The sequence below is a fragment of the Chelmon rostratus genome, chromosome 19 (assembly GCF_017976325.1).
Source record: "Chelmon rostratus isolate fCheRos1 chromosome 19, fCheRos1.pri, whole genome shotgun sequence".
Taxonomy (NCBI): Eukaryota; Metazoa; Chordata; class Actinopteri; order Chaetodontiformes; family Chaetodontidae; genus Chelmon; species Chelmon rostratus.
The window spans coordinates 1-101,841 of record NC_055676.1 but is presented as its reverse complement, the minus strand read 5'-3'; the positions used below and the strand labels follow the sequence as shown (position 1 = coordinate 101,841).

Genomic DNA, 101,841 nt, shown 5'->3' with positions numbered 1-101,841 from the left:
TTACCAGGGAGGCTGAGAAGTGTGATCCCCCTATAGTTGGAGCACACCCTCCGGCCCCCCTTCTTAAATAGAGGGACCACCACCCCGGTCTGCCAGACCAAGGGTACTGACCCCAACTGCCACGCGATGTTGCAGAGGCGTGTCAACCAAGACAGCCCCACAACATCCAGAGACTTGAGGTACTCAGGGCGATCTCATCCACCCCCGGTGCCTTGGCACCGAGGAGCTTCCGAACTACCTCGGTAACCTCAGCCTGAGTAATGGATGAGCCAGCCTCTGGGTCCCCATCCCCTGCTCCCTCTACGGAAGGCGTGGCAATGGGATTGAGGAGATCCTCAAAGTACTCTTTCCACCGCCCGACAATATCCCCAGTCGAAGTCAACAGCTCCCCGCCTCCACTGTAAACAGTATTGGCAGGGTACTGCTTCCCCCTTCTGAGGCGCCGGACGGTTTGCCAGAATATCCTTGAGGCCGACCGATAATCCTCCTCCATGGCCTCCCCGAACTTTTCCCATACCCGAGTTTTTGCTTCCACAACTGCCCGGGCTGCAGCACGCTTGGCCTGCCGGTACCCGTCAGCTGTCTCAGGAGTCCCACGAACCAACCAGGCTCGATAGGACTCCTTCTTCAGCTTGACGGCATCCCTTACTTCTGGTGTCCACCACCAGGTTCGGGGATTGCCGCCACGACAGGCACCAGAGACCTTACGGCCACAGCTCCGAACAGCTGCGTCAACAATGGAGGTGGAGAACATGGTCCATTCGGACTCAATGTCTCCAACCTCCCTCGGTATCTGGTCAAAGTTCTCCCGGAGGTGTGAGTTGAAAACCCCTCTGACAGAGGGTTCCGCCAGACGTTCCCAACAGACCCTCACTACCCGTTTGGGCCTGCCAAGTCTGTCCAGCTTTCTCCTCCGCCAGCGGATCCAACTCACCACCAGGTGGTGATCAGTTGACAGCTCAGCCCCTCTCTTCACCCGAGTGTCCAAGACATACGGCCGAAGGTCAGATGACATGACTACAAAGTCAATCATCGACCTCCGGCCTAGGGTGTCCTGGTGCCACGTGCACTGATGGACACCCTTATGCTTGAACATGGTGTTCGTTATGGACAAACTGTGACTAGCACAGAAGTCCAATAACAGAACACCGCTCGGGTTCAGATCGGGGAGGCTGTTCCTCCCAATCACGCCTCTCCAGGTAACACTGTCGCTGCCCACGTGAGCGTTGAAGTTCCCCAGTAAAACAATGGAGTCCCCAGTCGGAGCACTTTCCAGCGCCCCTCCCAGGGACTCCAAGAAGGGTGGGTACTCTACACTGCTGTTCGGCCCGTAGGCCGAAACAACAGTGAGGCACCTGTCCCCAACCCGAAGGCGTAGGGCAGCAACCCTCTCGTTCACCGGGGAAAACTCCAACACATGGTGGCTAAGGTGGGGAGCTATGAGCAAGCCCACACCAGCCCGCCGCCTCTCACCGCGGGCAACTCCAGAGTAGAAGAGAGTCCAGCCTCTCTCAAGGAATTGGGTTCCAGAACCCAGACTGTGCGTGGAGGTGAGCCCGACTATCTCTAGCCGGTACCGCTCAACCTCCCGCACTAGCTCGGGCTCCTTCCCCCCCAGCGAGGTGACATTCCATGACCCCATTGCCAGATTCTGAGTCCAGGGATTGGGCCGTCGGGGCCCCCGCCCACGACTGCCAACCAAATCCCATCGCATCGGCCCCTTCTGATCCCTCCTGCGGGTGATGGGCCTACTGGAGGGCGGGCCCACGTCGCTCCTTCGGGCTGTGCCCGGCCGGGCCCCGTGGGCAAAGGCCCGGCCACCAGGCGCTCGCCTGCGAGCCCCGACCCCAGGCCTGGCTCCAGGGTGGGGCCCCGGTAACGCCAATCCGGGCGACGTGGTCTTCCTAGGTCTGTTATACTTTATCATTAGGGCTATGGAACCGCTCTTAGTCCGACCCGTCACCTAGGACCTGTTTGCCTTGGGAGACCCTACCAGGGGCAATAAGCCCCGGACAACATAGCTCCTAGGATCATTCGAGTACTCAAACCCCTCCACCACAATAAGGTGGCGGTTCAAGGAGGGGATAAGGTGGCGGTTCAAGGAGGCGGTTCAATATTTGATGGTGACCCTCTCCAATACAAAGCATTTATCAAAGCTTTTGAGCAAGGAGTGGAACAGAAGGCATCTAAGGCAGACTGTTTGTACTATTTGGAACAATTCACAAGAGGACAGTCTCAAGAATTAGTATGTAGCTGTCAGCATATGGCTCCTGAGCCTGGATATGTCATTGCAAGAGGTCTTCTACTGGAGCATTTTGGAAACCAATACAAAATCGCTAATGCGTATATGCAGAAGGCGTTGGCATGGCAACCAATAAAATCTGAGGACGTCAAAACACTGCAATCATACTCCTTATTTCTTCGCGGCTGCTGCAACGTAATGGAGGAGCTTCAGTACATGCAGGAATTGGACATGCCCGTCAACATGAGAGCCATTGTGTCAAAATTACCATTTAAAATGAGGGAGCAATGGAGGACCACTGCTCATGAAATAATGGAAAAGACCAACGATCGAGCTCACTTCTGGGATCTTGTTACATTTGTGGAGCGACGTGTCAGTATCCTCTCTGACCCTCTTTTTGGTGATATACAGGATCCAGCAGCAGGTGTGGTTGGCACAAAAACTTTCACTAGGTTCAAATCACAACCAAAGAACATAATGAAAGGAAATATTGTGGCCACCACAGTAACATCCATGGATAAGCCTGAAAGAGCTAAGGAGTTGACTTCACCACAGCAGGATGCAGTAAAAGTAAATAAAGCTGAATGCCTTTGCTGTAATCATTATCATTCATTGGAAGAGTGCAAGCGGTTCAAGGAAAGTCAAAGTCAAAGTCAAAGTCAGCTTTATTGTCAATTCTGCAGTATGTACAGGACAAACAGAGAATCGAAATTGCGTTACTCTTCAACCCTTTGTGACAGGACATATATTAGAAAAGGGATAAATAAAAAACTGTACAATCTAAATAAAAACTGTACAAACTAAGTAAGTAAAAACTGTACAATCTAGATAAAAACTGTACAAACTAAGTAAAAGAAAAGAGGCACAAAGAAAAAATTGCATTTCTGAAAGAAAAGGGAGTTTGCTTTGCATGTTTAAACTTAGGTCACATGAGCCGTGATTGTGAAAGACGCTTGACATGCAAGGTTTGTGGTCAAACTCACCCCACAGTACTTCACATTAAAAGGCAACCACCAGCTACAGAACCGTTAGCCAGAGAGCCATCCATAAGCCAACCATCTTCACCCCAAACATGTGGACATACAGGGGCCGGTATGGACCGGTGTGTCCTATCCATCCTTCCTGTAAGTGTGAAAGCAGCAAAGGGCAGTGACATTATCCAAACCTATGCTTTCCTAGACCCAGGTAGCTCAGCCACATTCTGCTCAGAACATCTGACGCAGAAGTTGAATATCACTGGGAAAAGAACTAACTTCCTGTTGAGCACCATGGGACAAGAGGCAGTTGTTCTAGCCTACTCCTTTACTGGTTTGGAAGTTGCTGAATTGGACAGCAACAACTTCTATTCTCTTCCAGAGGTTCTGACACAGAAGAAAATGCCAGTCACTGCTGACAGCATGGTGACACCAGAAGAACTGTCTAAATGGCCATACTTGGCAACTATCCAAATCCCACGCATAAACACAGGTGTTGACCTGTTGATTGGAACAAATGCTCCTAAGATATTGGAACCTTGGGAGGTCATCAATAGTCATGGGAATGGCCCATATGCTATTAGGACGGTGCTGGGATGGGTTGTTAATGGACCACTGAATGGAAGCAGTGGTGTGGTGGAAACAGACTTTTCTGTCGCTTTGGTTAATAGAATCTCCGTGTGCAGACTGGAAGAAATGCTGGCTAACCAGTATAATCATGACTTTAATGAAACTGCTGTGAAGGAGAATGAAATGTCCAGAGAAGACCTAAGGTTTATGGAAATTGTAGAAAATTCAGCAGTGCTTCAGGATGGGAAGTATTGTATGAAATTGCCCTTTAAGAGCAAGAAAGTCTTTCTGCCCAACAATTTCATGGTGGCAAAGCAAAGGGCCCAGGGCCTAAGGAAAAGGCTCCTTAATAACAAGTGTCTGCACCAGGAGTATGCAGGATATATGGGTGAGCTCATAAGGAGGAACTATGCAGAGCAAGTATCTGTGCATCAGCTTCATTGTGAGAAAGGGAAGGTGTGGTACATCCCTCACCACGGGGTTCATCATCCAAGGAAAGGATCACTCCGTGTGGTGTTTGACTGTGCCGCCACATTTCAAGGGGTATCTCTGAACAGTGAACTTCTTCAGGGTCCGAACTTCACCAACTTGCTTCTTGGAGTTCTCACTCGCTTCAGAGAGGAACCAGTGGCATTCATGGGGGACATTCAAGCCATGTTCCACCAGGTGAAGGTAGCCAAAGAAGATCGGGATTTCCTGCGTTTTCTCTGGTGGCCAGATGAGAACATTGATGGGGACCTTGTTGAATATAGGACGACTGTTCACTTGTTTGGTGCCACATCATCTCCAAGTTGCGCAAGTTATGCCCTAAGGAAAACTGCCGAGGATAACCAGACTGACTTTCCAGCCGAAGTCATTAGATCTGTCCAGCAGAATTTCTATGTGGATGATTGTTTGAAGAGCTCAGCCACTGAAGGAGAAGCTATCCAGATGATAACAGACCTGGTCGCTTTGTGTCATAAGGGAGGTTTCATCCTGGAGAAGTGGACCAGCAACAGTCGCGCTGTTTTACAGTCACTCTTGGAAGGGCAAAGGGCCACGGGTCTAAAGGAGTTGAATCTGGACAGAGACAAACTTCCAGTGGAGAGAGCTTTGGGTCTACAGTGGTGTGTTGAGACTGACTCTTTCAGGTTCAAAATGGAGTTAAAACAGCAGTCTCTCACCAGCGGTGGTATGCTATCTGTCACCAGCTCTGTATACGACCCTCTGGGTTTCCTGGCACCAGTCACTCTGCCAGCCAAAAAGATGCAGCAAGAGCTCTGTAGGAGAGGATGTGGATGGGATGATGACTTGCCACATGACATTTTACACCAATGGAAAAGGTGGTTGGAGGAGTTGAAGCAGCTCTCCGCCTTTCATGTGAGTAGGTGCATTAAGCCAGTGGATTTTGGAGAAGTCAGGCATGCCCAACTACATCACTTTGCTGACGCCAGTGAAAGTGGATACGGAACTGTAACATACATCCGGTTGTTAAATCATGAAAACCAGATCCAAGTCACCTTTATGCTTGGCAAAGCCAGGGTAACACCACTAAAAGCTGTAAGCATTCCCCGATTGGAGTTAACAGCTGCTGTTCTTGCCGCCAAAGTGGACTCTCTGCTAAGGGCAGAGCTAAGTTTTCATCTGGAAGTAGCAGTGTCACTCGATACAGATGCATGCATCAATGCCTTGCGGCGTTTTATCAGCAGACGAGGACAAGTGGCACATCTAAGATCTGATAACGGTTCCAACTTCATTGGGGCAGAACGAGAACTGAAGGAAAGCCTGGAGGCTTTGAATCAGGAGAAAGTTCAAGGTGTTCTCGCTCAGGCTGGAATTCGTTGGAGCTTCAATCCCCCAGCTGGTTCTCATCACGGGGGCGTATGGGAACGGTTGATTCGCCTGGTGAGAAGGGTTCTGAGCTCTGTCTTACGTCAACAGAGGCTAGACGATGATGGACTTCACACAGTGTTCTGTGAGGTGGAGGACATTTTAAATGATCGTCCAATCACAAGGCTCTCTGATGATCCTAACGACCTGGAGCCATTAACGCCAAACCATCTTCTTCTCTTGAAAGGCAAACCAGCTTTACCACCTGGAGTATTTGCTCCACATGATCAGTACATGCGGAGAAGATGGAGACAGGTGCAATATCTCTCTGACCTTTTCTGGAAAAGATGGATAAGAGAGTATTTGCCCTTGCTTCAAGAGAGGCAAAAGTGGAATCAGAAGAGGAGGAGTCTGATGGCTGGAGATATTGTTGTCATCATGGACTCTTCAGCTCCTCGTGGTTCTTGGCCACTTGGCAGGGTTCTGGAAGTTTTTCCCGACAAACAAGGTCTTGTGCATTCTGTCAAATTACAGACTAGAAGCAGTATTATTGAGAGGCCAGTAACAAAACTGTGTTTGGTTCATGAAATGTAAACATTTGAATTTGACGCTTTTTTTTTGGCTCCTTTATTTGTTTGGTTTGTTCAATATGAATTGTTATGTCTGTACGCCATAAACAATTAGGGTGTGTAGGAGCCAAATGGGGTATGGTGAGATTGCTTATTCGACCACGGGGTGGCGCTATGGTTATTTAAGGGGACATTTCCTGTCATCGACAGAAAGGGTTTGACCCGGAAGGGCAAACAGGTTTTTGACTGCTGTCTTTGCCGCTGTGCCACGAAATTTGAATGTGTGTTTTGGACTCGGGTAAATCAAGCCGCTGTATTATTCACTGCAGAATTAATAAAGTACTTTTTGCAATAAGAGGAACCGGTATATGGACATTTTTTAACTCTACACAACGACGGCATGGTTTACAGGAGGTACAACAGGTAAAAAGTGCGTCAGCCAGGTCTAACTCGGGTTCAAACCCCCTCAGTAGCCAGTATTAGACTGCGCTCCTTTAATACCATTCTTTTTCTTGGTGACAACCATGGAGTTGACCCAATCTGTAGGCTCCTGGATCTTACTGATCACACCCAGGTTGGTCATCCTGTCCAGTTCTCCTTTAAGAGCTTCACATAGCGGTGCTGGGACCCTACGTGGTGCATGCACAACTGGCTGGGCATCGTCCTTTAGTTGAATTTTATATGTAAACGGCAGTGTACCAAAACCTTCGAACACATCAGAAAAATTTTGCACAATAGCATTAATGTCACATTTTGAATTTCTTTCAATACAGTACACTCTTTTCACAAGCCCAAGCTCTTCACAGCTCTTATCACCCAACAGTTCACATTTCTCATTCACAACTGAGAAGTTCACATGGTGCACTTTACCTTTAACCTTGACATTCAGTTTACAGGTACCAAAACACTTTATGGGTTGCCCATTGTAATCTTTCAACCCTGATCTCCTTCTGTGTAATTGCGGTTTTATCTGCATTTCTTTTATGTCAGACATGCTAATGAGATTTGCTTTTGCCCCAGTGTCAAGTCTCATAGTAACGATAGTCCCGTTAATCAACAGAGGAGCGATCCATTTGTCATTTGTAATGCTGTTGACTTTTCCTCCTTCATCTTCATCATTAACGAGGCCAACAAAGAAAGTGTCACTGAGATCTGTGTCATCCACTACATTCACAGTTTTGCCTTTCTTTTCCTCTTTCTTTTTGGTGAGACATTGTCTGGCAAAGTGATTCTTTCCGTGACAGTTAGAGCATACTTTACCAAACGCTGGACATTTCTTTGGCTTGTGCTGTGATCCGCAGCGCTTGCAGTAGAACATAGAGTCCTCGGTCCACTGTGCAGTCCGGGTCTGTGGGCGACGTTTCCCGCTCTGGGACGATACTGCGCCGATGGCTGCTCCCTCACTCATGGGCAGTGTGGCACTCGACATCCCGCTGAATGTTTTCATGTGCTTTCGGGACAATTCGCTAGCTTGGCATATTTTAATAGCGGAGTCTAGCGTCAAATCGGATTCGCGAAGGAGTCTCTCCCTTTACTTTGTGTCTTCAACACCAAAAACAATCTGGTCTCTGACCATTGAGTCCTTCAGTGTCCCAAAATTGCAGGATTGCGCCTTCAAACGCAGGGCGGTCACAAAACTGTCAAACGGCTCGTCTTGTAGCTGCATACGAGACCTAAACATGTATCTTTCATATGTCTCCTTTTTCTTCGGAGTGCAGTGAGCGTCAAACTTAGCAAGCACAACTTCCATCTTTTCTCTGTCCTCAGCCGCATCGAACACGAATGTGTTGTACACTTCAATGGCCTGTGGACCTGCTAATGTTAGCAAGAGTGCTACCTTTCTCGTGTCCGGCTTCAATTCCAGCCCCATGGCCGTGACATACAAGTTGAACCGCTGCTTGAATGCACACCAGTTTTCGTCAACGTTTCCCGACAGGTCCAGGCTTTCTGGCGGCTTCAAATCCATGTCGGCTTCTCCGGTAAAAGCTCAACTTACTCGGTTTACTCCTGGTACCATGTTGTGTTCATGTTTAAGTGATGGAGGAGGCTTGCTGTTGCTCAAGATGAACCTTTATTGCTAACTGCTCGTAGCAATACTAAACAGAGTTTACATATACAACACAGAGCATTTCCTTCTGCTGCTGCCTCATTCAAACAGTACCAGTCTAGACAGCAGCGACACCTAGTGATAGCTGCTGATCATAACAGACACCAGGAAGTCAAGGGTAGAAACAAAGGAGAATTAGGTTTCACAATAAAACAGGAAGTGCAGACGAGACATGACGCTAGTGAACAAAACACATTAACAGACACTACAAGACATGACAGTATCTTTCAAAGTGTTTGTTTTGTTCACCGGTGTCATGTCTAGTTATGCACTTGCTGTTTTATTGTGAAACCTAACTCTCCTTTTTTTTCAGATCATTGACTTCCTGGTGTCCTTCCCACCTGTCTGCCCCTCCCTGATTCATTCCACCTGTTCCCTGTTCCCATGTGTATATATAGTCCGCATCTCCCCCTGTCCTGTGCCAGATTGTCTTGTATGTTTCATCAAGAGATCCAGCCAGGTTTTGCCTTGCTCGAGATAACTTAGTACTTTTTGTTTTGCCTTGTTAAAGAATCTAGTGACTTTTATTTGCCTTGTTATTCCTATTCATCTCAGTTATTAAAACCAGCCTCAGTGCTCAATTTACCTCTGTTCCTGTGATTTGTGAGTGTGCATTTGAGTCCAAAACCTCGAGCCTCAGAGCTTGTTACCGAAAAGATAAATAAAATCTTAAGAGATCTTTATGCCAATATATACTGATCAGACAAAGACCTGAGTCACAGGGACACCAATAAATTTAACTGCATAGATTTACTAGAGATTAGTACAGAACAAACCAACATACTTCATTCACCAATAACACAGGATGAACTCTCCACCACCCTCAATCTTATGCCCAATACCAAAGCACCAAGACACAATGGTTTCCCTGCTGAGCTCTCTTCTCTAAAATCCTTGAGAAAAGCAGTCACTAATAAGTTGTGTGACTTACTACACAACAATACTTTGAGGATTTTCAGTCAGGATTTGGAGTGCACCAAAGCACAGATACAGCGCTGTTTAAAGTTACAAATGTAAACATAAAAATGACTTATACCTTGTCTTAAATTGAGCAGTTGCTGGCATTCATTGATATTCTTTCTTTGTACATGTTTATGTTAATGTCTTAATATTAGGATGTGAGTAATTATGTCCTGTAGATGTGTAAGAAAAAAGTTTATACATACATCCTGTAAACCTGTGGTGGAAGAAGTACTCAGATCTTTTACTTGAGGAAACATAACAACACCACAGTGTAGAGAGACTCTGTTACAAGTAAAAGCCCTACATTCAAAATTTTACCTTAGTAAAATTACAAAAGTAATATACTTACAGTAAAAAAAGCTGTACTTATTACACAGAATGGCCCATTTCAGAATAATGTATATTATTGAATTACAATTATTGTAGTGACCCCTTTTGCCTCTTGTTCAAGGGCACCTGCTTGCTGATGGTGAGGATGTTTCAACGCGTGTAAATGACATGTCCACTCCACTGCTTTGATCCAAAATAATCACAGTGCTGTTTATTGTTCACATTCTTAAATACCACGGTTTCCAAAAAAAACAATAATTGTCTGCTTACCAATGCAGATGCAGATTACCAAATCAGAATAAAACAAACACTAAAACAACACAACACGACACGTCACGACACGATCTAAAACTGTTTGTTTCCCTTCCATCAGCCACACCTGAGTGCCTCTCCTGGCTGATTATATGACCTCTCACACTTCACAGCAGGGATGCCCCCAGTGGTGGGAAGCTCACAGCAAAAATAAATAAACAAAAATAACAATGAAACACATGCACAGAAATGGCTCTTACAATTATCGATGTATTAACACATGCATTACTTTAATGTTAGAGCTGATAAAGGTGGAGATTTGTTTTTTACACTATATACTGCTGGCTAGTTTGTGAATGTCACCCATAGCATTATATCATACTTTCTTTGTTAAGTATAATTTGTATTGTTAATCTGAATCTGCAAAATAATTTACGTTATAAATGTAGTGGAGTAGAAAGTACAAATACTCAAGTAGCATACACGTACCTCAAAATTCTACTTCAGTACAGTATAAATGTAGCCAACAAGGTGTAGTAATCAATGCATTAATATTGACCGAAAATTACTGCAAATATAGTCGCTGCTGCTGCCTGAAACAGGCTGGGCTGCTCTTTCTTTCACAACAGTACTGCACTAATCCAGGAAGTTATCTCAAGGGGTGTGTCATGTAATGACGTGATTTCGTGACGTAGTTTTGTGGGTGTGTCGTGTAATCTGCGAGCCTGCAGATAGACCATTCTCTATCATCTTCTACCGAACTTTGAAATAGGCTCAATAGCGACGTCATGGAACTCCTTTGTGAATATAGAGGTTAACAGGAGATTCACGCCGCGCCCTCTGGTTCACATGCCACTGCTGGACCGTTCTCAGAAAAATAAGTGTTACACCAAAGTTCCATAGGCACGAAACCGTGCAGGACGCCGACATCTTATAATTGGTGGAGAGAATGGTGATGTCACGGGAGCAGTCCGTCCAATGTTTTGAGGGTTGTAAAAGTTTCTCAGTGTTTCATTGAGACGCTGCCGGAGACTTCTCCCATCTGACTAAACACAACGATAAACAGCGCGTTCAGTCACTTCATGTTCGTGTCTTGTGAGCTTTCAGAAGGACGAGCCGCTATTTTTTATTATCAGCAACTGGATACATCACCATCAGCACCAAAGGACGGACATGGGCCAAGGCAGGATCGTTTTTCTCTCATAAATAAGGTAAATATTTCCACTTAATAATCCGTCATTCACGAGTGACTTTTTTTCGTTTAAGATGAGGATTGGCATAAATGAAAACTACGAAACTTCAGGGCTTCTGTCAGCAGAAGTGTAAGTGAATATTTATGTAAGTACTAGAAAGCACAGTTGTAAAAGTAGTAGCTAGTTTTACCGTTTTAGGCGTACGCATCCATTTCAGAGGGATAACGTAAGCCACAACTTAATATGCCATTGTGTACAACATATTTGTCATACAAATACATATGTCATAGCCTGTACGTTAACATTTCAATGAAGTAATGCAGTATCATTTTGCAATTTGGTGATTATTCGAACACTGTAAACGATGAGAAGCAGGACATGTAACAATTTTACAATATTGTTTATTATTGTGCCAAACAATTCACACTCATTTCAGGTCATGAGCCCATTAGGAATACAAATCCCTAAATTCTAAATCTAATGCTTATGATTTATGTTCCACTACCTCTCCCATCCATGAACAGTTAGACAGCATAGATGGCAGAAATCATTACTACACCACTAAATAGAGTCCAAACTGCTCTTTGCCACAAGGCCTGACTATTTTAAGAGGGAAAATGGTGCTACCAGTTTTTTTGGAAGTGCAACTGGTTGCAATAGTCTGTCTTCCAATTCACAGTGCACAACTCACTGTCTGGATGCTGACATTCTTCTGTAGCTAATGTTTGATATTCTCAGAGTTGTGGGTTATCATACAGCAAAAACCTAATTTGTTTAATAATATTACATGTTTATGGTTTAATTGTAGCATGAAATAATCTGCTCTAACTTGTGAGGATCGCATATCTTGTAGTCCTATTCCATACACATGTGCTGGCAATCGCCCTGAAGCATGCAGTAACTGTAGTGTTGCTGTGCATGGAAACACATTGTAGAATGACACATACTCTGTGGTGTTTCCCCAGTGAAAGTGATTGAAGGAAAGTCAGTTCACACTGAAGGAGACACGCAGCTGACTGTGAGATGAAAGCCAAAACAAAGCGTGGCTAACAAAACCAGAAAGCACATACACAATACATTCGCTCTCTCTCACTCTCTCTCTCTCTCACACACACACCCAGCCACACACACTCACCCACCCACACACATACACATACACAGCAGCTGTGTTTTCTCAAAGGTTTCAATTTGTCAGAAGTGATTTTGTGATGTTTTAAAGATATTTAAATTGTTGGCACTACATTTTCCAGTTGAGAATCACAGAATGCGTGCTTCCTAATAATGAGTGTTTTCCACATAAAAAAATTATTTGTGATGGCCAGCCCTTCTTGAGAGTCAGCAGCAAAACAGCTTCCTTACAATCAGGGGGGTTGTTTTTCATTCTATACCATCGCTATTCCTATGTTTCTTTTACATCCTCAGCAGTATGGGCTCAGCTTGTTAGTGTCAAGACTATGTGGTCAGATACTGTTATCAGTCTAAGCTGTACTTTCGCTTGCTAAACATCCATTAGAGTCAGCTGAAGGCCTACCTCATCAGCTTCAGCTGTTGTTTTGTCAGGCATAGCCAATAAGCCTTGATGGGAAAAAGTGCTACTTGAGCCCACTTCTTTCCTGAACAACCTCTCAAAGAAAATTTACCAAAGAAACATAAAAAAAATAAACAGATAAACTACAGAGTATGCTGAAATTGGCAGTTCTTTACAAATAATCCTCAGAATAAAATGAAAATAAAAAAAACAGATATTTTAACAGAGTGTAATTCTGGTCGTAGCTTGAATAATAAAAATAACAACTTAAATTGAACTGGTTCTTGCCCCAGTGGTGTATTGACATTACTGTATATGTATTTTTTAGTGAATCTTTAGCTCATTTGTATTTTCCGCTGTGCAAGTCTTTTGCATTAGCAAGGTGACAGTGAGCAGACTAACGTGTAGCTGATGGCAGTAGAGACTCTCTGCATAGCCCTCTGAGATTTACTCACAAAACAGAAGATTTACCTGCATTCAGTGCTTGGTAGGTGTTACTTTCATTTTGTTGCATTGTGGGACAAAAGCGCCTACCAACCATCACCACACTCTATTTTAATGTGCTTCCAGTGTGAACATACTATGCTCTAAACATGGTTGTAACTAGTAAGCCTATATAGTGAGAGAGTGTGTGATTGGGACACATGCAAAGAGGAGTTGAGCCTAGGTGACATGCTGGTACAGAGATATACAACACATTGTGTTTTTTATCAGCCCTACATTTTCATGTAGCTACAGACGTACTGCTACACCTTCCTCCTGTGAAACTAGAGCCTCTGTGTTGCTATCCTTTTTTTTTTGCAGTTTTGTAACCTACTTGGTAGGTTAGAACACCTAACTACTTGTCACTTGAAAAAGTTATATTGTGAACCCCGAACTGCTGTAATTAATTCCACACAAGCTTTAGTTTAAAGCTTCAATCATTCAATTTCAGTTTAGTGTTGATATGTTCAAAACACTGTCAAGCATGTGCATGTTTGCTGAGCAACATAAAATGTGTTCTCGTGTGCATGGGTTTGAACAGCCGTATCAGCCCTGTGGAGGGACTTTCAGATCATTTGGTAACTATGACAAATTCTTACCAAATGCTAAATCATTTACTACATTTGGATACTTCCTGCATTCAAAAAAATAGGATAAAAAAACTGCATGTGTCTGCAAATAAATATTGGTTCATGGCCCAAGGGCAGCCTTGGTCTGGCGCTGGAGGGACTTAAGACAGCAGGTCTTGGTTACTGGCAGTCCTTTGTGAGCGGACAGAGAGGCGTCAATACTGTGCTGCCTGGAACAGTGTATCAAAGTTGTGCAGCCCAGCCTAATCCGCTCCATTAGGGGTTGCATGTCTGGAGTCCTTTCACACACACAGCATGGTCCTTTTGTGTGCAGCAGTGCAGTTGTCGTGGATGGGAAGGGTTTCAGTGTTGGTGGCTGCAGCTGTGCCCTCTCTTTGCTTAGTGAAACCAGAGACGACTGGCCCTGCTGGTCCATAAACTGCCTGCATAGACACACTGTCAGCAGCAATACAGCCACAGGAGACATCTTGCAGACTTTCTCCATCAACCAACATTTTTGAAAAGAGGTTAGCCAGAAGACACAGGGCTAACCTTGTTGGCATCTTGAAATTTAACTCACTCAAAAGCACAGAGAGGTTCATCAAGCTGAAGTAATAAAATGGCTGTATCTTGTGCTGTCGTCTCCAGCTGTTTCTCTACCATTCAGGAAGAAGACCAGACATACTGTTGACACACTGACAAATCCCGAAGATTCCTCCAGAGATTTAAATAATGCTTTTATACATAATGCTTTGAATCAGATTTTAGCACCGTTTTTAGCACACAAGTCTCCTCAGTGTACATGTACACATGTAACACGTACATGTTCTTTTAATGTATTGACACATATTTTTGAAGATCATCCCACCATTTTTGTTTTATCTAATAAATTAATAATCTTAAGCAAAAAGAGTAGGTTTGGACTTTAATATCTTAATACAATGCTGTCTTGTCATATATACTGTACATTGAAAGAGTTTTCGGTGGCTTTAATTATTCCTGTTGTCCGCACTGACTGTCCACTGATTGTGATGTGGTGTCTTCTTAGCTTGTCAACAGGAGACAAAATCCACAGTCCCTGTTCAGTGAAAAAATGCATTCAGAAGTTCAAGTGAAGCTAATATGAGACTTCAGTCATCAGAGTTTGACAATCAAGTGGATATCTTTATCCTAGCAGTAGCATGCAGGTTTAATCCTGCTGTTTTCTCCGAGTCTCATGTTGAAGTCTGTTTCACCTTTGAATAGTGTTTTCCATAGCACTGGCCTCCATGGCTGGGGTTAGGGTTAAATAAGATGATTTTTGTTCATAGTCAGCCATTCCAGAGATAACTGAGCTCGGGCTAACGTTCAATTGAGATTGAATAGCAACGTAAAACCCTGTTTAAGTTTGATCATACCCACTTAAAAAACTCAAAATCTCTCAGTGTCTTTGCAAATTACAGCTCCTTACTCCTGACTGTGCATATGTGCATGTGTATATTTATAATTTTAAAAAATGGACTGCTCTTCAAGTTTTGCAGAAGACAGTGGTTTAGGTTCAGAGCTGAGGCTAGGTTCAGGCTAACACAAATATGGCTCCAATAAGTATTATGCTGCTTTTCACAGTTGAGCTAGGAAAACTGTCCAGAGAAACAAATAGTGGGAATTTTGTACTAAAAGGGCTGCAGCTTTGGAAGATGCCCACTTAATTATTCTGTGTCAGACTGCTGAAGCCCTGTATTAGCTTCAGCTGAACTTCATTATGGTGGGATTTTGCCATGACTATGAAGATAAGTTATTATAATAACCAACATTTTTAACATACACATAGGCATGTTAGTATTGTAAGATAAAAAATCCACACACACCTTACATAGAAAACCAGAAACTAAAGTAATCTCAGTACTGGGAAAATCATGTGAGTGTTGTCTTTCACTAACAATGGAATTTATATACTGTATTACTCTGCATAGGAACATTAGTGAACATAAGATAAGAAGATAAGAAGTTTTCTATCCACCATTGTTGTCATTAGTTGCCCCCATACAGTTAACAATCTTCGCCACATTCTTTACACTGACACGTTAGAGTACTTAAATCTTGCATTTTATCCCTCATATTTTTTATATTATAATGTAGTGTTTATGTTTTATTCATAGAGTGTGCACTCAGGTTAGATATACTGCATTGGTACATACTGTGTTCATGTGTTTTTGTACTTATACCATACCATTGATAACATCTGTATTCTTTGAGCAGATTTGGACTGTTCTCCTAATTTTTATTTAGTCTGATGAAGAGTGTACTAGCTCGAAGTTCCACAAACTAAAGACCTTTTCCCATGGGGAACATTTATGTCCGCATAACTGTAGAACACAGGTGTATTGCACACAGGTGTATTGTTGTGTGAAGTGAAGCCTTACAGTAATACTCATAAGATCTTTTAAGCAACCAAGAGTGCTTGATCAGCTATATGCTTTGATTTGGAAGCAGATGCAAGTCCAGGAAAAAGAGGCCTACAAACAGGAAAATCAGAATCTCTCTCTAATCTTTATTGATCCCCAAGGGGAAATTGAGTCAGTTGCAGTGATTCCCAACAGTAATAAAAATAGGAATGAAAAAGGAATGTCTTAGAGAATATGACTATAAAAAAAGGTAAGAAATGTCAAAAAATATGTACACCATATAACAATAGAAGTTCAAGTATTCAAGATTCAACATTTAAGATTCTGCCCACCTTCACCTGCACCTTGAAGGTGGAGGTGAAGGTGGAGGCAATCTTGAATCTTGTTAGCTAATAATCGTATATAATAATGTATAGTGATACATAGGAATAATAATAATACTGATTATAATAGTAATAGTGGTAGTACAATAATGCAGTATAAAAATGAGCAGAATAAGTAATATTAATTGAGTCATTGTACAGCCCAGTTGATGGCATTATTGTAATTGTGAGGTAGTGCAGTAATGCCACTGACAGGCATGAAATAGTAAGTCCAGGAGGCCAGTCTATTAACTCAGAGTGACTGACACTCTGAGGGAGGAGTTAAAAAGTTTGATGGCCACAGGCGGAAATGACGTCCTTTTGCATTCTGTGGCGCATCTTGGGGGGATGAGTCTTGCACCAAATGAACTCCTCTGCTTGTCCAGCAAGTCATGGAGTGGGTGGGAAAATATTGTGCAGAATGACACTCAACTTGGACAGCATCCTCCTCTCTTACACTGCCTCCAGAGAGTCCAGCTCCACCCCCACAACATCACTGGCCTTGTGAATAAGTTTGTTGAGTGTGTTGGCGTCTGCAACCGTCAACCTGCTGCCCCAGCGCACAACAGCAAACAGGATAGCACTGGCCACCATAGACTCATAAACAATCCTCAGCATTGTACAGCAGATGTTGAAGGACCTCAGCGACAGCACTGGCCCTTCTTGTAGAGGGCTTCAGTGTTCTTAACCCTGTCCAGTCTATTGTCTCTGTACACTCTGAGGTACTTGTAGTCGTCAATTTTCACACCCTGGCCTCTTGTCCTCAGGTCCACAATAAGCTCCTTCACTGTTGCCACATTGGTGGTTCTGCTCACATCACGTGACAAAGTCTCCCGCCACAGCCCTTTACTCAGCCTCCTTGCCCTTGCTCACACATCCAAAGGGAGACGAGACTGTCTCCTGGGGTGCCCTAGTGTCGCTGACCACTCTGTCTGACTCACAGTGTTGCAGGCGCACATACTGTGGTCTGTCAGTCAAGTAGTCAACAATCAGGACATGAGGGGGACATCACCTGCATCGCTGTCAGCTTCTCACTCAGTAGAGCTGGCCTGATTATGTTGAAAGCACTACTTATACTTGGTTCTAATCTCAGTTGGGGCTGGTAGACGAACTGGAGGGGATCCATAGACTTGACATTGTTGGCAAAGGAATGAGGCCGGATGTCTTCCACAGCACGGGGACCCTTTGAAGACTCATATGAAGATCTAGATAAGCACTCCTCATAGCTTTGGGGGGAGGGGCGGGGGGCACTTTAAGAACCCAAGGGCTGACACAATCAGGGCCTATTGCCTTACTTGAGTGGAGTTACTCCAGCTGTCTCCTCACTGTAAAGCTCACTGTAGAACGGGGGAGGGGTGGAGTCTTCCAGTTGGAGAGGGGAGTTAGACTGAGGTGTGAGGAGGAGAGGGTCGGTGGAGTAGATGAGACAGGGGCTGGATGGGCATGGATAGGAGCCATTGGGTCAAATCTGTTAAAAACAGATTACGTTCATTGGCCCTGTCCAGGCCATCTCTCTTCTGGGCTGTCTTCCAGTTGCTGGTGGACCTCCACTGTAAGACATGAGTCCTCATCCTCCAGTGGATCCAGCAATGTGGACACCTCTAAGTCACCACCGGCCACCAGTAGGAGATGACACAGCCAGCCAGAGAGGGAGGGTACCACCCTAGAGACTGCCTTTAACAAGGGTTCAGGACTCAAAAGCAGAACTCAAAAAACTCCATATTTAACTTCACAGGCAAAAACAAAAGGCGCTGAGGTTTTCAAAAATACAAACCAAGGACGCTAAGTTTTTCAATAAGACAAACCAAACACACTAAGGATTTCAAAAATACAAAAGACAGAGGCACTAATACAAGGACTGGTTATTCTAGACTGGGTACAGAGAGCACAAGACGTACAAAGCAATCTGGCACAGGACAAAGGGAGACACGGACTATATATACACGAGGTAACAATGAACAGGTGGAGACAGTCAGGGTGGGGCAGACAATCAGACAGGCGGGAAGGACACCAGGAAGTCAAGGGTCTGAAACGAGAGGAGAGTTAGGGTTTCACATTAAGCGGGAAGTGCATGACAAGACTGACGCTGTGAACAGACACATCAACAGACACAACGGGACATGACAATCAGCTTGTAGTACCCCGAGTGAGAGAGAAAGTTTTGACATTGGGCCACAGCATACTTTTGGCAGGTCATCTGGGCAGTGTTAAAACCTTAGATCATATCACATTGTCTAAGATTAATTAATTCCTCTGGCCAGATTTGCACATTGATGTTAAACAATAATAATGTAAATGCTAATAGTCTGTGCCTATGCTACTTGCTACTGAGAAGCTTTTTACTACCCAGGCCATAACACCTGTTCTTTTGCATATCTTTTCCAAGAAAATAGTGTAAGACAAAGCTACTGCTTTTCTAAACCAGACCTTACACCAGGCGTATGGCTTGTTAGTAATTTAAAGTACCAGGACCACTCCTTACCACCCCCAGACTGATGGGTTAGTTGAACCCAACTCTACAGACAATGCTAAGGATGTTTGTGGTTGAAGTTGGAAAAGACTGCCTCTGTGTGTTGCTGTGTCTGCTTTTTCCTTACAGGGAGGTCCCTCAGGCTTCCTCAGGCTGGTATAAAACCACCACCATTTTTGCATGGACTTCTGCCTCCTTAGTTCATCCATCACAGTGTTGTATGCCAATATAATACTGACTTTTCAGATCAATTTACAGTATAACACTGTTGTATTACCATATTAAAAACAAGCTTTTCAAACTGCCATATCAAATGAACTGAAGACAGTGGTTGTCTGGAACGAAGAAAAAACACATTCAGACCCTAAAAATCTCACTTCTATAAACACCACTGCACCATCTGTAAATACCAAAGTGATCACAAATACTTTTTAAAAAGTTTTTCCGTGAACACACTGCAATGTGTGAGGTTGATTTTGTTTTTGTTTAGTTAAGTAGTTCTTATTTTTGATTTGCAACACTTTGGAAATAGTCATGAACAAATGCTGCATTACAAAGCCTGCTGGCCCCCAAGAACTGTCATTCTGACCAGAAGCAAAAGAAAATATCCAAAATCTGTAAATGGGGTGCAAGCAGGTTGCGAAAAATCACAGAATTTGACAATTTTAGTGTCTGGGTAATGGGTGGAATTTTGAATCCAACTGCCAATTTTTGGTGTTTGTTGGCCATAAGGTTCTTGCTGCACAACACTTTTGGCAGGAGAAATACTGTAGTAATAAAAAATCTCCACAGGGCAACCTTCGATTTGATATGACCTCAGTAAGGACTTCAGGACTTTGATGGAGCTGTCAGTCACCCCTATACCTTTGTTTCCTTTGTTGGAAAGTATTTTGACTTGCATTTCTTGTATAAAAGGTGCTATACAAATAAAGTCGATTACTATTTTTATTAGTTAAATTTACAGTTACATTTTATGGCCAGCTCGCTTGTTTTCAGCATCTTTTTTTTCTACTTCTCCCTACTGAAGAGAAGCAGTCATGTGATGTGCAATTATGATCACTTCTAAATAGTCAAGTCTTTTTTGACTGATTGCTTTTTGACAAAGTGTGATATACAAGGACAGGACATACAACAGGTTGCATAATGACTTGTTTAATGCTCAAAACCCAAAGTTTAGGACTTGAATTGGCTTATTGCTCTTGACTCAGGACTTCATAGCCAAAACTTTAGACGCACTTGTATTGACTTTGTTCCACCTTTGAAACCAACACCTATGTTTAATGTGTTTTGTTATTGTTTAACTGCTTTACTAAATGACTTTATTTCTAGTTCTTCAATTTTTGATTTTGTGATACTGAAACCTTGTGATGAAGACAGTTAACCTGTCCCCTATCTTCGTCCTTCCCTGTCTGAAGGTGCAGCTCTGACTGATATGGCGGTGTCACTGCGCTGCCACAGAGCAGTCCTATTGGCTGTGGTCTTCTGTTTCCTGCCTTGCATCATTTCCTCCCTCAACCTGGAGGATCCCAATGTCTGCAGCCACTGGGAAAGGTCAGTCACAATACTGCAATAACTTCTTTAATGGCCTTTGACCTCAGGGGCCTGTGTCACAGAGACCACTCAAGTTCCAACTGTTTTAATTTGCCATGGTAACTTATTTTGCTGGAAAGACTTAAATACGAGATACCAATAAAGTGATATACACAATGCCAAAAACACAGGTTTACAGTGAGGATCATTCTCACATATGAGGAGTGGCATATAGCTATATATGTTCAATTTCAAATCTGAAATAAAGGTTTATGGTTAATTCAGAGTGTTCATGTTTATGTCCATGGTATTGTATGTAATGACCCATTATTGCACACTATGTCCCGTAAATCAGAGAATTATAGTGATTGTAATACACAGAGGAACAGTAATCCAAAAAGAAAGAGAGAGACTAAATGATGAGAGCAGAACAGTGCTGAAGAGGCTGGAGCCACCTTAGCACCCCATGCGTCTGCTGTCCATCTCTTGACACAAGGTAGATGAGTTGCAAAGTGTGACTGCTTCTGCTGAAGGTGCTGCTCTGCATCGTGGAGAGGGTAAGAGTCATTGTCTATGATACCCTGCAGTCTCCATGGCAGCCAGCCTTCCTGATGAGTGTGTTGGTTCTATTGGTGTTGATGGCCAACAGCGAATGACTGGAGCCTCTGCAGAAAGTAAAGTAAGCTCAGGACATGAATGGCCTAGCTTAGTGTATAGAATGAAAGCAAGGGGCAGCAACTACCTTGGACCTGTCTAAAGGTCAAAAATACACTTGCCAACACTTCTAAGGCTCACTCATTAACACGTTGTATCTCGCTAGTTTTACATTTCTGTTAATTAAATGAACATGAAACAAAGTATTAATGAGCAAAATTATACCCAAATATAGATCTAAAGACCAATCATTGTAAAAGCTTGAAAAAGGGACACTTTTTCAAAACAAAGGTGTTAAAAAGGTTAAATGAGTCTTTTGGCTGGTTTCTGAATTGAGAGGAAACTTGCAAATCCATTAAATTAGATGTGAAATAAGAAAGGTGGAGGCAGATTTCCCAGCTATATTGTCTTTCACTGACTAATCTGTGGCAACAGCTGCATACACACTCAGAGCCTCCCCTGTGTTGTCCTGAAGTCTGATGGCAGAGAGATTCAGAGGAAGACAAGAGAGAGAACAGAAGGGTGCCTGAGACACACTTAGTTTATCAAGTTCATGATAATGAGGCTCAATCCCACTAAGATTTTGGGGAAAAAAACAACCATTTGCTCTAGGCTATTTGAAGAAATGAAGAACATTTAAGAATGATTTAATTCAATCAGCTTTACTTAAACGACTGAATGGGACAATTGCCAATGACTCCCAAAACGAAGTATATCTGGGTTGGAGACATTGTCGTATCAGAGCATTGTCCTCATGTTGTTAACGTTGTAAAATGGTCACAGTTTGCTTGGGTTTAAACACCAAACTACTTGGTTAGATTTCGGAAAAGATCATGGTGTGGCGTAAAACAAGTACAAGTACTATGTTGTACTATGGATATTACTTGTTATTGGCGCATTTCATAGACTAAACCATTCCATTCATTAAACAATTAAAGAGTAGATAAAGTTAACAATACTGAAATCAATAATGACAACTGTAGACATAATTGATACACTAATAAAATGAAAAGTGCATGCCTGCAAAGAGCCTGTGATAAGACCAGCTCACAAGACAGTCATGAGCTTTTTCACTGCCCACCAAAGATTTTGTCCAAAAGTTTTTTGATTTGCCTATGAGACACAGTCATTCGAGTTTTTAGCAGGGGGTTGGGGTGGGCGGGGTGGGGTGCCCTGATTCAAAAAGTCAGTTGTGTTTGGAGGTGGAGCAGAGGTGTCAGCTAACCAGGCCACAAGAGAGTCGGATCAGCATGAGTGGTGCATCATGCATGAACACAAACACACATACACGCACTGCACACACACAGACATACACACAATTATTCTGCTCCTCATGTCTGATTTGTCCCTTCTCTCTCTTTTCCTGTTTTCTCAGTTACTCAGTGACAGTGCAAGAATCATACGCCCATCCTTTTGATCAAATTTATTACACAAGCTGCACCGACATCATCAACTGGTTCAAGTGCACCAGACACAGGTGAGGACCACCTCACTGAGGCTTGATGCAGACTGTGTGTGTGTGTGTGTGTGTGTGTGTGTGTTTGTATGTGTGTGTATGTGTATGCATGGGAGAAGAGAGATGTGAAGAAAGCATTTATAAACAAACCACTGTTTTCGCATTTTTTGATCTGCACAGTATACTTCCCCTGTCAGCTAAGGTTTTCTTTTGTGAAGGTATTATATAACGGAACTACTACACCTACGTAAGGACTTCTACCTCTTTTCACTCTATTAACAATGTAAGGCTACACAGAAAAAAAAAAAAACGAATGAAGATGAATTTATTGGCTCCAAATAGGAATAAAATGGTAAGGGTGGTATAGGGCTACATGTGTCTTAGAAGGAGTAAACTGCCTCATAATGTAGATTGATTATTGAATGTAATGTAATTCATTCTCAGGAGTAGACAAAGGGTAGGATTAGGCATCTCAACAGCATTTGGCAAAAAATCCAAAGTATAAGTACAGTAGTCAGTGTTCCACGGGGCATGTCTACCAAGTACATTTACATACAGACACCAGTGTTGGGGAAGCTACTTGGAAAGTGTGATTAGCTAAACTACCTCTATATTAAATAAAGCTTCACTAAACTGAAGCTACTCCCAGAGACATATAACCAGGTACGGTACAGCAACATGGCAAAAATAGTTTACTACAAAAAGCTATTTTTATACCAAGCTATTTTTTTTTTTTTACATTGAACCTACTTCATTCCAAATCAGTGCTATCTCAGTGATCAATAAAACAGAAAAATGTGTGTTTGTGTGCACTTGCATGGGTATGCTCAATTTAGACTTGGGCACATTTGCAGGACAAACTGTTCATTCAAAATTTAATAGCTCAACACAAACCACTGTAGAAAAAGAATAACAATTCTTCAGGATCAATTCCTCTCTGTCCTCACCCTCTGCCATATTTCCATCAAGTAAACTCAAGCTGTCTCGATTGTCTCTATTGTCTATTCCCCTGCAGCAAAGAAGTTGTAGGCATGAGCACAAGGATGTGTCACAGGCACACGGAAGTACTTCTGTCAGCTACACGTACATGTCCGTGTATGGCAGTGATGTCAGTTATTGATCTTCAGCAGGTTTTTTTTGCACTGCAGCGGAAAGCTCTGCTGTGTTTCAGGTTCAGAAATGCTTGGAGAAATGTAGCTTGTGTGGACACTACTGCATTACTTCATCAACACAAGAGCTAAGTTACAGAAAAGCTGTTTCATCCAGAAAACAGTGACACAACCTTTAAAAGTATTTGTTAAAAGCCTTTACTTAATTATGTATAATTATGATTCATTATAATTCACAAACAGACCGGCCTTAGCCTCACAGAACCCTTGTCAGGACAGTGTTAAAATTATGAAATAAAGATACATTATAGCTAATAATTACATAGGCAACCCACTCTTCCCATTCCACTCCACATTTTATATTTGAAATGAAATGACCGCAAAAAATCAACATTGTCTATGCATCTACTAGCATTTCCTTTACTTAGTGTCTGATCATGTATGTGACCACAATGGCTGTGTGCAGGGTGAGCTATCGGACAGCATATCGTAGAGGAGAGAAGACCATGTACCGGAGAAAGTCCCAGTGCTGTCCCGGCTTCTACGAGAGTGGAGAGATCTGTGTTCGTGAGTATGCACGCACACAGCTTAATTTGACACCATTGATGACACCAAGTTGATTTAAATTATTGTTATTGTTATTCATAGTATTGTTATTATTGCTGCTGTAGATGTAGCATAGGGATGAACAACCAAAATGATAGAGTGGATGAATATTGTAAAGAGGCAAAAGGCTTAAGGGGATAGTGAACAGACAAGATATGGCATAGGCCCATGCTTAAGATGTTGTTAAATACACAACTGTAAACCAGAATTATATCGAGTGTTCTGCATAAATGGATGGATTTGGCTGGCATGTCATTACATATGAGTGGACCACAATCCTGGCAGGTCATCCACATATACTGTATATATGTGGATGACCTGTTTGTACTTCCTGAGCCACAGCTACCCCAGAAGCATGTCCTCTGTTTGCCATGGCTAACAAAAACCATCACTTTTAAATACATGTTTGAAACAGAGTAATGATATATATACACACACACACATAAATGACCTGGAACAATGAGTGGAGTAATAAAACAAATGTGCAATGCACATCACTGAATTTGATGAGTGTTACAATAATGGATGGATTGGAGCAAGTAAGTGTATTACATATTGCCTCTACATGCTGAGGAAACTGGGAAAGACTGTTTAGTTGAATGACACAGGTCACTTGTCAGAAAAAAACAGAACCTGTGTCTTCTGTTGTTACAATTAGTTAACTTGCCAATGGGGCATGCACAGCAGGCAGTGACAGGTGTGAAGCCACAGTGGCCAACAGAAAAACAACAGTTGTTCAGCAGTGACAGTAAAAGAAAGTGTTATGTTAACACACAGCCTGTCAGAAAATCAGTGTACTTTGGAAGAGACGGAGGCCATAGTTTGAGTTATGCAGGAGCTGTGATAATATGCCCCTGAAGTTCAGAGGGGAATGTATTTTGGTGTGAAAAGGCTCTGTTGTATACGCAGCTATCACATGTTGCTCACTGAGCTTCTCAACAAAACATTGCAGGAAGGAGTAGTAGCCAGATACTCCAGGCAACGTTATATTTTCAACCGGGAGTCAGAATGGAAAGGAAGTCAAATTGTATTAAGGTTAAATGTAGTATATTTTCTTTGGGTGGAGTCAGTTTGCCTGCTACACAAGATAATTTTAAAGAATGTAAAGCCTAGTTGATGATATATGTACATATTTAGAAGCATAATGTTACATTTGTAAAAATGCAGACAAATTAAAAGTAGTACAAAAATCTGAGCTCAGTTTAATTGAGCAAAGTTTTCAGTGCAAGCACTTGTCCATTAAGTTAGAGCTGCACAAATCTATATTTCTGTATTTCAGAGGACCAAATGACTATGTGTAATGTTAAAGGGGTCATTTGTAGTTATGAACCAACATAGATTTATCACCAACTCAACAGTTCCCCTAAGCTCTACAGAGCTATTTAATCTCTTTCAGCTCATTGTTTTGGTTTGGTTCAGTCTCAGCACTCAGCCTTATTTCAGCAGCTGCCCGCTACTTCCCTGTAAACAAGCTCTGATAAACCCACCATACTACCAGCTTATCACCAAACAGACACAGTAAGAGAGCAATTGGTGAATACTGTTGTCAGGGAGGTACAGACACGAGGGGGCGCTTGGTTCAAATTAAACAAATTTATTTAACTTAAGGAAACTAAACCAAAACTCAGGGAACTAAGGAAAAACAATCACACAGGTAAATGAGGTTAACACAGAAAACGATGACAACATAGGGAAACACAGAACAAACACTTACAAAGAATGTGACATGGCTGATTGACAAAGACACTAGAAAACCCAAGAAACGAGGCTAAAGGGTCTGGGGAAAAACTAAATATTCAAAAACACATGAAACACACTAGGGACTGTGGAGAAACATTAAGAGACAAGGCATGGGAAGGGAACTAAGTCAACACAAGAAAATGGTGGACAAACATTTACATGACACATGGCATGATTAAGGACAAAGACAAAACGAGAATCACACTTACATGAACTGTGGTATGGTTTGAGACAAAGACAAAACTAGAAAACACTCACAGGGAATATGGCACAGATATGAACAAAGACAACACAAAGGAAAACCCTTACTACTGGGCATAAGGAAAAGACAAGGGTTCTTGGGCAATGGCGGGTAACGTAGACAACGACCTGACGAAGACTGGGGGGAAGGCTCGGACTTAAATACACAACAGAGGACAACTCAGGACACACAGATGAAACAGATCAGACAATCACAATGGCGGGAAAACACAGGAAGTAAAGCAAACAAAGAAACATGACATGAACTTTCAAAATAAAACAGGATGTGACAAAGAAAGACAATGACAACACACAAGAGGAATCTTTAACAAAAAACAGGCGTGCAACACTAGGATCATGACAGCACAAAAGAAAACCTTAAACATATATCAGACATGGCAAGCACGGATCATGACAACAGTGGAGCATTTAGCAAGTGAATTTTGGACATACATTGATCAGGTGACTACAAACTTTTTTAAACATTTTTCTGTCCCAGTGGCAGCTCAGAAAGATAATGTGGACCTAATTTGTCCTTTAGCAGCAGAAAACAAATCTCTTAAACCCCTCTGCTGTTTTAAAAACAACATGGGCATTTCGCAGTGAAAATCATTTAGAGCTGAAAACAATGATTATATATAACTCGACTGACATTTTTTGACAAAGTGGTCCAATCTTATTTTGAATTAAGTAAAGTCAAGTCCTCAGACATGGAAGTCTCAAGTAAGCCAAGTCTCACAACAGAGAGTAGCAAGTTCTAATTTTATGGCGTACGTCAGTTTCAAATGCCACGTCTTCATTCAACAGTTTTGTTAAAGGTTAATTATAAATTGAAACTAATTTTTTTACCCTTACTTGACTAATTCTGATGCAGATATCTTTTTTAAAAGTGTTAATGACTGTTACTGATCCCTGTCTTCCTGTCTCCCCTATGTCCAGCTCATTGTGCAGAGAGCTGTGTTCACGGCCGTTGTATAGCCCCTAACACCTGCCAGTGTGAGCCAGGCTGGGGAGGATCCAACTGCTCCAGTGGTATGTCCTCCAGCTGCTGCTGTCTGTTAGCAGTCATTTCTTTGTGTGTGAGACTCTGGTTTTCTGTGAGAGCACTCTGAACTCACAAGAGGAAAAACAGATGTCATCTTACTGACTGCACTATGCCACACCAGCAACCAACTCTCATAGCTATGGGGTTTTTGTTTTTCCACCCCAGACATGCATACATTTCTCCCTCTCAAATTTGATATACTTGTACTTTACTTACTACTTTGACTCTACTACATTTCAGTTACTTTCACTACATTTGAGATAGCTAGTTTGCATATTTATTTTACATGCAAAATTAGCTTGTAATTACACTGTAACTTATATATTATCTTAGAAAATATAATATGTGTGATGTCAGTGATCATAATGTGTTTTTCTAGATGATGACCCCTACAAATTTCCAGTGCCACCATCAGTCAGAATTTCTCTAGACATTATTGACAAGATTTCAATATACTTTGTTGAGGATATTCACGGGCCCTGAACCTGAATCCGATAAGCCCCTTACCATAATTACACCACAATTTCTACATGTTGACAAAAAATATCAAGATTTTGAAGGCAGATAGTCATGAATTTTATCTGCCAATAACAATTCTCAGTTTGTGCTTCCTTCACTGTGGTTTAGCTAAGCTCAACCAGCACTTACTTACAAGGTCTCTTCTATAACACAGGATTTTACAATGACATGCAAGTTTTTGTCCCTTTATGTTATTTAAAAACAACAAGATTATGTCAGAACCCAGTTTACGAAAATGTTGCCAATTTGTTACAGGGGTAGTTCAGCCATTTTGTTTTCCTGCAAGCGACACTTGAGCGGCCTCTGCTCCAAGTTGGGGTAGCTTCCTGGCTTTTTGCCCCTTTTTCCGGGGGCACCACTTGCAGTAATGTTGGGTCTGGCTGGCCTGACTGACTTCAGAAGCAGTGGCAGTATTTTATGCGGATTCATGAACCGTATTGTTCCACACTTTATGTGAACAAGTATAAAGCATCACAATACTGAAACAGTAGAGCAGACTGTGTGTGCATCAGGGATAAAACACAGGAAGTGTAGTGCTGCTGAGGGCCAGGTAGCTTCAGGGTGCTGTTTGTGCTGTCTCTGCAGAGAGAATGTGGGGTAAAGCCCCCCTAAATTCAGGTTTCTTTTTTACAACACCTGAAGTGTCCTGTTGCCAGCCACATGTGGTGCCATACAGTGTATGCTACTCGGTGCTGCTCATGTGGCAGAAGGTCCTGCCACAGGGCTATGTTGATGGTGGCCTGCTGGTTGCTCAGCCCCACCAAATACTCCACCAGGTTGTCCACGTGGTCCATCCCTTGGACACTGCACTCATCCACACCCTGATAAATATAAGAGTCCAGCAAAATTACCAACTTTCCCGAGCTGGGGATTAATAAAGCTGATCTTATCTTATTTTTTCTTTAATCAAAAACACACAATATCACAGGCAGGAAAATAGCCCATCTGTCAGAGTGCAATTTGTCACAACATCAGATTATTGTATTTTTGGATAAGAAAAATAACCTCATCGTGATAGAAAGCTAAAACTCACCAGCGAACAGTTGGTGGCTAAAATCTACATTGTCAAGTACCTTGACAATGTAGATGTTGACACAGTGAACAAGGTCCCCAAAGTAGCTGAGCGGTGAGGGAGGCTTCACTGCCTGGGATGCAGCTTCACGGCCCTGGTTCCACCTGTGGAGACCTTTCAGGAGGTACAGCTGAAAATTCAGATAGTAGCCATGTGAGAAATAACTGTAGGTTAAATTGTTGTGTTTGGTTATTTGAAAGACATTAATTGTGTCACTATTTCCAGGATAACAATGACAATAGTAATAATAATCATCGTCATCATCAACAACACAATCATGATAATAAGAAGAACTACAAGAGAACACGCGCTGACATTATAACATTACTGTAAGTAGAATGAGGGTGATAAAACAATATGATTATGCATTGTTCTTTGAGGAAAACCAGTCTAACCCATAAGAACCCACAGTGAGACAGGTGTCACACATCCAAATTTTCCTAAAACATTAAATAATCCGAGTTCTCAACGCTGAATGTGACACATATGTAACATTTGAGATCTTGGACAGTAGGGGGTGGTGTTTTGAAAAAAATGTCAGCAATGTGTTCTATGTGGTCTATTTAGTCTGTCTTATGTCCCCCATAATTTTCCTAAAAGCAGAAATGGGTCCGGGTTCTTATGGGCTAAATTCAATTTGAGTACAGCCAAATATCTATGTAACGGACATTCTGGCAACTAAATAAACAACAGCGATTTTATCAGAATCGACACAGACTGTGACAGTAATCAGTAGCGACACTATCTGCACCGACATGCACTGTAACAGTAACATTATGCAATGACAGTAATGCTGATATAGCGTTTGTTGTATAGCGTAATAGTATAAAGAAGCTAGCTAGCTACCAGCAGACTTGAAGCAGCCTCAGACTGGAAAACTCCTGCTGGCTCCTGTTGGCAGGTTTATTTTTGTACCAGAGCATATGCCCTCGGTGATTGGCCACGGGGAAAGATCGAAATGAGGAGCACCAACTGGCCGTCTGTCAAAAGACTGAAAATGCAAAGCCGCGATTGAAGATCTACACACCTACACATTACAAAATAATCAAATGAAATAATGTCCTGTACCGTGTTGATGAATTATGCACTCATTTCAACTTGACCTACATTTTCAATCTAGAGGATTTCAATGTCCTGGACAAACAGAAGGAATTCTGGTCAAATATTGTCTGATTGTGGATCCTGTTTTTCATGTTTTTGTGTCCAAGTGACTAATGAAGAGAACAATTTTTCAAGTTTTTTCAATCTTGAATCAGAGCATTGCAGCCAGCAGCCACGAAACAGATTATAATGTAATCCCTCTGTATGTTCAAGCACGGCAAATGAACGTCCATTGAAAGTCTTCGTTTTTGCCACTGAGAGGCTCAGATTGTTAGTCTGTCTGACAACATCATGGAAATAATCCCTACAACCATATCTTTTCGTGAAAGTGCAAGATCTGTTTTGTTCAGTGAGCTGTTTATAACAGCTGTTATATCGCTTTTGCCAAAGCAGATGCCACCCACCCAGGAGCTTTCTGCTTCCTAAAAGGAAGTTTTTCCTCACCACTGTCACCAAGTGCCTGCTCATGAGGGAATTGTTGAGTCTCTGTAGATAAAGAGTTTGGTCTGTACTTGCTCTATATGTAAAGTGTCCTGAGACAACGTTGGTTGTGATTTGGCACTATATAAGTAAAATTGAATTGAACTGAATTGAAAAACCACCAGACTGCATTCACAAAAACAGTTATTTTATCATTGTTAAACACACTATATTCAAACCCGACAAAAACAAAATAAATCTCACGAAAAGCTTCTTGGTTTGTCTATTCACTGTTTCAACTCTGGTTTGAGAGGGGCAAGAGAGAGGGCATACATCAGAGAAGCAGCAAAGCTAGCATCTAGAGCCGCAATATTTTCACATCTTCACCAGACACTATGACTGTAGCAATTTAAATATGTTGGACTTAAACAAATTTTACTGACTTAAAACAAAAACAAAAAACATTTATTAATGTACAACAGAAAAATTGTTTGTAAGAGCGCATGAGAGAGCACCTCTCTGCTCTTCCATGTACCTACATGGAATGGCTATAGCAGGGAGAGCAGCAGCAAGTACCCCATAGGGAACACAACAGAGTAGGCATCAATGACAACAGAAATTACGTTGATTAAGTCAAACATAGCATAAAAGGTGGAGCTGGAGTGGAGCTGGGTTTTAAATGGCAGAGGAAGCAGTAAGGGAGAGCAGGCTATGACAGCTTAAATAAAGCGCCCTGTTGAGATATGCCCATAGGGTGCGAAGCAGAGAATCAGCTGAGCTGTCAGCTGATATGTGCTGGTTTTTGAGATCAGCTGTGCCATCAGCCAGTGAAGCTACAATATGAACTTATCTTGACCAACGTGGCCCGCCTGAACTTCCGCTGTGCTTCATATTAGCAGCTGCAGACAAAATTGGTGAAGTCTTCTTCACTTGTCTTGTGTGTTTTTTTAGTTGTCACTTCAAAGTCCTACACCTCAGCTTATGTTTTCAGGCAAATGTTAGTGGTAGCTTGAACTCATCAGCATATTAAAACTTTTGTTTGTGTTTGGGGGCTTTAATAATCATTAGTTGAAACATGAGCTATTTTGTTTGCATCAAACTTGCAGATTATGTCCTCTCAGTGTCTGTGAGCGTTTTTTTTTTTTTTTTTTATGCTTATAAGCCTGTGAATGTCTCTATGTAGACCTACATGCTGATATGCATGAGGAGCCTACAGGGAGTGTCCCTGCTGTCTTCAGTGTCACGCAGTAATAAAGGAGCTTATTGTTGAATCTGGGCCTCAGGCCTCTCCTGGCCCCCACTAGGCCTGTCTGTCTGCACACTGTACACTCACTTGTAAAAGAGAAGTTTCTCTAGTCAAGAGGAACTTGATACGAATAAGAGTACGAATAGCTTGAAATGTGATGCTTAATCATGGAAATTGGTGATTTGGCAACCATGAGGTTATTAATATAATTTGTAACCCTTTTTTCGTTCAGTTTTTCTTTTCTTTTTATTAAAGTGATTGATTGAGCAGGAGGGTACTATCATACATATTGTGAAATAATAAAGGTTGTGGTAGATAAAAGATGATTGGGAAAAAGTAGTTTTAAGTAGGTTTAAACAGAAAAAGAGGGGAAGAAAATGCAGGAAAAGACAAAGATGTCAGTGATGGTAAGAGAGTATTTTTGCATCTGTGAGGTGTTTCAGCCAACAGTGCGCACTGGTTGATTTTCTGTGCAGTAGTCTTGCTATTGACCATAATCTAAATTAGATGTTCATTTGTGCTTCATTAATTTACCTACAGTACTTACCTAAACCATGTTCCTCCAAATTTCAGTTTTAAAGTTGTCATAATAAAGCCTGCTTCCTAATGAAGACGTAAAGCTTCATAGACAAAAATGGTAAAGGGACTGCATTTATATAGTTCTTTTCTACCTTAATGGATGAAGCATTTTCCAATTTTGCAACAGCCAAACACTGATGGTTGGAGCCGTAATGCAAGGCACTGCCCTGCCCATATGGAGCAACTGTGGTTCTATGACTTGCTCAAGGACATGGACAGGAGGAGTTTCCTTAACTGCTTCCAAAACTGCTTGGTTGGCTTGAGGAGCCAAAGTAATGACTGTGACTATTTGGGTCCATTTTTCGACCCCTGGGCTCGGCAGCCTACATGTCGAGGTATCTGCCTCCTGAACGAAGACTGGAAGGTTCCACAAGAGAGGAGCTTGATAGCTGAAGGCTCTGGCTTAAACTCTGATTTTAGAGAATTTAGGAACTAGCAGTAGGCCTGCATTCTGGGAACACAGTATTCTAGTGGGGTAATAGGGGACTGTGAGCTCTTTAAGATAAGATGGTTCCTGACCATTTAATGCTTTGTAGGTAAGGAGAAGGATTTTAAATTCTATTCTGGATTTTACAGGGAGCCAGTGCACAATGGCTAATATGTGTTTAATAGCTGCCTCTGTGGTTTCTGAAGATAAATTCAGTACCATTTGAGGGCAGAAGGTGATGAATTCTGTTTCTAACGGTAAGAATTTTATCATTAAAGAAGCTCATGAAGTCTTTACTACTGAGGGTTGAGGGATACATGGATCAATGGAATTATGACCGTCTGTCAGCCTGGCTGCAGTGCTGAAGAGAATCCTGGGAATGTTCTTTCTTTCCTGTATTAGAGTAATAAGCTGCTCTGGAGGGCTTGCCTGTATGTTTTAAGACTGTCTTGCCAGGCAAAACGAAATACTTCCAAATTGGTAGAACGCCATTTCCTTTCAAGTTTTCACGACGTTTACTTTACTTTGCAGGTTTGGGGAGTAAACCAAGGAGCTAAACTCTTCTGTTTTGTTACATTCTTTTTTAGGGGGCAATAGAGTCAAGTGTCAGCGCACGTTTGCATGTGAGAGTAAGGGGTGTGTGTGTGGTGGAGTGGGGGCAGAGCAGGGAGTCCAACATCAGGGGGGGCAGGGGGGGTCCTGGCCTGTAGGCTTGGCAGTCTCCTCCCTGATGGCAGCAGGCTGAAGAGGCTGTGTGACGGGTGGGTGGGGTCTCTCGCAATGCAAAGGGCTTTGCGGGGGAGGCGAGAGGTGTAGAGGTCTTGGAGGGAGGGGAGACAAGCACCGACGGGGCCCCCGTGTTCAGTGTGGTGGTGCTGGATGTGTTCCTGCCGACTTGAACTGCCTGAGGTCACCCAGTCAGGACGTCCAGCAGCAAGTTGCACAGTGAGGTGTTTAATCCCAGCTGGTCCAGTTTTGTAATGAGCTGTTGTGGGATGATTGTGTTGAATGCTGAGCTAAAGTCTATGAGCAGCATTCTGACGCAAGAGTCTTTTTTGTCCAGATGTGTGAGGGCTGAGTGGAGGGCAGTGGAGATGGCGTCATCGGTCGAGCAGTTGGGCCGATTCGCAAACTGGAAGGGGTCCAGGGAGGGTGGGAGGACAGTCTTGATATCTTTCAACACTAGCCGTTCGAGGCACTTCATGAGGTTGGGAGTGAGTGCTACCGGACGGTAGGCATTGAAACAGGAGGGCGACGACTTCTTCGGGACAGGGATGATGGTGGTGGTTTTGAAGCATGTGGGGACAGTGAGATATTGAAGATGTCTGTGAAGACATCCGTGAGCTCTCCGGCACAGTCCCTCAGCACACGACCAGGAATGTTGTCAGGACCAGAAGCTTTGCTAGCGTTGATCTTGCTGAGTGTCCTCCTCACACTGTCCGGGGAGAGCGTCTACACTTGTTCGCCGGGAAGGGAAGGGGATTTCTGTGCAGGTGTGCTGTTGTGTGCTTCAAAGCGAGCAAAGAAGTCATTTAGCTCATTTGGCAGGGGGGTAGAGCTGTCACAGGTCTACGGTGGGGGCTTGTAGTCCGTGATGGACTGTATCCCTCGCCACAGGCTCTGCGTATCCCTGCTGTCAGGCCCTCCTCATCTCCTTCTCTAAAGGCAGTGTTACGGGCCTTCAGTAGCCTGTGGACCTCTCCTGTCAGCCATGGCTTTTGATTGGCCTGAACAGTGATGGTCTTTGTTAGTGTTACATCACCGATGCATTTGGTGATGTAAGCAGTGATGTTGTTGCAGGTGGCACCCTGTTCAAACACGTCCCAGTTTGTGGTGTAAAAACAGTCCTGAAGTTCCCTAAGGACCCTTCAGGCCACACTCGCACCTCTTTCAGAACTGGTTTGGTGACTTTAACCAGTGGTCTATGACTAACAGTGATGTGGTCAGAGGCGCCGAGGTGTGGGAGGGGAAGGGCCTTGTAAGCTTCTCTCAGGGTGGTGTAAACATGGTCCAGTGTGTTGTGTCCACGTGTTGGAAAGTCTATTTGTTTGTGCAGCTTCGGAAACACCCTCTTTGGGTCTGCATGGTTAAAATCCCCAGCCAGGATGAGGAAGGCATCTGGGTGGGCAGTCTGCTGCTCACTGACGTGTTGGTGCAGTTTATTCAATGCCTCGCTCCTGTTTTTTTCATAGGAGCTCGAGGGATGTAAGCAGCAACAAGCAGTATGGCTGTGAACTCCCTCGGAAGGTAAAATGGTTGGCATTTTATGACTATAAACTCCACCAGTAGTGAGCAGTGTTTGCAGATCACAGCAGCGTCACGGCACCAGTCATGGTTGACGTAAACACAGAGTCCCCCGCCGTGTGTCTTACCTTCCTCAGCGAGAGCTCTGTCTGCTCGATACAGGTTAGCCGCTCGAGCTGAATGGCGTGGTCTGTAATACTGTTGAGCCAAGTTTCTGTGAACACATAAATACAGCACTCTCCAGCAGACTTTTGGGTTGTCCGTAGAAGGCGTAGGTAGTAGTCCAGTTTATTATCCAAAGAGCGTACGTTGGCCAGCATGATGGTGGGGATAGCCGCCATGTGTGGGCTAGCGGCTAGCCTGGCTCGGATACCTCTGCACTTACCCTGCCTCTGCTTCCTCTGACGCCGCTTGTGTTGCCTCCACTGTGGGCGAGGTGCAGGACTGGGGGTCAGTGGTGTAGCAGGCCTCCGGAGCAGACCGCAGTCTTGTAGCTCTTCTTCTTGCATGGGGTTTAACTTGTGAAAACTGGTCCTGTCGACATTTAGCAGAAACTCCTGACTGTACTTGCGCTTGAAGACAGGTAGACGCAACGAAGACAAGCAAAAACACTGTGACTCACACAACGAAAAACACGTCGAAAAACACAAAAACTCTGTCACGATGAGAGAGAGAGAAGCCGCTGCGTGTGCATGCACCGCCATACGTTACATAACTTAAGTACATTAAGTAAATTGAAAAATCAAAATTGGATGTACAGAGCACCACATCATCCTTTCTTTTACCTAGTTAAATTTTCCCTGGGTTTAGAGTCACGTAATTTTAATCTCTTACTCCCCCATAAACACTGGTCTGTATCTCCAGGATACTAAGTCAGTCCAGTCAGTTTACATATGAATACCAGGCTGATGTGCAGACAGACCACCCATGTGCTCTGTCACTACCAGTTATTCATGTCAGGGAGAGATCTGTGGAAGAAGTTCTGCACCCGTGAAAGAGCAGGTTCAACATAATTCTTTAATATTTTGGATGTATTTTTGACATTTGGATTAAATGTTTTGTTGGTTAGGAGAAAAAAAGACATCAATATGCAGTAATATGACAGTGTTCTATTCTACATGTTTTACTGGAAATCTTTTTAAGTTCAAAAATATGTCTGTGTGTCAATGGTCTTCTTGAAAGTGCAACAAATTTAGTTATATTGGGTCAGTCACTTACAGCATTCAACCACTGTTGAATTTAGTCTTTAATTTCCTCAAGAGCCACAAAGGAGTCATGCAGTGACTCTGTTTTACAGGTCACCGGGCCCAAACAATATGTCTGAGGATCAATTTGGGGGCCAGGGAAAGGAAATCAGGGAAGGCTGTGTTCAGGGAGAAGCAGGAATAATAGACAGAGAAATCTGTGTGGTTGGAAATGACCTGGGGCACTGGAGCTTGTGATTTAGTACACATGATAACAACACAAGATACTCAAGTTCAGCTGTGAGAATATAGCAACAATAACAACAATGTGCTGTATATCTTACAGAGTCTGTGTTACATCCCTTTTCTGTATTTTAACTAATAGACCTAAAGTAGTTAAAATGGCATTAGACAAGTTTACGTATCAGTGTGAAGTAAATGTTGACTGTGCAATGTAATGGCTATTTCATACTAACCCCATCAGTGTTTAGATTGGTTCCCTATAAGTCTCTGTCTGTTTCCACTTTAACTTAATCAAGATTGTATGAACCATGTATATAATGAAATGATATGTATGAATGAGTTGCCACCTGGGGAGTGTGAGGCAAGGGGTGTTCATTGATTACAATGTGCAACCTCACCACCAGTTGCCACTATATATTACACATTGGCTCTTTGAAATGGAAACGGAAAAATGAAGCCTTAAACTATTCCCTTAAATCCTAGTTAGTTTGTAAAAAGAACTTTTTTTCTTAACCTATCCTTACAATCATTTGAAACAATTGCGCAATGGGCAAGATGGTGCTACGGATGGCAACGTTTTCTGTTTTTGTTTACAACATCCAACAATCCACTGGTAAAACTTTTTCACCGTTTTTTTCACTGGACCCAGAGAGTTTTGCAGAGCTTATAGCTGGACAAGCAGGAGCTCAATATTTGCTTCTCCTGCAAATATGACATTTGGAGGAGGCACAGACTCGAATTATAGGCCTGCTTTGACGATGACTGTTTTTGAATCTGCTGCTGCAGACCTGGATGAACTCAACTTCGTTAGGACATGTGTGTGCTGACTTAAACCTTCTGCACATACATCAAGAATAAACCCTTGTGTCCAGCTTAACTAAGGCAACTTCATCAGGCCAAGGGTGAGTCCTGCAGAAGTGGGGACAGAATCCTGCATAACCAGGCCAGCAAATAATGACCCTATGCCAGTGTGAAGAGGTCTGCATCTACAGGAAGCCATCTCCCCACAATGCCGACGACCTGAATGTGTTTTACTGTAGGTTTGATTATCCAACATTCACACCCCTTTCTTGCTCCGATTCAATCCAGGGTTTGGACATTGAGAACGTGGGGGAGTACAAATACTTGGATGTGCACCTCAACAACAAACTGGATTAGACCACCAACAGAGGTGCCCTGTACAGGAAGGGCCAAAGTTGTCTCCATCTACTGAGACGACTGAGGTCTTTTGGAGTTTGTTGGACACTATTAAAAACATTTTATGACTCTGTGGTTGCATCTGCAATCTTCTATGCAGTGGTCTACTGGGGCTATGGAAGCTCTGAGAGGGACAGAAAGAGACTGAACAGACAAGTAAGGAGAGCTGGTTCTGTCCTGGACTGCCCTCTGGACACCGTTGAGTGTTGCAGACTCAGACAGACTGCTGCATCCACTTCGCAAGAAGGAACACCACCGCAGGTCCTTCATTCCTTCAACAGCTGCCAGGTTATCCAACTCAGGCATTGTATAATGTAGCACTGTGCACACACACATATGTTTTTTTCTGTGCACAATTGTAAAGCATCCATCTATCTCATACATACTATGGCCTGTGCAATATTACATTCCTTTTTTCTGAAATACTTCACCTATGCATCCATATATTTATTTTATTTCTATGATGCCGTCCTAACTGAACTGAACTTATCCATAACAACCTTGTGCCATTGTTATTTACTGCGCATTAGAACACGGCACTCGATACTTGATACTCAATCTCCAAAATTCAGCGATGTTTATTTCTTGACAGACGACCGCCTGCTCAGGAATTCCTAACTGTCATGGGCTAAAGGGGCAATCCCTCAATGTACTAAGCTCAATAACAAATCGCTAGCTGATTTGAGAGGCAAAATATGGAGCATTTTCTGGACATTACTTTTAATTAGTTTGGAGAGGACAAATGACCCAATGTACCCAACAAAAAAGACAAGAAAAGTAAAGAACAACGCTGGACCGACAGGAGAAGCAATATTTAGGCACAAGCAACACGAGGACACAGACACTGACCAGATTTAAGCCGACAGACACGAAAAAACACTGAAAAAAACACAGCATTAGCGATCGGCCTGCTAAAAGACTGCTTAGTGGAGACTAAACTGGAGACAGATTTTTTTATGTATGACGCTGAACTACTGTATACTATATACTGTAACTAACTTAACTTGTCCATAACAACCATGTGCAATTTTTTTGCCTCAATCCTTGCGCAAATTTTGGTAATGGTCCTTGGTACTTTCCATTTTCAATATATTGTTTTTATATTCTTTTGTATAAAATGTACATCTATATAGTCACTTCTTACATTGTATTTTGCATTCATATGTTTTATTTTCCATTGCCTTTGCTATTGCTATTTCTACTGATGCTGCCTGTTGGTTTGCATTCCCACACCCCGCTTTTATTGGTGAAGTTGGTGAGAGGCAGGGGTAGATTATGGTAGTGCGGCAATTGGCAGTTACATGTGGCCTGTGGTAGAATTGTGGCAGCTAACAATAGCTAAAGCAGTGGTAGTATGACAGTGTCTTAGCAGTTAGCATTGGCATCTAGCAGTTAACATTAACAGTATAGTTGAATCTAGCTGTATTGTCTTCTTCTGTTCCTCTTAGCAGGTAGTGATTAGCATTTAGCATTAGCATTAGCTAAATGGTAGCATCGGAACTGTATTGTCTTCTTCTGTTCTTCTTAGCGGTTAGCATTAGCATTAGCTAAATGGTAGCATCGGTACTGGCCCCTACCTAGAGCATCTCGTAAACGGGCCGTGTTAGGAATCACTGCTCTTTGGCATGTATAGAGGCAGATTAGGGGTCCAAGGTTCTTCACTGAGAATGAATTCTCTTTTGAGCGCAAGTATCTTATTAACACAGGATTTATATGATGGTGGTCGGGTGGATGGTGGGCAGTACATTTAAACCTGATACCGGAATTTCCATCCCAAGTCTCACCTGTTGTTACACTACAAAACACTTAAATTAAGGGAAAGATAGTAGTTTTAAATATACTGTAAAAAACGTAAACACATCCCTTGCCATTTCGGGATTACTTGACAATATTTCACCAATACCACCATCTTTCCTGAGCCTTAACCAAGAGCTTTAAGATGTCTAAACAGACTCATAAATGTATCAGTAATCCTTTAGGTCCACATTATCTCATTTTGCTTTTCAACATATTATTGGAAAGCATATTGTAAAACATATTGTATTGCAGATGCATTTAGTTAAAAAAAACTGGAGGAATGCTACACATTTTTTTTCTCACTGGGAACCCCAGGGTAAATGATGTTTCCTGTTCCCACGAGTGCACCATGCCTGGCAGACTAGGTAATCACTAAATAGATGGAGAAACATCCTGGTCCCTATCCCTCTCCAGTATGAACAGTCAAATTGAGCCAATTTTCAACAACTGGCAGCTCAAGTGACTGGCCATGGCTCTCTCTCTACTTGACCGACTCTTTTCCCTGTGACATTCTCTCTTGGTGTGATGTGTAAAGGAGATGTTTTTGTTTCTTTGTGTTTTTTTTTTTTACATTTTTATGACTCTTGTGTTTTGGAGTCAAACAAAGACACATATGTGCGATTTCACTTCCATCTAGATTTGTTCACTGTAGTAGTTAATAACACATGAACTCAGGAGGAACTCTCGCTATGATGACCATGTAGTAGAATAAAAACCATGAGATCCTGCCTGAGACTGTGATGTGTACAGCCTTGTGACTAAACCCTGGCACAGTGCAGACTTTTTTGTTCATGGCCATCTTGAATAGGCCATTGAAAGAGAACAGTCTGTTCTCCAGCAAGCAGAGAAGGAGCCCCAAGCTCCTGGAGTTTGGCCTTTCTTCAATGTAGGCCAGGCTTGTTTCACAAAGGTATCAGAATGGCAGATTTGAATACAGGGGGTTTTACATGTGCATCTTAGTGTCTCTAATCTCCTCGTCCTCTTTGTCCCCCAACCCTCACCCCCTCAGTCCTAACCACTATTTGTCACACAGCATCAGGCTGCCTGAGGAAAAGGAAGTATACACTTTTTATCAGGTCACAGTAAAGCAGGCTAATGGAGGAGGAAAAAAGCAGCCTGCTTATGTTTTGAACAACATCAGAATGGTCGAATGGCTGGAGATGCCTCCGTTACTCTGCATGCAGCACACACAAATATCAAGCTGTGTTTATATAGTAGGAGAGAGGAGCCCATACTCAAAGGCAATGACACTGTTTGTATAAATAATTGTGACAATAATGTAAATGACCAAAACTGAAAATAAAATTAAATAAAATGAAGTAAGTTTGACAGAAAAAACTAAACTTAAGGTCCACTTATTAGCTGTCTCTGGAGCTTTCAACCCAAGTGGCAGCCTCTGGGCTTGAAAAATCAAGCCAACATGAAAGTGCCAAAAATTGCACTTCCTCGAATGGTCACTTGGCAAATCAATCTCCATAGATTCTATATTAAAATTGTAATGCTGAAAAAGCTCTGATAAACCCACGGTGCACTACTTTTGATGCAGTGAGTGTAGACAGACAGCAACTCGCTGGTGAACATAGTAGAGCATTTAGCAGCAAATGAGTCAGATGTTTCTCAGGAGTTTGTAAAGACCAAAACAGAGCCAAAAGGAGAGTGAATAATCAACTTAACATTCATAAGGTAGATATGAACATTACTTTAAATTAATAGTAATGTTGCTCTGTGTCTGCTTGAATGTGTTTCATGTTCAACATAGCTTTGAGGTAGTAATGTTGCTCTGTGTCTGCTTGAATGTGTTTCATGTTCAACATAGCTTTGAGGTGATAGTATGAAAATCTATGAGTTTCATACAATTTATGCAAACTGAAATTCATGAAATCCAACTAGAGTGGAGCACTTGGTACAATTACAACTGGAGGTGTAAGACCAATTTGAACAAGAAAGCTCTGTGGCTATCAAAAAAAAAAAACATGGTTTACTGTGTGATTGTTGGTTTGTGGTAATTTAAACATTTGTCAATTGAAATATCAACTTTGAATTCATATGAAAAAAAATACATTTTTGCTTAATTGATTTAGTATTATTATATATAATAATATTATTATACAAAACCAAAATTAATTGAGAGTGACATTTATTTTTGATCTTGGAGACAGTAGTCTAAAGGGGGAAAAAAAGCTTCTGGTGATTTTTTCAAATTTCATACAAACCTTCACATGGATGCACTGATAAGGTTTTTGTGGGAAAAGGTCAAAGTCACGTGATATCTCAAGGAGGCCTGGAGGGAATTCCATTACATCTGGCACAAATGTCCACTTGGACTCAAGGATGAATTCAATTCCTTCAATTCAGTGTTTTTCATATAGAGCCAAATCACAACAAATTTTGTCTCAGGACTGTTTCCATATGTTGCAGGTCTAGGCCATGTTCTTTAATGTACAGAGATACAGCAGTTCCCCCATGAGTGAACACTTAGCAACAGCAGGAAAGAACAGGTTTGTTTTAAGAGGCAGAGATTTGCACAGCGATGACAATAACAATTATAGTAACAGCTATAATAATAATAGACATATGACTGATAATAGACTAGTATATGATATTATAAATCTATGGTATGTGTGTGATAGTATGTATATATATAATAGTATATGATTGTATATTTACACAATAGCAATATGAATATTAATAATATCTATGTAATAATATGAATAACAGCTGCAGTGGGCATCGAGCAGGGTCACAGTAGTAGGTGCAATCATGATCACAATCCAGGCTCAGCCACAATCAATGGTAAAAAAAAATGTATACAGATGGAGAGGGACAGGAGGAGAGAGGAGTTTGGCGCATTATTCCCCTGGCAGTCTAAGTCTATTGCAGGATTGCTAGGGGCTGGTCTATAGCTGCATAGCTTGGGGCTGGTCCAAGGCAAGCCTCAGCCAGCCGTGACTATAAGCTTTATCAAATCGGAAAGTTTTAAGCCTACTATGTTATCCTAACCATAAACTGGAATGGTCATTAATGGATAATGACCTGCTAAACAGTTGACCATAGCGCTACAGGAATATACACGTCTGAACCTTCTATTTCAATTTTTGTCGAAGCTAAAAATCTCTGTAAACCATTCCCTCCTATTTTTCCCCAGTCATTGGGCAGCAGCCTCCTGATGTGTTCTCTACAAGACAAAAGATGTCTTGAATAATTATGTCATCCTTCTTGGGTTTACCAGTTTGTAAGGTGGGTTCAGGTCATAGTCTGGCCACACAGTAATTGGGTCTCTGGCTTGTAGAATTTTTCATGCCAGTGATGAATAGCAGACTTCAAATTTGTTTCAGGCTGCACTGTTGCTCACAAGAGATTAACATTTAAACAATCTAACCGTGAAACCAGATTTCCTGTTCAGACCCCAGCAGCAGCCCCAGCAGCAGCATTTTAGAAGAGCTGAAGGTGGGCAACTGGCTTATGGCTTAGGCTGGAATAAGGAGTTGCAGTTGTCCAAGAGAAAGGAAAACAAAATCATGAGTCACTTTCTCAAAATATTTTTGTTTTAGTTGTAGTGTACTCAAAGAGCTTGATTGCACCACCCTGCAAATTTAGTCAAATGAGGTCAAATATTGCAACTTTAAACTAGAAAAGCACTTATAGCCCCTATATAATATATTAGCCTTGTCTTTTAAGCAGTATTCACAGTTGAATTAATTTCAATTCAGGTCCAACACAGTATACAATGGTTGTTTGCCCGCAATGCAGACTGAACATGGGATCCTTGATGAAAATAGGCTGTTAGAAGGCTGAATACTCTGAACTGGTATACAATCGGTTAGCTCTGAGGAGGTCTTTAGGTAATGTCTCGTTCGCCTGTAAGTAGTATTGGTGGTGGATAGGTAGATGGATGGTAGATTGATATGGTGATAAAGGAGAATAACATGAAGCTTGGCAACCAATCAAAAATTACAAATGACAACCTGTGACCTTTTCAGTGGTAACATGTCAGACAAGATAAACTAAATCTTGATTCTTTTCTGTCACGATCCCCTTAGCTTGTGACAGTAGCCACTGGGGTTCCCACTGCAGTAACAGATGTCAGTGCCAGAACAAAGCACTGTGTAATCCAATCACTGGAGCCTGTATCTGCACCCCTGGATATAGAGGCTGGCGCTGTGAGGCTCAGTGTGAAGTGGGCACCTATGGCAACGGATGCCAGCAGAACTGCCAATGCCAGAATGGAGCCACCTGTCACCATGTGACCGGAGAATGCAAGTGCTCACCGGGATACACTGGAGCTTTGTAAGTCGAAGGATTGAATATATGAGAATCTGCTTCCTATGTTTAATCTAAATATTCCAGAGCCATATCACTAATGAATTAATGTGAAGTGAGACAAACCTTTTTGGTGGGACATGAAGATAAGTAACATATGTACAGACTAATGCTAAGCCCTGACTTTATGATTGTGCCAGACAGAACGATGAGGGAAACTTGTATCTGTAGCTTTTCCTTTCCCCATTTTTTTATGTATCTGAATGGATATCACAATATTTTTACTTTCTGTATTCCGAGATGTGAGTCATTAATTACCATGCAACTGTAACTTCCATATGTGGCCTTAAAAAGTGGACAAATATTAAGTAAACACTATTCTCTTTTTCTCCATAGCTGTGAAGACCTGTGTCCTCCAGGTAAACATGGGCAGCAGTGTGAGGAGAGATGTCCATGTCAGAATGGAGGAGTGTGTCACCATGTGACTGGAAAGTGCTCCTGTCCTGCAGGATGGATGGTACACACCCTTAACTGTTTCAACTTCGTGTCAGTATGAGCTGAACCAGGGGAGAGAAGGTCATGGTGGGAGTAGTGGAATGAGCACATCTTTTAACATTTTGTATGAAGTTAAAAGGCTCACAGAGATTCATAAGACAGCCAACAGACATGCATATTAAAGTTATTGCCAAGAAGCAGAATTTGGTTTTGAAATTATAGACTACATTACAGAATAGAGGAGTTGTATTAACAAACACATCAGCAGGCTTAAGTAAGTATAAAAGCACATATACAAAGGCGTAAAAGCTGCTCACATGAGCAACATATACAGATACTGTATCTATGTTCCCGTTTTGTTACTGTGTGCAGGGTACAGTGTGTGGCCAGCCATGTCCGGAGGGGAGATTTGGACAAAACTGTTCGCAGGAATGTCAGTGTCACAACAATGGCATCTGTGTGTCATTTACTGGACAGTGTCTCTGCAGCCCTGGATACACAGGAGAACGGCAAGAACCTTTAGAATATTCCATTCAGTATATAGCAGGTTTTATTATAAAGCTTGCTTTCAAGGCACCTAATACATAAGATGCTCACCCTGGCTTTCAGAATTATGGTGTGCTACTATCACATATCAAGACAAATTTAAGGAATAACAACATTGCAGAAATTTTAGAATCAGAATCCCTCAATTTGCCAAATGTACCTGTCTTGACTTGGTGATACTGCGCAGTGAGAGAAGAACATCAACAATTAAAAGGCTAAGTTAAAAAGTTAAAGAGAGATAAATACCAGAATTGTATACAGTTGGGAATATTAAAATATCCTAGATATACTGTATGAAATATACATTACTTGTAAGAGAAGTTTTATATTGCAGTATTACTACTTTTGCGTAAATAAAGGATCTGAATATAATATTGAATATATAATCTGATACTGCTCTTGTTTGAGTTAACAGTCCACAGAGATTAAATACCCGGGACTTCCCACCTGTCTTCCAACCAGAACTGAAGATGTCCCTTGTATGAGAGGCAAAATGTAAAAGTATCCACAACCAAGTCCAGCTCTCTTAGAATCAGCTGTCCTTGGATAACCATGACCTGGATGACTGAGAATCCTCAGACATCTGTATATTTGTGAAGCTTTTTTAAAGACATTTTAGAGGCAATGGCCTTGGGGCTACGAGGCAAGGTAGGATATCAAGAGAGTATTAAGAGATGGACTAACACATTATTGGTTTTGGTCTGTTTTGTGGAATTTGTTGACAAAAGACAAACATATTGTAAAGCCAGCTCTATTCTTGGTGTAAGATAAGATGTTGACTCATAATTATGCTGGCAAGTGATTTTCATGAAAAAGTGAAAAATGAAAAACCTCACCTTTTAAACTTTATTTATAGATCAGGGAGGTATATTCTCTAAAATCTCCCCAAAAGACATTGTTCTCTGTGCACCTGATTATGACATGCTGAAGGATGAAACAAGCAAATTCCAAGTCATTTCATCTGAATCTGCCTAACAAGACTAGGAAGCTCAGTCAGTATGTTTTTGCAAATCTCAGCAGAGTGCTACGCACATTTTCAAGGCCATATAATCAACAGTATCAGAGAGCACACACCATATACTTAAGCAGACCAGTGACAAGACAGAAATAACCCTTCCAAGTGCACTTTTATGAGTAAATAAGGGTTTGAGGGAAACCAGATGTCATAGTATATCCCTGCTTGGAACTGGGCCATGCCACACCCAAACCCCACTGGAATCCATTAACGGCAAGGAGGGGTAATTTAACAGTGCTGTCTGCTGGAATAGATATACTATGTGCCTGGTGGGGGATATAAAAAAAAATTGACTGTCAAGTGGAAAAAGAAAGTTAAGTTCATATTTGCCCTCTTCTTGCCTGCTGTAGATGATGGGATAAGAGCAGTGCATTTCATTTTCAAATCCAGTCTGATTGGGTAGTTGGACTGGTATATGTTTGTACTGTGAACATGGGAGAGATAATGAGGACCTCCTGCATTGATTTTCAAACTGTTCGCAAGTGATTTGCCACAATCCCATTACCATGATTCAAAATGATCTGTGGAACAACCACAGAGCATTTTCACTGCAGTCAATAGTTTGTAGTGGATGTTAAAAACATCATGGAGACTTTCAGTGTCACAGATCAGGTTCAGAGGCCCAAACGCGGACAAAGACACAGCAGACAGAAGCGTCCAAATGAAAATATTTATTTATAATCAAAATGCTAACACAGGGAGTCGTGGTCAAAACTACAAAACAAAGCTACCTGTGCTCACTAGCAACTAGGCGAAAAACTACCAGAAAACAAAACTAAAACAGAGAATGGAACAGGTTAACAAGGCTAATGAACTAAAGATCCTATAAAGGCTGAACTGAAACAATCTACAAGAGATCAGAGCTTACTGACAGACAGAAATGGGAAAGGAGAGGGAGTACACCCAGGGCTGGGTGGCGTGGCAGTGTGGCTGCTGCTGGCTTGTAGTTGAAGATGAGTGAAGGCAGTTTTCCAGGCAAGTCAACCAGAGGTAGATGAGTGTGGCAGGAGGGATCGATCGGGCCGTCGTCTCCGCAGTTCCCGAATGAGACCAGGGTCCAGAATCTGACGTCCAGGAATCCAGCTTCTTTCTTCAGGTCCATATCCTTCCCAGTCGACTAGAAACTGGAGGCCGCGACCCCTGCGGTGTACATCTAATAGGCGACGGACTGTAAAGGCTGGAGCATCGTCCACCATCCTGGGAGGTGGAGGGGGCTGGACAGGGGGGGCAAGAGCAGAGTTCTTAACAGGTTTGACCTGTGAGACATGAAAGGTCGGGTGAATTTTCATGGTGGAAGGGAGTTTCAACCGAACCGCACTAGGGTTCACGTCCGGGCTAGAATTCAGTCTCTTGGCAGAGCGAACATATTCTAGATTTTTATGATCTGTCCATACAATGAATGGTTGCTCTGCCCCCTCAAGCCAGTGACGCCATTCCTCTAAAGCTAGTTTCACAGCTAATAATTCTCGGTTTCCCACATCATAATTTCGTTCAGCCGGTGATAGGCGGCGGGAAAAGAAAGCGCAGGGATGAAGCTTATTGTCTGTGGGGGATTTCTGCGAGAGTACTGCTCCCACTCCTGTGTCAGAAGCATCTACCTCAACCACAAACTGAAGATGGGGATCTGGCTGAATCAGGATGGGGGCCGTGGTGAACCGCCCCTTAAGGGAGAGAAAGGCCTGGTTAGCTTCAGGGGTCCACAGGAAAGGACAGGATGTGGAAGTCAAGGCTGTGAGGGGAGCTGCGACCTTGCTGTAGTCTCTGATGAACCGGCGATAAAAGTTAGCGAAGCCCAAGAACCGTTGCAGCTGTTTCCGTGTCACGGGTTGAGGCCATTCAGAGACGGCTGACAGCTTAGCAGGATCCATCTTGATTTGCCCCTGAGAAATGATGAATCCTAGGAAAGACACAGTGGACGCATGAAACTCACATTTCTCGGCCTTCACAAAAAGGCAGTTCTTAAGTAGGCGTTCCAAAACCAGATGGACATGTTGAACATGCTCCTCTGGATTCCTGGAATAGATCAGGATATCATCCAAGTACACAAACATGAAGCGATTTATCATGTCTCAGAGTACAACATTGATTAGGCTCTGAAAAACAGCAGGGGCATTAGTGAGTCCAAACGGCATGACCAGATACTCAAAATGTCCCAGTGGGGTATTAAAAGCAGTTTTCCACTCATCTCCCTCTTTGATCCGAATGAGGTGGTAGGCATTTCTTAGGTCCAATTTGGAAAAGATGGTGGCACCATGCGAAGATGTGAAAGCAGAGTTTATGAGAGGAAGTGGATAAGTGTTCTTTCCCGTTATGTTGTTCAGTCCCCGGAAGTCAATACATGGCCGAAGAGTCTTATCCTTCTTGTCTACAAAAAAGAAACCGGCTCCAACAGGTGATGAGGATGGGCGGATAATTCCTGCTGCTATAGAGTCTTTAATGTAGGTTTCATAAGGTCGATGGGGGGGCAAGGATAAGGCATCTTCTCTGCTGAACACAGCAGCACCATGGCTAGGGACAAACCGTTCAGAGACCGAGCCTCCAGAGGTGTCTCCAGGGGAACAGAAGGTATCTGAAGTTGTCTGGCAAGCTTGCAGTCTAAAAAGTTTTCCTCAGCCCCAGAATCAACCAAAACAGATACAGGAACAGAGTGGGCCTGAAAACAGAGAGAAGCAGCGAGTTGCAGCCGTTGAGGGGAGGTTGTGGAGGTTTGGCTCACCTGTATGCTCCCCGTTACAGGTGAGCCGGGTCTTTTGCTGTCTTCTTGGGGCAGGAAGAGATGTAATGTCCCGCTGCTCCACAGTAGAGACAGGAATTCGTTGCTCTCCTCTGGTCTCTTTCCTGCTGCGCAAGCCGTGCTCTGCCGATCTCCATGGGTTCAGGGGTGGACTCGGGTGGTTGCAGGACCTGGGGTTGCAAAGAGGTGGGACTGGGACGCCGAACTGGGGCTGGATCTGTTCGCTGTATGCGCTCCCGTCGTCTCTCCCTCAGACGATTATCCAGACGAATAGCTAGGGAGATCAGTTCATCCAGATCCTTTACCTCATCACGAGTGGCGAGTTCATCTTTTAAACTTTCTGTTAACCCTCTGTAGAACGTTCCTTGGAGGGCTCTGTCGTTCCACCCACTCTCCGCCGCCAGGGTCCGGAACTCCACGGAATACTCCGCCACACTCCGTGCTCCCTGTTTCAGAGAGGTCAGACTATTCCCTGCCTCACGTCCGCAAATAGGGTGGTCAAAAACCTTTTTCATCTCTGAGATGAACTGAGGATAGGAAGCACAAACGTCACCTTGTTTTTCCCAAACAGCAGTGCCCCAATCTCATGCAGATCCTTTCAGTAGCCCAATTAAATAAGCTATTTTTGCTTTTTCGGTGGCATACAATAAAGGCTGAAGCTCAAAAACCAGAGAAACCTGTGTTAAAAAGGCCTGGCAAGAGCCTAAATCTCCTGCGTAACGTTCAGGGACTGGAACAAAGAGTTCACAGAGTAGCTGAACTGAGGCCGGTGGGGCACCGGCAGCTGCTACGCCAGAGCTACTAGCAGTAGCGGGGGGATTAATTGTGGAGAAGCTGAGGACGTTAAGGTGGACAATTTACCTGTTAATTGTGAGACTTGATTTATCAGTGTGTTAGTAGTCGTGATGAGGTTTTTAATCAATTCATCGTGCTGACCTAGTAAGGCTCCATGACTATCCATAATGTGCTGAACCATCTCATTAGTGGACGCGCCGTCAGCGCTGGTCCCATTGTCCGCTGAGCTCATCATGGCCAGTCCGTACTGTCACAGATCAGGTTTAGAGGCCCAAACGCGGACAAAGACACAGCAGACAGAAGCGTCCAAATGAAAATATTTATTTATAATCAAAATGCTAACACAGGGAGTCGTGGTCAAAACTACAAAACAAAGCTACCTGTGCTCACTAGCAACTAGGCGAAAAACTACCAGAAAACAAAACTAAAACGGAGAACTGAACAGGTTAACAAGGCTAATAAACTAAAGATCCTATAAAGGCTGAACTGAAACAATCTACAAGAGATCAGAGCTTACTGACAGAGAGAAATGGGAAAGGAGAGGGAGTACACCCAGGGCTGGGTGCCGCTGCAGTGTGGCTGCTGCTGGCTTGTAGTTGAAGGTGAGTAAAGGCAGTTTTCCAGGCAGGTCAACCAGAGGTAGATGAGTGTGGCAGGAGGGATCTTTGGGCGGCAGAGAGGGTCGGAATGGAGGTCGTTTACGGACTGGCGTCAAGTAGTGGTCTGCTGGAATCTTTATACAGGCTGGAGAATGCTTCAATTGAGATGACCACTCCCCGCCACGGCTGGAAACAATCTGGTGATTGGGATGAGCTGCACCTGCCCTCCACCAGCGTGGCAGTCATGCTCACACTGTCAGGGAAAGAAGGGAGGGAGAGGTACTGCCACTAGATGGTGCCAGAGGTGGAGGGCATGACATTCAGTCCCTCAGTATCAGTCAGCTGCTACACCTACACAGTTTTAAGACAATTGTCTATTATCTATCTACCATGAACAAACTTGAAAGGTCTCAAAAGAATGTTGGGGCACTGGAGGCCCATGTCCATATTTAACCATAGCCTCAGGCTTTGTCTAAGTTCAGCCAAATGGTGTAGTTGTGTAGACATAACCATAAATACTTTATTTGAATCTTACTTTAAATCTTAACTCGGGTGGCAATACCCCAAAGGCATATTTGTTCTATGAACAGCATAATTCGTGGAAGAAACAGTTGCAATAACAGTCACAACAAAGATAAGTATTTAATTCTCTTGAGAGAACTGTTACTGATCACCTCCACCTTTTCAAATGATTAACCATGGATATCACTGTCTCTTCCTGAACAGGTGCCAGCATGAGTGTCCAGTTGGTACTTACGGTGCTGGCTGTGCTAAGATGTGTCGCTGTAAGAACAACAGCAAATGCTACCATACCAATGGAATGTGTCTGTGTGAGCCAGGATATACAGGGGAGACATGTGACATCCGACTGTGCCCTGAAGAACACTATGGCCTCCAGTGTGATAGGAGGTGTCCATGCAACAACCAGAACACACGCAGGTATGCAGAAACTTACATTTTTTTTTACTCTGTTGCTTCAAATATTTCAGAATAGAATATTCTCAAATACTACTCTATATCTTTCTAATTCAAGTGTTAACAGACACCAGGAAAAGGTTTTCATGTGTTGTCTGCATTTGGTTGTAACTGATTGTTGATCCTGTAGACTGCTGTTGGCCAGCAGTCAGAGATCATTTAGGCTGTCATAGCTGGCAGCTGCATGTGTCTGTATAGAACAGCTGTTCTACTCCTCCTCAATGGGAGTATTGTGTTGGGTAGGTCAGCTGTCAGTTAAACACAAGCACTAACAAATACAGATGAATTCCACCTGTGTTACTGCAAATAATCTCCATCCAGCTGGCATGCAATGAACATCATGGAGACTTTCAGTCCCTCAGTATCAGTCAGCTGCTATACACGTGCACAGCTTTAAGATAACTGTCTATTTTTGCTCCAGGTTTTCAAATGATTTATAGAGCCTCTGAGAGAGTTCTGTGACCCTGAACAAACTTGACACGTCTCAAAGGGATGTTTGGTTTGGATTTGGTTATTTTAAATGTAATTGAGAAATTTCTCTCTCTGTCTGACTGTGCCAGTATTGGGTAGATACACAATGTCCTGTAGAAGCAACAGAGGGTAGCAAAAGCATTAGCCTGATTGGATGACATTTAGTAATGAATGAAATAAAGCATACATAAAGCTTTGGCTCTCAGTCCTGGTGTCAACTTTAATACTAGTCCCTGAGGCCAGATTTTTTTTTATTTTAAGCTCTGAAGCTAAACAATGTACTGTCCCACATTAACAGGCACTAATCATTATTTTTTCCACAACAAAATTATTAATTTGTCCCACAAGACCTAAAGGATGGATTGTGAAATGATGCCTAAAAGGCCCCCCATCCTAACTAAACCACTCTGGTTTAGCTAATGTGAAGATGTTTTTTGGCAAAGCCCTATTCAAACTTTGGCTGGTATCTCACTCTGTTCTCAGAAAACTGGGTAATAAAAAAAGTCAGTAATAAAAGTCAAAATAACAACACCCAGTACACACAGAGAAATCAGTCTTTGGGGTGCATACCCCTTGGGTCCCTGCTGCTTTTCCCAGTAGGCTGCTTCATTAAAGCATTCATGACAGTGACTGCCAGTTGGTGTGTCCACCATGAAATGCTATTAACATAAAAGGTCCTCAGATGATTATTTATGATTAATTCTAATTTATGTTACCCACCAACCTCTCAGACACCATCACCATTGGGTCAAAATTCTCCTTTGACCAACACTTTGGTCCATGCTAAATACTTTGACTATGTTGGACAGATGAACTGACTGACAACATCATCCTTCTGGCCTCTGTATGCTTAATTTGATCTTACTTTTTAATCTTAAAGTGGTGGCAAAGACACTTCAGTATCTACTCCAATCAAAATTATCCATTACAACATAGTTGAAATGGGATACACAGTATTTGTCATCCATCAAAATACAGTGGAAACAATGCCTAATCAGCACATACCAGACTTAAGATGTGGTTAGACGAAATGTTGTATGGACATATTTGTTTCAAATACATTAAACACCTCAGGCCCTAACCCTGGCAGGCCAGTCACGATTCCATTTCTGATAGGTAGGAATCCTAAATTTCAGAAGCAGTTGTAGACCTACAGTATGAATGCAAAACTGTAACTACAATATGTTCCTATCTTATCAACAGCTGCCACCCAGTGTCAGGGGAGTGTACATGTCAGCCTGGTTGGTCAGGCCTCTACTGCAATGAGACATGCAGCCCAGGATTTTATGGCGAGTCCTGCCAGCAGGTGTGTCAGTGCCAAAATGGTGCTGACTGCCACAGTGTGACTGGAGAGTGTGTCTGTGCTCCAGGCTTTACGGTAAATCCATTTCTAACATGTCAGAATGTCACAGAATGTTTTAGTTCACAGATCATGTGAATTCATGAGGCTTATATAGTGTGTGTGATTGTGATGTGGACAGTATGTGGTTGGCTGTGGGCTCACCACTTCTCTTTATCATATCATAACCCTAGCTCAAATGCCAGAATCACAGCAAGCAAATCCTGGCCAGACCATATACTAATACTTTAGGAACTGCAAATCTTCAAAATAGATCCGCTTAAAATTCAATTTCGGCAGGTCAAGGATTCACGTGCAAACTTAGTACATCTTAAAGGAGCTATCAGTAGAAATATGACTTTTTAGTAGTGGCAGCAGAACTAGCAATATCAGCAAAATACTGTTCCCCTGTAATTCTGTTTTTTATTCTTTATTTTATTTTCTAGCATCAATGAATGAATATGTAATTTGCCAAGACATTGTTTTGGCATATAACTCCCCCCTATAACCACAAACTGTCATTGTTACATTTCTGTTTGCGTGTTGATTCACTAAATAAGATATAATGTGTTAATTGGAACTTTAAAGGTGTTAATATTAGCATTTTTAAAAACTTTTGGCAGAGCCAGGTGAGCTGTTTCCCCTTGCTTCCAGTCTTTATGCTATGCTAAGATAACCACATCCTGACTCCAGCTCTGCACTTAACACTTGAACAAAGAAAGCAAATTAGCATATTTCCCAAACTATTCCTTCAACTCACATGTGAACAGCCATAATGCAGTCATCCCAAAAAAATTGTATTTAGGAAAGATTCTGTTAATGTCCCAGACAAAGCTTCTTCTGCTCACATTAGTTCAATCAGAAATTAACAAATCAAACTTGGTTAGCACATATGAGCTTCAAACAAGCTCATATGTGCAACCATTTTGAACTCTGATAATCTGAACTCAGGCCAAGTAGACAAGTCCTCATCGTTTCCATTTGCACTATGTCTGCTTTAAGTACTTTAATGGCCTTCACAATTTGAGTTTGTCATGGAGACATCAGTACTCAGTGGGACGCCAGCATATTGTCAAAGCAAATGAACAGATTTCTCTTTCTGACTGCTTAATACTCATTATATTTAATTTTCTACCAGCAGAATGAGGTTTATCAGTTGGTTAAGATGAGCGAACATACAATACACACCTTTCATCTGTGCCACTGTTGGCTCTATGGAGGCCATCCAGTTGTGTCATACATGTACTTATGTAACCGGTGGATTATCGTCGTGTGCGTTGTGTTATGCAGAGAACCAGACCTGGATGCATTTGGAGGTGCTCTCCATTTATTTCTGACAATGAAAGTAAAATAAAAAGATCCTCCGGTCAATCATCAATATACGTGAGCCCCTCTCCCACGAAGTACAGAATCAAAAGGGCAAATACATTAAAACACAGTAAACATACCTGACAATGAAAGTAAAATAAAAAGATCCTCCGGTCAATCATCAATATACGTGAGCCCCTACACAAATCAAGGAACACAGGAATGTGTTAGCATGCCACAGCAAAGTTTTAGCTAGCGAGTAAACGAGAATAATGTGCTGCATACCTCTCCCACGAAGTACAGAATCAAAAGGGGAGAGGTGAAGGCGGGAGGCATATTTTATATAGGGGGACCAACAAAAACAAACGTAGGGGTACACTGACTCAAAGTCTCAGACGTTCCACATTGACTCTGGAGGCCTAACATGTCAGGTAAGGTTAAAACTAGTGACAGAATTTGTGTAATTATAACTAAAATTATATGGTGTATGACTCTGTTACACTGCTGTATAATTGACCCTGTTACACTTATCACATCTGATGACTGAAAAATTGGTCACCTGACATGGCCAGTTATATGACAGCTAGACAAATAACAGAAATATGGAATGGACTGCTTTGATACACTTATGAACCCAGTCAAATACAGCAGATGAAATGTTCATGTCTCGTCAGTGCTGTTGTTGCACATTTAAAGGGTGTGTGATATGCTCTTAGCTAGTTCTAACTATTTATCTACTATACTCACCATCTCAGGGTCGTAGCTGTTCAGTGCACTGCCCAGCAGGAACACATGGAGTGAACTGCTCCTCCAGCTGTAACTGTAAGAACAAAGCTCAGTGTTCACCAATGGATGGATCCTGTGCCTGTAAACCAGGTGAGCTGTGGAGGAGCGGGAGGATGACAGAGGGGGAAAGGGAGGAGGAGAAATGCAGATAGAGAAAAGAAGACAGGAGACATCATAACACACTGGTCTTGAATTGCCTTTGGTTAATGTCAGGTGAACTTATTTTTATCCTTTTTTTTACTATTATTATCAATTGGGTTTTAATTATCCATTTTATTTTATGTTGATTATGGCGTTCTATTTCTCATTCAATGTATCTTTATCTCATTTTTCCATCCTTTAAGAGATGGCGCCACACGAGTGGCAGCTTGTTACAGCAGCTCCAACCGCTTTTCTTTGTTTCAGTGTTATTATGGGGGACGTAAGATCTCTCCCTAATGAGATGGAAGAGCTAACGACGCTAACTGTAGCGGGAGTACCAGGAGTGTAGTATCATGTGCTGAAGCACATGTGCTGAGTTTATTGAGCAAGAGACGTGGCTGAACGATCTCACACAGGACACGCATGTCGCTTTGGCTTACCAGGAAGGTGCAGTGTTTCCCAAACAACAAACCCTGGATGTCCCCTGAACTGAAAAAAACTACTGAATGAGAAGAAGATGGTTTTTATGTCTAGGGACAGAACTGAGTTGAAGAGGGTGCAGAGGGAGCTAAAAGGGAGATTATGAGAGGCAAGGGCAGCTACAGGAGGAAGCTGAAGGAGTGGATAAGCTCGGCCGGGTTGTTCGGCACATATTCAACAATCTGGAGAGAGTTAGAGCCCTGTGAAAACTCCCTGTGTGGTTCCAGTGCCAGAGATTGTGCATCCCAGGGAGCCCAACCACTTCAGCCTTAATTTCCCACCTGATAAAGACACTGGAGAGGATTCTACTCAACCACCTTTGTCACCTAGTGAGCCCCTACAATTTGCATACTGACCGGGCATTGGTGTGGAAGATGCAATCATCTACCTGCTGCACAGATGTCTTTTCCACCTGGCAAGCACTGGGACCACAGTGAGGGTCGTGTTTTTAGACTTCTCCAGTGCTCTCATGACAATCCAACCATCACTGCTGAGAGGACAGCTGGCAGCTGTAGTTGACTGCCACCTGGCTGCGTGGACCGTCAACTACCTCACCGACAGACCACAGTATGTGCGGCTTTGTGACTGTGTCGGATGTGGTTGTTTGCAGTACTCGGGCTCCACAGGGTACAGCTCTTCTTTTTCTCTTTAACCTCTACACATCTGACTTCAGACATAACACGGACAGCTGCCACATACAGAAGTCTCTGATAGTACAGCCATCGTTGGATGTGTATCACAGGGGAATAAAATGGAATACAGGGAAGTTGTCACCAACTTTGTCGACTGTTGTAGACTGAACCACCTGCACTTAACCGCATGGTGATAGACTTCCGCAGTAAGGTGGTGGAAGGTGTCACACATCACACCGGTGAGCATCCAGGGTTTGGACTGGACCACTAATACAGATGCACTGTAAAGGAAGGGCCAAAGTCGTCTCTATCTGCTTAGAAGACTGAAGTCCTTTAGAGTATGTAGGACACTGTTAAAAACATTTTATGACTGTGTGGTTGCATCTGCAATCTTTTCCATTTTCTGTTTTTATTTCCCAACACATGAATGGTCTTGCATTATAGCCTTAATTATTTTATTATTTTTAGGGAACAGTACAATTTTGTGTACGCTCGTATCTTTTCTCCTCTGTCATTTTTGCTCTTTGGATACCACAACATGTCATTCCATCTTTCTCAGTGGAATGACATGTTGAACACAAGTATTCCTCTCAGGCAAATAAGCCTTTTTGTTGTAGACTTTTACTGTCAGCATTATTTCCGTGAAATTGTTCTCAAGGTATTGTATTTCACTGAATAATTGTTATCATAATAGCTACTGTAAAGGGAAGTAAGGTGTGTGTGTTTTTGAATCTTATTGACCTTATTTAATCAGGGTGGCACGGGGTGGACTGCTCCATTAACTGTCCCAGTGGTACCTGGGGTCTGGGCTGTAACCTCACCTGTATGTGCGGGAAAGGTGGAGCCTGTAACGTGTTGGATGGTCACTGTACCTGTGCTCCAGGCTGGAGAGGAGAGAGGTGTGAACTCCATTGCCAGGTGAGAGTATATGGGCTTTTGTCTTTAACAAAATACATTTCGGAATTATATATGTGTGTGTGTGTGTGTGTGTGTGTGTGTGTCTGTTTGTGTGTGTGTGTGTGTGTGTGTCCAGATTTATTTTTTCAGAGTATGCAGTAACAGTGAAGATTTTATTTTGTATTTGCAATTCTAAACTAAAAACTGAAAGTCTTGTGTAGCTAAAAAAAAAAAATACATAAAAATGAAAGCAACTCATGTCAGGACAGGACTACAGTTCATCACATTTTGTTAAGGTGTTTCACTTTGCGTTTTTTCTGAGCCCAGGTATTGGTATTGGTATAGTTGAAGCTGTGGAAGTAAAATATCAATTATGTAAAAGCACGAAAAGACTCTCTAAAGTTTCTCTCTGAAGACATAATAAGTGGTGCATGTCATGTAACTGAGGTTTATCTCTGTGATGGCTACTGTTCATCCTCCTCAGGATGGTACCTATGGTCTGGACTGTAAAGAACGCTGTGACTGCAGTCATGCCGATGGATGTCACCACTCAACTGGTCACTGCCACTGTCTGGCTGGATGGACAGGTAAGACCTTATAACACTGTTCTTGCAACTGATTTGTCCATTCATAGTTTGAACACATATCATAACATTACAGTATACCGAAAATACCATAGTTTTCCATTGCCTCCCGCTATCTGTGGCTCATCTGTGGTTCATAGTGTACCAGTATCAGCCATGTGAATGAGTGACAAGGCTACAATTTTTATTATGCAACTCGATATTGTAAATTCTTAAGAGTCGTAAACTTTATGAAAAATAAAACAACTAATGCCATACATGTCAAATGAAATAGCTGTTTTATCTGACCAGAAAGAGATCTGTCATGGCTTGTAATAATAATAATAGAAAATGTGGTACAGAGCATTACGGAATAAGTGAGGCAGCCAAGGTCAAAACCAGAAAGCAGTCTGGTGTAGTGCAGGTGTAATGTTCTGTGGAGAGGTCAGATCATGGGGAAAAGAGAGAAAGTCAGAGGGCTAAGTCAGCTGGTCTCTCAATGCAATTGACCAAATTTTCTCCAAAATGAAGATGGGTAAAGGAGAACCCGCCTGCCCTGACGGAACGTTTGCACGTTGGACTCCTGGGAGAAGTGGAGGGTCGTGTGTCTGTCGGTCCTTTCCGTTGAGGATGTTGAAGACACATACATAATTGGATTTATATTTCAGGCTTCTGCTGATTGGTTTTGGCAGCTTCCTTATGTACTGCAAAAAAAGGAATACACTGGCGAAAATTGACAAGCTGCTCGCCGTGAACGAGGGAATGTGCAGGGCTGCCAGTGCTCAGACTCAAGCTGTCAGTTCGGCTCGGCTGAATCTGGCCAATAAAAAGGACATATTGGAGCAAGCCACCGGGAGACCCAGAGAGACTCAAGGGCAGTGTCGGCCCGTCCCAAAACAATCTGTTATCTCCATTGGCTCCCAGACATGGACGCTTATCTCTCCAGTCTCCTGGATGTTTCTGCAGACAGATGCTCTGACCCCCACCTCCTTCTGGGACATTCACCCTTACCCTTAACTCAACACCTTCTTTGGCCCCTCACCCCCTCCTTCCCCCGTGCGGCCAAGTAGGTAGGCCAAGGGCTGAGGGCAGTGCCCTGTGGGGGCTGACGCCTGGCACTCAAAGAGTTCAATCTTTGTCTCATCAGACTAGAGAATTTTGTTTCTCATGGTCTGAGAGTCCTTCAGGTACATTTTGGCAAACTCCAGCTGGGCAGCCATGTGCTTTTTACTGAGGAGATGCTCCCGTCTGGCCACTCTACCATACAGGCCTGATTGGTGGACTGCTTCAGAGATGGCTGTCCTTCTGGAAGGTTCATCTCACACCACAGAGTCATGCTGTAGCCCATTGGGTTCTTTCCTCCCTGACTTAGGGCCCTTCTCCCCCGATCACTCAGTTTAGACGGCCGGCCAGCTCTAGGAAGAGTCCTGGTGGTTCCGAACTTCTTCCATTTATAGATGATGGAGGCCACAGTGCTCATTGGGACCTTCAAAGCAGCAGATATTTTTCTGTACCCTTACACAGATTTGTGCCTTGAGACGATCCTGTCTCAGAGGTCAACAGACAGTTCCTTTGACTTCATGCTGGGTTTGTGCTTTGACATGCGCTATCAAGGGTGAGACCTTATATAGACAGGTGTGTGCCTTTCCAAATCATGTCCAATCAATTTAGTTAATTTAAACACAAGATACTTGTGCTCAAAAAGAGGATTCATTCTCAGTGAAGAACCTTGGAGCTTGGGGTCATCAGGTGGAAACCTCCCTTCAACAGTGTTTCGCCTACTTAGCCCCACTACACCTCCAGGAGGTTAGGCAGTGAACTCCGGCGTCCCAGAGTCACTCCCCCTAGTGCCAGTTCACACTGCTCCTACACAATCCAAACAGCACCGCCACGTTCAACTGACCCAGAGATGCTCCAGGTAGTGGCCAGTACCGATGCTACCATTTAACTATTGCTAATGCTAATGCTAACCGCTAAGAAGAACAGAAGAAGACAATACAGTTCCGATGCTACCATTTAGCTAATGTTACGTGCTAACCGCTACCTGCTAAGAGGAACAGAAGAAGACAATAAAGCTAGATTCACCTATACTGTTAATGTTAATTGCTAGCTACCAATACTAACTGCTAAGATACTATCATACTCTCACCGCTTTAGCTATTGTTAGCTGCTACAATGCTACCACAGGCCTAGATGCCACATGTAACTGCCGATTGCCACACTACCATCATCTACACCTGCCTCTCACCAACTGCACCAAAAAAGCGAGGTGGGAATACAAACCCTGGTTCGGGTAGGGGGTAGAAAATAAAGAGGTAGAGTCAAAATATGAAAGTAGGGATTGGATACAGACCCTTGTTCGGGTAGGGGGTGGAAAATTTAGAGGGTGCTGAAGGTGGAGGCCTAAACCACAGACTAGATTTAACAGCCTCTTCTAACATTTCCTTCAAGAAGCAACAAACCCTACCATTTCCTTCATAAAGCAAACAAAACAGGAAAACAAACCCTAACATTTCCTTCAAGAAGCAAACAAAACAGGAATACAACCAAAAAGATCAAAAAAACAAGCCAACTCTGTATCTTACAACGCATCTCCTGATCCATATCCACTGACTAGACCTAGCAGCCTCATCTGACATCTCCCTCACTGTCTTCCTTACATTTTGCCCATACACTCCCAGCTCCCTCAACAGTGAAACAGCTGACCCTGCAACAAAACCTCTACACCCCACTTCAACCGGACAGACCCTGGTCTTCCATCCCCTCTGCTCAGATTCTGTCTTTAAATCTGCATAGCTAGTCTTCTTCCTTTCATAAGCTGCCTCCACTGAATTTTCCCAAGGGACCGTTAACTCAATAAAAAACACAGTCTTTTTACTCATGGACCATAAGACAATGTCCGGCCTCAGATTACTATAAACTATTTCCTGGGGCACAACTAGCTTTCCTCCCAAGTCGATTGCATTTGCCAATCAACAGCCCCTACCAGGCAGCCACCTACCTGCCTTCTCCCTGACTTAGCAGCTCTATTTTTCTCCCCCTCTCGAACAAACTGCACATCTAACCTCTCCTTTCTAGAACTTCCAGAATTCACCTGCTTCCTTCTCTCTTCGATGCCTGCGGCTAAGCTTCTCAGCACCTGATTATGCCGCCATGTATACCGGCCTTGTGATAAGCTAATTCTACAACCTGACAAAATGTGCTTTAAACTTGCTGTACCTGAGCAGAGTGGGCACGATTGATCGCCCTGTACCCAGAGACAGGTTCTGCGGGGTTAATTAAATTTACCACAATTAAGCTGTAGGAACATCTCACGGATGATCAGTGGAAACAGGATGCACCTGAGCTAAATTTTGAGCTTCATGGCAAATGCTGTAAATACTTATGTACACGTGATTTCTTAGTTTTTTAATTTTAATAAATTTGCAACAATTTAAAAAATCTTTTTTCATGTTTTCATTCATTATGGGGTATTGTGTGTAGGAATTTGAGGAAAAAAAATGAATGTAATCCATTTTGTAATAAGGCAGTAACATAACAAAATGTGGAAATTGGAAATGAAGCACTATGAATACTTTAGGGATGCACTGTGACCACCTGCACATCAACACCAGCAAGACCAAGGAGATGGTGATAGACTTCTGCAGGAAAGCACCACATACTACACCAGTGAGCATCCAGGACTTGGACAGTGAGATCGTGGAGAAGCACAAATACATTGGTGTCCACCTCAACAACAAATTGGACTGGTCCACCAACACAGATGTCCTATACAGGAAGGGCCAAAGTTGTCTCCATCTGAGGTCTTTTGGCATATGTAGGACACTGAAAACCTTTTATGACTCTGTGGTTGCATCTGCAATCTTTTATGCAGTGGTCTGCTGGGGCTGTGGAAGGTCTGAGAGGGATAGAAAGAGACTCAACAAACTGTTCAGGAGAGCTGGCCCACACACCACACTAACCTTAAATTCACGGAAATATATGAAATTATCAGTAACATATATATTTTGTACTCTTTATTAGTACAGTCCATTTCAGTTTGTGGACAGTTAGTTCTTTACCCAATGTGTAGTTCCATGCACGCACACACACACACACACACACACACACACACACACACACACACATATATAGCTTAGACTTGTTTGCATTGACTCTACAACATATGCTAAAACGTTTCTGTATCTGTCTGTGGGTGGCTGTGTGTTTGTGTGTGAGAGCAGGTATCCACTGTGACAGTGTGTGTGCAGAGGGCCGCTGGGGCCCAAACTGCTCCCTCCCCTGTAACTGTAAGAATGGAGCCTCTTGCTCTCCAGATGAAGGAACCTGTGAGTGTGCTCCAGGATACCGAGGTGCCACCTGTCAGAGGAGTAAGTCCTACATCATAATAATGAAAAATGAAAATAATTAACAAAATAAATTGCTTGTAATTAATATTTTAAAATATTGAAGTATGTGGAAGTGGAGGCAGCGAGGTTGTTACCTGGGTACGCTGTTTCCGTATTTGTATGTATGTTCAGTGGGGGAAAAGACCAGACATGTAACATTCCAATTATTAAAATAGTTAAGTGCAATGAAGTTGAATGAGACAAGAATAAAGTATTGAATGCGCTAACTGAAATGTATTTAATACTTGGTGGAGAAGCCTTGTTTGCAATGACATAGGCTGTACTAAAAAACTCTGCTCTCACAGTGTTCATGTGGGATTTAGGCCCATTCTTGCATTCAGTCGTTGTCATAAGCAGGGGCGTCACTAGGTTTTAAGAACAAGGGGGGCTTAGCCCCCAAGAGATGCACGGGATGTAAGTGAATGTAGTGTACAAGTAAAAAACTTCACAAACAGCAAGACGGAGAAATTATTCATTATTATTATTTCGGTCTGTGTTTAATACAGTACAACAACAAACAGAGGTTTGCACAGTAACAGTGTGTTTACATCACTGACGAAAAAATGGCTACACTTGCGAGTTACTTGGTGGATGGAAGCTTCAAAGAATGCTGTCTGTTTTTAAGGGTGGCAAACCGGTCTATCACTCTGTTGTGATTCAGATGCTGAAGCTCGTCTTTTTCAGTTGACATGACTGCAAGACTGTGAAGTCTTTTCTGACCCATTGTTTGACGCAGCCAGGAATGCAGCCGACGCAGTGCACTAAAGGACCTTTCACACGAGCAGCTGCTTACGGGCACTGTTAGGGCAACCTAGATGGTTGCCTTCAGAGAGGGAAGGAGGTTGTGCACAGACAATGCTGTTGTGCTTTGCAAGTTCATTCAAGTGTGATTCACTCAAGAAGTTCTCACATTTAGGACTGCATGCCTGGATGCCTTTTAGTAGCCCTGCATCTACACTGCAAAATCTTTGCTCAAGCTCGCCAACCATCATTTCCTACACAAGGGAAAAGTAACTCTCTTTTCAATGTGTCTGAGTTGTTCAATTCAGTGCGTGAACCTGCAGTTGCCTCCAGTACAAAATCCTCCATTTTCCTCTGTTTATGCCTTGTCTTGGCACCTGGTTCAGGGATACTTTGGGTGTGGCACAGGGCTTTGGTTCTTTCATACAGCTCTGTGGCAAATGCATCTGCGTTTGCCCTTCTGAAGGAGCTTGTGGAGTCCTTCGGTTACAGACAGAAATGACTGAAACATCAGTAGTGCATAGACTGCTGAGAACTGATAGAGCTCTGAGACCAACAGCTATGGGGGATCTAATGGCAGAAAGGCACTCCAAAATGGCAGACAGTGTCTCAAGAACTATATATACACACTCTCTAATCATTTCTCTCCTACTCACCTTTCCAGTAGAGGTCTCTCCCCTCTCACTCCCTGTGCTCCTCTGCCCTGACTCCTACACATCAATAGAGGTGGTGGAGTGATTATTATTAGTGTATTATTATTATTATCCACTGATGGTAATCATGTGTGAATGAGCCCAGCTCCATGCGTGAAGTGAGAAACACAGCTGATGCTCCAGAAGGAAGTCACCCCAACGATCGTGGTAAAAAAGAGTGCATACTTAACTCTATAAACTACCAGGACCTTCACAATGCATTTCAGACTACTAGCTAGCAGCAGCTAAGTAGCAGCTTTCTTTCAGAGCTGGGATGTAGCTTTTGACCGCAAAACAACAAAGGTAAGACGTGCGCAGATTGTCTGTAGTGCAGTGGCGTGCACAGACTTTTTGAAGGGCAGGGGCGGAAAGGAAAAAAAGGGCACATATAGTGTGTCCTCGCCACTGAAGAGGGCACTTTAGCACGCGTTTTGGCTCCCAGGGGGCACTTTAGAGCGCGTTTTGGCATCCAAGAGGGCACTTTAGAGTGCGTTGTGGTGTCCAAGAGGGCACTTTAGAGCACGTTTTGGCTCCCAGGGGGCACTTTAGAGCGCGTTTTGGCATCCAAGAGGGCACTTTAGAGCGCGTTTTGGCGTCCAAGAGGGCACTTTAGCACGCGTTTTGGCTCCCAACAATGGCTGTATCATCAAAGAACTTCTGGAGATGACATTTGTCAGTTTTGTGTCTGAAGTCCAATGTGTACAAGGTGAAGAGGACAGGAGAGAGCACTTTACCCTGCTGAACCCCCATGCTGCAAACGTCCGCATCAGACAGGTAGTTGGAAAGCCTCACATTCTGTTGTCTGTTGGTGAAGTAGTTGATGGTCCACACAGCCAGATGGCAGTCTGCTCCAGCTCCTTCCAGCTTCTCCCTGAGCAGTGATGGCTGGATTGTAGGCAGAGAAGTAACAGCATCTCGTCTGGGCTCTGGTGGGTGAGGGAGGGAAGGGGGTTGAGTCAAACCTGTTGAAGAACAGATTGTTGCCCATTCCAGATCACCACATCACCAAATTTAGGGCTCCTGTCGCTGTCACTGCCGTGACCTGAAATGGTTTTCAGGCCCCTCCAAACCTCTCTGGCCTTGTTTCCTTGAAGGCACTCCTCCAGCTTCCTCTTGTAGCTGTCCTTGCCTCTCCTAATCTCCTTCTTCCACTCCCTCTGCACCCTCCTCTAAAAATGGTCTTCTTTTCATTCAATAGGGCTTTCAGTTCAGGGGACACCCAGGGTTTGGTGTTTGAGAAACACCTTCCTGGTAGGCATGGTGTTGTCCACACAGAAAGTGATGCAGTGCGTGATGCAGTTTATCAAACTGTCGATGTCCTCCTCGTGGTGACTGCACAGCACTTCCCTTTGCATGACAGCTTGATAACAACGGAATTGTTTACTTACATTCAGCGATGGGTAACTGTGTTTTCAAAGAGTGGAAACCCAGGTGATAAAATGTTATACTTAAATTATACTTTTTGAAGAATGTACTAAGTACTTGAAATGTAAAGTGTATATTATATATTATGTATATTTCTTAATGTATGCAGCAAGATGTTGCAGATCTATTAAGTGTTTTGTCACTGCCAGGAATATTTGTGTAAATCTGTTCCATGGTATTGCAGAGTATATGAACATACTGGTGGAATTTGGGTGAAGGAGTTCTGAGGTCTGTTTGATTAAAACAGTAGAAACACTATTTGATTGTTTGGTCATGGGACTGCAGCTGATACAGTTCCTGTAGTCCATTTTTTGGGTTTGAACAGAACACGATCTCCACATTTTCAGCACATGGCGGACAAATCAGTGACTATTGAATGTTCTCCTGATAGTATTTTACAGGAGAAAAAACATCCCAACCACATCTGGAGTTCTGGGGAGTTGATGTGCATTGATGCTGGGTGGGTAATACAGTGGTGTAGCCTGACTCTCGAAAACCGTTGCTGTTGGTGTTAAGACTTACATAGACAACAGTTGTGTAGGGGCATGTCACATGGCACCAATGCGTTTTGCGATGCACTTTCATGAGCACAATCTTTTCATTATTAGGTGGCAGTCGTAAACAATCATAAAGACTGCCAATCTTATGTCTTATCCTCTTCAAATAAAGTGTTACTACATATTTCAAAGTTATATATGATAACTTTACTAAAACTGTAGATGTACAGTAAGGTAATGAAACTTTTGCTTCACAGTTGGTTGTTGTTCCCCTTTTGCCTTGTTTCGTTTTGGGTTTTCAGAGGCTGGAGTTAGTGCAGAACGGAGGCAGTTAGCATGACAAAATGGACTCCAGGATTTAACCTCTGCTTTGCACCAGTCAATAGAGGGGTTGTGCTTAACTAGCCATGGATAACCCACAACTACTAGAGGATCTGTATTTTCAAGCAAATGAAAAGAAAGTGTCTCTTGGTGATTACCTGCCATTACAAGATTAACTGGAACCGTCTTCCTCCGAACCATCCAGCTTCTTTCTTCAGGTCCATATCCTTCCCAGTCGACTAGAAACTGGAGGCCGCGACCCCTGCGGCGTACATCTAATAGGCGACGGACTGTAAAGGCTGGAGCATCGTCCACCATCCTGGGAGGTGGAGGGGGCTGGACAGGGGGGGGCAAGAGCAGAGTTCTTAACAGGTTTGACCTGTGAAACATGAAAGGTCGGGTGAATTTTCATGGTGGAAGGGAGTTTCAACCGAACCCCACTAGGGTTCACAATCTTTTTTTTTTATAGCAAAAGGACCCACAAATTGAGGAGCCAGCTTCCTAGATTCAACCTGAAGAGGAAGATCTTTAGTCTTTAACCAAACCTCTTGTCCCACAGAGTAAATAGGAGCAGGGGCACGGCGACGGTTGGCCTGGTGCTCCATCCTCTGGTTGGAGCGAAGTAGTGCTGCTCGAGCCTTTGCCCAGGTTCTTTTGCTTTGCCTGATGAAGGCTTCCACAGAGGGGACAGAGATGTCTTGCTCCTGTGAGGGAAACAGTGGGGGTTGATAACCCAGGGAACATTGGAAGGGGGATAGACCAGAAGAAGAATTAACCAACGAGTTATGTGCATATTACACCCAGGATAATTGGTCACTCCAAACTGAGGGGTTTTCAGAGACTAGGCACCTGAGGAAAGAGACTGGTTAGTGCGCTCAGTTTGACCATTAGACTGGGGATGAAAACCAGATGTTAGACTCACAGTAGCTCCCACAGCTGAACAGAAGGATTTCCAAACCTGAGAGGTGAACTGAGGTCTTCTGTCAGAGACAATATCTGAGGGAATACCATGCAGCCTGAACACATGATGGATCAACAGGTCTGCAGTCTCTTTGGCTGATGGGAGCTTCGGCAGGGCAACGAAGTGGGCAGCCTTAGAAAAACGATCCACAATGGTTAAGATAGTGGTTTTACCTTTAGAGGCTGGGAGTCCAGTGACGAAATCCACAGCGATGTGGGACCAGGGCCGTGAGGGAACTAGCAAGGGCTGCAAAAAACCAGCACTAGGTTGGTGAGAGGTTTTGTTCCGGGCACAGGTGGGGCATGCAGCTACGAACTCCCGAGTGTCTTGCTCCAACGTGGGCCACCAGAATCTTTGTTTCAGAACATCCAGGGTCCGGGAGGCACCTGGATGGCAGGTGAGACAGGAGGCATGGGCCCATTGGAGGACCTGGGAACGGACAGAATCTGGAACAAACAGAGCATTATTAGGACCATTACCAGGATCAGGGTGTTGGTCTTGGGCTTGGCGAACCTTATTCTCTATCTCCCATGTTAGGGAGGCAACCAGACAGGTTGGGGGCAGGATGGGTTCTGGGTCTCTGGAGAGTTTGTCACTAGAGAACTGGCGAGAAAGAGCATCAGGTTTAATATTACGTGAGCCCGGGCGGTAAGTTAGTGTGAATCTGAATCTTCCAAAGAAGTCCACCGGGCCTGTCTAGAATTCAGTCTCTTGGCAGACGAACATATTCTAGATTTTTATGATCTGTCCATACAATGAATGGTTGCTCTGCCCCCTCAAGCCAGTGACGCCATTCCTCTAAAGCTAGTTTCACAGCTAATAATTCTCGGTTTCCCACATCATAATTTCGTTCAGCCGGTGATAGGCAGCGGGAAAAGAAAGCGCAGGGATGAAGCTTATTGTCTGTGGGGGATTTCTGCGAGAGTACTGCTCCCACTCCTGTGTCAGAAGCATCTACCTCAACCACAAACTGAAGATGGGGATCTGGCTGAATCAGGATGGGGGCCGTGGTGAACCGCCCCTTAAGGGAGAGAAAGGCCTGGTTAGCTTCAGGGGTCCACAGGAAAGGACAGGATGTGGAAGTCAAGGCTGTGAGGGGAGCTGCGACCTTGCTGTAGTCTCTGATGAACCGGCGATAAAAGTTAGCGAAGCCCAAGAACCGTTGCAGCTGTTTCCGTGTCACGGGTTGAGGCCATTCAGAGACGGCTGACAGCTTAGCAGGATCCATCTTGATTTGCCCCTGAGAAATGATGAATCCTAGGAAAGACACAGTGGACGCATGAAACTCACATTTCTCGGCCTTCACAAAAAGGCAGTTCTTAAGTAGGCGTTCCAAAACCAGATGGACATGTTGAACATGCTCCTCTGGATTCCTGGAATAGATCAGGATATCATCCAAGTACACAAACACGAAGCGATTTATCATGTCTCGGAGTACATCATTGATTAGGCTCTGAAAAACAGCAGGGGCATTAGTGAGTCCAAACGGCATGACCAGATACTCAAAATGTCCCAGTGGGGTATTAAAAGCAGTTTTCCACTCATCTCCCTCTTTGATCCGAATGAGGTGGTAGGCATTTCTTAGGTCCAATTTGGAAAAGATGGTGGCACCATGCGAAGATGTGAAAGCAGAGTTTATGAGAGGAAGTGGATAAGTGTTCTTTCCCGTTATGTTGTTCAGTCCCCGGAAGTCAATACATGGCCGAAGAGTCTTATCCTTCTTGTCTACAAAAAAGAAACCGGCTCCAACAGGTGATGAGGATGGGCGGATAATTCCTGCTGCTATAGAGTCTTTAATGTAGGTTTCATAAGGTCGATGGGGGGGCAAGGATAAGGCATCTTCTCTGCTGAACACAGCAGCACCATGGCTAGGGACAAACCGTTCAGAGACCGAGCCTCCAGAGGTGTCTCCAGGGGAACAGAAGGTATCTGAAGTTGTCTGGCAAGCTTGCTGTCTAAAAAGTTTTCCTCAGCCCCAGAATCAACCAAAACAGATATAGGAACAGAGTGGGCCTGAAAACAGAGAGAAGCAGCGAGTTGCAGCCGTTGAGGGGAGGTTGTGGAGGTTTGGCTCACCTGTATGCTCCCCATTACAGGTGAGCCGGGTCTTTTGCTGTCTTCTTGGGGCAGACAGAGATGTAATGTCCCGCTGCTCCACAGTAGAGACAGGAATTCGTTGCTCTCCTCTGGTCTCTCTCCTGCTGCGTAAGCCGTGCTCTGCCGATCTCCATGGGTTCAGGGATGGACTCGGGTGGTTGCAGGACCTGGGGTTGCAAAGAGGTGGGACTGGGACGCCGAACTGGGGCTGGATCTGTTCGCTGTATGCGCTCCCGTCGTCTCTCCCTCAGACGATTATCCAGACGAATAGCTAGGGAGATCAGTTCATCCAGATCCTTTACCTCATCACGAGTGGCGAGTTCATCTTTTAAACTTTCTGTTAACCCTCTGTAAAACGTTCCTTGGAGGGCTCTGTCGTTCCACCCACTCTCCGCCGCCAGGGTCCGGAACTCCACGGAATACTCCGCCACACTACGTGCTCCCTGTTTCAGAGAGGTCAGACGATTCCCTGCCTCACGTCCGCGAATAGGGTGGTCAAAAACCTTTTTCATCTCTGAGATGAACTGAGGATAGGAAGCACAAACGTCACCTTGTTTTTCCCAAACAGCAGTGCCCCAATCTCTTGCAGATCCTTTCAGTAGCCCAATTAAATAAGCTATTTTTGCTTTTTCGGTGGCATGCAATAAAGGCTGAAGCTCAAAAACCAGAGAAACCTGTGTTAAAAAGGCCTGGCAAGAGCCTAAATCTCCTGCGTAACGTTCAGGGACTGGAACAAAGAGTTCACAGAGTAGCTGAACTGAGGCCGGTGGGGCACCGGCAGCTGCTACACCAGAGCTACTAGCGGTAGCGGGGGGATTAATTGGAGGAGAAGCTGAGGACGTTAAGGTGGACAATTTACCTGTTAATTGTGAGACTTGATTTATCAGTGTGTTAGTTGTCGTGATGAGGTTTTTAATCAATTCATCGTGCTGACCTAGTAAGGCTCCATGGCTATCCATAATGTGCTGAACCATCTCATTAGTGGACGCGCCGTCAGCGCTGGTCCCATTGTCCGCTGAGCTCATCATGGCCAGTCCGTACTGTCACGGATCAGGTTCAGAGGCCCAAACGCAGACAAAGACACAGCAGACAGAAGTGTCCAAATTAAAATATTTATTTATAATCAAAATGCTAACACAGGGAGTCATGGTCAAAACTACAAAACAAAGCTACCTGTGCTCACTAGCAACTAGGCGAAAAACTACCAGAAAACAAAACTAAAACGGAGAACTGAACAGGTTAACAAGGCTAATAAACTAAAGATCCTATAAAGGCTGAACTGAAACAATCTACAAGAGATCAGAGCTTACTGACAGACAGAAATGGGAAAGGAGAGGGAGTACACCCAGGGCTGGGTGGCGTGGCAATGTGGCTGCTGCTGGCTTGTAGTTGAAGATGAGTGAAGGCAGTTTTCCAGGCAGGTCAACCAGAGGTAGATGAGTGTGGCAGGTGGGATCTTTAGGCGGAAGAGAGGGTCGGAACTAGGCAGAGAGAAAACAGGGTTACAAAACAGAATTTTCCGAACTCGAGTCAAAATTACCAACAGAGCCAGGGTGCACTGACCGGAGGTCGTTTACGGACTGGCGTCGAGTAGTGGTCTGCTGGAATCTTTATACAGGCTGGAGAATGCTTCAATTGAGGTGACCACTCCCCGGAAACAAGAAGCTGGAAACAATCTGGTGATTGGGATGAGCTGCACCTGCCCTCCACCAGCGTGGCAGTCACGTTCACACTGCCAGGTAAAGAAGGGAGGGAGAGGTACTGCCACTAGATGGTGCCAGAGGTGGAGGGCATGACATGTTTTCATCCACTGTATCAAAATATCAAAAGTACAAATTGAATGACAACTGTGGATCTGTAGTCTGATGTTAAATCTCACCTTAAACTCCTCTTGAACTCTTTCTCTTCCAGAAGGCTCCTAAAAAACAATCCCAGTTGTTGTTTATGTAATTAGCTGTTAGCCTTAGTAAACTGGGTTTAAATTGGAGGCAGATTGATGAACTCACCATGTGTCCTGGCTTGCTGAAGTCTGCTCTCCAGGGTACTTTGGTCACCGCTGCAGTCAGACCTGTCCACAGTGTGTCCACAGTAATGGACCTTGTCATCACATCACTGGGCAGTGTGACTGTCTGCCAGGCTTCAAGGGGACACTATGCAATGAGGGTGAGTTACTGAGTACTGTTTCTTCAGGCTCCCTGAGAATTTCTCTGTAAAAAGATCAAAGCTGTTCAAGAAGCATCTGAGACTGAGGACAGCTGCTAGCATGAATATCATGTCTGTTTTATCATGGCCCATACACAAATTAATTAATTAATTAATTAAAAATTTCAAGGCAGGGAATTATCCATTGTAAATCTTTGAACTGATCAGAATATTTCATCATACCGTGTAACATACTCAACAATGTTCAATAGCCAACAGATGACAACAATATTGACCACTGATGTGTGATGTCACATTGAACCTAGTCACCAGCCAAGATCCCAGGATACAAAAATGAGTCCAGTTACTTCATGAATAGCATCTGAGATGACAGTAATACCCAAGAAGTGAGAATACCTCTTCCTAAAATGTGGTTGAGGAACATGAATGATTCACACACACATCTTTTGTTCAGTGTGTCCCAGTGGTCGTTTTGGGAAGAACTGTGCCTGGAGCTGCAGCTGCACCAACAATGGCACCTGTAACCCCATCGATGGCTCCTGTCAGTGTTATCCAGGATGGATTGGCAGCGACTGTTCCCAGCGTGCGTTCATTCAATAAAACGATAAATTCATAGTTCTGATGTGTTTTATAATGTTACCGTCCTGCAAAGAGCTTGTTTATTCATGAAATCGTATATACTGAAGTGAAAAGATACTTAGAAATGATATTTAGCTATGAACAGGTATAACTACAGATTACAAGCGCTAACACCTCGTTGTCACTGTGTTACAGCATGTCCACCTGGTCAGTGGGGACCCAACTGCATCCATACATGTAATTGTCACAATGGAGCCTACTGCAGTGCTTATGATGGAGAGTGCAAGTGCACCGCAGGATGGACCGGACTCTACTGCACACAACGTCAGTCACAGATACACACATGCACACAAGCACACAAGCAGTTTACTCCTGTGACGGGTAGTTGATATTGTATTGTAAATTACTGTGGAAACAAGTTTACATCATATGATAAAAAATTGTACCCTTGAGACATGTATGTCACACAGCCTTTGTTGTTTATTTCAGAAGCAGATAGTTATGAAAGTATATAATGTGACGTATTATGACTCCCTTGCAGGCTGTCCATTAGGTTTCTATGGGAAGGAATGTTCTCAGATCTGCCAGTGTAGGAATGGAGCTGACTGTGACCATATCTCTGGAGAGTGCACATGTCGCACCGGCTTCATGGGACGACACTGTGAACAAAGTATGTTGCTCTGTCTTCCATTGTGTCTGCTCTCTTTCTTTCTTTCTTTCTTTCTACTCTTCTCTTACAAGCTTATTTACTTCCTTTATCAACTCATCTCATTGCTTACACTTGATGTGCCTGTACCTCAACTTCCCTCCTTTCTTGTAAATTGTTTAAATTTAATCTACCACTTAAAATTTCAAACAAATCATCAATAAAAATTTGAAGGCTGCATGGACTTAGCAGAACTTGTTTAACAGATGGTGACAGGAAAACAGTTGTGTGCAATAAAACTTGATGGTATCCTTATCTCAAGAATTAACAGCCAGGTATAATTTCCTCATTCCATTTGCTCTGTACCCAGGGGTTAATTGCAGTGGGGTTACAACAGCTAATCCACCAGGTCATCCTCTGGTCAATACAACAGTCAAACAGCTAAGACTACAGATCAGCTACATAAAAATAGAAAAAAAAAAAGAAAAAAAGTATAGAAACATGCAAAAATTCCATCACACGCTTATCTGGTCAGTCTCTGTGTCCTCAAGTCACTTGTGCCTTCATATTGCTTCTCCTGTCAATCCAGCATTGTTCTTTACTTTTCTTTTTTGCTGGGGACATGTCATTCTCAAGCCACACTTCAAGTGTGTTGTCCTCTTCAAACAAATTAAAAGTAATGTCCAGAAAATGCTCCATAGTTTGCCACTCAAATCAGCTGGCAATTTGTTAGCCTGGTAAATTACCCCTTTAGTCTATGACTGTTAGGAATACCTGAGCAGGCAGTCGTCTATCAAGAAATAAACACTGCTGAATTTTGACAATTGACCAATCACCAGTGTCGGTTCCAAGATGGCGCCGCACGAGTGGCAGCCTGTTGCAGCAGCTCCGACCTTCTCTGTTTAAGTGTTTTCTTGTGTGTTTCGTCTTTTTTCCGTCACTAATCTTGGTTGATCATGCGTTCTTACGGATGTACAACTGGTGAGACTAGTGATTTGCTTTTTACTTTTTTGTGGACTTCGGGTGATCCATTCAGCCACAGCTCCATTGTTTACACTCCGGACCAGCTGTTAGCGCTGTGCAACACCGCCGTTCTCCCAGCGGAAAGACCGGAGATCCCCGCAGAGTTACGGAGACGGAGAAGGGGATGCAGAGCTGGAGTTAAGTGCCAGGACAAGATGGGATAAACCATCCATACCATCTCTTATTATGTGAGATCTCTCCCGAATAAGATGGAAGAGTTATCAGCGCTAACCAGACTGCAGCGGGAGTATCTGTTGCATGGATTATTTTCATCTGCTGAGAGTGGACAGGCGAGCGATGGAGTGCGGTAAGAGGAAGGGTGGAGGCATAGCGATGTTTGTGAACAAGAGATGGTGTAATCCAGCACATATTAGTGTAAAGGAGCAGCGCTGTACAAGAGATATTGAGCTGTTAGCTGTTAGCATCCAGGTGTTACCTGCCGAGGGAGATCTCGCATGTCATCGCGATAACTGTGTACATCCCTCCCTCGGCCGACGCGGGAGCACCATGCGAGCTCCTACACAACGTGGTCTCACAGCTGCAGACATCGCACCCCCAGGCCTTCCTTCTCATCTCTGGAGATTTCAACCACGCCTCCCTGTCCTCAACTCTCCCTAGCTTCACCCAGTATGTCAAATGCCACACCAGAGACAATAAAACACTGGATTTACTGTATGCAAACACCATGGATGCTTACAGCTCTTCACCCCTCCCCCCACAGGGCAGATCTGATCACAACCCGGTTCATCTGCAGCCTACTTACATACCTTTGGTGAGTAAACGACGGCTTACCATCAGGTATGTGAAGACATGGTCAGATGAGTCCAGTATGGCACTGAGGGACTGTTTTGACACCACTGACTGGGAAGTGTTGTGCAGTCTTCACGGGGAGGACATTGACAGTTTGACGTCTATCTCGGACTACATTAACTTTTGTGTGGACAACACAACCAGAAAGGTACAGTGTTTCCCAAATAACAAACCCCAGGTGTCTCCTGAACTGAAAAGCCTACTGAGTGAGAAGAAAAGGGTTTTTAAGTCTGGGGACAGAACTGAGTTGAAGAGGGTGCAGAGGGAGCTGAAAAGGGAGATCAGGAAAGGCAAGGAGAGCTTTAGGAGGAAGCTGGAGGAGCGCCTGCAGGGGAACAACGCCAGAGAGGTTTGGAGGGGCCTGAAAACCATCACAGGCCATAGCAGCGACAATGGCAGGGGCCCAGAATCCGGAGACCGGGAATGGGCAAATGAGCTGAACCTGTTATTTAACAGGTTTGATTCTACCCCCGTTCCCTCTCCCATCCACCAGAGCCCAGACCAGATGACGTTACCTCTCAGCATCCCCTCCCTTCCCCCCAGTGCATCCCTGACACCAGCAGCTCCGTCTTCACACCACTTCACCCCCTCCAATCCACATCACAGACTACAGACCCAGCTCCCCTCCCCAGGCGACAGGAGTGACCCTGTCCCCCACCTGGCCTCTACATAACAATCGATCAGGTGAGGAAGGAGCTCAAGAGGAGAAAGATGAGGAAGGCTACTGGCCCTGATGGCATCAGCTCCAGACTGCTCAGGGATTGTGCAGATCAGCTCTGTGGGGTTGTTCAGCACATCTTCAACTTGAGCCTCAGCCTGGAGAGAGTTCCTGCCCTGTGGAAATCCTCCTGTGTGGTTCCAGTGCCAAAGACTGTGCACCCCAGGGAGCCCAACCACTTCAGGCCTGTAGCCTTAACTTCCCACCTGATGGGCAGCAAGCTGGACCCCCTACAGTTTGCATACCGACCAGGCATTGGTGTGGAAGACGCTATCATTTACCTGCTCCATCGCTCTCTTTCCCACCTGGAAGGCACTGGTAACACAGTGAGGATTGTGTTTTTTGACTTATCCAGTGCTTTCAACACGATCCAGCCATCACTGCTGAGGGGGAAGCTGGAAAGTGCCGGAGTAGACTGTCACCTGGCTGCATGGACCATCAACTACCTCACCAACAGACCACAGTATGTGAGGCTTTGCGACTGTGTGTCGGATGTGGCAGTTTGCAGCACTGGGGCTATGCAGGGTACTGTGCTCTCTTTTCCTCTTCACCCTTTACACATCGGACGTCAGACACAACACGTCCAGCTGCCACCTCCAGAAGTTCTCTGACGATACAGCCATCGTTGGATGTGAGTCGCAGGGGAACGATTTGGAATACAGGGAAGTCATCATTAACTTTGTCGACTGGTGTGGACTAAACCACCTGCACATCAATGCTGGCAAAACCAAGGAGATGGTGATAGACTTCCGCAGGAAAGCACCACAAACTACACCAGTGTGCATCCAGGGATCTGACATTGAGATCATGGAGGAGTGCAAACACCTGGGTGTACACCTAAACAGTAAACTGGACTGGTCCACAAACACAGATGCCCTGTATAGAAAGGGCCAAAGTCGTCTCCATCTACTGAGAAGACTGAGGTTCTTTGGAGTATGTAGGATATTACTGAGGACTTTCTATGACTCTGTGGTTGCATCAATAAACTGGTCAGGAGAGCTGGCTCTGTCCTGGACTGCAATCTGGACACCACTGAGGATGTAGGTGAGAGGAGGATGTTAGCCAAGCTGACATCGATCATGGACAACCCCTCCCACCGCCTGCATGACACAGTGGGGGCCCTTAGCTCCTTTAGTAACAGACTGCTGCATCCAGTATGTACGAAGGAATGCTACTGCAGGTCCTTCATTCAATCAGCTGTCAGATGATTCAACTCCAGCACCACTTAACATAAGACTGTGTTGATGTTGTTTGACAATTACTATTTGTGCAATATTACATTTTCCGTTTACATTTTGTGCAATATTACATATCATTTACTGTTTTGTATATTTTATTTTTCTGTGCAATAGTAGTAACACTATTTATTATTATTTTTAATCTGAAGATCTGAAGGCAGCTTACATTGTTCATTTTCCACAGCTATTGGGGCAATAAATACTTTTTACATATTTCTATATATTTTTTTCTACATACCTTATTTTTTTTTTATGTAGTCAAATTTCTTTTTTGCTTGTATAATATCTACATATATATAGTCTACTTTTATTTTGTATTTAGTTTTTTTCAAATGTTCTCTATCTCTGCTGCCATTTTTCTTCCTGCTGCTACACATGCTGCTGTAATGCCCAAATTTTCCCGGCTGGGGATAAATAAAGTTTGATCTTATCTTATCTTCTCTTATCTTAATCAGAATTAAGTATTTAAGAGTGCAGTGTTCTAAATATATTTAGAGCAAGGCACTCTTAAATACATACATATATATATACACACACATTGCTTTTTCTTATCTCTAGAGTGCCTTCCTGGTTCATATGGTTATGGCTGCCGTCAGGTCTGTGACTGTCTTAATAACTCCACGTGTGATCACATGACTGGTACATGTTACTGCAACCCAGGCTGGAAGGGGGCTCGTTGTGACCAAGGTGAGGACACACCTCAATATAAATAGAATCAATTCATGGTGCACCATGTTAATAAAGAAAACGTTCAATAATGCCTGATGTTTGTACTCATTTCTCAGATGTTTTTTCGAGATTGGTGACTGTAATCAAATTCCCTTGGTTGTCTTATCATTGAGAGTTATCTCCTTTTTAAAGAACAACTTTTTTCAAGTTTTATTTTTTAAAAATTGACTAAATGTTCATTTAGACTACACAGACTCTAAGGCCTCTAACTTTCATTCTACATTTCTAACCCCTCCTGTCTGCAGCAGGTGTAGTGGTGGTGGGCAGCCTCAACAGTTTGACCACTGCTGCCATGCAGGTGGACACCTACCAGATTGGAGCCATTGCAGGAATCATCATCCTGGTGTTGCTGGTGCTCTTTCTCCTCCTCCTCTTCATCATTTACAGGAAAAAGCAGAAGGGCAAAGAGCCCACCATGCCTTCTGTGACCTACACTCCTGCTATGAGGGTCACTGCTGAGTACGCCATTGCAGGTACATTACAGGTTGACCTCCTATAAACGGTAACCAGCTGAGTGATATGTACTGTCCCAAGTAGGTTAGGTGGGTCTTTCCTCATGTCCGGCCATCAGTTGTTTCTCATAAAATGTGTCTTGTTTTCCCTTGGTTGTTGTATTGCTGTTGAATACTATTTTGAAAACATTTTAATATAATTGCAGTATAATGAAAACACTTGTTTTTCATGCTAAATTAAGTCCATGGTCCTGTTTACTTATAACAGACAGATCGTACCACTGCACAGGTGAATGCACACAATGCTTCTAATCACTGTACATGGTGCTGGAAAAGACTGATAAATTCATGCTAAAGTGACCAGGTCATAAATAAAGGAATTGAGGCTATATCCAAAGAGGGTAGAATCAAGGGCAACTGGACTTGGTTGTAGAAACTTGAAAATGTTTCACCTCTCAGAACCCTCTTCAGTTCTACTTGGCTGGTCAGGAGTCCCAGGTATTTAACCTTGATAACCTAGCTGTCAGGAGTCTCAGGTATTTTACCTTGAACCGTGATAAGACCCCACGTCTTATCACGGTTGTTGAAACTGCTTGGATTGTTGGGTCATGAAGGTTGTCACATGACAACCTTCACTCGACTTCCGGTCGAGTGAACGCTGGCACGTCTTGCTGCCGCTGCTCACCGGCAACTTTTAGCATGTTTTACGGCTGTCCACTTCTCCTTGTAGCTTGTTTTTACTTGTTGGGTTTATTTATTGTGCTTGTATTTATCAGTTTTTGCTCTATTGCACAGTAAAAGGGCAGACACAAAATACACAAATAAAACTGCATTATATATAGCTACCATACACAGTGCACAGAGCATGAGCAAATCACTGATATATATTTCTGTGTTTATTTTTTATCTTTCTTTGTTTAGCTTTATTGTCCTTGCTTTTAGCTGTATGCCCATTTCTATCTACCTGTAAATTGTTTTTGTTTTCGTTTGTGCAAGTGCATTGAGAGCAACTTAAAACCATTGTATATACCATTGAGTATGTACAGTATGTGTTCACATACTTCACCAGTAAAGCTGTTTCTGATTCCTACCCATTTGATTTGTATAACATCACTGATTGAGATGGTTTTCATTTTGGGTCATGTTCTGAAAACAGTGATGAACTCACTCATTCAGTGCATCCTAAGACAGATCTTGTCATCTTGTCATTTTTCAGATGCTCACCCACCTACGTGTGAGGCCAACCCCAGCAACTACTTCTCTAACCCAAGCTACCATACTCTCACCCAGTGTATCAGCTCCCCACATGTTAACAATGGTCCATATGGAAAGGTATGGACGTGGACTTTTTGCAACAGTGAAAGGGCAAAGAGATGGCAAATTAAGGATTTAGGATAAAATGTGTCTATTAATGAATATTCTAGAAACTGATGTTTGCCCCTGATTTCAGACCAAGAGCAACCAGCTGCTGGTGAGCTTGAAGAATGGGGATCACAGAAAGAGGGCTCCTGTAGTTGATCACACTGGCACGCTGCCTGCAGACTGGAAACAAAGCAACTGTTTCAATGAACTGGGTGAGAAATGTAATGCCTTGTAGAGTACTCAGCAGCTACAAGTTGCTATCTTTGTGGATTGTTGGCTTTAAATGACTTGATTTGGCAAACCACAACACAGAAAAGCCCTGTTTAATTTTGTAATTTATTTGAGAATTACTGTTGGTGCTGCATTCAACACAATTGATCATAGCATTTTAATCAATCGACTTAACCCCTTGACGCCTGAATTTATTTTGAATTATATTAAAAAATTAATTCTTTGTGTTTTTCTTTCAAATTGATCCTAAATCTTTTTTTGTTCGTTAATTTTTCTGTAACACACGCAATAGATATAAATTTAGGTATGATGCAAATTAGCGACAACAGGTGTTAATGCTTAAATGCAATAAAAATCCTTTTTTTCAAAATTCATAAATGTGCATCATAAAAGCCATTCAAAATTCATTTCTTCAAAACAGCCACAACATTGGCTTACAACCATTACATTGTAACAACAACACAACGGATGTAGTTTTCACTTTGACCGAACCGACGAGAAACCAGTGCTTGCAAAAGGTTCCTAGGTGTTGGTTGAATATGCACAAACCGGCATTAGAGTTAAGGGGTTAACAAAAATGTTTGTCTCTTGTGTAGTGATTGACTTGTTTTGACCATATTTAGAGGGAAGGTCTTTCATTCTTGTGTCACAGACACTTGATACTGATTAAGGGGTTTCTCAAGACGCATTCTGGTCTATTCTATTTTTTATGCATGCTTCCTCTGGGAGCATGTGTCCTCTGCCTCCTGTTAAAGGCAGAGGACACAGATAACACATACATATCTCTACTTCACCTGATGACCCCAGTTATTTGACTGTTTTAACTGTCTCATTGATGTTAATATTTGACTGAGTAAAAAAATGTTTTCAAACTAAATGACAAAGAAACAAAATGTATTCATTTATTTATTGTATGATTGAAAGCAGAGAGAGTTCTCTCTCTTGTTAGTGTTTGGCTGTCTGGTCAAATTTACAAAGAAGTTGTAGTGGACTTTTTCAAGGTCCAAGGTGCATTGCTAAAGTGAACATTTATACCTCACAATGACACTGAAATGCTGATACACACCTTGATCACAAGTCACTTAGATTATTGCAGAGTTCATGGTGGTGCCGTTACAGCAGCTCCGAGCGCTTTTCTTTGTTTTTAGTGTTTTCTTGTGTTTTTCTAATGGTTTTTATTTCGTTACTAGTCCGGGTCAATCATGCAAATTTATGGATGCAAAACTAGTGAGATTTGTGTTTTAACTTTTACTCCTTTCTGGATGACTTAAAACAACACAGCCTCTTCAGCCACGGCTCCATTGTTTACACTCGGGACCAGCTGTTAGCCAGTGGTGGGACAAGCACCGATGGTATAAACCATCCATACCATCTCTTATGATGGGGAATGTAAGATCTCTCCCGAGAAAGATGGAAGAGCTAACGGCGCTAACCAGACTGCAGTGGGAGTATCTGGAGTGTAGCGTTATGTGTTTCACAGAGACGTGGCTGATCGAATTCAAGCCGGAAACGCATGTTGCTTTGGATTATTTTCATCTGCTGAGAGCAGACAGGCGAGCAAGTAAGAGGAAGGGTGGAGGCATTGCAATGTATGTGAACAAGAGATGGTGTAATCCAGCGCATATTAGTGTAAAGGAGCAGCGCTGTACAAGAGACATTGAACTGTTAGCTGTTAGCATCCGGCTGTACTACCTGCCAAGGGAGTTCTCGCATGTCATCGCGATAACTGTGTACATCCCTCCCTCGGCCGACGCGGCAGCAGCATGCGAGCTCCTACATACTGTGGTCTCACAGCTGCAGACATTGCACCTTACAAAGAGACAATAATCAATAAACTGGATTTACTGTATGCAAACACCAAGGAGCTCTTCACCCCTCCCCCCACTGGGCAGATCTGATCACAACCTGGTTCATCTGCAACCTACTTACATACCTTTGGTGAGTAAACAACAGCCAACCATCAGGTATGTGAAGAAGTGGTCAGATGAGTCCAGTATGGCACTGAGGAACAGTTTTGACACCACTGACTGGGAAGTGTTGTGCAGTCTTCACGGGGAGGACATTGACAGTTTGACAACATGCATCTCGGACAACATTAGCTTTTTTGTGGACAACACTGTGCCAACCAGGAAGGTATGGTGTTTCACAAATAACAAACCCTGGGTGTCCCCTGAACTGAAAACCCTACTGAATGAGATGAAAAAGGGTTTTTAAGTCTGGGGACAGAACTGAGTTGAAGAGGGTGTAGAGGGAGCTGAAAAGAGAGATCGGGAAAGACAAGGAGAGCTGTAGGAGGAAGCTGGAGGAGCGCCTGCAGGGGAACAACGACAGAGAGGTTTGGAGGGGCCCGAAAACCATAACAGGCCACAGCAGCCACAATGGCAGGGGCCCAGAATCTGGATACCGGGAATGGGCAAATGAGCTGAACCTGTTTTTTAACAGGTTTGATCCTACCCCTGTCCCCTCCCCCATCCAGAGCCCAGACCAGACGGCGGTACCTCTCAGCATCCCCTCCCTTCCCCCCAGAGCATCCCTGACACCAGCAGCCCCATCCTCACACCACTTCATCCCCCACCAATCCACATCACAGACTATGGACCAGCCCCCCTCCTCACCCAAAAGGAGCCACCCCCCTGTCCCCTACCCAGTCTCTACATAACAGCAGATCAGGTGAGGAAGGAGCTCAGGAGGACGAAGGCAAAGGGCCCTACTACTGGCAAGCTGGACCCCCTACAGTTCGCATCTTCCAGGCATTGGTATGGAAGATGCCATCATCTACCTGCTCCATCGCTCTCGTTCTCATCTGGAGGGTACTGGTAGCATAGGGAGGATTGTGGTTTTTGACTCCTCCAGTGCTTTCAACACTATCCAGCCATCACTGCTGAGGGGGAAGTGGAAGGAGCTGGAGTCGACTGTCACCTGGCTCATCGACTACCTAACCAACAGACCGCAGGCCTCGCGACTGTATCGGATGTGGCAGTTTGCAGCACTGGGGCTCCGCAGGGTACTGTGCTCTCTCCTTTCCTCTTCACCCTCTACACATCAGACTTCAGACACAACTCAACCGGTTGCCACCTCCAGAAGTTCTCCGATGACACAGATAGATAGATAAATAGATAAGACTTCCACACAGAAGTTTATGTAGTCTGTGATGCAGTGAGTGAGCCGTCGATGTCATCTCCATTAGAGCTGCAGAGCATGCTTCAGTCTGTGGTCTGGAAACAGTCCCTCAGTCTCTCATTAGCCTCCTAAGTCCACACTTTCACAGTCCTCTTCTGTGCAGGCTCCTTTCGCACCCTGGGTGTGTATTGGGGGAGCAGATGAACAAGGTTGTGAACAGGCCGTCCAAGGTGGGGGAGGGGGGTGGAGGTGTAAGCTTCCTACACATTCACATACAGCAGGTCCAGTGTCTTATTGCCTCTCGTATGACACTCAACATTCTGAGTAAATGTTGGGAGAGAGGCAGCTAGAGAAGCGTGATTGAAGTCCTCACTGATCAGCAGCAGGGCGCAGGGGTGGCGCGTCTCGATCTGGCTGACAGCACTGTGAAGGCGCTCACACGCAGCCGAAGCCTCCACCAAAGGAGGAATGTACACACAAAACACAATCACTTGCGAAAACTCCCTTGGTAACCTAACCTACCTGCGGTATGCATGGCCACAACAAACAGCTCCAGGTCCCGTGTGCACAGCTGTTCCTTCACGTACACGTTTGCCGGGTTGCAGCAGCGCTCATTCACATACAATGCCAGCCCCCCTCCTTTCTTCTTACCGCTCTCTGCCGCACTCCGGTCTGCGTGCGCAAGTGTAACTCTGTTCAGGGAAACCACAGAGTCCGGCAAGGGTCCATTCAGCCACGTCTTTGAGAAACACATGATGCTGCACTCCCGGTCCTCCCTCTGCTGCCGGGTTAGCGCAACCAGCTCCTCCATCTTGTTGGAGGTGGAGCGGACGTTTCCCATGATGACAGAGGGAATAGAAGTCCTCCGCTTATTTCGTCTACCTCTGCAGCCTCTCCTTTTCCTCCGTACCTTGTCCGCGTACAGCAAGGAGAGGCTGCACAGACTAAGGAGTTCTTCACGTGTGTGCGTGGGACACTCGGAGCTGTGGCTGAATCGAAAAGGGGTCCCCGATGTGGATCAAAAAAATGAAAAAAAAAAAAACAGTGCCGAACAAAATAAAAGTGTTATAAAAGTAGGTTTCCCACATGCAGAATTGCACAATGCTTCCCCCACTTTAAAGAACGATAAAGAAAAGTGTCTATTTAAAATAGAAAAAAGGAAAAGTAAGAAAACAGGGGTCAGAGCAACCGTTGGTTGGTGGGTCATCCAGCACCATCTCGATGTTTCAGCCATCCTTGGATGTGCATCACAGGGGAACGATTTGGAATACAGGGAAGTTATCGCTAACTTCGTTGACTGGTGTGGACTGAACCACCTGTGCATGAACGCCCGCAAGAACAAGGAGATGGTGATTGACTTCCACAGGAAAGCAACACTGACTGCACCGGTGTGCATCCAGGATTTGGACATTAAGATGGTGGAGGAGAACAAATACCTGGGTGTATACCTAAACAATAAACTGGACTGGTCCACTAACACTGATGTCCTTTATAGGAGACACAGGTGAAAAATTTGCCAAACAGTGCAAGCTTATTTTGCTGTTGCTATTGACTCTTGTTTTGAGCTTCTGGTACCCCCAGGTGCTCACAATCAGCATTGGCAGCACCTGTGAGCATGGGCCCTGCTACAGTGGTCAGTTGGTGTCTGCTCTTGACTGATCTGGATAGGGCCTGTGCAATAGGGCAACTTCAAACTGGTGTTCCACAAAACCAAGATGCACCATTATTTGGAGTGAGCCCTAGTACCATCTACAAACTGAAGGCCACGTACCATTAAATGAGGGATGTCAGAGACAGCAGTGGGTGCCCCAAGAAGACAAGACTCAGAAGCAACTGTTTCCTTACCCTGTTAGCACTGTTTGCATGTGCAGTGGAACCCGACTATGACTGTCAATGGCAGTTGGATCATAAGTGTGGATAAGACGCGAAGAATTGCAGAGTTTCAGAGTCCAGGGTGTGTGTGTGTGTGTGTGTGTGTGTGTGTGTGTGTGCGCATGTGTGAGAGTGGGGGGGGGGGGGTCAACAGGGAGTTATAGTCCAGGTTGTGTGTTTGTGTAGAGGAAGTAGAAGTGCTGGTTCGCTTTCTTGGCCAGCGATGTGGTGTTGGTGGTCCAAGAGAGGTCCTCAGTGACGTGCACACCCAGGAATTTGGTGCTGCTTACCCTCTCCACCGTAGCACCATTGATGGTAAGGGGGGCATGCTGGGGGCGTCTTCTCCTGAAGTCCACAACAATCTCCTTCGTCTTCTCCACATTCGGAGAGAGATTGTTGTGTTCACACCGGAAGGCCAGGCGGCTCACCTCGCTCCTGTAGTCCGTCTCGTCGTCGTTGCTGATGAGACCCACCACAGTTGTGTCATCGGCGAACTTGACGAGGAGGTTGGAGCTATGCGACAGTGTGCAGTCGTGGGTCAGCAGAGTGAAGAGGAGGGGGCTCAGTACACATCCTTGGGGGCCCCCGTGTTCAGTGTGGTGGTGCTGGATGTGTTCCTGCCGACCCGAACTGCATGAGGTCTCGCAGTCAGGAAGTCCAGCAGCCAGTTGCACAGTGAGGTGTTTAATCCCAGCTGGTCCAGTTTTGTGATGAGCTGTAGTGGGATGATTGTGTTGAATGCTGAGCTGAAGTCTATGAGCAGCATTCTGACGTAAGAGTCTTTTTTGTCCAGATGTGGGAGGGCTGAGTGGAGGGCAGTGGAGATGGCGTCATCGGTCGAGCGGTTGGGCCGATACGCAAACTGGAAGGGGTCCAGGGAGGGTGGGAGGACAGTCTTGATGTGTTTCAACACTAGCCATTCGAGGCACTTCATGATGATGGGAGTGAGTGCTACCAGACGGTAGTTGTTGAAACAGGAGGGCGACGACTTCTTTGGGACAGGGATGATGGTGGTGGTTTTGAAGCATGTGGGGACAACAGCTTGGCTCAGCGAGATGTTGAAGACAGGCACAGTCCCTCAGCACACGACCAGGAGTGTTGTCAGGACCAGAAGCTTTGCTAGCGTTGATCTTGCTGAGTGTCCTCCTCACACTGTCCGGGGACAGCATCAACACTTGTTCGCCGGGAGGGGATGGGGATTTCTGTGCAGGTGTGCTGTTGTGGGCTTCGAAGCGAGCAAAGAAGTCATTTAGCTCATTTAGCAGGGGGGTGGAGCTGTCACAGGTCTGCGGTGGGGGTTTGTAGTCCGTGATGGACTGTATCCCTCACCACAGGCTCTGCGTATCCCTGCTGTCGCTGAAGCGATGAGCTATCCTCCTGGAGTAAACCTTCTTGGCCTGTCTGATGCCGCGTGACAGGTTGGCTCTCGCTGTCCTCAGGCCCTCCTTGTCTCCTTCTCTAAATGCAGTGTTACGGGCCTTTAGCAGCCTGTGGACCTCTCCTGTCAGCCATGGCTTTTGATTGGCCTGAACAGTGATGGTCTTTGTTACTGGTACATCATCGATGCATTTGGTGATGTAAACAGTGACGACATCTGTGTACTCCTGGAGGTGATGTTGTTGCAGGTGGCACCCTGTTTAAACACGTCCCAGTTTGTGGTGTTAAAACAGTCCTGAAGTTCCTCCAAGGACCCTTCAGGCCACACTCGCACCTCTTTCAGAACTGGTTTGGTGACTTTAACCAGTTCTCTATGTTATCAGAGACTACCTCCAGAAATTGGAAGTGGAGAGGATGGAATGGCCTGCCTCAACCCCACTGAACAATGTGGGATCAGCTTGGGTGTGCTGTTTATACCAGAGTGACCAACAGAACCATGTTGGCTGACTTACAACACATGCTGGGATGCCATCACACGATAGTGTGTGATCAGACTGGTGACCAGCATGAGGAGCTAGTGCCAGGCTGTTGTGGCTGTGGATGGCTGTTTCTCTTGCTGCTGCCCGAAACACCAAATTTCCCCAACTGGGGATTAATAAAGTTTATCTTGTCTTATCTTATCTTCTTATCTTATCAAATTTCTTTGCATTGGATTGCCTAAAAACTGATAATGGGAGGAAATACCTTTAATTCATAGTCAGCACAAGCATCATCAACTTGCAATCAACAATCCCACTGCTTGTTTGTGGAGATGTGTAGCCATATGAAACTGGTATTTGCATTTTAATTGGTGTGGATGGGATACTTTTGCTCTATTGAAACCCAGTTCCTAACTTACGTTGAAATGCTCATTTTCTTTTAAACATTCCAGCTCAATCTTGCCATAATAGTCTCTCACATAATTTTTCCTTCCACCATTCACCAACCTTCCTTATTTAAAATTTTCTTCATACCAGGAGCGTACGGAGTTGACAGAAGATATATGGGGAAATCCTTACGAGGTAGGTCCTAGAATTAAAAAGCAAAATGTTAAACTACTCAGTTTAATGCTGGTATTCAACTCTCATTGGCTTCTCTGTCAATGTCATCCAGATCTGGTGAAGGGTACACTCTATCATGCCAGCTCCTGTTCCCTCAGCTCTGAAAACCCATATGCTACGATAAAGGACCCTCCCCTGCTGATAGCCAAAAACACAGATTGCGGCTATGTTGAAATGAAGTCACCAGCCAGACGGGATTCACCGTATGCTGAGATCAGCAACAGCAGCTCCACCAGTCACCGGAATGTCTATGAAGTTGGTGAGGATCTGAAGCTTATATTTTATGTTTTTCATTGTGAATGTTTTATAGAGAAGAATGCTTTAGTTGCATTAATTCTGTAGTGTATTACTATATCTGATTGATATATGATATTATACATTTATATAAGATAAGATAAAACTTTATTTATCCCCAACCTAGAAAATTTGCACAGAAGAATAAAATATACAAAACAGTAATAAAAATATATAATATTGCAAAAAAAAGTAAAGGAAATGTGTAATATTGCACAAAATGTAAAGGATATGAGTGTATGTTGGCATAGATGGCAAGAAACATCAACACAGTCTTATGTTATGTGATCCTGGAGTTGAATAATCTGACATCTGATGAATGAAGGACCGATGGTAGCGTTCCTTCTTACACACTGGATGCAGCAGTCTGTGACGAAAGGAGCTGCTGAGGGCCCCCTCTGTGTCATGCAGAGGGTGGGAGGGGTTGTCCCTGAATGGTGTCAGCTTGGATAACATCCTCCTCTCACCTACATCCTCAGTGGTGTCTAGAGGGCAGTCTATATATATATATTGTATAGCACTTTTCAAGCTATGGGAACAAAGTGCTTTCCATAGACATCTTAGGAAAATCTGATATATAAATGTGCACAAAACTGTATAAAGAAATTTACAAATAAATCATCCAAAAGCTAGACTGAGTGAAATTGTCATAATAAATTTAAAATCCAGTGGTTGCTAACAGAGGTGTGTTATATAAACCAATAAGACTACTTGTGAGATAAAAAGGCTTCTCTGTAAAAATGTCAATTAGTCAATTAAGACATACAATTTTCCGTGTGATATATACCACTCCAGGGCCATTCCAGAAATGACCACCACTATACATAAATCTATTAATTAGGGTGATTGATAGTGATAGTGACAGTAATTTTCACTTAACTTCAAAGCATGAGAATTTCTTGACAGTTAGTTGGAGCTGCATTTGTGTTGATTTTCCATACTGAAAGAAGTAAGTGCAGGTTTAAGGGATTATAATGGATCTACCCTAGCTGGGTTTTATTTTGGATACTTAAGGTTTTGGTGGTTAACAGCCCTTGTCTTTCTTTTGATGCACCTTGATATGGTCACAATGGGAATCCCTTGAGGGGAGTGCCCAATGTATGATACAGTGGGTTCATAGCCAGTGGGTCTGAAAGTTTGTTGTGTGTAATTTGTGACAAACACCAGTAGGTTTCATTTGTGACCATTCATTTGTGGTCAAATGTGGGTGAGATGCACAGTCATTTGCTGGTGGTATTAAAAATAGAGTTATGAATGATATTAAAACTGTTGCTGAATGTCTTGTGATGGAGTATCAACCACAATCTATGACTCTGGAGGACCCATAGATCATTGGTCTGGGTTGGAATGGTGTTTATGGATGGAACAGTTGAATCCAGGTCCCCTGCCGTGGCTGCCAGTACAGGACCAAAGGACATCAATATATCAAGAAGCTTCTTGTCCTCCAATATCTGATACGCGCCTGTGAATATTCTCATTCATCCAGGTCATTGTAAGCTTCAGGGCATTCAAACGTTCACAACTGGACTTTGTCAGTTTGTCTAACACCATTTCATTAGTCTAGAGCTGTCCTATCTAGTCTGGTGCGCATGAACTGATGAAGCCTGCTCGGATGAGAGGCGAAAAGTCTTCCAAGACAAACTGACAAAGTCCAGTTGCAAACGGTTGAATGCACTGAAGCCCCAATATCTGATACAGTTTTGATATCCTCTCCTCCAGCTCAGCTGTCTTCTGTTTAAGACACATGCAGATATCACAGCCCGATAAGGAGGTAAATGGGTGTATATCCGTTCCAGCTGAAGCAGTATCTGGGACAGGAAAACAGCAATGGCCAGTACAGGGGCCAAACTTGCTATATTGCAACTAGTAAAGTTGCCATTTGCAGACAGGAGACAGAATCCAGGACTTACATGCAGGGGCTTCAACCCAGAGCCCTCAGCATTGATATTGTTTTAGCAGAGGTGACTGAAAAAAAAAGGATATCAAGCACCGGAAAGTGAACCCACTGTAAAAATTTGGCTTTAGTTGGTAGCATCTTGAAGCCAGGTAGTTTCCCTCAACGCTTCTGAAAACAAGTTCTTGCTTTCAAGCTTGCAAGTGTTGCTTTTCAAAAGACACCAAAACCATGCATGCACTCCAAATGGTTCAAGAACAGCTATCATTTTACTTTGAGTATGTCTTTGATTTGATTTTATCTCTCATTTTTACTGTAAAAGTAAGGGATCAAGCGTAACTTGCCCCAGTGATCCAGATAAACTTGAATTTTTTATTAAATAGTGTTTCCATATTAGTGGTAATAATTTCAGCTATATCTGGGCTCAGTTCCTACACCAAATATTTCATACCTTTTGATATGCAATTTAAAATCTCATGCAGACTGTAGGTTAGGGGAACAAGTTTGAGGTGCCAGCATAGCTTCTGATTTGAAGCTGGCTGACTGACTGTCTGATACTTCATACTTCATTAATCCCAAACTGGGAATTACTTCTCTGCATTTAAGCCATCACTGATTGAAAGTGAGTGAATCGCCGATGGACAAAGACACACTGGCACAAGACAAGGGAGATGCAGACTATTTAACACGTGGAGGGTAATCAGGAACAGGTGGAAACAATGGGTAATCAGTGAGCACACTTGCCTTCGCCTGGTTTATTGTCTTGTCCAAGCCTGTATTGTTCTGTGTAGCTTTTAACAGGATATAAATACCAATTACTTGTGTCAACCACTGACCATTTACAGAGAGTTATTACAACAGAGTTATAAAAAAATTGTCATATTTAAAGCACTGCCATTCCCTAGGGATAGCTACTATACCTATACCCTAAATGTTTTGTCAAAATTTCTGAGAGCTGACAAATTTCTATTATTGTCATATTGTGCAGCCATTTATCAAAAGGAAATTTAAGTAAAAATATCATTGTGAGCTACATTAATTTCCAACTACATGTAGGGGGACCAGAATAATATGTGAACATTATCTTAGGTAGATGGGAAGCTCTGGGAATCAGGCAAGGTCCAAATATAAAAAGATGTAAGAAAAAAAAATCCTTCTCCAAACAAATCCAAAGCTCCAGTGCTGTCTTACTTACACGCAGAATCATTTTAGCTGTCAAACTAGTCACCAGTGTATTCAGTTTGTGACCCAATTCCTCTATGACGATAGTCTGCTTTGTGCAGCCACTGTGCCCAGTGTTTTTTGGTCAAGAAATCACTCTTAAACAAACTGCTCTGTAAAATTCCAGACAAAGTTTGCGACTGGCTGGTGAGCATAGTGGAGCATGTAGCAGGTAAAAGAGCCAGATAAATTTCTAAGAAGCTCTAGGAGGAGCTGACCAAAACAGAGCTAAAATGTATCGGTCTTCATCAGGTGGATGCAAACATGACATGTTTGCGAACATGTTTGTCACTTATAAATTTAGCTTTTATCAAAGCTGTAAAGCTTGTTCTCCTGCATCCAAGGAGCCAAAAAACTAATTCAATCAGTTTCCACCTGTTTGCAGTCATTGTACTAAGAGATTGAATTAAATGTCAAATTTTCTACAATGTTGTGTTCCTTTGGAAAACAGCTTTATACTTTATTGTTCCAGCAACTGCCCACTCACCTGTCTTTGATTTCAGAGCCAACTGTAAGCATCATCCAGCCAACTGGAGACAGCAATGGCCACCTACAGTTTGGTCAAGATCCATATGATCTTCCAAAAAACAGCCACATCCCCTCTCACTACGACCTCCTGCCAGCCAGAGACAATACATCCTCAGACTACAAGGAGCTGGACGGTGAATGATGGCACAGTTTACACCTCTAGCACTTGATATTCCACAAACAGGCACACTTGATTCCCACAACATACTTAACCTGTTTTATTGCTGTTATACTTTGACACTATCATTGTAATAATGTATAATGACTTTCTGTGAATAAAGTGGGTACATAAGAGCTTGGAGGACAGTTTTGAGGTACAGCTTCTTCTTAGGTCATTCCACATGTCAGGGACACAAGCTAGTATGATGGGTTATCTGACCACTGCTAATGAAAGAAGTGTTTCTACCTGTCCTGCCCTGGCCACACCTGAAGGCATGACTGAAAAGTCTGCTGTCATCGCCTCCCACTGACTGCATCCCTGATCTCTCTCCAAGAACTCTGTCTTTTGCATGTCTTGTAGTTTCAGTGCAACAGATCATACAAATGGCAATAACATACACATTCAGGTGTTGCAGAAGTCTTTGTAATGTTGCACTTATTTGTGCACACGAAAAGTGACCTTTCCATACATCCTTCACCTGGCCAATGGCTGTTTAAAAGTTGATGTAAATCTTGGATTGTCTGATTTGGAAAGTTGCAAAAATCGCTGGTTTCAGATGCTGTTAAATGAATACTTCATTTCAAGCACACAGAAGCCTTCAATACCAATCAAATCTCTATTTTTATATCAACAATAGTAGGTAGTAATTTGCTAATTCATTTGAATTTTAGCAATTATATCAAAGATTAGATGTTTTGTGAGGAAGAGTAGGAGAATCAAGCTGATGACAATGTTTTTGATGTTTGCAGATCATAATGACATCAAATGCAGGCAGTCAGTGATGGATTAGTATATAAGTTAACCAAAGGTACAAGTTCCATGTAAAGGTTATTTTTAGCAGTGTTCTGCAAATTGTTTAACCCAAGAGGTCCCAAGCTGAGCCCCTTCTTCTAAAAATATTCAGTTTTTATTTTATCAAATTTACCAGAAATTTCTGATAATTCCCTTTTCCGCTGATCAATACAGCATATAAGATAATATGTCAAAGACATTATTTTTATTTTATATTAAGCAATTAAAATCAAAAGTCACAAATTTGTGAATACAATATACAATGGCATGCAAAATTTTGAAATTTCTGTTACTGTGAATAGTTTTTTTCTGTGAACTTTAACTTTTTAAGCAAGATTAGTGATTTTGTTTTATTTTGTTTTGTGCAATTTTAGAGGGGAAAAATGGAGAGAAGCAACATGCAAAGGTTTGGGCACTCCAATAGATTTGAGTTCTCAGATAACTTTTATCGAAGTCTCTGACATTAATTAGCTTATTCATTCACAATCATTGGTAAAACAGGCCAAGTGATGCAAAGTTTGAAATTTAAATACTCCTCAAACCTTGTCCCAACAATCAGCAGCCATACACTCCTAGCACAAAGCCTAGCACTTTGAAATTTAACATAACTGATGCCCACTAAGCAGAAGAAGTCAATAAGAAGATAGCAAATGTTTTCGGGAAGCCATGACCTAAGTCCATCATCTAATAAAGAAATGGCAGTTCACAGGAATGGTGGAGCTTCAGTTGAGACCTTAAAGACCAAGAAAACTTTCTGAGAGAACTGCTCATTGGATTGCTAAAAACAAATCAAAACCCTCATTTATCTGCAAGAGACTTTGAGGAATATTTAGCAGACTCTGAAGTGGTAGCACATTGTTCTACTGGACAATGACACCTGCACAAATATGACCTTCATGTAAGAGTAATCCGAAGAAAACCTTTCCTGCGTTCACACCACAAATTTCAAGTCGTGTGGAATGAGGAAGTTAAAATACATTTTTCAACCGTAATGATCAAAGGTACAGTATGTTTGGCGAAAAAAGGGTGCTTGAACTGTCGAGCATGGGGGTGGATCAATCATGCTTTGGGCTTGTATTGCACCCAGTGGCAAAGGGAACATTTCTTTGGTAGAGGGTAGAATGGGTTCAATTACATTGCAGCAAATTCTGGAATCACACTTCACCAAACATCATACCGTCTGCAAAAAGCTGAAGATGAAAAGATGATGGCTTCCACCACAGGATAGTTATCCGAAACACACCTGAACATCCACAATGGACTACCGCAAGAGGACCAAGCTGAAGGTTTTGCCGTCAGTCTATCAGTCCCCTGACCTAAACATTGTTTAATTATTGTCTGTGGATAGACCTCAAAAGAGCAGTGTATGCAAGACAGCCATAGACTCACACAGAACTGGCAGCCTTTCACAAGGAAGAATGGGAAAAAGCCCACCAAACAAGACCTGAAAGACTCTCAGCTGGCTACAAAAAGCATTTACAAGCATTTGTCACAGGGCTGTTACTGAGTACTGACCATGCATGGTGCCCAAACTTTTGCTTCTGGCTCTTTTCCTTTTTTAAAAATTTGAAACTGTAAAAGACTGAAGTAAGAAAGTAACCTTGCTTAAAATATTTTATATATAATAAATAAATAAATAATAAAATATGTGTCATCTTTAGCTTCATGCTGGATCATCTTTTACTCGCTTACCTATTCACAGTAAATGAAATTTTCACCAAGGCTACCCACACTTTTGCATGCCAGTCATGCATACCACTCAGTGTTCATGATCAACATTCTCTGACACCATTGCCATTTCGAGTAAGTCTTCTGAGCTGGATGTTTTCCCTACAGATCAGCTAGACCACACCTGGAGCTCTGACTCATATTGGGATCAAATCTTAGCCAGATGTAAATGACATCTCTGTGGTCACTTTCTTCAGAAAATAAAATCCTCTGAACAAGTTAAACATTGCATCAGGAGATTCTAGAGGACCACTACAATGAGCAAGACAGAGTCATGTGGCTTACTTTCTTACACTATAGGTAAAATTAGACATTAGTAAGCCAGCAGATGCCGTCATCTGCCTCTCTCTGTCACGTGTCCTTGCTTTGTATGTAACCATGCAGGAACATTTCACTTGGCTGTAGATGCATCATGTTTGTTGACAGCCTAACTAATTTGCACATTGAGATCCACTCAATACGGACAGAATCAACACCCACAAGAAAACAAATATTTGTCCCAGCCTCCCAACAGGAATGCCATTCAACACATAACAACACAATACTTTTTGATTTTCTGAAAATAAATGCTGGAAATTAGTCATTATAAAATGTGTCATCATGATAGAATTTAGGCTACAAGTACAGCCACTGAACACTGAAATGATTTGGCCAACTGTATCATGTACGAAATGACAGAATCTTGTAAGAAATTTGTGAAAAATGCTTATCACAATTCCCCAATATCCTGATATTTGTCTGATGTTATCACACAAGAAGGTTAAATGCATTTTTTGTTTGCTCATTGTTTTTGTGTACTGAATATTGTTTTATGCATGGAGTGTTATTAAAAACATTAAAGTTCTGTGAAAGGAGACTGAGCATGCAGCACGGTGAAAATTTCACACACTAGATTGCAGCAAATGTACTCTAGCCCATGAGTCAGCTTTATAGATATATCCACAGACTGGGACATTTTGGATATACACTTTTAAATGATGGGAAAAGACAAGAAAGTAAGTAGTGGCAGTAATATTATGATTCATTTTCATTTGGAAGATATTATTTATTCCCAAAAATGTGTGCAGTCCACTTTTTGGTTTCTAACTGCTGACTCCACCTCCTTCAGCTCCTTGCCTCTTTTTTTATCAACTAATGAGGGCCTGGACGTGCTGGTGTGTCCAACAAGCTGTTCTTTTTGTTTTTTAGTTTTCAGTGGTATCATGGTTGACAGCACTGATGATGACCCCTGAAAGTATTCAAACCTTGCATTCAGTGTCACCTCCTGAGCAGTGCCCAAATTTATTTAAAAAAACAACTAATGGTGGAATCAGAATCACAGAAAACAACTACACTTGAAATTATGTTACATTATGTTTGTTTTCTCATACTTTTACAGCTGAAAAAACACAATGTAAATTTTCCCTTTCCCATGTACAGTTGCTGACCTTTATTATTGTGCAATTTAAAGGGCTCTACATATCTAATTTTTGTTTCCTGTAATCTGAATGTCTTAAATAGCGAAAAAAAAAAAAAAAAAAAAAAGCTATTCTGAACCTATTTGAATTGTTTGCATAATGTTAACTTTGATCACAAACATTAATATCGCCCAGGGTCTTGTGTCTGAAATTGAAAACAGGAACAAATGGCATTTGGTATATGAAAACCGGGAAACTTGACTCATGTCTTCTACAGATACTTAATTTCTTTTGTAATCTTTTCCCTTTCTGCATATTTTAATTACCACTAAAGAAGTTTGATCTGAAAGAAGGGCTTGATATTTTTTTAACGAAAAACAAAATTAACAAATTTAACAAAATGTATCTGTTCAAATTCATCATATTTTCATCCCCCATTGGAAGAAGAATAATTTGCACAGAAACTGCCACTACATATTTGTTCCCCAATATGGTGATAGTGATTTTGCCACTATCATCTTGGGATTATATTTCTAATGTTTTATTGGGTTTTGTTTTGTTTTGTTTTTTATTGTAGAACCATTTGTGCTGAAGCTTTGCAATAAACAATGCATAACATATGATGAACTATGAACTATGTTGTAATGGCAAATGCACTGCATTTGTATAGTACTTTCTAGTCTAACTGACCACACAAAATGCTATACAACAGAAATCACACATTCATACATTCATACACTGTTGGCAGAGGCTACCATGCAAGATGCCATCTGCCGTGAGTGATAACTATTCACTCAACACTGATGGTACAGCATCAGGAGGTTCATTCGGGGTTCAGTATGTTACCCAAGAACACTTCGACACATAGATTGCAGGGGCCAGTTATCAAACCAGCAGCCATTTGTTTGTTGGATCACCATTTGACCTCCTGAGCCACAGCCTCCCCTTGTGCTGGTGGATATCTTGTGGAATTTGTGAGCACTTAAAGAAAGTAGAAGGAACTTTCATTTTGTGTTGATTTTGGCAGGCAGGACACTTTCTGTGGTGGCCTAGGGAAAAATGTGTTCATCACTTAATGATCACTCAGAACATACTAGAGCAGAGGCAAGCAGCCCCTTCACCCTCTCATATCAAAGTGGGTGTCAGTGTTCACAACTTCAATGAGAGGATGAGGCGAAACTATCTGTCTGGTCACATATTTTGAAGAGGCAGGTGTCCTGAAAATCAAGTTTGCAGCTCAGAAACACTCAAATAAGGATGTTTTACAAGGATAACGTGGTTTTATGTAAGTCACTTTGAAAACATGTTCTCCACACAGAAAATGTTCATTTTGGCCTTCTCTCGCTGTGAAAACGCTATTTTGACAACTGCAGCACACTGAAATGCTTAGTTTTGCTGAAGCTGTTTTGAAGTGTCAGATGGCCTGAAAATCAAGTTTCCAGCTCAGAAACACTCAAATATGGATGTTTTACAAGGATATCATGGTTTTATGTGAGTCACTCTGAAAAAATGCTTTCCACACAGAAAATGTTCATTTTGGCGTTGTCTCGCTGTGAAAACGCTCTTTTGACAACTGCAGCACATTGAAATGCTTAGTTTTGCTGAAGCTGTTATTCGGAGCAAGATGGCCTGAAAATCAAGTTTCCAGCTCAGAAACACTCAAATATGGATGTTTTACAAGGATAACATGGTTTTATGTGAGTCACTTTGAAAACAAATTGTCCACACAGAAAATGTTCATTTTGGCGTTGTCTCGCTGTGAAAAAGCTATTTTGACACCTGCAGCACACTGAAATGCTTAGTTTTGCTGAAGCTGTTTTGAAGTGTCAGATGGCCTGAAAATCAAGTTTCCAGCTCAGACACACTCAAATATGGATGTTTTACAAGGATAACATGGTTTTATGTGAGTCACTTTGAAAACATATTCTCCACACAGAAAATGTTCATTTTGGCGTTCTCTCGCTGTGAAAACGCTATTTTGACAACTGCAACACACTGAAATACTTAGTTTTGCTGAAGCTGTTATTCAGAGCCAGAAGCCCTGGAAATCAAGTTTGCAGCTCAAAAACACTCAAATATGGATGTTTTACAAGGATAACATGGTTTCATGTCAGTCACTTTGAAAACTTATTCTTCACACAGAAAATGTTCATTTTGGCGTTGTCTCGCTGTGAAAAAGGTATTTTGACACCTGCAGCACATTGAAATGCATAGTTTTGCTGAAGCTGTTTTGAAGTGTCAGATGGCCTGAAAATCAAGTTTCCAGCTCAGACACACTCAAATATGGATGTTTTACAAGGATAACATGGTTTTATGTGAGTCACTTTGAAAACAAATTGTCCACACAGAAAATGTTCATTTTGGCCGTCTCTCGCTGTGAAAACGCTATTTTGACACCTGCAGCACACTGACATGCTTAGTTTTGCTGAAGTTGTTAATTAAAGCTAGAGCACTGGAAATCAAGTTTGCAGCTCAAAAACACTCAAATATGGATGTTTTACAAGGACAACATGGTTTCATGTGAGTCACTCTGAAAACATGCTTTCCACACAGAAAATGTTCATTTTGGCGTTGTCTCGCTGTGAAAAAGGTATTTTGACACCTGCAGCACACTGAAATGCTTAGTTTTGCTGAAGCTGTTTTGAAGTGTCAGATGGCCTGAAAATCAAGTTTCCAGCTCAGAAACACTCAAATATGGATGTTTTACAAGGATAACATGCTTTTAAGTGAGTCACTTTGAAAACTTATTCTTCACACAGAAAATGTTCATTTTGGCGTTGTCTCGCTGTGAAAAAGGTATTTTGACAACTGCAGCACACTGAAATGCTTAGTTTTGCTGAAGATGTTTTGAAGTGTCAGATGGCCTTAAAATCAAGTTTCCAGGTCATAAACACTCAAATATGGATGTTTTACAAGGATAACATGGTTTTATGTGAGTCACTTTGAAAACATATTCTCCACACAGAAAATGTTCATTTTGGCCTCCTCTCGCTGTGAAAAAGCTATTTTGATCACTGTAGCACACTGAAATGCTTAGTTTTGCTGAAGATGTTATTCAGAGCCAGAAGCCCTGGAAATCAAGTTTCCAGCTCAGAAACACTCAAATATGGATGTTTTACAAGGATAACATGCATTTTTCTGAATTACTCTGAAAACATGTAAAGCCCTGGAAATCAAGTTTCCAGCTCAGAAACACTCAAATATGGATGTTTTACAAGGAAAATATGGTTTTATGTGAGTCACTCTGAAAAAATGTTCTCCACACAGAAAATGTTCATTTTGGCCTTCTCTCGCTGTGAAAACGCTATTTTGACACCTGCAGCACACTGAAATGCTTTGTTTTGCTGAAGCTGTTTTGAAGTGTCAGATGGCCTGAAAATCAAGTTTCCAGCTCAGAAACACTCAAATATGGATGTTTTATAAGGATAACATGGCTTGATGTGAGTCACTTTGAAAAAATATTCTCCAAACAGAAAATGTTCATTTTGGCCTTCTCTCGCTGTGAAAATGCTATTTTGACAACTGCAGCACACTGAAATGCTTAGTTTTGCTTAATCTGTTATTCAGAGCCAGAAGCCCTGGAAATCAAGTTTCCAGCTCAGAAACACTCAAATATGGATGTTTTACAAGGATAACATGGTTTTATGTGAGTCACTCTGAAAAAATGCTTTCCACACAGAAAATGTTCATTTTGGCCTTCTCTCGCTGTGAAAACGCTATTTTGACAACTGCAGCACACTGAAATGCTTAGTTTTGATGAAGCTGTTATTCGGAGCCAGATGGCCTGAAAATCAAGTTTCCAGCTCAAAAACACTCAAATATGGATGTTTTACAAGGATAACATGGTTTTATGTGAGTCACTCTGAAAAAATGCTTTCCACACAGAAAATATTCATTTTGGCGTTCTTTCGCTGTGAAAACGCTATTTTGACACCTGCAGCACACTGAAATGCTTAGTTTTGCTGAATCTGTTATTCAGAGCCACAAGCCCTGGAAATCAAGTTTCCAGCTCAGAAACACTCAAATATGGATGTTTTACAAGGCTAGCTTGGTTTTATGTGAGTCACTCTGAAAAAATTCTTTCCACACAGAAAATGTTCATTTTGGCCTTGTCTCGCTGTGAAAACGCTATTTTGACAACTGCAGCACACTGAAATGCTTAGTTTTGCTGAATCTGTTATTCACGGCCAGAAGCCCTGGAAATCAAGTTTCCAGCTCAGAAACACTCAAATATGGATGTTTTACAAGGAAAACATTGTTTTATGTGAGTCACTCTGAAAAAATATTCTCTACACAGAAAATGTTCATTTTGGCGTTCTCTCGCTGTGAAAACGCTATTTTGACAACTGCAGCACACTGAAATGCTTAGTTTTGCTGAAGCTATTTTGAAGTGTCAGAAGCCCTGGAAATCAAGTTTCCAGCTCAGAAACACTCAAATATGGATGTTTTACAAGGCTAACTTGGTTTTATGTGAGTCACTCTGAAAAAATTCTTTCCACACAGAAAATGTTCATTTTGGCCTTGTCTCGCTGTGAAAACGCTATTTTGACAACTGCAGCACACTGAAATGCTTAGTTTTGCTGAATCTGTTATTCACGGCCAGAAGCCCTGGAAATCAAGTTTCCAGCTCAGAAACACTCAAATATGGATGTTTTACAAGGAAAACATGGTTTTATGTGAGTCACTCTGAAAAAATATTCTCCACACAGAAAATGTTCATTTTGGCGTTCTCTCGCTGTGAAAACGCTATTTTGACAACTGCAGCACACTGAAATGCTTAGTTTTGCTGAAGCTGTTTTGAAGTGTCAGATGGCCTGAAAATCAAGTTTCCAGCTCAGACACACTCAAATATGGATGTTTTACAAGGATATCATGGTTTTATGTGAGTCACTCTGAAAAAATGCTTTCCACACAGAAAATGTTCATTTTGGCGTTGTCTCGCTGTGAAAACGCTCTTTTGACAACTGCAGCACATTGAAATGCTTAGTTTTGCTGAAGCTGTTATTCGGAGCAAGATGGCCTGAAAATCAAGTTTCCAGCTCAGAAACACTCAAATATGGATGTTTTACAAGGATAACATGGTTTTATGTGAGTCACTTTGAAAACAAATTGTCCACACAGAAAATGTTCATTTTGGCGTTGTCTCGCTGTGAAAAAGCTATTTTGACACCTGCAGCACACTGAAATGCTTAGTTTTGCTGAAGATGTTTTGAAGTGTCAGATGGCCTTAAAATCAAGTTTCCAGGTCATAAACACTCAAATATGGATGTTTTACAAGGATAACATGGTTTTATGTGAGTCACTTTGAAAACATATTCTCCACACAGAAAATGTTCATTTTGGCCTCCTCTCGCTGTGAAAAAGCTATTTTGATCACTGTAGCACACTGAAATGCTTAGTTTTGCTGAAGATGTTATTCAGAGCCAGAAGCCCTGGAAATCAAGTTTCCAGCTCAGAAACACTCAAATATGGATGTTTTACAAGGATAAAATGCATTTTTCTGAATTACTCTGAAAACATGTAAAGCCCTGGAAATCAAGTTTCCAGCTCAGAAACACTCAAATATGGATGTTTTACAAGGAAAATATGGTTTTATGTGAGTCACTCTGAAAAAATGTTCTCCACACAGAAAATGTTCATTTTGGCCTTCTCTCGCTGTGAAAACGCTATTTTGACACCTGCAGCACACTGAAATGCTTTGTTTTGCTGAAGCTGTTTTGAAGTGTCAGATGGCCTGAAAATCAAGGTTCCAGCTCAGAAACACTCAAATATGGATGTTTTATAAGGATAACATGGTTTGATGTGAGTCACTTTGAAAAAATATTCTCCAAACAGAAAATGTTCATTTTGGCCTTCTCTCGCTGTGAAAATGCTATTTTGACAACTGCAGCACACTGAAATGCTTAGTATTGCTTAATCTGTTATTCAGAGCCAGAAGCCCTGGAAATCAAGTTTCCAGCTCAGAAACACTCAAATATGGATGTTTTACAAGGATAACATGGTTTTATGTGAGTCACTCTGAAAAAATGCTTTCCACACAGAAAATGTTCATTTTGGCCTTCTCTCGCTGTGAAAACGCTATTTTGACAACTGCAGCACACTGAAATGCTTAGTTTTGATGAAGCTGTTATACGGAGCAAGATGGCCTGAAAATCAAGTTTCCAGCTCAGAAACACTCAAATATGGATGTTTTACAAGGATAACATGGTTTTATGTGAGTCACTCTGAAAAAATGCTTTCCACACAGAAAATATTCATTTTGGCGTTCTTTCGCTGTGAAAACGCTATTTTGACACCTGCAGCACACTGAAATGCTTAGTTTTGCTGAATCTGTTATTCAGAGCCACAAGCCCTGGAAATCAAGTTTCCAGCTCAGAAACACTCAAATATGGATGTTTTACAAGGCTAGCTTGGTTTTATGTGAGTCACTCTGAAAAAATTCTTTCCACACAGAAAATGTTCATTTTGGCCTTGTCTCGCTGTGAAAACGCTATTTTGACAACTGCAGCACACTGAAATGCTTAGTTTTGCTGAATCTGTTATTCACGGCCAGAAGCCCTGGAAATCAAGTTTCCAGCTCAGAAACACTCAAATATGGATGTTTTACAAGGAAAACATGGTTTTATGTGAGTCACTCTGAAAAAATATTCTCTACACAGAAAATGTTCATTTTGGCGTTCTCTCGCTGTGAAAACGCTATTTTGACAACTGCAGCACACTGAAATGCTTAGTTTTGCTGAAGCTGTTTTGAAGTGTCAGATGGCCTGAAAATCAAGTTTCCAGCTCAGACACACTCAAATATGGATGTTTTACAAGGACAACATGGTTTTATGTGAGTCACTTTGAAAACATATTCTCCACACAGAAAATGTTCATTTTGGCCGTCTCTCGCTGTGAAAACGCTGTTTTGACAACTGCAGCACACTGAAATGCTTAGTTTTACTGAATCTGTTATTCAGAGCCAGAAGCCGTAAAAATCAAGTTTCCAGCTCAGAAACACTCAAATATGGATGTTTTACAAGGCTAACATGGTTTTATGTGAGTCACTCTGAAAAAATGCTTTCCACACAGAAAATGTTCATTTTGGCGTTCTTTCGCTGTGAAAACGCTATTTTGACACCTGCAGCACACTGAAATGCTTAGTTTTGCTGAATCTCTTATTCAGAGCCAGAAGCCCTGGAAATCACGTTTCCAGCTCAGAAACACTCAAATATGGATGTTTTACAAGGCTAACTTGGTTTTATGTGAGTCACTCTGAAAAAATTCTTTCCACACAGAAAATGTTCATTTTGGCCTTGTCTCGCACTGAAAACGCTATTTTGACAACTGCAGCACACTGAAATGCTTAGTTTTTCTGAATCTGTGATTCACGGCCAGAAGCCCTGGAAATCAAGTTTCCAGCTCAGAAACACTCAAATATGGATGTTTTACAAGGAAAATATGGTTTTATGTGAGTCACTCTGAAAAAATATTCTCCACACAGAAAATGTTAATTTTGGCGTTCTCTCGCTGTGAAAACGCTATTTTGACAACGGCAGCACACTGAAATGCTTAGTTTTGTTGAAGCTGTTATTCAGAGCCAGAAGCCCTGGAAATCAAATTTTCAGATCAGAAACACTCAAATATGGATGTTTTATAAGGAAAACATGGTTTTATGTGAGTCAATTTGAAAACAAATTGTCCACACAGAAAATGTTCAATTTGGCGGTCTCCCACTGTGAAAACGCTATTTTGACACCTGCAGCACACTGAAATGCTTAGTTTTGCTGAAGCTGTTTTGAAGTGTCAGATGGCCTGAAAATCAAGTTTCCAGCTCAGAAACACTCAAATATGGATGTTTTACAAGGACAACATGGTTTTATGTGAGTCACTTTGAAAACATATTCTCCACACAGAAAATGTTCATTTTGGCCTTCTCTCGCTGTGAAAACGCTGTGTTGACAACTGTAGCACACTGAAATGCTTAGTTTTGCTGAATCTGTTATTCAGAGCAAGAAGCCGTGAAATGCAAGTTTCCAGCTCAGAAACACTCAAA

General features: G+C 42.8%; 1 protein-coding gene across 1 annotated transcript; it reads left to right on the top strand.

Moving 5' to 3' along the window:
* Positions 1 to 10,842: 10,842 nt before the first annotated feature.
* megf10 (multiple EGF-like-domains 10) lies at positions 10,843 to 89,954 on the top strand. Its single transcript, XM_041959786.1, has 25 exons — positions 10,843 to 11,027; positions 20,221 to 20,356; positions 22,365 to 22,466; positions 24,021 to 24,121; positions 27,080 to 27,172; positions 43,255 to 43,501; positions 43,871 to 43,991; positions 44,342 to 44,478; positions 50,385 to 50,597; positions 52,308 to 52,482; positions 54,507 to 54,627; positions 56,545 to 56,708; positions 57,172 to 57,274; positions 61,474 to 61,620; positions 70,401 to 70,535; positions 70,990 to 71,118; positions 71,310 to 71,438; positions 71,656 to 71,784; positions 76,108 to 76,236; positions 76,524 to 76,751; positions 77,947 to 78,062; positions 78,181 to 78,304; positions 85,709 to 85,753; positions 85,845 to 86,051; positions 89,705 to 89,954. The coding sequence occupies exons 2-25, from the start codon at positions 20,238 to 20,240 to the stop codon at positions 89,869 to 89,871; spliced, it is 3,381 nt and encodes a 1,126-aa protein (XP_041815720.1). The 5' UTR covers positions 10,843 to 11,027; positions 20,221 to 20,237; the 3' UTR covers positions 89,872 to 89,954.
* The last annotated feature ends 11,887 nt before the right edge of the window (positions 89,955 to 101,841 follow it).

Coding starts and splice junctions, on each gene's coding strand:
- megf10 (XM_041959786.1), top strand. CDS start 20,238: ATGGCGGTGTCACTGCGCTGCCACAGAGCAGTCCTATTGGCTGTGGTC. Junction 52,483..54,506: donor TCTGTGCTCCAGGCTTTACG/GTAAATCCATTT, acceptor TCACCATCTCAG/GGTCGTAGCTGTTCAGTGCA. Junction 56,709..57,171: donor GGTGTGAACTCCATTGCCAG/GTGAGAGTATAT, acceptor CATCCTCCTCAG/GATGGTACCTATGGTCTGGA.